General features: G+C 38.1%; 1 protein-coding gene across 2 annotated transcripts; it reads left to right on the plus strand.

Moving 5' to 3' along the window:
• Window positions 1-23,839: 23,839 nt before the first annotated feature.
• On the plus strand, window positions 23,840-95,237 carry cntn3b (contactin 3b). 2 transcript variants are annotated; one of them, XM_053232018.1, is made up of 23 exons: window positions 23,840-23,998; window positions 34,517-34,654; window positions 39,754-39,889; window positions 50,134-50,309; window positions 56,411-56,506; window positions 61,001-61,204; window positions 61,652-61,754; window positions 62,324-62,508; window positions 63,957-64,093; window positions 66,506-66,635; window positions 67,604-67,754; window positions 68,285-68,412; window positions 70,287-70,462; window positions 74,004-74,121; window positions 77,318-77,476; window positions 79,024-79,173; window positions 81,679-81,749; window positions 82,656-82,890; window positions 83,482-83,591; window positions 88,492-88,678; window positions 88,853-88,965; window positions 91,780-91,945; window positions 92,453-95,237. In XM_053232018.1, exons 2-23 carry the CDS (start codon window positions 34,600-34,602, stop codon window positions 92,545-92,547), a joined length of 3,081 nt encoding a protein of 1,026 aa, XP_053087993.1. In that variant the 5' UTR covers window positions 23,840-23,998; window positions 34,517-34,599; the 3' UTR covers window positions 92,548-95,237. The 2 variants fall into 2 exon arrangements, with proteins under 2 accessions (XP_053087993.1, XP_034156323.2); XM_034300432.2 differs by lacking the exon at window positions 23,840-23,998 and adding an exon at window positions 24,013-24,602.
• The last annotated feature ends 48,942 nt before the right edge of the window (window positions 95,238-144,179 follow it).

Genomic DNA, 144,179 nt, shown 5'->3' on the forward strand with positions numbered 1-144,179 from the left:
GGATTTGCATTTTCTGTAGACATGCTGTGTACATGTATTCCTTAAGTGCTTTTTATTTGTCTTTGTACCAAATCTGCTAAAGTTTGTACCAACATTAATTATAAGAACAATTACGGTTACCCAGGGTGGAAGAGTGGTGCAATGGGTAGCATTGCCACCCTCAGCTCCAGGATCCCCAGTTCAAACCTGAGCTTGGGTCACTGTCTGTGTGGAGTTTCACATGTTCTCCCTGTGGCCAGATGGATTTCCTTCTGGGTCTCTGATTTCCTCCCAGTGTCCAAAAACATGCCAGTAGATGGAATGTCTACTCTAAATTGGCCCTAGGTGTGAGTGTACAGTATGTGCATGGTGCCCTGCAATGGTCTCATGTCCCATGACGTGGTCCTAGGATAGGCTCTGGACATACTGTGACCCTAACCAGGGGCTTACTAAAGATGAATGAATATAAGTTAGCTGTGTACATTATATATGATATTTGTCACGTCAACTCAGTCAGCAAAGTCCAAACATGGCCGCCCTGGACTACATTTCACAAAACTCACACACCTTGTCATGTTCGCAGTCACCAGATTTCTGATCATGCCTACCTGTTCCCAATCACACTCACACCCTTCATAAACAGACTTTCACCATGGACTCTTTACAAAGTGTACACTCAGTTTGCTCTTTCGCCTGATGTTACCAAGCCTGTATTTGCCTGCTATCGCTACTCTGGTTTGACTCTGATTGCCTGACCTGACTGTCTGTTTCTGTCCCTGATCTTGTCTCTCGTTTTGGAGTTGTCTGCCTATCTAGCGTTAAAAGATGCTTTACTGCAATTGCATACATCTCAGCCTCCTCATGCATGACAGAACACTTCACTGACAACATGGATGCAGACGGATAGCCAGATTGGTGACATGCCCTCATGGCTCACGGACAGCTGATGGGAGAGAAGCCGCAGCGTTTGGCCGACCTCAATGCCAAAGGTAACCTCTTTTCACAAGCTTTTGCCTCCACCACGTCACTCCGCACACCATCTTCATCAATGCCAACGCCGGACAAGTTCACAGGTGATGCATCTCAATGTAAGGGGTTCTTACTGCAAAGTTCTCTGTGTTTTGCCAGCCATGCAGGGATGTCAGAGCAGTAGAAGATTATGCGGTTCCTGAATCTTCTCACAAGCACAAGTGCTGAAATGGGCCTCAGCAGTGTGGGAGAGAGGGGACGATCAGTTCATGGAACTGTTTCGGCACATGTTTGATCACTCACCTGAGGAAAAGGAGGCTGGGGAGCTACTCCTGACCTTAGCCCAAGGTTCCTGCCAGGTAGCGGAGTTTGCCCTTGAGTTTCGCATGATCGTGGCTGGCAGTGGATGTAACGAAATGGCCCTGTTTTGCTGGGGTCTTAAACCAGAGGTCCTGACGGAGATGTCCTGCTGTGATGACCAACTCTCGCTCGACTTCCTCATTGACCTCGCCATCGCCTGCTGCATAGTCTTTGCCCCCAAAGTGAAGAAGGAAGTCTGCCCATCCCATGCAACTGGAGCACACCAAGCTCAGTGAGGGAGAAAGGGAGAAACGATGCTGGGACCACCAATGTTACTGCAGCAGATCTGACCTCTTCAACGGGCAATGTCCCTTCCACACCAAGTCTTGTATGGTCTCAAGTGGGAGCTCCATCCCCCGCTCCAACACAGAATCCATTTATTTCACCAGTCACTTGCACTCCAAGTCATGGTACAACACTAGTTGTGGTCTCTGTTTTGACCGCATTGCTTGACTCTGGGTCGGCTGGTAACTTCATCAACCAGAAAACTGCGAACCTCCTGAACATCCTGACTCAGCCCCTGCAGCACCCTTTGTATCCATGCCATTGACGGAAGGCCCATTGGGGAGGCACTATCACCTGCTGCACACAGCCCTTCCTCCTACGAGTTGGCGCACTCCATCAGGGGCAGATCACACTCCTGGTCACTGTTACTTCTATGCACCCCATCATCCTGGGCTTCCCATGGATGCATTTCTATGACCCATAGATCTCCTGGTTAGACAACCAAATTCTTACTGCCACCACTACTGTCTCCAGCCACCTCTGCTCACCAGAAAACATATTCCCCGAGGCCCTGAGAAACACATTCCCCTCACGATTCCCTCCGAGTACCTCAACCTGAAGGTCTTCAAAAAGGCCAAGGTCAACAGGCTCCCTCTACACCTCTCCAAGGATTGCTCTATTGAGCTGTTACCCAGGGCCACTCCCCTTTTCAACCGGATTTACCCCTGTCCGTGGCAGAACAGCAAGTGAAGTGGAGGAATATATCCAGGAGGCCTTAACAGGAGTACAACTGCCCGGTCGCCTCTTCCACTTCCAGCAGTTTTTTTTCTTCATGGAAAAGAAAGATGGCGGCCTTGGACCCTGTATTGACTATTGGGGGTTAAACCAGATCACTGTCAAGGATCGGCACCTACTGGTCCCTGCAACCCTTGATCAGCTCTGTTCCACCCAAATTTTCACTAAACTGGACCGGCACAGAACATACAATCTGGTGCGTATCCAGGGGATGAGTGGAAGGTGGTGTTTAGCAACAGCTATGGCCAATATGAGTACTGCGAGATGCCGTATGGGCTATCTTGTAGTCCCTCAGTCTTCCAGTGCGTGATTAATGATGTCCTAAGGGACATGCTCGGCAAGTATGTCATAGCGTATATCAATGACACATGTGTTCAGGTACTTCGGGATCCCAGAGAACATAGTGAGTGATCGAGCCCCACACGTGTGGGCCAGCTTTATGAAAAAACTGGGGGTAATCATAAGCCTGACCTCAGGATATCACCCACAAGCTAATGATGAAAAGGTGGAAAGGGCGAACCATTGATTGGCCGGTTCCTGCACATGTTCTATGTGGACAACAAGGAGGATTGGGCCAGTTCCTGCCATGGGAAGAATACTCCAAGAACTTGCTATGTCACTCAGCCATGCAACTCACACCGTTCCAATGTGTGCTTGGGTACCAGCCCTCCCTGTTCCCCTGGAACGCCAGCCCCATGGACTCTCCAGCCGTGGACAAGCTGGATTTACTTGGATATTTGACATAATCTAAATAATTCTCTAGTATATTGTCTACAGCTCCCTCTGAATCTCTGTGCCTTGTCAGTCTAGTCAATGCTCCTTCAAATGAGACTGCAGGTTTCCATTTCTGTAATGTATGTCTGTTGTCTTTATCTTGTTGAAAGATTTTTAATAATTTTTCAACAGCAACCAGGTTTTGAGTTGCAAACTTGCAGTCAGCAGCAGCAGCTTTTGTCCAACAAACTTTGTGAAACCATTACCTATTCCAATGAGCACAGAAGTAAAAATCTTTATAGGATAATAACTTTTATTTAACTGTATACTAGTGGCAAGATGTGTTTATAGTGATACTCAAATATGGCCACATGTTTATATTGATGGTTAATGATCAGTGGAAAAAAAGCACAAAGGTTTTGCACAGTGGTTCTAGCTATAAAAAAGGACTGTAAAAGGACTGTAAAAAAAAAAAAACAGTGTAGCCCACTGATGTGTCAATACTAACACTGATGTTAGTTAGGCATTCTTAACTATCAGGTTTTTTTTTCTCCATCAGCAGCAAATCAAGAAAACAAAATCAGACCTGACTACATTAACAACTTAAGCATGTTGATTCTATGAAATTAAAGTGAACCAAATGTAGGTTCAAAGCCATTACTCCTCTAAATAATGGCTGTTAAATCATTCCCATGCATCTCTCATGAAAAGTATCATATCACTGATGTTAAATAGAGGATTAGAAGATTAGACAAATAGGTTAGTGAAAGGTCACAAATTTCTGGTTTAATACCAAACATAAATTAATGCACAATGGTCTGATCAAATCTGTCAAATAAATAAATAAATAAATAAATAAATAAATAAATGTTAGGCTGCTTGCTGTGCATAATTTGAGAGTATGTTAACATTACAGTCTGGTCATCCTCTTCAGATATTGGTGCACAGCATATCATATACAGTAAAAATGACATGTGGTATACCTCCCTCAGTGGAAAAGACTTTCTCTGCACACACACTATTTCAGGTATACATAAATACTTATTTGTTTACAAAAAAAATGAAACAGAAATGTCTATGTGAAAAGCCCAGAGACAGAGAGATTGGCCACCTCATCTTCAGCTCCAGTATGCACTGATTTGCACCATGGAAGTGTAGCATCTCTGAATTTCTATCCCTGAAGCTTCCATTTTGGAGCAGATCTGGGTCTGGTTGTGGTGTTTTTGTGATATCAGTCTATAGGGCACCCTCTCTCACTGCTATGTTCTCTTTTGCTTTCACTTCTTGAAACTGTAGGTAACGGTATTGTGAGGAAAATAGTCAAATTTAACACATTTCATCTCCTCTGCTCAATACTTGAATATTTGCAAAGGAGTGAGTGGGTCTTCTTGAAAACAGCTGAAATTTGAAAAAATTAAATATGGGGAAAAATTGTATATACATATATATATATATATATATATATATATATATATATATATATATATATATATACACAGATAGATATAGATATAGATGTGTGTGTGTGTGTGTGTGTGTGTACATTTCAAGATTTCATAAGATAGCAGGAGTATGTCTCCTCAGAAAGGAAAGGGAGATCTTGTTGATGTCGCCTCTGCTCTGCTTTATTAACATTAATGTCTATAGAGGTTAGCTTCCCCTCTTCTCACCTGGGGATGGAGTAATACAGAGCAGACAGCAAGCTTTTGCTCCAGAAATCTTCTATTATCCACCTGGTGGTGGTGTCTGCTTTCACTTTGTGCCAGATTTAGAAGCATCTGCTTCTCTGCACGGTGGTGTCTTTACAATGGAAAAAAAAATCCTCTCCAAAAACCTCGACACAGTGGGCAACTTCAGCACTCACTGTCAGGCCAAATCCAGGTGTAAGCATAACATTTCGTGTGTAGGAATTCAGCCAGCTGTGCAGTGTTATTGCAGACTTATTCACTTTCCCCAATTTTAAATTTTGGTTTTCTTGTACAGCGTGGGTTCTGCTGTGTCACTGAGATGATGTGGAGATAATATTCTATACCTTGCTTCCAGTGTGTTTCAGTAATGGTGTAGTGGCACAAATGTTTTATAATAGAATTTGCAATAAACCTGCACTGTAAAAAAAAATACCTTTTTCAAATATTCTGTGAGCTACAAAAAAAAAAAAACACCAGTGGTTTCACACTTTATTGCAGCAGTGCAGTTCTTAAAATCATATTTTCCATACGCATAATGGGAATTTTTTTGGCCAAATAACAAAGATGAGCCAGTCCTCCTATGTGCAAACAAATGGGATTTTAAAGACTGCTAAGTGGAAATATATTTTGTGTCCCTCCAAGTATTTTTTAATTCATATTTAGCAAGCAAAAAAGTTCAGAATTGTGCGGTTAGTTTCACGTTGCTAGTTTTCTTGCAAGCTTGATAGCTAGTTAATTGGGCTTTGTCACACTTTTCTATCTAGTTGTTCTCTATAATTATCTTGGCTTGGTAATTCAACAACCATGGAATGCCCTTGTTCAACTTTTCAAAATCAAAATGAAATTGAATTGGTCAAATGAATTGGTACTGTACAGTTAATAGTACCTGTTTTACACGTTCATTCATTCAAGCTACAATTAAGTTAGCTAGATTATCTAATTAATAAACTCTAAATAGCATGGATCAGCATTTTTTCTTTAAACCTCTATATGATTGACTTGACTTTTATTCTGATATGGAAAGTATATGTGAATGTGCAAAGTGCCTATTTTAAAATAAAGTACACCTGTTCCTTGATTGTTCTTCTTCTCAATAAAGCCTAGTGGTGTCTACTCGCTGTGTGCTCTAGTGGCAACTGATCATGTAGTGTGCAGTGCCCAGGAACATGAATTTCTCAGTCTGAGTGTGATCACAGAGGCCCCGATATTTTCAAGCATGGTTGATATTCTCAGTGATGAATCGCATAGTGTGAAACCCTCTGCGACTAGTTACAAGCACAACGATGAGAAACAGCCAGTGAGAGCCTGAGAGGAAATTCATCTGCTCTCATGCACCACAGATCCCTGAATCCATCATCCATCTATTTGTGTAGGAGGGCAAGTTAAAATGTAAGCAAAGTAATAATGCTTCTATATATAACTTATTTAGCATGCCATATGCAAATGGTTGTTAAGAACAAATTAAACCCAAACATGGCATGATTACTAATGGCACACAATATAAAAATAGTGTATGAGTGATTGGAGTGTTGTTTTTTTTTTTTTTTTTGTGGCTTCTTTTGCATCCTGTCTAATTATGTTGTAATGTAGTCTATTTGGTGTCAATTTGCAAATAAAAACCCAGTAATCAGTTTCACAGGCCTTTATAAGACAATAGGTCCTAACTAAACAGAAACCGTTGATGAACTGAAATGTAAATGGATATTCTGTTATTATTGGCTATCAGTCTTTTTTTTTTTAATTCTCTGTACACTATACTCATCTTAGAAGGAAGAGTGTTGTGGATAACCTCTCTACCAAGGTAATTATCAACTCTAGGGAGAAGCTGTAATTTTTTTTAAAGAACTGAGAGATTACCTAGCTAATTCAATAGCATTGTTATTGTTATAGATTATAGTTTTAATCCGCCAAACTATCTTCTAGCATTCTACATACTAGCATACACTTGAAGAATCAGTAACATGCCAATTTTCCAACTGCAATTTTGAACGCAATGTTCTATCAACATTTCAAGTGTATAAAAATAGAAGTGAAGGGCAGGATTTCAAAACTTCAAACAGTTAGACAGACTCGCACATCTTGCCCAATTGTGAGACAGGTTCACACGTGGAAGAGGAAAATTGCAATTCATTACTTGAATGCAAATGTACTGCATTGTTTATGTGCATGCAGACAATCTTGTGTGTTTAAAGACTTGTCACACAGCAGATTATTGGAAATCTAAATGATATTGCATTACTTTCTAACTCTAGCTCTAAATAATTGAGTGACTTTTAGACTACTAATGTGGGCATACAGGAACTTTACTGATTGTATTACAAAGAAAACAAGACAATGGCTGGCCAAGACTCCCTCACAAATTCAATAATTTCCTTTGGGTTGTACATTGGCCAATTTGAGGATGCAATTCCAACGGGTACATCATGGAAAAAGCAGAAAATCACAGCTGTATACTGGATTGTACTCGACTGATTCAAAGAGTTTCAAAGTGGTCTCCATGCAACATCTCCATGTTGGACAAGAGTGTTGATGTGCAAGACTTGGTTTGAGGTTTTTCAATCCATTTCTCAATCATCTGAAAATACTTGAACATGAAGGTATATACACTAACCGGTCACTTTAATAGGAACACCTGTACACCTGCTCATTTATGCAGTTATCCAGTCAGCCCATTCACCTCAAGGTTCAATGTTTTGTGCATGCTGAGATGCATTTCTGCTCACCACAGTTGTAAAGAGTGATTATATGAGTTACTATATCCTTCCTGGCAACTCGAACCAATCTGGCAATTTTCTTCTGACTTCTCTTATCAACAAGGCATTTCCACCCACAGAACTGTCGCTCACTCAGTGTTTTTTTTTTGTGTGTGTGTGTGTGTGTGTGTGTGTGTTTTGCACCATTACATGTAAACTCTAGAGACTGTTCTGTGTGAAAATTCCAGGAGATCAGCAGTTCCTAAATACTCAAACCAGCCCATCTAGCACCAACAACCATTCCCTGATCACAGAGTCACAGAGATCACATTTCATCTTCATTCTGATGTTTGATGTGAACATTATTTGAAGCTCTTGATCTGTATCTGCATGATTTTAAGCAGTGTGCTGCTGCCACATGATTGGCTGATTAGATAACTGCATGAATGTGCAGGTGTTCCTAATAAAGTGGATGATGAGTGTATATTGAGCGGCTTGATGACAATATTAAAGGAATGGTTTTTGGTGCACATGCGTAGCCTTGCAGGAAATTGTGTGCTCATGAAAAGTTTCAGAGGAATCTTTGTGCTATTTAGAGACCAAGTTCTGATCCTCTGCAAATGCTAAAGGTAGTTTTACCAAATGAGAAACAAACTGAAACATCACTTTATTGAACACTACCCGCATCTCCCTTGCTGCTTCGGCCCATTAGTAGGCATATGGACCATGAGGTTTAAGTCAAAATATACTTTTTCAAGAAGATAAACATGACTTGCACAATTTCAAACACATCTTACAACCACTGGCAAACAAACATCAACTAATGCAGGCACATGTTCTGGAGTTAAACCTCCATTTTATATCTCTAAGTTAATAAAGTGAAAATGGTCCAGCCATCTTCCCTTGACCAAAAGCTTAGGACTGCAGTTTTAACAAAAGGACATGAACATACTCTTTCTAGCAACAGCAATTTACTTTCATGAGACCACACATGCAAAGGACATGCTTGTGGGTTCCTGTTCTGGTTTACCAGAATTTGGCAAAATACATGATATTTTCGATTATGGACAATAACATTTCTTTCATCATTGAAAAGCAGTGTTCATGGCACATTGAGCATCTTGAAGCATATGAAGCAGTTGGGTGTATATACTGTTTGCAGATACAGCTGTTGTTCACTGATGGGAGCTCAATGACTAATACCCTCTCACAGCTTACAGAATTGGAGGAAGGTTACTGGTGTCAATAGAGAGATTTATAGTTTCTTAGTCACTGTGGCTGCTTACTTTCTTTCATTTTTTTCTTTTTTTTTCTGCAACAATATTACATTGAGTAGTCATTGGACCTGACAACATAAAATTATTGTCAATATCCCAAACTCCATCAACAATGAATGAAATTAAAGACATCTGATGTGAAAGCTGCAGTTGGAAAGTGGATTCTCCAGCTGAAAAATATGAAAAAAAAATACAGAAAAAAAATTCTGGCAATCCATTTGCAACCTGGTGTATATTAGCGAACTTCTTCCTGACAGAGCTACCTTCAAACATTTTTTTTTTTTTTTTTTTTGGAATATGACCATCACAATAGAAGAGCACCAACCACCAACCCAAGATGAAGCCGTCATGTCTGACTTCACATTAGACCCTGCAAGTCATCTTCCTCATCTAGCTTTTCTGAGTTTTTAAATTTTGGGTTCAGAAAGAAAAGGAAGCCTATGTGAAGAACAAAGCCATGCTTAGTATGTCTTATGAAATAAAAATGGAAATACTGGACAAGCTAGCCGAAGCTGTGTATTCCTTCAAAAGATTCAGAGTTTGAAAGTGTAGCAGCAGCCTTGGTTCACAAGCATCCTTGTCTGTAGGAGTCAGGATCACAGACTGGTTGTCAAGGATGGAAAATGAGCCTTAAATATAAAATGGGGAATTATAGAGAGAAGTTGTGAAATGCTGCATGCTTTGAAGTAGAAGTGAATAAGAAGGACAAAGAGAAACCGCACAAAAGTGTGAAGCTACCCAGGCACTCAGAAATGAATTTTCTTCCTAATCAGTCCGTAGGAGTTGATGAGTCAACTGAAGGAGAAGCAATGAAGAAAGAGCTGAAGAAAAAGAACATGACACCTATCAACCAAATGATGGAAGTAACATTCTCTGCCTGAAATAAGGCTTAATGCACAGTTGTGACAGGAGGTAAAACACCCATTGGCAACTTGAGAAAGTAAAATGAAACGTGAAGCAACAGATGCTCTGGATGTCTCAGCATGGCAGTTGTGCTACAAACAGATAGCCACAATAAACATTGTGCAGACATTATTTCTGGTTCATTCTAACAACTCTACATGAATACCACATTTCCTGCTAAAAGTTTTATGTTCTAACAGGAAAACATCTGATTTTTAATCAAAGTGGGTGCTTTTGCATGTGATCTGTAACTTGCTATGTAATTTGCACCTAAATTTCCCTTTTGGGATCAATAAAGTCCATCCATCATTCATCCATCCATCCATCCATCCATCCATCCATCTACCTCTAGCAAGCCTAGCCTTGATGCCATGGCAACCAGCAGGAACACCCAGAACGACTTAAGCAGCGTGAAGTGGAAAAAATCACTGCCAGTGTGGACGCAGGGTAACTGTGTGAAGTGTAGCGAGTGAGAACCAGCCCTGAAGGAATTCACTGAGTAAGAATTGCATGGATTATAACACTTTGAGGAAGATTCAGTGCTTTGATAGAAACATTAGGGGTTTAATCCCTCATAAACCCACGCATAGTAGTAGTGTAGTGTAGCTCTGTAGTTTGCATATGTAGTGAATTGGAAGCATGTGGGGTTTGGCCCAAGTGTGTATTGAAATAAGTGAGTAAGTAAATAAATATAAATAAAAATAATTCTGACACAGAGATGAGTTTCACAGAGATTTGAGATTTTTCACAGAGCAGATTGACAGTAAAAACCAGTGACTCTACTATTGGTAAATAATAAAATGTTATATCTGATACGTTTCTGATAAATTATGACATTGCCTCCCTGTGTTTTTTTTTTTTTTTGGCTTAGAATTTGCCAAGGTACAGGATAATTAGTATTTGTATAAATTCAGATACTAATTCATTTATTTCTCTTTAAGTTTCCTAACTGCACTGTTGCCATAGCAACAACTATCAATGCTAACAGAGTTGTCATTAATGTTATTATGTCCCTTGATATTAAAGGATCTCGCCACTGAAAAGGAGTAGACGTGTGTGGGTTAGTGAAGGTTACAGACACTGCAGACATTGATGATCAGTATTAAATCACTTTTCGGCTTGATGTTATAAAAATGGGTGACAGTGTCACAGGAAGTTGATCAGGTGATCTACATTTACTAAAAAGAGTGGTAATTAAGGCCTAACTAAGAGTTGTGTGTAGAGCTGATTTTAGAACAAGGTATATAAACTTCTGGTTCAGAAGGTCTTTATATTTGAAGTATATCATAACCATGAAATTCACAGCCCAATAAACTGAGCTCTTTTTTTCCATTTGGCCAGCCTTCCTTATTATCAGGATCTGCTGTAGACTTTACAGGCTGGAAGCCAATGTGGGTGGATTCCAGATTGCTAAATTAGACAAATTTGCAAAGATGGCAAATTACTATGATTAACATTACAATCTCATTGTATTGTCAGTGTATTAGCCTGATTATCAATGTCTGTTTGGATAGTTGCCTTATTTTAATGTCAAATTTGCCTTATTAATCAATGTCAAACCTAGGCAAAGAGCATGAGACTGATGGAGATGAGGTCCAAGAATAACAGTGAAATATAGAGGAATCATTCTCAGAATGTGGTGATAAACCTGTCCCTTAAATTACTGGTTGTGACAGTTTAAACATTTTCATGAAGCCCCACGTAACAGCCATTAAAAAAAATCCCTTATTCATTTTAATGTCACAGACTGAACATATAGTAAGTATGAGGTCTATCAAATACATATATGAACATAATAAAATAAGCTTATATTAACATAATTAATTAAAAAAATCTTTGTCCCTGCTTTTCATGTCATTTGTGTTAGCTATTTTAGAAACTAGTATCAAAAAGTTGTGGATATTTGCTTCAAGGGTCAAAGTTCAGAACAATGAGTAGCCATTTCATCCAGTGCCATGTGTATTCCCATACACTCTCTATAAGTTGGTGTCACACGTTTAATCTTCCTGTAACATAATTTTACAGGGAAAAAAAAGAATGTTTAATAGAGTAATTTATTGATGCTGCTGTGATGAATGATGTTTGCCTTGCGATGCTGTTGACACCATCTTGGAAAATATATCTTTAATCAAAATTTGTCACTGGTGTTACTGTCACGGGCTTGTGCTTATGACTTATGTGATAAGTAATGGAGGTGACCTAAAGTTACTGCACCACATTAAAGATAAAGAATATCGGTTATTCATTCAAAATTTTATTTTATTTTTAATTAGTCACAATTTCCACATACAGTATGAAAATATAATTCAAAATCTGAATTCTGCTGGTCAGAAAATCAACGTATTTTGAAAATGACTCAGAGATGAGACTCATCAAATCTTCAGAAGCATGTAGCAGCAATTATGTTCAGGTCCATAAAGTATTTATATATCTGAACACGGCAACAATAGGTAGATAGACTAACAAATATGTAACAGTATAATATGAGGCCAGCTAAGAGACAGAATTAGCGTGGCTAAACAACAAATAAAAATGAACAAATGGTACAAGTGAAAAGTGTCAAAAAAAGGCAAGGTGCACACAGCTTACTCACACTAGAAGAGACCTACGTATACATTTGAAGCTTGAACTGCTCCACTGGCATTTAGTACACAAGGGGGATGCTGAAAAGCAATGAAGCTTTGGACCAAAGCCAAACTCATCGACCATACCTCATTCTCAGGAGAGCCAATTGTGCCTTGCCAACAAGGATGCTCACAGACAATGGCACAGCTGTGGTGAGAACCTCATTCACAGGGCTGAAAAGCACACTGCATGTTCTTGTCTTTGCTCCATGAGCTCTCCTTAAGCCATGAAAGTATACTGTTATTATAAACACTGGGCAAAAGGTCACATCACGTCTGAGGGGAAAATACATGCAGGTCCTTTAGAGTTTCTGTGCACACATCTGAGGTGGTGACAACGGTGCCTTGTATCAACAGCACTAGCATAAGTTACCATTCTCATATTTTCTCTGTGAAAGCTGTGTTGCCTTGGAAATACAAAGATGCCAAAAGAGGGAATACAGATAATTGGCAAGAATGTGTGTAATGGGGTTAGTCTGTCCTGGAAAGACCTTTCTCTTTTTAATTAGTATCAGTGAGCCAAAAAAGGCCTCTGAACAAGATGGTCTGAAAGATGAGGCATTCAGTCAACCATTCCACTATCTGACTTAGAGAAAGCGCAGTCATATCTTTATGTATATGTCTTTATGTTGATTTGTGCCATCTCTGCGTGCAATGCTCATTTGGATCAAGGCATGTAATCATATACAGCAATAAATAGTGCAAAGTAAAATTGACAGTCATTTTAAATTCCACGAGCTTATTAGAAAACTCACTTGTAAAGATATGTGCTTTCAGTTGTAAAGATATCTATTTATTAATATATACAAGCAATTTTGATAGTTTTGACTATCAAAGTAGTTGACATAAATTTGAGTTTAAACGAAAATCATCTAGGACTCTTGACAAATGTACATGTGCATTATTATTCAACCCCCAGCCTCAGTACTTCATGGAGCATGCTTTTGCTTTGATAACCTCTAATAAGCGATTTCAGTAAGTGCTGACAAGCTCCTGACACCTCTCTTGAGGAATCTTTGCCCATTCTTCTTGTGCAAAAGCTTCCAGCTCATTGAGGTTTGATGGCTTCTGTGCTGCAACTGCTTTCTTTAAATCCCACCAAAGATTTTCTCTGGGATTTAAACCTGGAGACTGAGAAGGCTGCTCCAGAACATTCCAGGACTGATTCCTTAACCAAGCTTTGGTTGACTTGGAAGTGTGCTTGGGATCATTGTCTTGCAGAGAGTCAAATGATCACCAAGGTTCAAGTTCACCACAGAAGGCATAATATTCCTCCTCAAAATGGCTTGGTATTTCTGTGAATCCATGATACCCAACACATGCTCAAGATTGCCGGTTCCTGCAGCAGAAAAACATCCCCACATCATCTCCAAACTTGACCTTGGGGATAGTATTCTTTTGGTCATAAGCCTTGCCTTTCTTGCACCAGACACTGATGTTCCAGTTCAAGTTTTGTTTCGTTACTCCATATAACTGTCCCAAAACTCTGCAGTCATATCTAAATTACTTCTGGTATATTCTTGTTGACTCTTCTTGTGGCTCTTGGTCAAGAGTGGCGTGCATCGTGGAGTCTGGCCATGAAGACCTTGGTTGTTAAGTGACCTTTTTATGGTTGCCACTGACACATTTGTCCAAGCCTTCAAGTCATCCTGTAAGTCTTTTGCAGTAACCCAGAGGTTTTTCTTCATTGTCTTGATGAGATGGCTAAGGCCTCTTGACAAAATTTTGGGATTTCTCCCATGGCCAGGCAGGTTTGCTGCTGTGCCGTAAGTTTTGAACTTCCATACAATCCTCCCAATGGTGTCTCTAGGAATGTTCAAGGTCTTGGAAATCTTCTTATATCCACTGAGCACAAAACTGCTGGAGGAAATTTTGCTTGCTTTATATTTGTGTGTGTTTAACCTGTCTTTTAACACAAAAAAGTATAAGTCCTTATATATTCTTGGTATGTTTGTGGGGTTGTGTGCAGGCATTAATGTGGCATAGAACGTCACAAACTATAAAAGGAAAGGTTAGAATTCATTATCAAGAGGAGTGATTAGACAGACTGCTGTGACATTTAATCAAATCAGCTCTTATTATTCAGTCCATAGTGTTTGATTAGCATTTGGGTGACTATTTGTACTAAAGTGGAGTGACATAAATGGTGAACATAAAAAAAGTTATGAGAAATTTTTTATTTTAAGGCTGCAATTGAAGCCAAAAATATATAATTTTGGCTTTTCTTTTAGTACTAAAAGGGGTCTTGGCAGGTGGTAACAAAAGAACCTTTCTGAACCAGTGTGGGTTTGTTGCACCATGTTCAACAGACCACAAACAACAAAAAATAAAAAACAAAAAAGCACAATATACAGGCATTATTATAATCAGGAACGTAAACAACTAAGATAGTCAGAAGGCCACATTGGGAAGAAATTAATTTACCCTCAAAAATCTTACCCTAATGCATAAAGGGGGTCAAAATGATCCATGCTGGAATCAGTGGTTTTCTTAAAGAAGAAATGGTGTTCTGTTTTTATCTTTATGTTCAATGTGAATTTGGTGATAAACCAAACCAATGTTTCAATTGTGCTTATTCATTTTGCTTCCAATGTACATATACATTCATCGTATATACTCCACTTTAATAGGAACACCTGTACCCCTGCTTATTCATGCAATTATCCAATCAGCCAATCATGTGGCAGCAGCACAATGCATAAAATCATGCAGAAACAGGTCAAGAGCTTCAGTTAATGTTCACATCAAACATCAGAATGGGGAAAAAATGTGATCTTGGTGACATGGTTGTTGGTGCCAGATGGGCTGGTTTGAGTTTTCCAGAAACTGCTAATCTCTTGGGATTTTCATGCACAGCATTTCCTAAAGTTTACACAGAATAAGGTGAAAAACAAAAAACATCCAGTGAGCGGGAGTTCTAAAGCGAGACATCAGAGGAGAATGGCCAGACAGGTCCGAGCTGACAGACAGCCTACATTAAAGCAAATAACGATTCTTATTCTACAACTATGGTAAGCACAAAAGCATCTCAGAATGCACAACACTCTGAACCTTGAGATGGATGAGCTACAACAGCAGATGACCATATTGGGTTCTACTCCTGTCAGCCCAGAACAGGAATCTGAAGCTACAGTGGAGACAGACTCACCAAAACTGGACAGTTGAAGATTGGAAAAAGACCATGCGGTGTACTAGCCAGTCAACTCACCCGCTAAAGATGCAGATGCAGAGAAAAGCTACCCTTCAATTACTTTTTGATTGATCTCTAAAATAAGTGACATGGGGTACTTCCTGCTAGTCACAGCTGTTGTCACACTAAAATGTAATAGCACAAATTTGAAATACTTAACACAAACTACAGTAATCTGTGTCTGATTGTTGGAGTGAGGCGTTTACACCATTACAGGCCTGATCACAGCTGAACCATCAACATTTGAACAACAATAATGTTGAACATTATTTGGCTTAAAATCAAGAAGAAGAAGAAGCCTTTATTTGCCACATATACAGTACTTTAGGGTACAGCGAAATTCTTTTCTTCGCACACACACAAACAGGACTTTTATGGAATACATGAAATATCAAGGAGTTCAATGTTTTTATGCATTCTAGGATGAAACTCTGATTAACGCATTTAGGATGGAAACTTTCACATATACAGCGTGAAAGAGATCCAAGGCTCAACAGAAAGTGAAAGAAGTGAGGTGTCCTTGGTATTCTCTTGGCCTGCTAAAGATGCAGATGAAGAGAAAAGCTACCCTTCACCCCACTTCGTTTTGAAGTTTCAAAACCACAGCAGGATACCAGCAAATAAGGGGATCAAATTCTGTTTGATGCCATTTCTTCTTTCTACACTGCAATGCCTGATTGTGCATTGTGTGAGGGAGCTGAGGCAGCCCCAGTGCAAGCTACAGAAATATAATATTACTGCATGCATGAGGTCAATATAAAAGAGAAGTGATTCTTTGCCAGCTTGCAAAGAACCCTTCAAATTTTCTGAAAGGTGATAAACAGCATGACCAACAACCAATAAAATGATGTGGAAAAAAAAAAAAGTATGGAATAACATTAAATATGTGAGATAATATGACATTTATTGGTACATAGGCCTTTATACTATATACTACTCTTTAATAATAATAAAAAATAGCTGTTTCAAATGTTTGTTTTTCTGTTAAGTATGGTACCAGTCACGTTAAAAGATACAGCTACAGAAAAACTGATCAAAATATCACATAGTCTACTATGAATGACAAGTAGCGAGCAAATTTGGTCTTTCTACAAGTTATAGAATGTTAATATTTAAACATTGAATCAGCACACCATCTCCTTAGATCACATCACAATGCCATGTCGTGTCTCACAATAAATCATAATAACAGGTATGGATCTGGATTTTCTTTATACATTTTAACTTATATCTTATAAAAGTTGGAGTTTCACCGACATCACAGGTCAAATGTCTGATATGATCGAGGTACAACAGCAGTGTCCCAGTTTTCCCAGTGATACAGGCCTATGTATGAGAAAATCTCTAGATTAGCACACACCCTGAGGCAACAAAATTCTCTTATTCTGGTTAAATTATTGGAATTGCTGTTCACTTTTTTATTGTTATGTCCTGTCCTAGTTTTAGGCTATTAAGGAAGCATATTATACCAGAAATTGTGGGAGGTAGTAATCATTGTGCAAATGTAACATGATAGCTCTGGGGAGCAGAATGGAGGAAATGTTTATTCCACATTGCATCAGAGTAGAAACTTGTAGAAATAATAAACAGTGGCCCATAAATTAGCTACAAAAACTGTAACTGAAATTGGAAGCAGGAGGCTACTTAATGCAAAAAAGGAGAAATATTTATTCGACAGTCACATTATAAGTGACCTTCCTCTTCCACTTCTGTTTAAGTCACATTGCTAACAAAGTGCATCTTCAACAGTTCTTGACAATTAGGCTGAGTCAGCTTTTAGATGGAAAGCTTTTGGATAGCAGCCATGGATAAAAGCCAAAATTATTTTAATGCTTGTGGTAATATTTTTCAGAATTACAGGATTATTAAAGGAACACTTAAATTTTGCAGTTTGTAGTCGGCTGTTTCAATTATGGGCTGGAAGTGTTCCATTAATAGTGTTTGCTAGATGAAGGATAGATGAAAAAAAGGATAGAAGAAGGAAAAAAAACAAAACAGAATGATGTGGTAGTTGTTATATTAGACAGTAGGGTGTGCTGTTTTGTAACTCTAGGACTTAAAAAAAAAATCAATCCACTTCCTTTTACTTACCTAGGTTAAAGGTCATTCACCTTGTAGTTCTGTGTAAACTACAGTCGAACCTGCTTGTAGACAACTACTTAAGTAAGCTCTTAAATAATCCTTTAAATAAGAAACATGGGTTTCTTATTAACTAACTAAAACTAAAATGTTAACTAAAATGTAATGGCACCAATATTATTGAACTCTGTATGACCTAAAATCTATAGTATAAATTAAAATCCAAAATGTCTCGAATAAATATTTATATTTTCGAACTTAACTTACCATAATAACTACTAATGTGGCACCATCTTACACTGCAAAATATTAAATATTAGCAAAGTAAAAATATCTTGGATATAGCCATACCACTAATATATATATACATTCATACATACATACGTATCACTTTAATAAGCATATTTCCAGATATTTTTTTACTCCTTTCAAGCTTGAAATTGTCTTAATTTTGCTTATTTCAAGGGTTTATGTCTAGAAAGAAGCAAAATTATCTGTCAGTAGAATAAGACAATTTTAATAGGCTTATGGGTCTTATATTTGTTATATTATAAACTCGTAATGAGAAATGTCTGAAAATTTTTCCTTTATTCAAGATACCTTCACTTGCTAAGATATCATCTTTTACAGTGTAATCATGCCAAGAGTACGTGGACGAGACCCAATCCTGGATAAATCTGTGAAGTATACGATCTATCTCTGATTATATGGAGCTTGAATTTGAATCTGAATTTTTTAATATAAGAATTACATACATATAATGGTATTTTTTGTGGTGTATTTAATAAATGTATGTTTCCATATCCTTTTCGTTGTTTTGAACTATAAATAAAAAAAATCAGAACCCTAAGATTTCAGGTTTTAAAATATATATGTATATATATATATATATATATACACATACAAACCACAGCCAGCAAGCTAACCTTAGCATAGCATTAGTACCTAGATGTCAGGACATCTCCGACCGTCAACTCAGTTTCCCAGAACACACCGAGGCCTACAAGCATGGCCTCCCCGGACGATGCTTCCCAGAACCCATCACGGCTAACACGGTCACAATCCCCCGACTTATGATTACACTCTCCTCTTCCCAATTACCCACACACATAAAAGAGACTCTCAAATAAAGACTCATTATTAAGTAATGCTCAGCGTGATCGCTATTCTGGTTTTGAATTTGTCTGTTTCCTGGTTTCCATATTTTGATATATGCCAGTTTATCCTGTTCGTTGATTGCCCTTGCCTGCTTTCTGATTTTGAACTTGTTTTGGATTTGTCTGCCTGCTTTCCAATGAAACACTCTAACTGCATTTGCATCCATCTCAACCCACTCTTTATGACACCAGAACACTACTTAAATAGTTATACTGGGCATATAGTAAGCAGTGAGTGCTTAACATCACTGTAGAAAACCAGCTATATGAGAAGAACATCAAAGCTTTAGATGCACTTGCCTGATTCTGCTTAATGTTCTGTTTATTTTTTAACTCCACTCCAAAACACTTCTCTTCTCTTCTCTTCTCTACTTTTTACTTCTTTTTACTTTATGGTCATGGAATGAGTGTGATAGACTACTGTGATTGGTTAAATGCTGAGTTTGACCACTCTAGAAGCATCTACTTTTCTTTGAGAATCCAGGATGATTGACCTTTGACCTAATCGACATAAAATTTGTATTTTTTTTGGATTTGTATTGTATTTAAGGTTCTGAATTTTTTAAATCTGAAATTTTAGGGTTCTGTTTTTTTTTAAAAAAATCATCAAATCTTACCTCTAGCAATTTCAAAACAAATGCAACATCACTGATAAGAATGTAAATTTATTAAATACACCATAAAAAAAAAATCTGTGTAACAGTATATAATTCAAAATTATGAAATTCATATTCAAATACTTTTGTCAGCTTCCAAACTCCACAGTGTTGCCTGCACTATTAAATGACAACCACTAGCCAAATTGGATTATCAGGCGATCAATGGTCACATATAATATAACTTTACCATCCCAACAGACTGAAATGTCTGACACTCTGATCTGAAATCTCCAGTGCCTCTGAGGTGTACATTACATTGATTAGAGCCAGCACATGGGTGTGTAGGGCCCTGGGTAAGAACTTGAGAACTGGGCACCATCAGTATAATTTTAACCCTAGCTAGCAAAATCTGTTCTGACACAAAAACTTTCATATAATCAATGAAAATGTAAGAAATTGTTTTCTTAGTGTCTTCTATTTTATTAAAATTAGTATAAAAGTGATTACACATAAAACATTTAGCAATGAGTTTATACATATTAGAGCAAATTAGAGCAAACAACTGAAAAAATTAGTGTATATTGTAATGATTTTCCATCTGGTATCTGTTTATTTTATTTTATTTTAATATTTTTTATTATGTAGACTGAGTTGTCAGTTGATTAAATAATAGGTGTATCTATCAGCTTGCATTTTAATGTATGATACAGTACATGTGGATTATATCAACTGGCTTTATGCTTATAAATAAAATGCTTAGAGAGAAGAGGCAAGCTATATTTAACAAATCATTCATGTCTAGCTGATACAATATCACTACTGTAGACAATATAGTTACAGCTTTTCCTAAGACACCAAGCAAATTTGAGTGTTGCATTTAGATCTTATTATGAAATGAGGATTTGATTGTCAAACTGAAATGCTCTTAAAAGTGTAACTAATTGATAAACTTCAGCTAAACTTTGCAAGACAATAGTGAGCTAGAATGCAGCAAGGTAAATACTCAGTTAGCAAACAAATACACTTTTATCGTAGCCAACATTTTGATTAGCTCCATGAAATGCTTAACTTGCATGTAAAACTGCAAGCCCATCCATCATGTTGTCAGTTTCATGCATGATTGAAGTCTAAAATCCACAGAAATCTATTCAAATCACACACACACACACACACACACACACGCATCCCACTTCCTATATGCTGTTACCTTTATCTAAAATCATAATCTACGTTATGATTAATGTAATGGTACTAATGGAACAAACATTGGAAACCTGAATAAACACAAATTAGTGGTTTAGACACTACACTGTCCAACAGTTTCTTTGCATTTTTAAATAAATCTTGTTATAAATGCAGCAGTCTGAATATTAAATATCCTGACCTCGTCATGATTTTTAGTGACATCGGTGTCACTAAAATGTGTAGGCATCAGTTCTCTTTATAAAAATGAAGCGTGTTTTTGCTCTGTTTTGGACAGTAGTGCTTAGAGAACAAAGAAAGCTTGCTTGTAATTCACATTTCTACATTTATGTAAAATAAAATATATTTATGTAACTGCAGTCACGTATTTAATTAGCTAAGTGTTTAATTTAGCTAATATTGCTTTAACCAGGAAAATTAGCCTTAAGGGAAGTGGACATATTTGCCCTCCTAATTCATATTAAGGCTTCTGCATACAGTCTCTTCTTTTTTTTTTTTTTAATACCACCTTAGTGATGAGGCAATAGTGGGATATGATTTCATGTGAGGCAATTGAAAGGTTTTCTTAGTCGAATACAACCTCAGACCAACATTTTATTATTTTTTTTTTATTCTTCAGTTGTCTGGAAAACTTTAAAATCTAAAGATCCAAGCATAGTTCTAGCATTTTGAAGTCTGTTTAACCCCAAAAGTTAAAAGCGGGAAAATTGCATTTAAAGATTTTATTCCAATTCCACTGAAAGACATCACCTACCTCGAAATGTATAACCTAATCAGCTATGGAAAAACATTTACAAAGGGAAATGAGTTCTCACTGTTATTATACATCAGTCTCTGTCTCAGCACCAGAGGTAAAATTCACAACTCAACTTATCCATTTCACTGCAGCATTTAAACGCAAGTCTCATCGTTGTCTTTCCACTCAACTAATCTCTATTCACGCTTACATCATTGGGGCAATAATCGCTGATTAATTCCGTCAGTTCTGTTGATTAAATTTCTTGTTTATCAGGTCATTTAAATACTTTAAAAGGTTGTCCACTGTCATCCGTACAGACTGTGTAAGCGTTCGTCTCTGTTTATTTAATGCCGCAGTAGCATCCCAGACATTTTGACAGCTGGTATCTAATTACAACCTGAATTGCTTAGGCTTAGTTTCTCTGGCATAAAATGATACAAAACTTGATCGAATTGTAAGAAAAGCACACTTATCTAGGCAGGTTGTTGACATCTTCAGGCAGACTGATTGTGTTTCTTAAACAAGCTTTTTTAAACAAGATATTTTGCAGGCAGAAAGCCAAGGCAAGGTTAGAACTTAACTAAAATAATTTCCATGTAATTTTGGTAAAATATAGATATGTTTTCTTAAAGTTGAGAAGAAAAAAAGAAAAGAAAAGAAAAAAAAATCCAAAATTCGGTGACAATGTCATCCACTGGGTTTTCTCAGACTGCCACGGAATTATGTTATATGTTAAATAAATAGTTTCTCACATCATTTCTTAAATTGTGTGAACACAGTAACCTACGTGAAAAACTCTGCATATGGAAAACAAATACTGCTAATTTTAACTGTTTCAGTTTTACATATATTACATATAAGTTGCCCATGTATGTTGAATTGCATATATGTTCCATATAAACAAGTGTTTGGATTTTTTCTTTCAAATCATTGCAGATTTTACACCTCATTGTTGTTCAGTAATCAACCAAGGGTCGCTGAGTGATCCTGAGCTCGGGTTACTGTGTATATGGGGTTTCTCTGAACATCCTTTCCGTGTCTGTGTGGGTTTTCTCTGGGTTCTCCAATTACCCCCTCCATCCCAAAAACTTTCCAGTAGGTGGATTGGCAACTTTAAATTGCTCCTAGGTGTGAGAGAGCGTGTGAATATGTGTGCATGTTGCCCTGTGATGGTCTGGAATCCCATTCAGAGTGTGTTCTCTCCTCACACCTAGCTTTCCATCCTGACTCTGACCAGGATAAAGTGGTTACCGAATATGAATGAATGAATGAATGAATAACTCGCATAATAAGTCACATACAGTCCCCTCTGAAATGATTGGAATGCCAAGGCCAATTCTTTTGTTTTTTTTTCTATACACTGAAGACATTTGGATTTGAGAGGAAAAGATGAATATGAGACAATAGATCAGAATTTCAGCTTTCATTTCCATGCCATTTACATCGAAATATATTAAATAACTTAGAACATGGCACCTTTAATAGCAGACCACCCATTTTTTAAGTGAGCAAAAGTATAGGGACAGATAGTCTTAAAGTCAATGGAAGTAAATAACACTTAATATTTGGTTGCATATCCCTCGCTTGCTATAACTGCATGAAGCTGGCGACCCACTGATATCACCAAAGCGGTGTATTATTATTATTATTCTTTTGTGTTGCTTTTCCAGGCTTGTACTGCATCTTCATTCAGTTGTTGTTTGATTTGGGGGGTTTCTCCCTTCAGTCTCCTCTTCAGGAGGCGAACTGGGTTAATGCTCAATTGGGTTAAGGTCTAGTGATTGACTTGGTCAGTCTAAAACCTTCCACTATTTTCCCCTAATGAAGTCCTTTGTTGTGTTGCAGGTCCAGATGTCTTCACTGTATAAGAAAAATGAAAGAATTCCAATACTTTCAGAGAGCGGGCATGGTGGCTTAGTGGTTGTCACGCACCTCTGGGGTTGGGGGTTCGATCCCTGCCTTGCATGTTCTCCCTGTGCTTCGGGGGTTTTCTCCGGGTACACTTGTTTCCTTCCCCAGTCCAAAGACATGCGTTGTAAGCTGATTGGCATCTCTAAATTGTCTGGGGTGTGTGTGTGTGTGTGATTGTGGCCTGCGATGGGTAGGCACCCTGTCCGGGGTGTCCCCCCCCCGCCCTCACCTTGTGCCCCGAGTCCCTGGGAGATGCTCCAGGCTCCCCACAACCCCGTGTAGGATAAGCGGTACAGAGAATGGATGCATGGATGGACTCTCGGAGAGGACTGCATGCATTGCACCCGACAAAGTCCTAGTAATTTTTTCTTTGCTTTTTTTTTCTTTCTTTTTTTCATGCAGCTTATAAGCCTACGTTTCACTCATCTTCAGTAATCATCTGGTCAGGGGGTTTAGGTTCTAGGGTGAGGATGAGGCTGTGACCCGTGAGACCAAGGGTGATTTGGGGGACCAAAAATAGCACAAGAGAAAGAAACATTTGATGGAACATGAAGCTGTCAACAGCCATTACAACACAACAAGACGATATTAAGGACTATCTTTTTCACTACTGCTTCCCGACACGCTTATTCTCATGACACGCCCATTACCGGAGGTGCAGCTGGACCTAATGCAGCACTGAGCAAGAAACTCAGTTATAAAAGAAAGGCAGTGGTGCTCAGCTGCTCACTTTTCATTGCGATCATGATGGTGTATTACGGGTTAATGCTTTGTCTCTTTTTATTATGCACCTTTGGGCAGTCGTAGAAATACAGTATTGGGTTGTTTTTTTTTTTCTTTTTTTGTGCAGATTAGAATTTTTGACAGCTTTTATTTCCTCCAGAGACCATTAGGTAGGTTACTGACTTCCATATTGTGTGGTGCTCTTTTGCACAGCAGTGACAGTAACTGTCTTTCTTCCCTATACTGTTATTCTTTCTTCTTCATTTATCCTGTGCCTTCTCCTCTTCTCGTCATCTTGCACACTTTTAACCCCCTCTCACACGCGCGCGCGCAGAGAGAGAGAGAGAGAGAGAAAGAGAGAGAGAGAGTGTGTGAGAGAGAGAGAGAGAGAGAGAGAGAGAGAGGAGCACGCAGTTGGTGGACTCATTGCGGAGGACAGAGCACGAGACAGCATCGTCTCCGTGACACGGAATTAATTGCGTTTTTCGAGCTTTTACCAAGGTGCGTGCGTGTGCGTGTGCGCGCGCGTGTGCGTGTGTGTGTGTGCGCGCGTGCGCGTGTGTGTGCGTGTGTGCGCGTGCCTGCGTGCGTGCAGGCTTCATAGCTTGTATCCAAAAGCCTAATTTCCAGCTGAAAGCACGAGCTGAGAGGAATTATGTTCCAAAGCGCTCTCCAAGCGGGTTCCGTCCCATGCGTGCAGCGGAATACCAAGCACTAACGCATTCTCTGAAATTGATGAAGAGGAAAAAAAAAAAGCCCCACACGTTTTAGCTGGTACGTATTAAACTTGGTTTGCCTTGTTCATTCTTTAATATCGGGATAGCCTAATGCATGCATGCATGTATGCATGCACGCGCACCATCTGGTCAGTCATGCACTGCATGTAGGCTGCTTTATCAGCCATCCTTAATTCCATCACATCCGAGTAATCAGGACTGTCCTGTCAACAAACCTGATTAATATAGCTACTAATACACGCAATCCATGCCATACAGGAGCTGAAGTAGTGCTCAATCAGTTGGGATTTGTGTCATTCTGGACTGATGAATACCCTGTTAAAGTTCCTGTCCACCTTTAGTGCTAATCAGTGTGTTTCCAGCATCCTTTAGAAAAGTACAAGGAACGGTGTTTCTCATTCGCACAACATGGTCCGGGCTGAAGGAACACCTACACTGCTGGACACACATGGACACACATGTCAGCGTTCATTCAACACTGTAGCTTTCAATTCCGCCTCAAAAGAGTGAATTCAGTATTGAGATGTTACTTCAAAACTAAAGCCTTGTGTCTCATATGTTCTGATTTTATCTAGCTTATTTCTTGTAACGTTATACCATCGTCGTGAATGCATGAAAGCGTGAGTTAAACAATGCTGTGGGAGCAGGATGCTGATGCTGCGCGTAGGTTCAGTGTGGTCATCTGGGTGTTGAACTCCAGATACAGCCCATTGTGCACACGTGAGCACTCTCTCAGCTCAGGTCACTTAGATACACACAAACCAATAGGATATGAGTATTCTTGTCATCATTGAGTCTTTGGATCCTGTATGGATCTGACTGATCAGTTGGACTATCATACCTGGGCTGTAATGATCCCTCGGAGCACTTGCTAGGATCAGTGGAACTGATGGAGGAGAAAAAGAGAATAGCCTCAGGAGATATATGGAGAGACAGAGGAGGTAAAGAGGAAAGTGTGGAAGGGAGGAAGGAATCAAGAAAGCAATAAAAAAAAGGAAAGGGAAAAAAAACTTTATGCAACCTAGTTTAAAATGTAATTTTGGTCATATTTGGCAGTACTGGTATTATTAAATTATCTCACAAGACACTTTTTCTGAAATATTATTGATATCATTGGTATTTTTATGACGCCAACCAAACCCATTGTTTCATGCAGTAATGAAAAGCTGATGTGAAATGAATAAAAGCAAAATTTGCTAGAAATATTTCATTTTCATTTCCGCGTTTTTAGACATTAAATATCGATATCACTAAAGGCGTAGTTTTTGTAGGTTTACTACTATGTGGTGCTACTGTTTTTCTAGCAATCTAGCAAACATAAATATTGTGATATCTATCATTTATTGTGAAAATGCCATGTTGCACCTTTGTGTGATACCCCTCATATTACATACAACACGTTTTGTTTGCGGTTGAGTTACGGTTGCTGACCTGTGTGGTTTTTGACCCTTCTTGAAGATGGCCTTGACCCTTGGTTTGTTTGATCTGCTTTAAATCTTCACGCAGAGAAATCGATATTGCCGTCGCTCTCTTGATGTGTGTGAACTCACCTGACAGAGAGATAGAGGGAGGCAGAGAAACAAACAACCGAGAAAGTAAGAGAAATAGAGGAAGAAAGAGAGAAGGAGAGGGTTTCGAAAAAGGGAGGAGAAACAAGGTGAGTGAGATAGGGATATAGAAATTGAAGGAGGACAAAGAGGGAGAGAGAGAGGATCAAAAATTGGACGCGCTGCGAAAATGAGTGAAAAGAGACATCGGAGTGATAGAGAGATAAAGACAGATAGAGATAAACAGCATGGATAGATGGGGTTAAAATGTTGAGTTCTATACACATCTCATCTCCCATCATGCAATTTTCAGAAGGGACCGGTTTCCTCGTATTCATGTTTATTTATAGGTGCATCTGGAATGCTTGGCTTATCTCATTTTGTAGCTAACAAGCACAGCCAAATTAGAGGTGAGAACATTGGGGAAGAGCAGTATGCAGAATTCTGTTTAAACATGCCAGAACAGTGCTGAACTCTCATCTTCTGAGACTGTTAAAGCCTCGGTATCTCATCTCTGCTGCTATAGGAGGGTGAACATGAGAGCTATATGAGAGCTATATTTATACACTTAATAAAATGTTTGATTAAGGGATTTTATGATTTATTAATCTAGATTAATTAAGTAATCTAGATTAACAATTTCACTTTCTCTCAGCACTCATTTTACTCTGGTTGTTTCTTTGAGCCTTTTTTTTTTTTAATATATCTCAAATTTCTGTATATAGTGGGGACCAAAAGTCTGAGACCACACTGAAAATCTGGATTTTTTTAATTTAAAATTGGAAATAAACAGAAGGTTTTAGAATTTTGAAATATTTAAAACAAAGAAAGTAAATGTTCCATATCTTGAATATTTAGTTTCAAGATCCTGCACTGTTTCTTGGTCCGCTACTAAGAACTATTGATATTTCATATGAGACTAACAACTAAGGCCAAATCGTATACAGTTAATATGTATAATTCATTGATAAAATCAAGATACATCAAGTTATAGCTGAAATCATCCATCTATCTCTCCCTCTCTCTTTCTCTCTCTCTCTCTCTGTGTGTCTCTCTTTTGCTTTCTCTCTGTAATTCCCTTGGTGATGGCTGGAGCTTAAGGGACGAGGCCTGTTTGATGGACTGGGGGAAATAGGGCAGAGTGATGATGGGTTTGTGGAACGGCTCACTGGCCGCTGCCTCCCCTCTCCGTTAAGTGCACTTACTCCCCTGGCCCTGCCACTTATCCTCGGGATTCACCCTTACATTTTATCTGCACTAATAAAGGCCCCCTGGAATTTCGATCACTTTCCACTCTGCTGTTTTTTTCCCTGAGCCTTTGTTAGGTGCTATAAAAAAACATATAATCTGATAAGGGAATGTATTACATGAGGAATGCATTTTGCTTACATACTTCCTTTTATATAAAGCACTTGTCATAAACTACTTTTTTCAAGCTTTTTAGGGTGGAGTGTGAAGAGATAGTTTTACAACGGAGTGCATATTGATTGTCCATTTTATCTGAGGCTCTTGGCAAAGCCAATGCAATCTGTTGCGGCTTTAGACTTTTATCTCAGTTAAGGGTGTAAATAAATAGTCATTTATAATTTCACAAGCCAGCTGACCATCTGAAAGTCTTTTCCAATCTTTTGTACATTCTGAGTGTGTATCATGGCATTAACTGAGATTTGATGAAGGAAACGTTTCTTATTTTCATTAAGGCATATCTGCTCATATACTTGATCATTTGCAAATGTGTGCATGCGTTTTATTCTTTCCAATCCATGCGCCTTACACAAAAATAGTCAAATTTATGGGTCAGCGAGTCCAGCGGATTAACCTTTCAGGGGGTCCAAATTACTATTTTGCCTGCATTAAACAATTGAAAAATTTTACACTCCCATTACAACACAACATGAGACGATTAAGTAATACATTTTTCTCTACTGATTCCCGACACAGTTTTTCTCATGACACGCCCATTACCGGAGCGTGCAGCTATACTTAATGCAGTATTGAGAAAGAAACTCCATTAAATGAACTCCAGCGGTGCTCAGGTTTCCTTTTGGTAATGCTGTCATATTGTGGAATAATGTTGTATTTTGTGTGCTTGCATTGTGCACCATAACTGAGACTTGATTAAGGCCACATGATTCATACTTTCATTAAGGCATATCAATTGCAAAATGAATGAAAAGCCCGTGTGTGTTTGTGGGGGGGCTTGCAATGGAATGGCATCCCGTTCAGAATGTATTCCTGCCTCGCACTCGATGTTCGGAATAAGCTTCAGATCGACCGCGACCCAGACCAGGATAAAGCGCTTACTGAAAATGAAAGAATACAGGCGGTTCATTAACACTGTTTTACTAAAAGATTACAAAAAGTCCACATTCTCATTTCAGTGCTTGAGCTACACCGCCTTTGACTGATAGACTGGAATTGGTAATATTATAGTACTCTATGTTATCTTTTTTTCCTGTGATGTATGTGCTACATAGTTATGATTATGTTTTCTTATTCTCGCTTGATGTACCCTCCGGTCTGGAGATGCCATGGGCAACGCACAGCATGATAGACGAGCAATTACTTAAACGATTTCAGTGCTGCCTTGCTGCATCACAAAACAACATGGCTGACAAGAACACAAAAATCCATTCCGAGCACATTAATTCCACTACACACTGTGTAATGGGCTTTTCTTGTACAGTTCTAACCATTAAATACCAAGCAATTTATGTGCAGTTTTTTTTTTTGTTTTTTTTTTTAATTCATGTGCTGTATGAGCATTTACACAGACCAATCTGCACAAGTCATATATTTCAGCATATAGCATTAAATTGAAGTTGTAAACTGCACAATACGGATTAGATTCTTGTATAATTCATCTTTGCCTGAGGCCTGTAGGTTCGAGTGAGAGTTATAGATAGGCATTGTGTCTGTCCAGCAAGTAGTACTCATCCAGAAGCATCTGCTCAATTAACCAGAATCAAATGACAAGCATATTTTTTACATTTTTGTATGATATCCACACGACTTATTATGATTGTATATACCGTATTTATCTAGATAGGTCCAGTTGCATTTCCTGCATTGGCAAATGATTGTTTCATATTTTTTCTTCATTACATAAGTGTTCAGGGTTCATTGCATAGCACTAATACAGAGGTGAAGCCAGACCGCCTCATTATGTTTGGAAGTGCAATGTTGAGCCTATCATTCTGCTTCTCACAGTCCAATAATAGCACACTGTTCATATGAAGACATATGAGAGATTGGTTGTAATTACAGTGCATGACAGTCCACAGTTTGTGACTTTTTACTCATAAACATTCAGAATGGGACTCTCTAGTTTGCCTTCCTGACAGGTCATTATCAAGTCTATCCATGTTTAAAAATGCACTCTTGGAATTAGGGCTAAAACGTTCATCACAGTTAAGAAATATTTCTATTATTGAATTTTTAATTGACAAGGACCCCCTAAACTCTAGCAGGTAAATTACTTAACCCAAAGTGGCCCGCATTACTGCTGGAGAATCCTAACTAGAATAGATGGAGAAAAGATGGAAGAAAAAGTGTCATGGGTTGCCATTGTTCTGAAAAAAAAAAATGTATGAACCAATCAGGATGAGCAAACCTGTCTGCAGTTCAAACTGTCAGAACCTGCTATCCTTAACAAAATCACAGGGACTCACCATATGCTACTAAATTACTAATCTGTAAAGTTCATACCAACATCCCTGGCTATTTTAACAAGACTGTCTCAAATCGGAATGAATTCTTTCCGATTGCAGTTTCTGAATGAAAGGTTTATTTTTATCCTACAATGGACAATCTGTAGACAATTTCAGTCTATATGCATGTTTTATGTAATCAAATTACGGAATGTGGTTTATCATCAAAGTTGCAATAACAGTGGAACGTGTCCATAACAACAAGAAGAGTCCAGTTAGCTTGTTTTGCTTTTTGTTCTATAATGAGTTTTAAATTATTTGCTTCTCAGCAAAAACATCATCTAAGTCAGATTATTAAACAGACCTTGAGAGTGTGTTTGTGACCACAGTAAAATTCACATATGAAAAAAAACATTTCATATTCTCCCAAGATTGCAGAAAATGGATGCTCTAGTTGTTAAAAATAATACAAAATGCACATATTATCCACTTTTGTATTGCCAATATTAAAAGCCATTATTTTGGAATGACTGCATTTGGGAAGTGCATCCTTACTGAATGTCTGGCAGATGTTAAACGCTGAGCCAACTTTATTAAGGTCAGTTTGAATCCTGCGTCTGCCTCAAAATATTAGTTTGATGCGCGCCAGAACAGAGACACCCCTCTGATGCCCCCGATGCCCGTCCAAACTCACAATTCTTTTATACCGATCAGCCACAACATTAAAACCACCTGCCTCATATTGTGTAGGTCCCCCTTGTGCCGCAAAAACAGCTCTGACTCGTTGAGGCATGGGCTCCACAAGACCTCTGAAGGTGTGCTGTGGTATCTGGCATCAAGACATTAGCAGCAGATCCTTTAAGTCCTGTATGTTGCGAGGTGGGGCCTCCATGGATCGGACTTGTTTGTCCAGCACATCCCACAGATGCTCGATCAGATTGAGATCTGGGAAATTTGGAGGCCCCTTGAACTCTTTCTCATGTTCCTCAAACCATTCCTGAACAGTTACTGCAGTGTGGAAGGGAGCATTATCCTGCTGAAAGAGTCAACTGCCATTAGGGAATACCATTGCCATGAAGGGTGTACTTCATCTACAGCAATGCTTAGGTAAGTGTTAGGTGTCAAAGCAACATCCAACAGGAATGCCAGGACCCAAGGTTTCCCAGCAGAACATTGTCCAGAGCATCACACTGCCTCCGCTGGCTTGCCTTCTTCTCATAGTGCATCCTGGTGCCACCTCTTCCCCAGGTAAGCACCACACAGGCACCTGGGAGTCCACAAGAAAACGTGATTCATCAGACCAGACCACCTTCTTCCATTGCTCTATGGTCCAGTTCTGATGCTCACATGCCCATTGTAGGCGCTTTCGGTGGTGGACTGGGAACAAGGAACACCCCATAAGACCTGCCGTTTTGGAGATACTCTAATCCAGTCATCTAGTCATCACAATTTGGCCTTTGTCAAAGTTGCTCAGATCCTTACGTTTGCCCATTTTTCCTGCTTCCAACACATCAACTTCAAGAACTGACTGTTCACTTGCTATATCCCACCCCTTTGACCGGTGCCATTGTAACGAGATAATCAGTGTTATTCACTTCACCTGTCAGTATTTTTAAAGTTATGACTTATCAAAGTAAATATAGTCAAATCTGTAACATTAGATTTTCTAAAGATTTTCTTACAGGATCGTTTTATTGCACCAGGCGCAAATAATGACCCGAATGCATAGGCACAAGAAACACAACCGGATTTTGATAGCGAATGTAATTAGACACAAAAGTTTACTCTCCTATTATTCCTCTGTTTAAGAGAGTCATAAAATGATTACCCAACTCGTTGATTGCATCTAAATTTCTTTTGGATTGCCCTAAATTGGTTTTTTACTCCAATTGAGCTGCGTACATAAACTTTTTTTTTTTATTTGGATCGACCTGCTAGGTGGATCGTTGGATTATTAGGATGAATATAGATGTAGCTAGCAACAGCAATTGAAAGATTCTGCTAATTCTCTTGTCCCTTCTCTGTGGTGAAAGTAATCCAGTATGAGAGTAAATCCAGTGGAAAAATATGTCTCCAAACCATAAGACACCAGCCAAATCCTCCCAGAGACAATTACATCAGGAGCTCAAAAGGTCTGCAAAGTGTATGCCAACCTATCCACTGACAGCAGATCATGCCTGCTCTACATCTTTATTCATGAGGTTAGGAGGCACAGCTAGTTGAAGACAAGAGAGGCCTTTGTTTGAATCAGAGCCAAAGAACAGACTGTATGCACATGTAGTTATGAACCTAAGAGGTGACATTTTTAAACGCGATGGAACTATTCATCTCATGTCAAGTAAAGGTGTGCTTGTCTGAAAGCCTGGCTGGCATGAAAAGGTTTAATGTTTTCTCCAGATTGGAGCACTAGAACGTTGGTCATTACTGGCAAGCAGTGGCAATGTTTTCAACTCTAAAGAGCTTTCTGGTCCAGAAATGAGATTGTGTGTCCTTGCTAGTCAGTCTTTACGCTGTAAACTATCTGTCATGCATTCCTAAGATTCCAAAGGTATAATGTTTTTATTATATCAATTGCTGGTGCCATTATCGCTCCTCATCCAAAATCCAGTGATGCATCCTGATCTTTTCTTAAGCTGTAATCATTTTAGTGAGCCTAGAGAAGAATGTACAGTAGCACATAAGTGCAAAACACATTAACGAACCAAAAATGCAATCAGAAAACCCCGCAGAAAAAATACAACACAGCAACATGTTCAGAAACAAGTCACCATGAATATAAAATGGAAATGTCCTTGTTGAACATCACATGGTCGTTGCTGATCGGACACGGCATGGTATGACTATCACAGTGAAAAAGTCTGTTTTCTAGTTCGCCTAGCAAAAATGATTTATTACAAAGATATGTATGTTATTGTAGTGAAGATTAAGTCTGTCGTATGAATATCCTGTCTTTCCTTATTCAGGTTTTGAGTGTGTGCATACTCATATTAACAACCCAGTCTCACCGAAAAATCATTCCCATGCAACTTATTTGCATAACCCTTGAATATCAACATTCTGGCACAGGCATACAGTATCAAACTTTCAGTCGAATGCTCTGTATCAGACATTCAGTACCAACATATTTCAACCGAACTACTCACCACCACTATGAAGCCTCTCCTCTTTTTTTGCAAACACATATGGGCTTGCAAGTCATGTGGTAATGCGGCATGGTAACACAGGTGTGTTCAAAACGTGGATAGTTTTTACCCTGTAAATTCTTACCACATGACTTGCAAGCCCATTTGCATTTGCAGAGAAGAGGAGAAGTTTCAATAGCTTGGAAAGTCTAATCATGTGCCATGAAAAGCACAAAATATATGCAAGAAGTGGGCAATACACAATATGTAAAAAAAATAAATAAATAAATAAAAATAAAAAGTGGTCAAATGATTTATTACATATTGTTTTTATTGAAATAGCTGGGTAGTAGAGGTTAGCTTGGATAGAATACATCTCATACGTAGCATTTGAGTGAAAGTTTGATATGTTGCTTTGCGAAAATAAACTTGTGCCCAAATGTAAAGAAGGTGCTGCAGATAGTTTGCATGAGTTTTTTTTTCTTTCTGTGAGACCGAGTTGCATATTAATGATGTTAACAGCATATCTAATATAATTTCATATGAATGCCCTTGATAAAAATAAGCACAAATAAAAGCATCAATAGATTCTTTAGGCTCATATTTCTTTTTGTCTTTCAGCTCTCAGATTGGTTAATATTGGTGTTAATAATATAGTTATATAGTTAATATTGATGTGTTTTCTGATTTGTTTTTCAGTTTTGATGTTGTGTTTACTCATTTGCTATTGCGTTTTCGCTTTGTTGGTGTGTTTTGAACTTACAGGCCACCGAAATTCCAATGCTGAAGTTGCTTTAAACATGACGCTACCATACAACATTTGGCAATCTAGGGCATGGTGGCCATAATAATGTGTTTAGTATTGAGAGCTTTTTCAGAGCATCTTTAGCAGCTGTCTTCCGTAAGGCAGGATTTGAGATTCCGGCTCAATCTCAGGCTTGGCATGCTTCCAGTCTTTCAAAATGCCTAACATACTTCAGCAGGCTTCCTGGAAGCTCTCTGGGAAAAAAATAGAAAGGGTGAAAAGGGTACTATAATTAGCATATATTTATGTATATATCTCTGAGAGACAGTGGAAACGTCTCAGTATAGAGGCTGACAGTTCCTATATATAGGTGAGGGAAAATAGTTTTTGGGGCCAGTGAGTTATTAGAGCAATGAGACAAGCTTTATGTGTATTCTTTTTTTTTTTTTTTTTTTTTTTTTTTTCAGCTTAACAAGCTGCACATAGATTAAATAGGGATGAACTGTACAGGCTATGTTTTCAAAGAACCAAAGGTTAAATGCTTTCACTGGAACATTTTAAAGGACACTTATCAGTGGTTCAAAATAAAAATGCCATAATTACACTTATCACTTTCTGAGTTCACGCTTTTGAACCAGATTGGACACTCGCAAAACCTTTTTAAATATTTCAAGCTCTTATTCAGTGCAAAGAGAGGCTTGTTGATATTTTAGCACCATTTTTTTTGCTTAAACTGCTTAAACACATTTATCTCTAGATTGAAGGTGATCACTTCAACAAAAGTGTAATCATTAATGTGTCTGTAACCCAAAAAAAAAAAAAAAAGCCTGTCACATTTTGCCCAAAATGTCTCATTTTCATTATTTCTGTAATTACTTTTCCCACAGATTATACGTCTTGATTTAAGAGGAAAAACGATTCCATTCACAAGCAATTGGATGAGAGTCATATTTGCCCTTGGCAACTGAAGATGACGTTACTATGGAAATGGCTAGTGCTGCTATCAATCACTGGCTGCCTTGCAGGTAAAATGTCTCATGCATCATTTTATTCCAAACCTCCATTTCTTCTCGTTTTCCATTTTCTTTTGAGATTCAGTGTACACGTTGTGTCACGTAAGTCTCTTTACTGTAATTGTAGGAGAAAACTGAAATATAATCTAAACCTGTGGATTTAGGTTGTGTTTGAAGATACACTGAATGGGATTAAGATGTAGTAGTGCCATGACTCAATTTACCTCCACAGCGGAATATGGTTTCAGAAAATCTTCTCTGCAGGTATATGTGCCTTTTGCGTATGATAATGCTCTCAGGAGCGTTCTGAATGAAATGGGGTGGCTGACACCAGTTATCATGACTTTCCGTGTTTGTATGGAGTTTTACTGACTTATCTGAGAATTATGCCGGAAAGGTGTAGCACTGTTTTTCATCTAAGGAATCAGAAACTGTTTTGAAACTCACCCCAAAGCCACATACCCAAAACACATTCATGCTTGCTACCTAGGCTAGAGCAGTTAACGCTCGTGCAAGATGGAAAGCTTTCTGAATGATCCATTGTGTTTAAATAACAAAGCAAAATGCTTTATTTTAAGCGTTGCCCTTCAGACAGTTATTCTGAGGCCTTTTACATTCAGGCTTGCAGGTTTTCACTGGGTTTTGAGTCCTATCAATGGTTATGGGCTTGTCGGAGCTGATTATCTGGAGCCTTTGGATGGAACTGTGTCCATATCTCCCCAGAAAGCACTATCTCTGTACTACCCTCTGCTCTCCTGGGTCTCCCCGTGAATTTCATTTTCTCTCTTTTATTTATTTATTTATTTATTTTTTTTCGCAGCTGAGCTCAGTGCTTTAAAGCAAAGGTCAAATTTAATGTGAATTGAATTAAGCTTTTATGGTAACCAAGTGCAGAGCCCTTCAAACAATACCTGTTCACTTTAGTAGGGGGAAAAAAAAAAGAAGAAGAAAGTGTCAGAAAATTAAATCACTTCAGCCAGGTAGTGCAGAGGCAGACATGACTCACAGATGAGGCTTGACAAGTCTGATGAAAGAAGAGATTTCAGAAACAAAATCCCGTCAGCGCATGTCATACCTCTGAACTCTGCTGAAGATGATCTTTGCAGCGCTATTTGACATAAGCAACACATACAGACTTTAAATTTATAGCACACAGAAAAACTCTTAATTGAAGGAATTTCAACTTACTACTAGTTTTTTTTATTATTATTTCATTTGGAGCAATAATTTTAGCTGGGCAACATGGTACTGTAATGGAAGAATTTGTTTCGTCTCACAGCTCGGCATTTCCATCCTGACTTCAAGTTATTGTCTAGTTTTGCCTGCTTTTCGCTTTGTCTGCGTGAATTTCCTTCGAATTCCTCAGTTCGGTGGATTGGCTATGCTAAATTGCCCCTAGGTGTAAATGAGTGTGTAAATGAGTGTGTACATGGTATGGACTGAAGTCCCTTCCAGGATGTATTCCCATCTCCCACCCAGTGTCCCAACCCTGACCAGTATAAAGTATTTGCTAAAGATAATGAATAATTTTAGTTTACTTCTCCTTACACAAGTCCACTATTGAATTGAATTGTAAAGGTGTTCATTTATCTGTAATATATCACTTCACTCACACAGCCTGGAAAACATTCACTATAGTGACGCAGAAGTACTTTTTGATGACTCCCAATGTGTCTCTGAGTAGACGTAGATAAAGAGGCAGGAACGCAAATGTGTTTAAATAAAGGTATAAATTGATTTACAAAACAGGTCTTAATGTGGCCATGCATTCCTGGCCAAGGACACTGCAGGACTGAGACAAACACATGTGAAAAATAAATCAGTATGGATAAATCACTTTAGGGAAGGTCATTTGTCCAGTGACCCGTGTAGTTAATGCTTAATTAAAGAGCCATAATTTAGCTAATTAAATAGGCAAAGGTTTTGCAGGTTTTTTTAAATTGTTTGCTTCCAATTAGTTCAATACTCTTCTGACATATCTGGTATTACACAAAGCTGTTTCTTTAACAACAGCTCTTGCCCTTGTTATTTCATTGCTTTGCACAATGATTCTTCCCAAATTTTAGTAGAAGGTTAAGTCATTTCTTTTGAAAACTGAAACAATATACACTAAAGATTTTCTCTACAGTGAGAAGAACTAAGTATTCAGACACTTTTGTTTTTGTTATTTAATATGCTTCCAGTGCATGTAATTCAGATAATGTCTTTGGACTTTATATGCGTGAGTATGAATAAAAAGGTGTTTGTTCATAAGCATAAAAAATATGTTCAGAAAACAAAATTAATGGGGGAAAAAAATTACTTAGACACAAATGACCACAAATTACCAAAATTAGAACTTTGTTGCAAAGCTGTTGTTGGCAGTTACAACTTGGTGACATCTACAGTAAGAAGTAAATAGCTATTTGCAGCACTCTGGTTTAAATTTTGGCCCATTTCTCTTGGCAAATCATCTTCATTTCACCTAGGTTATGAGGGTCCCGCTGACGAACTCAAAATTTCAAAACCTTCCATAAATTTTCAATTTGATTCAAGTCAGAAGACGGGCTAGGCCATGTAAGGTCTTATTGAGTTATTTAGGCTCTATGATTTGGGCCGTTGTCATGGTGAAACGTCTATCTTCTCCTCAGATTCAGTTTATTCAATGAGATTAAATTCTCCTCTAATATGCCCCTCTACTTCGTTCAATTTATGTTTCCTTTTTTGACATGTAATGCCCCAATACCTTTTGCAGAAAAGCATCCCCATATTATGATGCTCCCAGCACCATACTTCACTATAGATATGGTGTTATTGGGAACATACACGCAAACCTTCTTTCTCCAAACATGACAAGCTGAATTATTAGAAGAGTTCTATTTTCGTTTCATCTGACCAGAGTATATTGTTCCAAAAGAGTTCTGGTTTGTCTAAATGCCTTTAGACACATATCTCTGTGCTTCTTTTTTTTAGCCGAGGAGGTTTGTGTGGGATATAAGGACGGAAATGATTGTGCTACAGTTTATTATTATTGTTCTGTGTGTAACTGTTGTTGTTGTTGTTGTTGCTGCTTTCAGGTCATCCTGCAACTCTTTTCAAGTGACTGCTGTCGATTAGTTGCATGATTAGTTGTGTCTCCATGAACTTTCCACTTCAAACCAGTTGTACTGACAGAGATGTTTAAGCTCTTTGCTATGGCTCTGTAGCTTTTTCCTTTCGAGTGTCATTTAATGTTGTTCCTGAGAACTTTAAATAGCTTCCTCATGATTGCTACTTGTAGTGTGAAATCTTCCCAACCAGTGGCAGTGTCTGACGTGCCAACCAGTGGAAGTATCTTTTTCTCCCTGATAAATTTAGTATTCTAAACATATCTTTGCTTATACTTATGAATACATACTTATATGTTCATATGCACAAGTACAAAGTGAAAAGACATTATATGTCTAAATCTGACACATCTCTGTCAGTACAACTGGTTTGATAATATGCAAGTGGAAAGTTCATGGAGACACAACTAACACAACTGCTAAAAAAAAAAAAAAAGCAAAGAGATATGTGTCTAAAAGCATTTAGACAAATCAGAACTCTTTTGGAACAATATATGGATATGCAGTATGCACTGTAGGTATACTGAATCACAAAAACAAAGTGTCTGAGTACTATTTCCCCTCACTGTTTATAAGTGGAATAAAAAGTCTCTAATTCAGCTGGATTGAAACTATGCAGAACAGCCAGGGAGGTGTGCTGAATGGTATACATAAATTGCGTTATTGACAGATGCCTTTAAATACTGTATATACTGTACAGTATTCAAAATAACTGTTATTTCTGCCTTAGAGAATAGATAAATTAATGTACAGCACAATTACAGTACACGTACTATTTAACTATAAACATAAGTGTATGCGCAACAGTTTTGTTATACTGCACAAAAAAAAAATGAACAGGGTTGGCACTAAAGTACTGTAAAAAAATTACAGTAAACAATGTGAACATATTTACAGTAAAGTAATGTAACGTAATATCTTACATAGTATAAAATAACTCATAATCCAATACATGTGCACATTTGGCTGATGCTTTTAAGAAACAGGACACAATGCAGAATACAACTGAGGTGAAGGCTAAAAAAACAACTTTTAATTGAGGCAGGATACAACTGAGCCTAAGGTTAAAGACACAACCATGCTTGGCAATGCTGGGATTTGTACAGACAACCTTCTGCTCAAAGCCACTGAACCACCACAACCAGCTCAACTAACTTTCACTGATTCAGTGCAACCGTTTCATGCAAGTTAGTTCAGTGGTAGAAGTGGTTCAGTCAGTGTAAGCTATTTAAGCTAGTTGTGGTGGCTCAGTTGGTGAGGATTTGAGTTACAGATTAGAAGGTATGAGTTCAAACCTCAGCACTGCCATGGCTGGATCTGTGAGCAAGACTCTTCACCTCAGTTGTTTTCTGCACTGTATGTCATGTTTCTTTTAAAAGCATCAGCCAAATGAGCAAATGTCCTGGATTAAGTGTTATTTTATACTATGTTAGATATTACTGGACTTCACTGTAAATATGCTTACATTTGTTTATTGTAAATCTTTTTACAGTACTTTATTCTCAACTCCGTTGTCAGTAAGTTATTGTAACGTGTACAGTGCATTTTTTTACAGTGTGCATTCATAGAGAGATTTTATGGAGCATATTTTTAGAAATTTAAAATCTGATTCTAGCAACAACAAAAACAGAAAATGGGATGTTTCTTGGAATATTCTTGGTTAATTCATCCTTAACGTAGGCTCAGCCACAAACAGGCAGAACGTATTACATTACATATACTACAACCATACTACTCTGAGAATGCCCGATGTCTTCTAATCTTGTCTGATTATGTTTGTTTAGTAAACATGTCATGTGTCTCTAGTATCTCTCTGGTTTTCCATTAACTTCTTATCAGAAAACATTCCTAATACAGAGAAACCTCTGTATCACCACACATAAAATAATTTACAGTATACAATTCATATAAAATATTTCTATCTCAGCTGGATTGTATTAATAACATAGCATAAAACTTATATAAAAACTCTTTAAAATATTATGCAGTGTTTTTGAGGGTTTTTTCTTCTTCTCTTCTCGCCAGCTTATGCAGAAGATGCACTGTTTCATGGTCCGAGGTGGAGAACAGAGCCCAGTGACCTGATTCTCCCTATTCACTCCCCAAAGCAGGAGGCTGTCCTAGCATGCGAGGCCTCGGGCATCCCTCTTCCGCAGTACAGGTAATAGCTCTCTCTAGCACACTAGCAACCATTTTCACTGTGCAGTGTTTCTGTGCTGTCGCGCTGTTGGTATTGGCAAATCTGCAACACCTCCCTCAGGAGGATTGAATGGGAGACTAATAGTGCTGATTGCTATCGATTTTGGACAGGAAGAGGCAGTTTGTTTGTCTCAACAGAAATACAGTAACCCACTGTATGGACAAGTGCTTCTTCTGACAGTATCTTATCTCATGACCCAAATTTTGGGAGCTCTTCTATGCTGTACTGGATGTCAAGGTCATCAACATCAACCCTGTACACTAAATGGCTTAATCTCGGTACTACAGGTTGCTACTTATATACAGAAACAGCATTACATTGGTTGCTAGAGAAACATAAACACAGGTTGCTACTTAAACACAGAAACAACATTACAGCTAGAGACTTGTTATTTTCCTGGCGTGTGCAAACCTCAGCAGGAGCTTCAGATATTAACAAGCAGCAAGCTTGATTTATTATCCTTTCCCGGAGAGTAATACGCACTTACATTGCAGTAGGAATGGGGAAAAAATGCTTTGAAAATAGAATGGATGTAAATGACTAATTTGTGCTCAAGATTTCCAAGATACTGTCCCACTTAGTCTCTGGAGGGATATCTGGCCTGAAAATAGCAGCCGGGACTAGCTGCACGGCAGATTGTGTTTCCGAGCTTGGGTCAGCATCATGCAAATCCTCAAGTAAGTGCTTGGGGGATGGGGACAGGAGAGGGGCAATAACCTTGCGAGTGACATTTTGTTAAGTAGACGTATTTGCCTTTATTCACTGGAGAACACAATGCTAGGTCAACAGCAGGGGGTATCATTATATTCGTTGTGCGAGATGAGGAGTGTTAGAGGAGCTAATCAATTACGCTCCCAGCATCACACCAAACAAAGGGAAACAAGTGCAAAAGCTGTCTGCTGCTCTTCAAACAGACGGAATGACTTAGATTATGCACTTTAATTAGAAGGCTTTTGATTTATTCATGAACTTCTTGTAAACACGGCGACAGAATAGGATGCAGTCGCTTCTGCACATTCAGCAAAAGGAACAGACTTTTGCAGACTCAGGAACAAACCTGGCCATGTTGCGCCGTAGTCTGCAGTGTGAACGATGTTAGCTATACCGTGTACTAAAATTATAAGATTGTAAGGGATAGCAGGCACACGTGGAACATGCATGTTATCCGAAAAAATACATGCATGCATGCAGCTGTGACTTCATTACATGCATACACAAGTACATCACTTTTCCATGTCTGCTTAAAAAAATCTCTTTTGTGCCATGTAATAAAAACAAAAGCAGGATATTTTTGTTCGGGAAAAGTGAAATCTGTGTAGTTGTGTACACTTAGTCTCAGAGTGTTAAGAGTAGTGAAAGCTGGCATCACCGAGACAGAAAAGACATGCACCCACTAATTTCTGTTATCATAAGGATGAATTGCAATTGATGCAGAACTCATAAAGGTTTTTTAAAAAAATCATAAAAGTATGGTCAAACTGTAGTACCTATATACCATACTATATTGCTATTATGAAGTAACAAAACTGGAATGGGAAGAAATGAAAACAAAATGGAAAATAGAACAGCTTTATGAGCTCAGTCATTTACAGTACGTGTTTAATTGGGCGGTTGCTCTGTGTTAATCTTCTGCACATGTATATAATGGCATCCAGTGATCTATTGTAATTACTTAGGCCTAATATATTCCAAGCAATGTTCCCTCTATTTTTTTCTTGCTGAGCAAAACTCCTTCTACTGTGGTTGCTCTGCCCCTGCCTGGTTAGCATTAGCCAGCTAGCCTGGGAAGACGATTCTCAGCAGCACTGCTATGTTAATAAGTTTTATAGGGCGATTGTCAGAGGTTATGAACCGTTAACCTCCAGGACTCTGAGGTGTTTTTTGGATCCCTGAGATGTTTTGACATGCCTTGACATTTGTTCTTATTTCGGTTATGTGTAGCATGTTGTTCAGCATATTAATGTCTCATTATACTATATTCAGCACAAATTATGCTACAATAATATGTGAGCAACATGTATGTACATATTTGTATTTTTGAGAAAATCAAGTTTATACTTGGTTAGAAAAAAAAATAGTATGTATATATATATATATATATATATATATATATATATATATATATATATATATATATATATACATACTATTTTTTTAGTATTTTTTTTTATACTATTTTTTATGTCCTTAAAAAAAAAAAAAATTATATATATATATATATATATATATATATATATATAATTTTTTTTTTTTTTTTAAGGACATAAAACACATACTAACTATATTTTCAGAAGACTTTTGAGTACTGGATTATGTAGACCAGGGTCTTTGTTGCAACATGTTGTGAAAACCATCCTGTTCATTCATTCACAGAAAACAACACACTGATTCAAGTTTTGTGTGACACTTTTTGTTTTAGAAACACTGTATGCGAGAGCATCAATGGCCATGAATATTGATGTCTTTCACACCTGGGGAGATAATGATCCACCCCTAATGAGTCTATCGAGGTGGAATGCCACTGTGGAAACTAAAAGAAAGAATTTGAGGAGTCTAAAAGAATGTTTTTTGGTGTTCGTAGTTTATTTAAAATATAGTGCACAATATAATCAAAATATAAAAAATGATGGTCAAAGGGACATTTTGGCACATGGCTTGCTAAGCTCACAGCTAATGTAGCTAGCATTATATGTTGTTAGGACTGAATTTGGGTGGTAGCAGGACTGTCTCTGTTTTGGTGTGCATTCCTGTTTGGGCTTTCAAAAGAAAGAAAGAAAGAAAGAAAACCACAATGCTGTTATGAGAGTCAGGTGTACCTGTGGCTGGTCTGAACTGCACTGCAATCACATATATCAGTTACTCCAATTAACTAACACATGTTTTGTCACCATTCTGTACAGATTTTATGTTTTTCTGAGTGGGAGCATCATCAGAAGTATGTGACCTTGGGTATATTATACAGAGTAATTAATGTATGACATTTTTACATTTTTTTTTTTTTTTTTTTCTTGATGTTCTTGTATGTTTACAGCATTTATGAGTGGTGTTACAACTGACCCACAGACATTTATACAATGTTGTGCCATTTCGCTCGTACAGTACAGGGCTCCTTTCGGTTTCAGTGAAATTGTACTGCACTTGCTGACAATATGGATAAACTTGCTTGATAAAAGAAGCAAACTTGATAAAAGAAGCAAACATATTTATGATGTTAAAAAGTGATGATAAAAAGTCTGTAATTTAACTCAAAAAAGCAGGAAATGTTACATGTTACAATAATGTCGGCTCGTCCCTACTGTAAACGTTGAGAGCTTATGACACTTTAAGTCATGATTCATTTCAGAGTGGAGGGAAGGAGCGAAGGTGGAGGTAATTGAAGGGAATGTGTCAAGACATAGCTTACTTTGAAGTCAGCAAATATTTGAAGTACTTTAAATGATCTGTTTTGTTTAAACAAATGAGCCTTACACCTGCACTACCATCCCAGCTCTGACAATGACACTTCATTCAGCAAATATCCAGATGCTCAAATCTAACATCTGGAGTTCTTAGAAAGTCTTCCGCAATTAGGTGCTGATCGGTTTTTACAAGATCTGCTGTTCTGAATGCCAAGCATCATCCGTCTATGTTGGAACTGAACAGCATGCACCCAACAGGTGAAGTCATCATCAGTCTCGCTAATGTATAGCAGTATTGATGGAGCAGAGAGGGGAGCTAATGTTGAGTCAAGGACATCTCTGATCCAGCAGCAGCTAGGGAAAAAAAAGAAGAAGAAGAAGATTATGTGACTTTTCCTTTTAGAGTTGTTTTGAAGCCTCCTCCTATTCCAGTGAAGCTGGCATCAGCTCAGAGAATAACACGATGCCAGAAGGTTTTTTTTTTTTGTTTCTCCATCTCAGTTTTCTACAGAGCTGAGAACACAGAGTTGAGTCAGAGTGGAGCATTTTGGCATGACTCACAAATCTAGAAAGACTCCAGAAACTCAATAAACTTGGAAGTTAGAACTGGCTTTGAGACAAAATTGGGACTTATGAGGCTTTCATGTAGCACCTTCAGGCAAAATTGATTGCATGTTTTGTTCAGCATGTTGTAGACATAATTTGAAATGGATTTGATGTTGCCTGCAGCAGCTGTTCAATGCCAACATAACTGATTCTTAATTGATTGTGAGTTGAAAACTGTTCATTTGTTCCATTCATGAACAATGAATGGAAGTCTTACCAGCAGATGGTGTTAGATGGAGATTCTTGGGCTGTAAGGTGAATCCTGTGCTTTATGCAGCTTTGAAGGTCAGCCAGAGTTCATTGTGACTAAGCCAGGAATTGCAGAGTCCCGATTCTCACACACCCCCTGAGGCAAAGAGATTTAAAACAGGAGAGGCTTCATCACTGGGCTGCATGGGGCAATAAGCTAATAAAAGCACGAACATAATAGGAGATAAATAAAAGATAAAATAGAGAAGCAACAGAATGAAAGCTTGTTCTGTTTTATTCACCTCTTATGTTGACTCGAGAGGATTAACATTGCCTATTAATTAATGTTCAATTCCAGCTATATATTTAACCTTAGAACCAGAGAAATTGCACCTGGACCTTTTGTAACTAGGCAACTTGAAAGCAGGGTTGTGGATAAGTAAATCATTAGAGAGTGGGCTGATCACTCAGTTGTTTAAAATGCAGAAATAACACAAAAGAGTCAGAGGTGTGCTTGTGCCGGTGCTCATTAGCCCTGCTCTGTCGTTTTCTTTCCCTGCATTTCTTGCCTTCTGGTTTATATGTTTGTCTTTGCTTCCTGCCACCAAACATTTTAGTTGAAAGATAATTCTAGTTGTTTTGTACAACATGTCCTTATTATATGTGGGTTTTTTTTTGCTTTTTTTATTTATTATAACAGATTTTGGACTCAGAAAGAATGCTGTGACCAGAAAAGCTATGAATATAACAACAGTGATGATGAAGATGATGAGCAATGGACAGTATTTTTGATCCACCTATATGAAATACAACCTGCTATTTTGTCATTTGTATTTGGTGGCCATACAAAATCATGATATCCTATGTGTGCTTGTATTTTCATAAACTGATTCTCATGTGATACAAAAGTAGAGAAGACGGTCGCACCAGAGATGCTCTGTAGCTCAAAATTCTTTGCTAACCCCTTATTAAAGACTTATCAAGGGCAGCACCTTGGGAGCAGTTCATAAGCAGCCTCTGAATCATGGAGGAAATTGAAAGATAGCAATGTTGACTGACTCCAGCAGATAGCAAATACCTATCTTCCAGTCCTTTATTTTTTTACTCCATGTTTATTAAAAGATTTCATGTGCTTAAAAGATTTCAGATGATCAGATCAGTTCAGATGATCAGTTTTAGCTGCTGGGATCTAGTCATATTAAACTCTTTCCAGCAAACCGACATTGACTCTTTGACCAACACTGCCAACATTGACTCTTCATAATTTAGTAAATACCACCAGTGTGGTTTCTGAAAGATATCTAGCCTTAATGTTGGCTACCATTCACCAGGCCACTAACATTACCTTAATGAAGGTATCCCAGCGATCCTGTATCTCCCTTACAAAATATTGTTAAATGTTGTAAAAAGATAAATATTTGGGTGCAATTAGGTAGTTAATGAAGATATATTTGGGGTGTTTTGTGTTATTGTTTGATATATTTTTGCCTATCCTTGGTGGTGATTGTAGTATGATGATGATGATGATGATGGCGATGGTGATGATCTGCATTGATGTTTACAATGAATTACAATGAGAATCTCATAACTGTATTTCAAAATGACTTGGAAGACATTATATCAGCCAGCTCTTGGCACACTTCTAATTACCTGAGAATAACCCAGTGTCTCGTTGGCTCTATCCTCATTTTATGTAGCATGTAATTTGGCCCATTGGGGAATAGATTTGTCATTGTTTGGATAGGCACCTTTGTAAGCAATTACTTGTTTGCCAGTTTTGGACATACCAGGCACTCTATTGCCAAATCTGCATCATCTGTGCTCTTGGAGCTCCACAGATGCTGGTGAAATGAATCAGTGAATGCTTGAATGGGTAGAAGAATGAATAGATAAACAAAGCAATGATTGGTCATTTAAAAGGGTGATCGATTAATCATTGAAGCATTTCATGTGTGTGTGTCTGTTTGTGTGTTTTTAATTTTTGCTAGTTGAACAGTAATTCGAAAAAATCGACTAGTTTCATGGCATCGTTTCATGGCATCATTTTTAAGATAGCAAAAAAAAAAAAACACGCCATACCAAACTTCAGTTCTACAGGCTACAAATGACACTTTCTGCTTCAGTGCTTTTTTTTAGGCTATGCCGTTAATGATGAAAATAAGTAAATGTGCAATAAATGTGCAAAATAATAAATCTGTGTATTGTGTTACACTATTTAGGGATGTACCAGTTCTTCAAATGTACTCGTGTGGATGAGCTGCCGGCTCAGCTGAAAAATCACTGATTAACTTAGAGCGCAGCACGGAAACTCCTTATAGCTTAATGATGATAAAATCCTAGCTTAATGATGGATGGAGGATGTGATGTCTACAGTAGCGTCTGGGAGTTTTTAATGCCACGTTTAGCTCCAGCCTCACTAACATCAGAAAATGAGCCCTGATTGGCTTCTTTGAGCTGCCATGCACCGCTGATCTGACTCTAAACTAGCTGAGTGGGATCTTATGTGGTCTTTTGCACACCTCTCCACTTCATGCAAAGTGATATCAAAGTGTTAATGATCAAAGAGAATTTAAAAAAAATTCCCAGTGCTGTGCTGTGACTGCAGAACTGACTTCATATAGTCTGAAATATTTTCAGTCTAACAGTGAAAGTCTTTACTGTGTGTGTGTGTGTGTGTGTGAGTGTGCAAATTTCAGGAAAAAGGAAAACTGGATTATGAAAAATGCTATAACATACTGTACGTTCATTCACTGGTGAAATGAATGAACTAATCAATTGATAGATAAATGTTTAGCAATACAACAATGCCTGTAGACAATTTATTCTCCAATGGGCCAACTTATATGCTAGATAAAATGTGTGTGTATGTGTTTGTGTGTGGGGCGCACATACACACACTTTAGTGTGCACATTTTCCTGGTAAAGCTTTTTCAGCCTGCAGAGAAGACGCAGCCATCCTATCAGCTCAGTCTGCTTCCTGTCCTCGTTGATTACTTTCAGTGAGCCTTCACTGAACCCTCACCAATCACACAAATAGAGAACTGCTGCTCTTAAGAGAAACAAGTTATTTTTTATTTATATAATAACAGGCAACAGACAGAATTATATGAAAGTCCACTAGTCATGGTTAAGTGTGCGCACGTCTAAGCCTGAGGCTGAGCAAGTTATTAGAAAACATTATTTTTATAAATGTAGAATAAAACATTTTTTTCTTTCTGTATAAGCATAACAACTTGTTTTTGCTATATCTGACCTACATGAGCACAATTATTCCCAGAGTAGAAGACATTTATAAAGACAAAGCTAATTCAGTGTGGCTTTGTCTCTATAAGGAGAATGAAAAACACATTCCACATTTGGGCATTCAGGGGCATGTCTTGCTATCATTTAAGGTGAATGCAACCTCTATCTAAAATGGTGACTAAAGAAGTTAGATTAAGCCGAAACATGCGCTGTGGAAAAATGAAATAATAAGATGAGAATCAGGACGAGAGACAGAGACAGCATTGCTTTTGTAGTCTGTCAGAGCTGTCTGGGGACAGTCATGACTGCTTTGTATAATAAAGGAGCTCTGCCTTCCTTGCTCATTAGATTTCTATAGCAAAAGAACAATATTGATTTTGCCTCCTTTCATTTTTTTTCTGCAATCAGCATGTCATACATTCTCAGCAGCCCTAGACTAAAACCCAGTCTTGTCATTTCTTGTTCTAAAGAAATGAGTTATTAGCACTTCGGATTCTTTTGAGCGAAGTACATTTGTTGTGGTTCAACATTATCTTTTGGTGTATCTGAGAATTTCGGTCCAGGATTTGAGAATTTCTCAATGGCCTTGACCCATGCATCGAAATCAGTTTATTATTTTCAACTATTATTGAGCTCTGTATAATTACTCAGTAGCTTCTGGACAAGCAGTGTTTAAAGGAATTTGTAATGCCAGATGGGAAGGCCCTCGTCAGTCAGTAGAGATTTTCTGACAGCATGGTGCTGCTATCTACAGAGGAAATACATCCACAGCTTCAATCAGGAATTCTGTTTTGTTATGCCCACAGCCTGATGCCTGTCAAAACCAATGTCAGTTTGTATCAAATTATTATTCTCCAGACACTGTACGATTTCCAATGTTTTATTTTCATCCATTTGATGTTTCTGTAGAAGTGTCTGGAGTTGGGACATTCCCAGTAATCTGAAATAAAGAGGTATGGAATCAATCAAATGCTGGATAATCACAACTACCTTCGTATTTGTCAGGTGAAGTGGTATGCCTTGATCCTTCAACACCAGCTTGCACCTTGTGTGTTGTTACCATATTTTCCATATTAGTATTAGTATTAAAATCTTTGTCTCAGCTATATGGACCAGGTTTCCACAGTACCTTATTAGCAAACCAGACTATTCTAGTATCTTAGGTCTTGTATAGTATTGTAGGTCGTGCGAGTGTAGTGTAGCGGAAAATCCATGCCCTAGGGTTTTTAGCCAAGAGAACTTGGGTCTATTGTGCAATGTTCCTTGCAAGTGTGGTTTTGTGTAGGTTTGTATGCTTTTTGACACAACATGTTCTTCCCCTCTGGAAAGTGTTCCTGATCCGGTGGACCATTCTTTGAGGTTTTTCCTTCCAGGATGAAAGGATTATTCACTCATCCTTCAGTGTATTCTAGTCCCAAATTGCAAGGCTAGGCTTTGCTATTGCAGCCTGAAAAACTTTCAGACAATAGCACACTATCACTATGTAAAAGAACAGATTTTGAATCATAATGCAGTAGATATTGGCATATACAGTATGTTTTGATTGGCAGATTTGCTTCGGTTTTAACTTCATGACCTACTTTTTTTCCTTGGCAGAAGTTGCAGCAGTTATTGGCTTTGCTTATATAGGCACACCTTTAATAATCACGTTGCGAGGCAGTCAGGAGAGTCCGAGATTTCATGCTTTAAGTTTCGACACGTAAGGAATAATTAATCGATGTAGTCAATGGTGAGGTGATGTGATGCAGCTTGTCATGTTACAGAGAAACCACAAAAGACCGAAGCCTCTGTCCTGAAGACTCACTGGAGTCTTTAAAGGAACAGATTTATCTCTAATTGTTACAAAGCACTGACACTGGAGACTCATTCCATAAATATTAAATAAACTTCTCCTTCCAGAAAAATTCAGCATATCAGTGATAATTGGTAGGATAATTGATATCAATTATAAGTTTTTTTTGTTAAATAACAGCCTGTTTTCTATTTGTTTATTATTATTAATTAACTATAATCTATTAAATCTTTTAATAGATTATAGTTAATTAATAATAATAAACAAATACACTCCATACACTACTGTCAAAGCCGTGCTGTTACAGAAAACTAATTAGTGTTGTGGTATAACAACATTTATAATATTGAAAACTTGCCAACTAGTGCAGGCATTTTTCAAATTCAAAAACAAATAAATATCTACTAACAAATATCTGTAATGTCAGTTGTTCAAATACATTTATTACTATAAGATAGATATATAAATAATTTGAATCTTTTAAATCAAGTTACTCAGGAAATACTATAAATTACTTAGTAGCTACGTGAAAATTAGGAAAGTTATGTCATTAATAACGTGAGGAATGTAAACCTGAATCACTGGAGGCCCTGTGCATGTTGTGTCATTTCAGTTTTAAAATTTGAAATGCAACACACCATCAAGATCTTATAGATAGATATACTGTTTGAATATTAGGCCTTTTATTGAAATGGGATCAACTAGGTTTGTCTTTAGCGTCCATTCCGTTTGTAAAACCATTGGTTCATTACATAAAATCGTCATTGGTATGCTTTCTTTACTACTTTTTTATGTTTCTGTAATATTTATTATAGAATGATAGAGAACAAACTCCTATGTTATGTACATGGGGTTTGATACATCCAAAGCTCTGGCAGCATAATGAAGGTGAACTGATCAGATCGATATGTGTGATTAATGCTCACGAGTGCAATTCTCCTGAGATATGAGAGCTGATTGTGTTTGCATTTCCGCAGATGGTCTCTGAATGGGACGCTCATTGATCTCGACGGTGACGAGAGGCGTCATGTGTCTGGAGGGAACCTGATTATCAACACGTTGGATCGAGACCAAGATGCAGGCGTTTACCAGTGCTCTGCCTCCAACGCCCGAGGAATCATCCTGAGTCACAGAGCCACCGTGCAGTTTGCATGTGAGTTCAGTGGATTTAATGCTGCAGATTCTAAGCTCTTGACTTAACTTAAGTTAAACAGGATTTGCATTACACTATTCCAGGGGATAATAGACATTTCCCTTTGTTCCTCAAAGAGCTCTTGCAAAACAATAGCATTTGCAAATACGTAATAAATGATAATTCACGTGCTTGGTGAAGAGGTAAGTCTTTAGTCTTAGCTTAAAGACAGCCAGTGACTCAGCAGTTCAGACAGCCACAGGAAGTTTATTCCAGCACCTGGGTGCCAGGACAGAGGAGAGTTTTGATGCATGTTTTCCTTCTATCTTGAGAGATGGTGGGTCCAGTCGAGCAGTGCTTGTGATTCAAAGGGAATATGATGCAGTGTGATAAGTGCTTTAATGTAGGTGAGCACTGATTTGTTTTTTTGTATGCAAGCATCAGTGATTTAAGTCTGATGCAAGAAGCCAGTGGAGAAAAAGCAGCAGTGGGCTGGTGTAGGAAGTTGAAAATGAGTCTTGCAGCTCCAGTCTGGATCAGTTACAAGGGTTGGAAATGCACGCATCTACCAAGAGTGAGATGCTGTATTCCATTCTTGAGGTGACAATGGACTGAATAAGTACCTGAGTGGCCCCTGTGAACATAAAAGGACGGATCCTCCATGTGTTGTAATGGAGAAACCTGTATGACTGAGTCAGGTTAGCAATGCCCCAGAATTACCCCAAGGCAAGAAGGATAGTTGGTCCGGAATTATCCTAAGGATAAAATAAGTTTTGATTTTAAGTTATAAGTTCTGAAGGTCAAACCTTTGTCTCAATATTTTAAACTCACAAAAATGTCAGAAAGAACCTTATAAATCCATCTTTTTGATTTATAAAATTTAATGGCAAATTGCAGTATCTGTCAGTATTTGTTATTCTTCACCATTAGAAGTGAAGACGTCCATTCTTGTTTACTAAATCGATCATACCACTTAAACACATACAATAGTTTGATTCAGTTATAATTACACAGTACAGTATATGGCAGCCCAATTTCTTTAAAGAAAGACATTTCAGTTTCATCCAAGTATATTCCAAACAATTAAAATGTTACGTTACTTTGATTCCCCAGATTCATGAATTGTAAATATCAGCTCAGTAATTTTTTTCTTTTTCTAAAGGTTTTTAGAAGGTTTTTCTTATATTTTCATTCATTTATAAGCATTCGGATTTTGTCGTTGGATTTTCACCTAGTATTTGAGTGCATTCATTTAAGCACCTGCATTCTGATCAGATATTGTTTCTTCCATACAATGTGCAAGTAAGATAGTTAGCTAAGTAAAGTGTGGGAAGTGAGCCAGCTATCAAAAGAGCATGAATTAGATGGACAGAGATAATTCTGTGGTAAGAGACGACATTAACTCATTAAATGTTGTACAGATCCCCCTCTCACCAGAATAGGCTAAACTAGACTACCTCCACAGGAGGTCTGGCTGATCCAATTAAAATCCAATCACAACCCCTACTGTGTGGGTTTAAATTTACTTTAATGAGGTTAAATGCTATCCGATCGTGATTGGATCACCGAAAATGCATGTTAATGCATTTTGATGTAAATGAAGCATTTTAACCTGCTCTATGTGTTTGTGGATATGTGCTTATCTGCATTTATTTGAACAAGGAGCTTTTGTGGCTACCCCTTGCTCATCTCTCGAGGCTGTTCAGATTTGTAAGGCAGCAAATGAGATTTCCCAGCTGAACAAAGTGAAATCGAACTGGATGTCAGATGCAACCAGCTTACAGTAGCAGAGAAGTGTTTGATTGGATTCAGACTCTATTGCTGATTCCCATTAGTCATGGAGTTTCCAGCTTTAAGCGAATCTTCAAACACTATACTATAGACTCATGCTGCTGTGCACCGAGGATGGTGTTTCCTAAACTGTAGGCATGCCAGAATGTAGATGGATATGCAAAAGTAATGACTATATTCAGTACAGTGAACATTCAATATTCAAGGTTGTGCGCTATTTCTATGTCGCTATTTAAATTTAAGCAAATTTATGATATTGAGCATGTTAACTCCCGTTATTGTTAAAGGAATTGTCAGATTTTCCTTGAGTCTTATGTGCGCTGTCACTGAAGCAAATTAAAGAAATTCTAAGATTCTACTTTTTAATCAAGTTATTGCTGATAATATAATTTGCTCTAAAATTCAAATTGCAAAAAAAAATCAAAACATAAAAAGTGTTTTCAGAACTGTGTATCATTGCTGTAACTCGCTCACTTACTTACTCCCCCATCTTTATAAAGCTATAGATTCTCCACAACAGTGTGTATCACTGTAAGAAAGGAAGTAGGGATGAACTGCAGATATGATTGACAACTTAGAAATCATTACAAAGAATTAAAAATAAAGCCAAAATGTATCTGATTTTCTCTAGTGGCTGTATACAGGTCAGGTTTGACAAGTTTTTCAGCAATTATTTGCTGTTAGTCCTAAGAGTTCTTGTAACATTAAAATTTCCTCAATTATTTTTTCATTATTTTATATGAGACATTTATGATAAATTCATTTTATAGAAGTTATTTGATCTTTTTTCAGATTATGGTTGATGAAGAGTATGACCCTAACAAAAGGTCATGAATCATGGCTACATAGGCATGTTTCTGTTATATTTAATAGTATATACCATCCTCAAAGCTAATATAAAGTTGTATGGTTAAAAGTTGAACTTATATCCACAGGCTAAGCTTAATCTTATGGGCATGCTCCCCCGTCTCCAGATTCAGCCGTTATTATGATTATTTTAAACATTTTGGATTAAACATTTGGATTAAAACATACTTAATAACATTCAGAAATGTTTTAACCTGTAACTTGCTTTGAACCATATATTTCAGTTTTTTATTCAAGCTAAATATTCACTTATCACTTTTATTAGAAACACCTTTTTATTAGGAATACCTGCACATTCTTGCAATTGTCTAATCAACAAATCACATGCCAATGCCAGCAGCACAATGCATAAAATCATGCAGATACAGCTCAAGAGCTTCAGTTAATGTTCCAACATCAGAATGGGGGAAAATGTGATCTCAGTGACACTGATGATGGTATTGTTGTTTGTGGCAGATGGGCTGGTTTGAGTATTTAAAAAACCTGCAGATCTCCTGGGATTTTCATGCACAGCAGTCTCTAGAATTTACACATAATGGTGCGAAAAAAAGAGAGCAGCAGTTCTGAGGGCGGAAACGCCTTCGCTGATGAAACAGGACAGATGAGATTGGTTAGATCTGACAGGAAGTCTACTGTAACTCAAATAACCACTCTTTGTGGTACAACCATTGTGAGCAGAAAAGCATCTCAGCACTCACAACATGTCAAACCTTGGAGGTGGCTGGTCAACAACCGCAGAAGATCACATCAGTTTCCACTCCTGTCTGCCAGGAATAGGAATATGATGTTATAGAGGGGACAGGTTCATCGAAACTGGACAGCTGAAGATTGGAAAAAGAGCAAGCGACGTTCCCCTTTCTGATGTTTGATGTGAACATTGACTGAAGCTCTTGACCTGTATCTGCATGATTTTATGCAGTGTGCTGCTGCCACATAATTGGCTGATTGGATAACTGTATGGATTTGCAGGTGTACAGACATTCTTAATTAAGTGGACATTAATTATATTATAATTGTATGGTGTCTGTCTTAAACAGTTGCATGGTACTGAATAGTTTTTCATCCAGGACTCTTCAAAAAGCCTAAGTGTAATTAAATTCAGTTACTACAGTATATGCACTATCAGCACAAAGATGCGTGAACCCATAACAACACACCGAGTTGTTTACACTGCCCCGTCTCCTGGCTCTACTGAACAGATCCTGAATTTTAATCTATTGCATATATACAAACAAGAAGGCATTTTTCAGTGAGTCCATCTTTTGACCTGGCAGTAACACAATGGGAATCAGTGCCGACATGCTTCCATATGAATTTACTGGCGTGAACCTACACCAGTGGTATCACAATTACACACCTTTTTACCAGGTCTGCAAATATCCAGTTCAGGTTCAGCATTCAATTTGACCTTCTTTAGGCATCCAAATCGTGATGCAACTTCATAACATAACTATTTTAGTAATCCTTCACCTGAGAATTAAAGAGATGAGAGTCAGCCTTCTCAGGGCTGTTTCCTGTTGAATAGTAAGGTTCCTCTGCCCTCTCTCTGCACATCGTGCTGCCTTGCTATTGATTAGTTCTCTGGCCAAAGAGAGCATTCCACACTCCCCTTAGGCTCCCACTATCCTCATGGGTAGTATAATGAATCTCACTTCTGGGGATTGGTTAAAAGGAGCTGCTTGACATTTATTTCCTTTATTGATCACTGGTTAGTTGAAGAGGGAGTGGCAACTATAATAGGGCACTATTTCTGCCAGATTCAATTACCTTCTGATAAAGGGAGTATATTCATAGTGATTTATTTAGTTTACGAATAAATCGTCAGTCATTCCAAGGTGCCTGATGTCTATTGTATTAAAAGTTTTGCTATAGCGCTTTAGCGATTTTGTGCTTAGCACGCAGTTTTGCTTGAGCTTCATTACTTCTTAGATGGCTAATAAGGTTGGCTAATGGCTCAAATCAAAATGTCGAATTTGCTGGTTTCAACTTCAACCTCGTAGATTTATATGAAATAAATACAAGCCTCAGAGAGCATCCCACAGCCCCAGCTTCCAGCTCCTGGGCTAAATTGTTTGACCTTCCTGTCTGGACTGATATTAATGTTCTTCATTACAAAGCACCTGGACATGTCCAGGCGCTATAGAGCTGCCTGGCTTCTTCTCAGATCTATGAGCCAAGCTATACAGATTCTAACCCAAGAGCTCGTTAATCATCCTTAGGGCCTCACTATCTCAGACTCTGAACCTTTCATACTGTTATTGTGAGCTGACCAAGTCCTTTTTCCACCTCCTCCTCCGTTGCAGTTCAGGACATCTCTTTCTTTCAGCAGGGCCTCTCATTAGGTGAAGCTCTATCCACCACCCCACTGAGTCCTGTTTTCTTCACCACCTCATCCCTTGTGCAGTTTGTCTTATCGGTCACACTGACTCATTTTTTGTTTGGCTTGCTGAGCTTGAGGCCCATCTGTTTGTTTGAATCCTTACAAGCTTCTCAGTCTTGTAACACATATGAGGTTTTTTTTTTTATCAGGCCAGGTGGGGAACAGCTGCCTGCAGTTTTTTTTTTCCTTGTGTTAATTTGATGTGCATGAATAGTGCAGAAACACATTGACACTGGGGATGATGTTTTTAATTTTAAAGAATAGGGCTTGTTTGATAATAATGCTGATGTGTCGCCACCAACGACAGCTGACCCTCGTGTTCTTGGCATCTGCTCTCTACAGCCGCACTCTGTTTTATCCATCTCTCATTCACATTCTCCCTCAGGAGCTAATCCTCCAGTCCATGTGGTGTGTTGACACTCTTGCTGTACGCCGAAATCCATTTCACATCATAAAAACAACAATCAGCCTCCGGATATATATTTATCAAATAAATGTTAACTTGACCACCTGGTCCAAACTGACCACTAGCATCATAGGCATCACTGTTGTTTAGTATAATATATAATATGTACGGAACAAAACACAGCGGGACATGCCGTCATGTGAAGCATCTGCCATGTTAATGAGTTATTACTACAGAAGTGATAACGTATAAGAACGTGGACATTATTATAAACAATAATTTTACATTTGAATTCTAGCCAACACTTGTCAGAGCTGCTGTTATAGAAAATTCATCAAAATTCAAACAGCAATGTGAACTATGGCTTACAGCATGCCACTTGATATAACAGCTTGCTCTGAAACCCGTTTGTGAGGAAACAGCAAAGGGCAGAATCATGACCTACTCTACAAATATCTGCAAATATCAACAGATATCTCAAGATCAGGGTTATTCATGGTATTTTTAGCATATGCAGTAGAAGTTTGAGTAGAGTAGCAACAAACACTGGCTGTACTGTACTGGATATACTGTACTGTACAATTATTTTTGATTCAAAACACAAAACATTACCTTACTATCTGTTTTATCTTATAAATAATGCTGTATGTAATATTATATCTATCTACTATTTCATAGATCTAGAGAGCTTCAAAACCCAGCCAAGAAGTGCTGTGAATGTGAGGGAAGGCCAAGGTGTCGTTCTGTTATGTGGAACCCCGATGCATTCTGGAGGTAAGGCTGATTATTGACTTATATTCACGCTTTTGCAAAATTGTAATTGCTTGGACATGTAGTATGTTCTATCATGTAGAACTCATATACAGAAAGATTATTATAGACAATAGATATGTTGACTGCTGTTTGGTAATGATGCAAGTGGATTGTTTCTTGGCAAGAAATATGTGAAGATTGGGGAAGTGAAAACTCTTGGATGTGTTTTGGGTGTTGTGGAAGTGACAAAATAATGGATAGAGATTGAAATCACAGCTCAAAACAAGACAAAAGAAAGCGAATAACCATTATTTTGCATCTTGATGTGTTAACTGCGCTTCATCATGGCTTAGGTCTGAGTCACAGCTGTTCTGTTTTACTTTACATGTTCAGCATCTTCTTGGCCAGCTGACGGAACTTGAAAACTGGGACTGTTATTCAGACATCAGTAATTAGAGAGGAGTTTTAATAGCCTAAATGGAAATGACAGATCAGCGGTGTGAAACATTCATTTCAATTTGAGATTGCGGCAATTATGGGAACAGATGAGACTTCAGAAATTAGAAGACATGGGACTTGTTTCATCGGACAGCAATTAGGATTTGTAGAGATAATTAGTCTGTGATTAATCATGTGCTTAGTTGGAGGACAGGAAATCCAGGATGTACCACTATATACTGATATGGAGTGGTCATGGTTTAACCATTTCAAAGCTAAGCTCACAGTAATATAATCATGTCAGTGAGGACAAAATAGTAATGCTTGGTGTCTTTGCAATGCATATTAGAGTGTGTGTGTGTGTGTGTGTGTATATATATATATGTATTTGGACTGGTAAGCTGTAGACCTCCTATAGATTTCTGCAAACCAATCTCTCACTCTCCTCACGTATCTATTCTCCATTTATTGCTTCATTTAAATCCCTTTCATTTCAATTACACTTAAATCTGTTGGTAAATGGAAATACACTTTCTGATTTAGAGCCTCAACCCAATCAGAAAGTAATATATTTCTCAGCAGATCGCATTCCCCGCTCCAAGCAAGCAATCGATAAGTTTGTCATGTATGAAATGCAATGGAGAATGTTTAGTAGGATACACTGCCACTAGTTACTTTACATTCTTAGCCTGAAGAATGGTATACATGTACGTTATAAACATTGAAATTGAGAAATCGAGAAAGAGAATTGCAAGGTATAGAAATACTGACAGTATTTTAAGCAATTAATTAATCTCTGGAAAGCCGTATAGACAGTTATTACATAAAAGAGATAGTAAGATACTTCATAGTGTTCAGAGTGTTCAGTTTTCAGAGCAAAATGGCATGTTGTAAATCAAAGTTCTGTGTCAATACTAAAAAATATTAAAATACTCCTAAGGCTCTATTTTAATGCTGATGCATTTGTGCATTGTTTATTTATTTATTTATTTATTTATTTATTGGTGGTCATTGATTCATGCACTATGTGGGTGGAATGGTGCAAATGAGGGTGTGACATTCTAAAATTGCTGATACAGTAGAATTTTTGAACCCATTTTGCTTCTAAAATGTGCGGGCACTACCACCTCTCGAGACCCCATTAGCGCAGACGCAGTGAAAAGACTGGAATTTCCAGACCTCAAGCTCACCATTAGTAGTACTGCTTCATTTCCTAAAACCCACTTTTGTCAATTTACTGTATATCACCCCACTCAAAATAAATAAGCTTCTTCACCAAAATACAACCTAAGAATTCAGACCAAATGCTAATGTGAAGTTCCTTTTACTCATATACAAGCTTTTACTTTTAACTAGTGTTTAAATCTACACCAGCTATGAGACACTTGCATGTAAGTGAAGCATAGAAATCCATCCAAAAACATCGTAAAGCCAAAAGCGCATCACTTTATTAAAATCACAAATTTATTTGCATTATAGTGAGCCATATCATATCAATTATAGTGAGCCTTATCAATGGCATTATCAGTCAGTTTTGCACTTCACGCAAGGTCAGATCGCCTCTGCTGCATTTTTGTCACATATTCACTTTCTCACTTGCATAACCCTTTTTTAATACTACTTATTTAGGCTTGCTCTCAAAACCTGATCTCAACATCATCGAAAGATCCACTAACTACATATACGCCTACATATATAAGGCTGTAAAAGTGTGAAATTGTTTCTTTACACTTTTAAAAATGGTGTGAAGCAGATCATCTAGATAAAGCTGTTGTGCACAGTGATTTAATTCCATTTTAATTATATGCAGTGAGTTAAAAAAACAAACAAACAAATTCATTTTCAACTCATTAAACAACATGTGGGCTTGTAATGTGACTAGACGTAATTAGTATATACTGTCTTATAAGCAGTTTAGTTGATTAAAAATGTTTTGGCAGTCAACATGCTTTGGAATTCATCTGTTACATATGTATACATATATACATATTTAAAATGCAACTGTAGACTGTGTAATATAGCATTAATTTTGCATTGTATAGACTTTATACCTGGAACCAATTCAAAGAGGCTAAATGTGCTCTGTGCTTGTGACCAGCATGCAAACTCTGTATCATAAGGTCTATATTCCTCATTAATCATCTGCGTATTTTCTCTTTAATCTTTCAATCTCTGTATTAGCATGATATCTATATTTTGAATTTTGGACTGTTGCCATTCAAAATTACAATTTGCATAATTGAATCTGAATCTCCATTTTTATCATAATCCTGCTAACTTATTGACATAAAATTTGGTGACAGAAAAAAACTAACGAAGTTTGTTCACTATTTAAGTCCTGTGAGTCAGTTGGTTATTGATGCCATTCAAAATTGATAAAAAATCTGTAAGCAAAATTATATTCGTATGTTATAACAAAAATGTCATTGAGCTGCACACTTGGTACTTTAAGAAAATGAGAATTTATTTGATTGGATATCACAGTATCAGGCTTAACCAGACATCTTTATAATATATTCACACAAAACCAAACCAAAAACTTGCATTTTTTTTCTTTTGACATGTGCACCGCTCTGCACTATGTTACCACCTGCACTGATGGTCACAAAAATATTCAGTGTGATGATCTTATGTTTTTGTACACTAAAAATAGAGCCCCTGGTGTCCATTCCAAACACGTCCGTTCCTGCATGCTTATGCATTTATTTAAATATGTTTGTCAGAAAGCTCTTCTCAAGTCTTTGTGATGTAAAGCACATTTCAGTGAAGATAATCACAGCCGTGGCATTTTTTTGCCCTCTCTTCACAAGCTCTCTTTTGACAGCTTAGTCACTCTGTCAGTAATCAGAATAAATTCCTTTTTAGGTCAAATTCTTGAGTAAACGACAAGCAAACCACACACGTTGATGCATGTCTGCCACCAGAAGAACTCGATTTCCAGCTTTTGGTTTTGATTTTCATTTTTCCTCTCCTTGCTTTTCCTGTGGATGACACAGACACACTAATAAACCATGACAGTTCTCTCTATCCTTTCCACCTCTGCCTTTTTCAGAGGATGGGAGTAGGTGAGTCAGCCAGGCGTGAACAAGGCCAAGCGAACCAAGGCCAGTGTCCTGAGAATGGCAGTGAGGCACTTTTAATCTAGTTTGTTTCGCTCCCTTTGTCCTGTCCCTTCTGAAGAGCTGGTCTGTTTACCGAGTCCTGCCTGCCTAAGGCGAAAGGGGAAGTGTGGGTATTGTGTGTGTGTCTCCAACACAAAGATAACAATGGCCTGTCTAAAGGTGTCAGTCGTTTAATATTCAGGTTCTGCTCCCTACGCTGCAATTATTACACAGTGTCCATCAAAAGTTTGGCGGCAACTTAGAGAGTTATTTGACTATTTTTTTAAACAACCTCAAACACACCTCAAAGCAAGAGATATTTGGAGAGAATGGAGAAATGCTGTCTATAATAGAATGGTCCCATCACCTGATCTGAACCCAGTCATGCTGCTCTGGTTGTAATAAAATGTCCAAGCAGCTCCAAGAAGCACCACAGAGCAGCTCTGAGAAATAGTAGAGTCTCAGACTTGTAACCCGAAGGTGAACCTGAAGGTTGTGGGTTCGAGTCTCAGGTCCGGCAGGGATTGTAGGTGGGGGGGAGTGAATGACCAGCGCTCTCTTCCATACTCAATACCATGACTGAGGTGAGACCCTTGAGCAAGGCACCGAACCCCCAACTGCTCCCCGGGCAAAAAAAAAAAAAAAGGCTGCCCACTGCTCCGTGTGTGTGTGTGCACTTGGATGGGTTAAATGCAGAGCACAGATTCCGAGTATGGGTCACCATATTTGGCTACACGTCACTTCACTACATTAATTGTTCTGCTCTATTAAAAACTCAACAGAACTATGTATACCCAAGCTTTTGAAAGCTGGTGCACCCTACATTTGTAAAAATATGGTGTCAATCTATTTCTTTTGTATGTATATTTAGTGTAGAAATCAATTTTTTTGTTCTTCCAAAAGTCACCTGGACCTGAACAGACTAGCAGGTTAAGGGGTTAAGACCTAATGGTTTACGTTTGTCTCTTTTTTTCAGATCTTACTTTTGCTTGGGTCTTCAATGAGTACCCGAACTTTGTCCAGCAAGACAGCAGGCTCTTTGTGTCCCAGGAGACCGGAAACCTGTATATTGCAAAGGTGGAACCATCCGATGTGGGCAACTACACATGTGTAGTCAACAACAGCATCACCAAGGATAAAGTGCTCAGTTCACCCACTCCTCTGGTGCTGAGAAACGACGGTAAGATCTGTCTACATACCAGACGATCCTTGATGGCTGGCTTTGAATGGGATACAATCTGAGATTTAAAGGAAGATGCCTTTTCAAGAAAGGTCATTTTTTTAAAGGTTGCTTGAAAGATGCTTTTTTTTCCTAAATGCCAGGCCTTTGAAGGCTGAACTGTTGCCTTTTAAGGAAGCTAACATGTAGCCCTGAAAATGACACGCAGAGGCCACATTTTCATTGGAGATGGTTGCTAGTTTACTGAGTGAATGCTCTAAATCTTTTATAGACCTTGTGGCTGTTTTTATGTTTTATTTTTCCCTGCACTCACTATGCTGGCACTTTCTTTGTGATTGCCCTCTTGTTGTTATTTTGCCTGTATACAGGAATATAAAGAGCATATGCCATAAATCATTGATGAACGACACAGTACGTATGTGTTTTTGTGTTGTTTGCCCATCACAGGTGCAATGGGAGAATACGAGCCCAAAATAGAAGTTCATTTCCCCGACACTGTGCCTGCTGCGAAAGGATCGTCTGTGAAACTAGAGTGCTTCGCCCTGGGGAAGTGAGTTGTGTGTGTGTTTTATCTACCAGTAATGTTAATCTGGAATTCACATCCATGTGGATAACATATACTTTTATTCCTTTTTAATACACTGCTGCAGGAGCTTTGAAATTCAAGATCATTCCTTTAGGTCCTTTCCTAATGCGATTAGCCATCTGTGATGAGGATTTTTTTAAAATTTTTATTTCTTGCCTTTTTTTTTTACAGGAGGCTTCTCATGTTAATGGCTGCTTTTCACAGAGCACTAACCCAAAAGATTTACCTCTTAAATAGCGCAGAAAATGAGCCGGATGCGTCTTCTTGGAAGCTGTGAAAAAAAGGGGCTCATTTAGTGTGATAAAAAGCCCATTTTCAAAGAAGAGAGGATTACAGTCTTTGAGAGAACAAACAGCAATATCGCAACAGTCGCAAGTGTTAAACGGATAGGTTCAAACCAGAATCTCCAAAAGCATCCACAATCTTCAGAGAAAACAATGAGGAACTTAGACATGTGAACCAGTTGAGACACACCAGCAGGTTCCTGTAAACACTTGAGTTCTAGCCAAATTTGTTCTTTCTATCCCTCACAGCCCAGTTCCTAAAATCAGCTGGAGAAGAACCAGTGATGTGCCATTCCCAAGTAAAGTCAAACTGAGTAACTCCAATGCTGTTCTGGAGATTCCCAGATTCCAGCAGGAGGACACAGGCACATACGAGTGTGTGGCAGAGAACAGTCGAGGAAAGAATGCAGCAAGAGGCCGCCTCTCTTTTCATGGTACAGGAACTAAAGAATTGTTCTAACTTGCACTAAAGATTTTATTAGTAATAATACCTTTGCCATGTTCTGTGTTAGGAAAATCAGGACTATTCAAGCTGTAGGACAACAGTGGTGCTTTGTTTAATCCAGATAGCAAGCATTTCTCAACTTTGATGACATCTGGAGTAATTTGGTATTTTTTGGTCAAGGTTTTGTTAAGTCATAAGACAAAAAAAAGTAGGCGAAAACTTTTCTTTTGGCTTTTTCTCGCTTCCTCCCTGCTCATGCACAATGACATGTTATGACAAGCTTCCACTTTCATTATGATGCATAGGTCTGAATGTGATGAGTGTAACCCCCACAGTGTCATCTGGGTTATAACTTAGAGCAAGGTCATGTCATAACAAGTCTGTCAAATGACTCTTGATGTTGCATGACACATATGATGATGCAGTGGTAATGATGCTGTCATGCATTAGGACATCAAAGACATGTCCTTCTAAATCTTTAGACTTAGCGTTAGCAACAGACGAGAACTACGACCTACGGAAATACACAGTAAAAAGTGAATGCATCTTTGTCCAAACTTAATAACGTCTAATAACCTCTATTAGTCTAATTGTATACCTTGCACCAACTAATAGCCTCCATTATTCTAATTGTGTACCCTACACTAACAAAATGTGCAATTCTGACATGTATTTTGTCTACTCCTTCAAAAGTTGTGCTATGCTAATAGCAAGAAATCATGAGGGAATTTTGGAGCTTATTCAGGTTCTTCAAAATAGGAGATTATTTTTGAAATGCAATTATACCCCAGCATTAATTGAACTCACAGTCAGTACACAGGCACCGCAGGGTGTCTGCCAGGCACCCGGATAATAAGGCTGTGGAACGAGGTCAGAGGATTTATTTGTGTGCTGAAAGGACAGAGCATGCCTTTGGTCTGATAGAATTGTCATTCTGTCTGGAGAGAGGGGGCGTTTCATTTCAATAGCCCAATTCATAGCCATTATGCTTCTGTGAAATGAGCAGCCATTGTTGGATTTTTTATTTCGACTCCAGTCCCACACTGCTGGATAATATCCATTCGGAAGCAAAAACTCCGTAGCATTGTAGGGGGGGAGGAAAGAGACCACCTAGGGGAAGTCCTTGTTTTCTTATGAAGGGGCTTTTATGCAGATAATGTTTTTCTCACAGTAAGGCTTGGGCCTGCAGTAAAAAGTCATAGATTTGAAGAGTCCATTGAAAATTATGACAGAGGGAATAAAAGGCTTATAATTGTGACTGAATATTTGGAACTGAATTCATACGATTCACTGCAGGGTCAAAATTAATTAGCAGTCTCCAGTGTAAGAAAAAAAGCACAAACTCAGTATACAGTGTATATATTGCAATTGAATTTCCATCCCGTTTCCATGCAGAGACTCATTAGTTTTCACCAACTTGCATTTGTCTCTTTATAGCCAAACCTCATTGGTTGCAGACCATGACGGCCACAGCTTTGTCCATTGAGGAGAACTTATTTTGGGAATGCAAAGCCAATGGGAAGCCCAAACCCTCATACAGCTGGCTGAAGAATGGAGAAACACTTATGTCTGAGGTACAGTGGAAATGCTAGGGAAAGCAAAATGTGAGCTTAATTCTCAACCTTTTCAAGGTCAGCAGAAACAGCTGGTTGGATAATTGAGAAGATTCCATGGCCCAAGTAAAAAGACAAATGACAAATGACTGCTGTGAGAAAGCAATGAAACAAAATGAGATCAATGAACGAAGAGAAACAGAATGGGAAATAGCTATTAGGAGAATCTTATGTCTAGCAATCATTAACTTTATCTAGACTACTTCCCTAATAAATCATGCATTTATTTATATCAACTTCATTACTGCACACATCAATTCTTTCATTCATTCATGGATCCAAAGCCTATTCCAGGAAGGTGTACATACATTTACACACTCATTCACACCCAGGGGCAATTTAGAGTAGTCAATCCACATAGCAGCATGTTTTGGGAGGACAGAGGAAACAGAAGAACCCGGAGGAAACCCCTGCAGATATGGTGAGAACATGCAAAACTCTGCACAGGTGGTAACTCGAACTCAGGATTGAACTGGAGAACATGGAGCCGTGAGGGCTGCACTACCCACTGCCCCAACCACCCCACTGCCCTGCACACATGATTCTTTTTTTGAATTAATTTGGCTGTAGAGTTCAAAAGAAATATATATGATATACACCAATCAGCCATAACATTAAAACCACTGACAGGTGAAGTGAATGACATTGATTAGATCATTACAATGGCACCTGTTATGGCAGCAAGTGAACAGTAAGTTCTTGAAGTTGATGTGTTGGAAGCAGGAAAAATGGGCAAGTCTAAGCAAGGATCTAAGCAACTTTGACAAGAGCCAAATTAAGATGGCTAGAAGACTGGCTCAGAGCATCTCCAAATGGCAGGACTTGTTCTGTGTTCCCGGTATGCAGTGGTTAGTGCTTACCGAAAGTGGCCAAAGCAGGACAACCGGCGAACCTGCGACAGGACCATGGGTGCCCATGGCTCACTGATGCACATGACAAGCGAAGGCTAGCCCGTCTGGTCCGATCCCACAGAAGAGCTACTGTAGAGCAAATTTGCTGAAAAAGTTAAAGCTGGCTATGATAGAAAAGTGTCAGAACACAATGCATTGCATCTTGCTCCCTATGGGGCTGAGTAGCCGCAGACCGGTCACAGTGCCCATGCTGACCCCTGTCCACTGCAGAAAGCGCCTATAATGGGCACATGAGCATCAGAAATGGACCATGGAACAATGGAAGAAGGTGGCCTGTGAATGGTTGGGTGCATGTACATTTCTTACCTGGGGAAAAGATGACAAGAGGATGCACTATGAGAAGAAGGCAAGCCAGCAGAGGCAGTGTGATGCTCTGGGCAATGTTCTGCTGGGAAACCTTGGGTCCTGGCATTCATGTGGATGTTATTTTGACATGTACCACCTACCTAAACATTGTTGCAGACCAAGTACACCCCTTCATGGCTGCCCTATATGTATGAACACCCACTAGCCTATGCATTTACACTCTTTCCCATACTACTGTAAACAACCAACCATCTATAAGTAGAGCATGTTATATAAAATCCAGTCAGAATCCGGCGGCCCTCATGCACTATAAAATCTTTTTTCTTGTTGGTTTTTTTTGTTTGTATTTTTTCAATCCCATCCCATGAGATTTATCATGTTGTAAAGGAGGCAACAAAACAACACATTGAATGTGGTCTGTATTTGGACTGGGAATGACCTCTCTATTTATCCTCTCTCACTCTCTGCCTCTCTCTCTTTCATGCTTGTATTGTGCTGACCTCTGGTTTTAAGAATGCGTAATGGGCTTAAGGCTCAGCCATGCCATTAGCCTCTCCTGTAGCTCAATACTTTTTCGACCAATCCCTCTCACTTTTCTGACCGATCGCTCACAGTAAGATGAATTGCTTATAAGTGTACCACAGCTATTGTCAACACTGCTTTTCTGTCCTCCAAAGCTGAGGGTCAGCATTTTTTTGTCCCCCAGGCCCCCAGTCCACCTTAAATCCTACATGGCTCTATCCCCCTACTCACCCTTAGGCTACAGTACAAAGATCTATACAAAATTTGAGTGGAACTATAATTGGAGAGCATCTCTCTCTTTTTTTCTATATTCTCTAGTGATTGGTGATACTGCTGGTTTTCTTTTGAAGTCAACAGCAATTACTACCAAGGCTAGCATCCAGTATTGCTGCTACTACTACTTTTTTGGCAATAAAATGGAGAAATCTTTGTGCATTTTTGTGTATACGGTATTAATTTTTTTATGTGATGACCGATTCGTAAATATTAGCTCTAATCCAGACTGATACGTCAGTCCTGATGCAACAAGACATACTATTCTTCAGTTGTGTAGAGAAATAAATATGATAGCATGGCCCTTTTGACATACATGTACACTTTTGTGTGTGTATTTGTCTGCGTGTGTTCCCCACAGGGCCGGGTGCTCATAGAGAACGGCGCTCTCACCATCTCCTCACTGACCCTGTCCGATGGAGGGATGTATCAGTGTGTGGCAGAGAACAAGCACGGTATCATTTTTGCCAGCGCTGAACTGGTGGTGCTAGGTAATTTCACTCTGCTGAAAGAAATTAGCCTGAATCTCACTTTCCACTTTTTTACTTTTTTTTTTTTTTTCAATCTTGTGCCATGAACTACATTACAAACCATATTGAGTAACCATGTCACTGGTATTATTACCAATTATTATTATTACGGCCTGATGATTTAAGCTCACCTGGTCATGAACAAAATACAAAATACAACAATCTTATTTGGCTTTTCATTCAGTTATGCCTTAGAGGTCTGCCACAGCCAATATTTTAGTGATATCAATGTGACTTGCAAGATCCTCAGCAGTTTTCAAGGTTATATCTTCAGCTTCCACCTCCACAATTTTAAATATTGTTACCAGCCAGACTAACCTTGTAACTGGCTAACATGCTGATGGAAAAATCAAGAAAGAAATCAAAGTTTAACTTTCAGAATGTGTTTTTTTTTTTTTTTTTTTTTTACCAACCAACCTCACCACCCTCAGTCTCTCCAGTTTTATCTCCTGTTTCAGTGATCAAACCTCTCAATTTCACCTTAATCCGAATCATAGCATCATGCCACAAACTGACACTCTAGTCACCAGTGACACTATCCATCTGAGTGCTTCCTTTGCAACATCACTTTTTGCCTCATATTGATTTGGACTCTTTGACCAGCTTTGTGCTGTAGTTTTTTCTTTCTGGAGTTCGTGTGCGTAAATCATGAAATATCGATCAGTGCTTTTTCCTATGCAACTGAATCCTACATGGCATGTTATGATGACTGATACAAGACAGCTAGGTCATAGCTCAAGTACAAAAAAATGCAGAACAAGCTTCTGTAAGTCAATGGCTGCATTTATCTTAAATCTCTGAATTCCTATAAGGCAGGGAGCCTATTTTTGCCAGAGGCTACAGGGAATTAAGTTGCTGCAGTTCACCGTTTTTCTCCCAGAATGGTATTAAGCGTTTTCTGCTGGCCGAATTCTCTCTTTCTTGTGCAGCGTCACCACCCAGTTTTTCCGAGAGCCCCCTGAGGACCGTGCTGAAAGTTCGTGCTGGCAGTGAGGTGACTTTGGACTGCAGACCACAAGCTTCACCCAAAGCCATCAGCTTGTGGAAGAGAGGGAATGAGATGATCCAGAAAAATGAAAGGTAAACTAAAAAGGATAAAAGAGAGGCTTCCAAACGGCAGCAGAAACACGTCACCCTATAATCTAGAGATTGCCAGTTTGAATCCCAATAATTCCAGAGCCATCTATGGCCGGGAGTCAAGGGAGCATAATTGGCTGTGCTCTCTGGCTGGGAGAGATGGTATACTCACTCTCTCCTGTTAATCACAGTGGCACTAGCCGAGTGTGTGAGCTCATGTATATGGAAGAAGGCAGATAGCACTTACTTCCTTTCACTTTCTTATGCCGCGCTGTGATACATCATGAGCAACAGTTCGAAAAAGATGCGGTTGGCTCGCTTCACATGTCTCAGAGGAAGAGATTTTTGCTTTATTTTTTTGGCCATTTGTTTCACAATGTCTGGTACATATGTATTACTTCTATGTATATTTTCCACTAATAAACAGCTAATAAACAGAAGAAAAGGATGAGGAGGAATATGCGAATAGCTAATTACAGTACATATACAGTATGAAAGTGTATCTACTGGCCAACCATTGTCATCTCCTTCAGATTCACTGTCTTCCCCAATGGAACACTAAAGATTGCCAATGTGACTAAGCAAGACGGGGGCATTTACACATGCATTGCCAGAAACCAGTTTGGCAGTGCAAGTACGGCAGGCCGCCTGCTGATCACGGGTGAGTCGCTCCCAAATGTCATGCTTTTCACAATAGTTCCAGAGTTTTTAAGTTTATGATTTGAAGTATCAAAGAGTTTTTGTTGTTGACTTTGTTAATCTCCTGTTGACAGTTACTCATTATTCATTATTTATGCATGGGTGGTGTCCTTTCTTGCTTTTCAAGTGGCATGTTCAGAGGGATGTGAGGCTGCCTGTTTTCCATTATAATCCACTTAATGAGAAAGTCTGCTTGGTAGCAGTAAAAGTATGAAAGCTTGTGATAAGGGATGGCTTATATTACTGATATTTCAGATAATGAAAAGAAACAGCTTCCATCCACATGTGCCTACTACAGACTATGTAGTAATTCATATCCTGCTTATCAAATCTTGGCAGCATTATCTACCTTTGGCAATCTCCATGTTTCTCTGTTCTGTTCTTTTTTTTTTTTCTAATGAGTTTTACACAAATTTCCCATTACTCCAGGGCAAAACTAAAGAATTAAACTTTGGACACTATACACGTCTTGGCTGATTGACTATTAAGGGCATGGAATTTCATTTTTGGTTGAATTGTACGTATAGAGTCACAGCATACTCATATTCATATTGAGGCTCATTAATGTTAAATCTCTGACTGTTTCCTTCCTATATGCACCCTAATAGTACTATAATTGTGCTGTTAATGTCATCTTGATTGGTGTGCTTATTAACCTCTAATCTGCTATTTTCTCATTAAACTCCATGGTGGATCAAGTGTTTCCTTTCTTTTTTCTTCATTTCCTCCATTAAGTTGAATATGCAGTTAATTGGTGGTTTTGTTGTTAAACTAAAAAGTCACAACCAGTGTGTGTGTGTGTGTGTGTGTGTGTGTGTGTGTGTGTGTGTAAACTAACCCTTCTCATGAATATTTTGCTAGATTTAAGGCTCCAATTGCCACCCTTTGTTTCTCATTTTATTTTTATAATGCACCAGAAGCTGACCATCTTTAATTTACTGTAATTTAATTAGCATGACCTTCCCCTCAGAAGACTTCAACAGTCCAATGCATTCCAAACACTCGAGCCATCCCAGTCAATGCAATCTCCTGCATTAAACCCCACTACAGTCACCATAGAGTAGAACAATAACTCTTACCCTTTTTATAAGTATAGACCAGTTCAATCAATCAATTATCAAACTAACAAATGAATGAATGAATGAATGAATGATCTTCCCATGCTATACTGGAGAGTTAGATATGCAGTACATGTAAAGTAGCTTTCTGCTCCACTAATTTCAAATTGTTTACCTTTCTGGCTGAACTGATCTAATCATTAAATCCCTACACTGAAACACAAATAAAGATTGTTGAGTACATTAGCACCAAGGGGTTTCCTCATGCTTTTAATATTTAATTTAGTATTTCCTTTATTTCCATTGTTCATTAAGGAGGGTGTGTGTGGTAATTTGGGTGGTGCAGTGGGTAGCATTGCTGCCTCAAAGCTCCAAGGTCCCAGGGTCCCAAGTCAGGAACCAATGAGAGTAAAACTCCATATACTTTCATCTGTATTTATTATTTACAACATATGCTCTACATGTTCATTCTTACACTCTACACATTTTCTCATTTACTGTATTTTTTTTTTGTGGATTTAGCTTAACTTAGTCGGATCGACGTATTTGCTCAACATATTCACATTGGTTCCTGACTTTTCGGACACCCTGTAGTTTAGTGTTATATATAAAAGCACTAAAAACATAAAGTAAATCAGTTAAACATAGAGATAAAAGATTCATAGACAGTGCTTGAACTAGTTAAAATTACTGTATGCCTATTTGAAAATAACATGATATAACATATCATGATAGTGGTTGTATGAAGCTGATCAGATGGCTGTGTTGTACCGTGCAGAGCCGAGCAGGATCACACAAGGACCCAGCAGCATGGAGATTATGGTGGGCGAGAGCATCGTGCTGCCCTGCCAGGTAACTGTGGATCCAGCACTGGACGTGAGCTTCTCCTGGGCCTTTAATGGCCAGCTTATCGACTTCGAGCACGACTCAGAGCACTTTGAGAGAGTTGGCGGAGTGAGTAAACACCAACACTGCTTCTGGCAGATAGTACTGTGCTATTCTGCCCAGTATCATGAGAACTGGTTTGGCCAAATGTACTGCTTTGTTTGAAATTCCTGAAATATCATATTATATAATGTGCATGGAAATTAATTATTCTTAAACTTCTAAGTAGCTAGGTTTATCTTTGGTATTTATTGTAATACAGAGCTGTCTAATCTTATCCGCAAAGGGATGGTAGGGGTGGGTGCAGGTTTTCTTTCCAATCGTGCAGGAGCCACGCCTGATTAATCAGTAGATCTTGGCTTTCAGTCGGCTATCAGGTGTGGCTTCTGCTTGGTTGGAATGAAATCTTGCACACACACTGGCCCTTTCTGGATAAGATTGGATGTAATATTTTGACCAGTTATGCTAGCACAGGTAACCGTGAATAACAGTTCAGACCAATTAGTGTGATCTCATTTGTGTACTGTGTACTACCATCTACTAGCAATTATTCATTATTAGTATTAACTTTCAGGTTAGTGTTTGTGTTGGATTTAATGGCATTTAACATAACATAACATTTGGATATTACGACTGACAGCTTACTGTATAATATATTACATCGTTGGATGCAAGGTGCTCTCATTATTCCTGTCTTTCCAGTTGGTTTTACTTTACTTGTTCTGGGTCACTTAATTAATGACCTACATTGCCTATAAATTAACTAACATGATTGGGAGCAGTCGTTGTGTTACAATTTTCCAAAAAGGAAAGGGGCCATATCAATGCTTTTTTCCCACTTTCTCTTCTGATTTGAACTTCTAATTTTTGCCCCTCGAGGGAGCACATTCTTATCATCAGGCTTGCTGTAATTGAATTTGCATACCTATTTATGTAGCCTGAGTCCTGAAATAATTTCATAATGAGTTTGCTGGCATGAAACAAAGGCAACTATGCCTTGAATTTGCCCGATAAGACACAAGCCTTTTTATTTAACATGTTCTGTTTTTAACAAAGAACTTTTTTTTGTGCAAATTGTTTGAAAAGGCAAAAAACAGCATTGAATGGGATTGATTATGTGTCTAGTTACAAATTTCCTTTCCATTATGCCAGTAGAATGTAAAAAAAAAAAGAAATTATGTTAGGATTCTTATTCACATGATGAGATCATCTGATCAGTTCCAGATGTCAGCGACTTACTCTGACATTGCTTGTAATGAGATGCAGTTTTTGGGACTTGGCCTGCTTCGTGCTTTTTGAGATTACCACTTCTCATCTCAGCTGCTTTGGCTACATACATTACCCTAATTAAACAGTGCCTGCTCCCTGTCCGACAAGCAAAGCTGAAATTTTAACCTGTCACTCCTCATTGCCAGCTGCCTGGCATCCTCTGAAATGGAGGCATTTTAGTTTGGAGCTTGTCGCAGATGGGCAAACCTGTTAACGGCAGCACACACATGGCCCACGTGCATAACTGCATGGAGCTGATGTGTGTGCTGAGACGGGAGAACTCTCCAAAAGCAGAGGAAATTTTCTGTTACTTGTGTGTTGGTAACCCAGATTGCTCTTGAGTGAATCATCCCTCCATACACTTCTTCTTTTTTTTTTTTTTTTTTTTTGAGCTGAAAGCACCAAGCTGCATGTTGTAGGTACTTTAGGAAAAGAAACATATTGGTTTCTTTCTTCTTTTCAGCTTTTTTTTTTTGTTGTTGTTGTTGTTTGTTTGTTTGTTTGATAATTTCTTATTTGATCACTATGACCAGACATAGAAAGAAAGCTACCCATGTATTAAAATGCAAATCAGCTGTACATGGATGTTTTTACTGTCTTTTTTAAATTTCATTTAATTATTACTTTTGCACATGGCTGACCTCCTCAGAATTGCTGTTTTGTAGCTGATGTGGTCACAGAGCACAAAACAGCCACAGCCAGGCATTCAATACGGTCAAATTCAATTATTCAGTACTAGAGCACAGCAGAGTCGATTTAGATTTTTCTGCGTCGTGAAAGCTGCGGCCCTGTTTTATGTGTCATGCTGGTGTGACATCAATCTCTGATAAAAGATGGTTATAGATACCCGTGCAGCCTACCATTTTGCATGAGCTATTTATTCCCTATGGTGTTCATGTGGTTTATGGTTTATGGTTTGTTTGGAACGATGTGAGCCCTCGTTATGTGCGTCTTGTCGCCTTTTCCCCCCTGCTTATATAATTATGGAATAATTAGTGTCTTGCCAATTAGCCAGAGCATGTTTGTTTTAGTGGGCTCTCATGCATCTCACAGAGCTGGATAGGAAATATTACCTGAAGGCTGTAGTCACTGTGCGGTTTGTTCTGTCTCACAGAAACACCGACCATGTCCCAGATCTCTTCTGATTTATAGCAGTATAACTGTATAATGTATATTAAGTGAATATATTCATTCAAGATGCTAGCATTATAAACAAAAGTTACGACAAAGACATAATTCCCTTTACGTGCTCAGGGATTCTCCTAAGCAAAATATAACAGAGAGGCTGAAAGTGCATTCATGTATATTATTTAACCTTGTTACTTGCAGGCTAAAAAGACCTCTATAGAGGAGAGCCAGAACAGTTGTAACACACATAGTTTTGAGTTAAATGACCCAAGGATTATTTAAATTATAGAATTCATGCTTCACGCATAACAGCACGCATGTGTTTGATCCTTTTATCGTGTGCGAGTTTCCCCGTATCATGCTGTACATGTCACTGAAACCAAAAGTCTCATGTTAAAGGTCTAGTGGCACAATTGTAACAACGCACAAAAAAAATTGATGCTAACCCATTATGTATTTAATACTCGGTGTGATATGGCTTTGAGGGTGGCTTTGAAAATATTAAGTAATTAAAAAGAATCACTGCATGCCCATTATACACATTCTGAGAATCGCACGCAGAACAATCACACATTTAAACACGTTTTGTAATTGACTGATGTGCAGATCTCATAAAGGCATTATCCTTTTTATATTGTATATATATTTTATATTGTATAATTTATATCATTATATCATAATAACCATGATTACTATGGTATGGTATGATCTGCACTGATTGCGATTCGTTCTTAAGCAGGCGATTATTAGTGTTTATTATAATAATTAGAAAATAATTAGAAAAATAAGACTGACTCACTGACACCCACAATGTTCACAAATTGCTAGCAGATGCCAAAATGCTGCCTCATTTATTTATTTGTTGCCCTTATTCTGCTCTTCCTCATATTTGCCTGTTTGTGTCTGACCATGTCTCTGTCAAGGTGAATAACTGCCACATCAAAAAAAAGTTAGGCACTGATAATGAATACATATTTTACCCATAATGCTATGTGCTAGACAGCGGTTAATAATGCTCACTAAAAAAAACAACAATTTGAAGCAATGCCTTTGAAGAACTACCTTTGATTTGTTGTCTAATACATAAGGAACCATGCCAAGAAGTCAGAAGAACAGTGGGGTCTTGCTAAAGAGTGGGAGGGATTGATTTGTTTTTATTTTAACAATGGATTTCCATGCTTTCTGCTGTTCTGTTATGCTTTATTGAACACAGAAGTTTGCTGGGGACCTCATGATTCGAAATATTCAGCTTAACCATGCTGGGAAGTATGTCTGTATTATTGATACAGATGTGGAGAGCTTGTCTGTGGCTGCAGTCCTGATTGTGGAAGGTAATGAATCCAGCTGTTATATGTACAATATGCTTTATGAGTTGTTATTTCTAAAGCTAGCAAGCAAGTTACTAAAAGTTTATGTATCAAGATTTGGGAACTTGAAGGCAATATTCAGAGGACTACATGAAGCCTACATAAGCTATAACTGGCAACCAACGTAACTCTATATTTATAAAATACTTATTTCAACAGGTAACAGCTGTAATGCAGACTGGTTTTTATGTCACATTGGCATAACACTTGAGTCAATGGCTCTTAGTTTTACTTAGGTAGTGCTATGATATTCTCCAGGCTGATTTACATTAGAAAATTATGATACTTAATTTTGAAGGCCAGGACCTTTTCTATGTCACATGATGATGATGGTGTGACAAAGCAGACATCAATTCAAACTGACTTTATTTTAAGGACAGAGAATAATGTAACTCTTAATAGCCTTATACGTAGGTGTTCATAAAAATCTTTTTAACAGCAAAATAAAATGCTTTTTATTTAAGACCCAGAGAAAATATACAACCTCTATTGATGCAGTATAGTCTTAAAAAATCTTGACTTAACACTTTACTTGAACCCTCACAACAGTGAATTTGGCACACAACATAATGTAGCCATGATATACTAAATTGACATCATGCAATCGTAATATGTGCTTGTGATATAAGCTCTATTTTATCATGATTTTAATTTGCTATTTTGAGTTGAATTAATAAAAATAATGCCGTTAAATGTTGCTGTTAATTCAATGCGCTGTCCTGTAACGACACCGTGCCCAAAGTTTGAAGGATAAGCTGACCAAGCATTCATCTGCTATGCTTATAGCTCACTTTAACATAATTTATATTCATATTTATAATAACATCTGTCTTGAATAACATTTTTTTTGCATGTACATGCCCAAAACATAAATTTTGGCACATCTCCTGTGCACTCCAAAAAGTGATTAAGGACTTATTCGACTTTTAAATATTGATATAATGTCTATGTTACTACAATAAATTAAGTTCATAAATGTTTACATATTCCTGTTTAATGAGTTTAACATAAATTTGCCTTTATTTAATTATTTACTTTTTGTTGAACTTACATATTTTACTTAAGTGGAAATTCTGCCCTTAATTTAAATACATTGATCCATGAAATATTTTTTTTTCAGTGTGTATCTGTCTGAGTAGCAAATACGTCTGTAGGCGCGTCTGATGCATGAATACAAATGCTTAATTTTGGTATAATCTTTCTCTTCATGCATGTATCTCTAAATACGACTATTTGTCATTATTGTATCATGTGTCTGTAATCGTGTTAAGAGAGTTAAGTTAAAAGCTTGCTTTACTTTAGCTATAAAAAATGTTATTATTGTGTCATGCATCTGTCATAGTACATAAGTTAGGTAAAGGGGGGCTTTATACAAAGTGTTAGTCAGGTTAAAGGGGTTGCTTTCCTATTACGAATCTTTAAAAGCTTTAGAAATGAAAAATAAAATATACAAAGATAGATAATGAATAATAATTGTCAATGAATATTATTTATGAGTGATGAATACTCATAAATTGCAGTAGCTGTAACATGATAGTGTTGTATCCTGAATTTGACATAACAATACATTATAATTTTTACAATACATATTAGTTGTTTGGGATTTGGAACTTTCGTTACAGATAGCATCAAATGACATTCACAAATAATGTAAATGGGCAATTATAGCAAGAGAATTGCATATGCTATATGTATAGTATATGAATATTAAATGTGACATTGTTAGATCTTTAGACATAAACTGTCATTTCAAAAATATGCAGTAATTTGGAGTGACACGTTTATGGCAGATTCTTTTAGTTGTCATGTCATATACAATACGTGTTAATTAATGTTAATAGAAAAGATTAGCATGTGACATAACTGTCATTATATTAAATGATATGACACCTATTGTGACATAGTGGCAGTGGATACATAACACTGTTATATTACAGTTATTATTACAGTTTTATTACTGTGATATTACAGAACATGACATCATGCATGCCACATTTGATGATGTAAGGTTTGAGTTACCAAAATATCATGAACAAAATTATGATGCTTACTTTATGTAAGGGCCAAAAAAAAAAAACCACAGACTGTCATTATAGTGTAATGTAAATCTTCACTATCTAACAATATTATGTAGCAGGGTTTTTTTTATAGTTCAGGAAACACTGAAAAGCATCATGTTCTCATGACACACTTCCTTACATCAACAAAGAATTACGTCATATGACTCAGGTTTTATGTCAACATCAAATTTAAAAAAAGCTGCCTGATTCCTGTTTAAACAGCCCTTTATATACTGGATGTTCATGTAGGTTTATGTCAGTTGTCATGAAATGCTTATGTAGGTGTCATGTAGCCATATAAACCCCATGTTAAGCCTCTTAAAGTATCAGCTTTTATTATTCAGTTGCTCATTATAAAGCATTCTTTGCAGTGACTACCGTACATCATTTAGCAACTACAGTGAAACAAATAGAAAACGTATGTCATTATAAGAGTCGGAAATGTAACTGATGGGTCTTGGGAGTTGAAGGAGTGAAGTAAATAGTTACTGAACATACTGACAGTATTTCTGACACTTTGAATCTGTGCACCGTGTTATAATCAGCTGGTGAAGAAACCCAGCCATGCCATGCTGCACACTATAGAAAGTCTCTGTATAATAAGACAGTACTAAATGCATCAGTGGAGGTGTTTATATTGTGTACGTCTCCAACGCCATATTCTAGTGACTCATATCAGTGTGCCTTCTCACTACACATTATGGTAGTTGTCCCAGGTGTTTAAAAATGGAGCTGTTTGTCATAGAGGATGGCTTTAATTGTCTCATTTACACATCAGCTGAGTGGCATGACCCAGAATGCCTAGCACATGGGGAAAATAAAAGTATTTAAATGGCATAGAAAGAGGCAGTCTGAGGTGGAAATGGCCATTATCCGAGAGTATACATAGAAAAAAAGGCATTTCATACACAAGCCTCCCACACAAGCCCAAATTTACATTCGCAGGAATGTACATTCTTCCCGCATGCATTCTTTCCCCCAGTTGTTTGTACAGGCTCCAGGCTAGGATCAGCTTTGCTACCACATAACATTCAATTGATTGCAGCATTTATAGAAGCTGATCCAGCCTCCTCCTCACAGTCAGCTGTTGTGTTTGTCAGGTCCACCCGGTCCCCCAGACAGCGTGATGGTGGAGGAGATTACAGATAGCACAGCACAGCTCTCATGGAGCCCTGGAAGAGACAATGGCAGCCCCATCACTGGCTATGTCATCCAGGCCAGGACACCCTTCACCGTAGGCTGGCAGGCTGTGGACACAGGTACTACATATCCTCTCCATGAAAGGCATAGTGAGCTTCTGATATGAAGATAGGACCCAGGTGCAAAAAAAATGATTCCCTGAAATGAAAATTCTTGAAACCAAAATTCAGGGAACTCAAGTGGGTTCTAAAATTGCATTCAAAAGCATTAACATTTGATTGAGAAACAATAAGGTAACAAATACAAGTCACTTTATTATTAGCAAGTCCTTTCAAAAAGATACTGTATATACATTCACCAGCCACTTTATTACAAACATATGTACACCTGCTCACTCATGCAGTTATCCAATCATGTGGCAGCCCAATGCATAAAATCATCCAGATACTTAGTTGTTGGTGCCAGATGGGTTCTTTCAAATCTTTCTGAAACTGCTGATCTCCTGGGATTTTCATTTCTGGGATTTTCACATACAATGCTATGTCCAGTGTCACCCAGACGAGGATGGGTTCCCTTTTGAGTCTGGTTCCTCTCAAGGTTTCTTCCTCATTTCATCTCAGGAAATTTTTCCTTGCCACTGTCGCCTCTGGCTTGCTTGCTTTTTTTTTTTTTTTGGATAAATTTATAAATATGAAATTTATAATCCATAATTTAGATATTTCTATAAAGTTGCTTTGTGACAATATTCATTGTTAAAAGCACTATACAAATAAAATTGATTTGAATTGAATTGAAAACAAAAAACATCCAGTGAGAGGCAGTTCTGCTGGTAGAAACACTTTGTTGAAGTGAGAGGTCAGAGGAAAATGGTCACATAGAGGAAGGCTATGACTAACTCAAATAGCCAGTCTTTACAACCATGGTAAGCTGAAAAGTATCTCAGAACACACAGCATGTCGAGCATGAGGCAGGCGGCCGAAGACCACATCCGGTTCCACTCCTGTCAGCCAGGAACAGGAATCTGAGGCTACAGTGGGCAGAGGTTCATGCTGCCACACGATTGGCTGATTGGATAATTGTACAAGTGTACAAGTGTTCCTAATAAAGTGGCCAGTGAATCTTTGTGTTGTGTAGTTTCCACTATATAGGTCTTGAGCAAGACTGAGGAACTTTTTAGGCCATCCTTAACAAGCAAAAGCAAGTCTGTGCCTTGAACAAATTAGGTATGAGTCCAAGGTAATATAAAAAAAAATGTAAAAATCTTGCACTAATAAAATCCAAAATAGTAACTCTATCTTTTTAATAGTGTTTTTAAATGCTCGGCTAGTTTGGATTCTATTCAGGTATTGAAGTGTGAGTATTTTAACTTTTTTTTGTTAATGTTTTTGTCATTTTTACTCTTTTTGCTGAAAAGCACAAGTGTCATTTTATTGGCCAACATTTCAGTCATCCCTAATTAAACCAGGAATGCAGGTACTCCATGCAATTAAATCCATAATTACAAATCGCAAATTCTTAAAGCCAGTAAGCAATGCAAAACAGAATGTACAAGATGCAAGGAAGAAACATGCAATGCAATAATGGCTTGGTGATGAGGAAACTATAGTTGTGGGAAGTTGTTATGTAATCATTATTAAGTGCCTTCTATAATTCTGTACTCGCTCAGTTCCGGAGGTCATTAATGGCAACACATTGACTGCTACGGTGGTGGATCTGAACGCCTGGGTAGAGTACGAGTTCAGGGTGTTGGCCAGCAACAGTGTGGGAATGGGAGAACCGAGCCCTCCCTCTGGCAAAACCAGGACTGAAGATGCTAGTGAGTGTTCTGTACATGCATACGTTCACACATGAATATATTCAATACATATCATAAGGGGAAATCTGGGAAAGAGCTTATCTAGAAGACGTGAGATTTCTACAAAGCAATACAACAGGAAAATGAATAAATACTACATCTATCTATAAGGATTATTAGTGTAAAAGGCAGGAGATACAATACAAACCAAGTAAAGATTTTACCTGAGGAGTTGTTTCCATGATTGATCTTTTCCAATAGCGTCTGGACAACTGCCTTTAACACAAGCACTTGCCTTTAAGCCATAAAAAAATTCGAAGGATTGAAATGAGGACTGAAGAAGCAGATTGCATTTTTTCCTTGCTGTCTATTGCAATATAATATAACATAAAAGTAAGAGGCGAAATAAATAAATAAATAAATAAACAAATAGTAATCAGAAAAAGGAAAATGAGAAGATGACAAGTATTCAAGTTAACTAATTAATTAATTATCTAATGGTAGTATAGTATATTGCCAATGTACTGTTTCATGAATAGTGCTCATCATAATTATCGCATTAATCACTGCAAATTTGTCTTAAATTAACAACATGGCTTCCACCCTCATTATTTGGCAGCTTATAAAGGAACACTCGATCCAGCACAATCTGTAGGATGAACTATATTCTTAGTATAAGTTCTTGATGGGTTTTTAAGGGTTTATTGAATAAGCGTTCTTCCAAAAAGGAGTTCTGCTTGAAATTCTTTCTGAAACAATGTTTTAGGGTTCTACGTAAAGACAATTGAAAGATGTTTAAGGATTCTAACTTTTGTAAGAGTGCAGAAGTACAGTGGCAGAAAGCATGTAGCTTAGACAGAGATGAAAAGCACTTTATCTACTGCTGAGAGTAACAGAGAGAGAGTGTGGACAGGCCACCAAAAATATTTATTCAATTTTTTTATATAGTGAGCAGTTAATTTATATTGTTAATTGTGCACACACCTTAATGTGGCCACAAGATACTAAATCAAGGTCATGAAATTGTACTTCGTGCACAATGTAGGCAATTTTATCACCCTTTTTTTTATTGTTTTTTTTGAGTTGTGGAATTAATAAAATAATGCCAGTGTGCCCACAGTTTAAACAGCTCACGTTAAGCAAAAGTGTAGTTCATAATTTAATCCATATAAAATTTGGTCCTCAAAATGTTTCCAGTTAAGACGTTGTCTGGTTGTGTATATAATAATGCCACTGAATGGCATTCCATTGTTTTTTGCGTATATTTACATATTTCCAAATCATGGACTTCAGCATTACTTACTGAGGTTCCATCAAACTGTCAGACAGTGGTACTTAATACTGCTCCTAACTCAAGCCGATATTAGACGAGAGAAATGGTCCAAGGTCAGAATCCTGCATAACTGAGACACACCACTGTTTGTACCTCCTACACAATAGTCAGAGTAGCACTTAAGTCCATAGGTAAATCTGAGGTCTGAATACCAATGTTCACAAGTTTCAGTATTAACACCTAACTATGTGAGTGCAACTCTGAATATACAGCTTTTGGTGAATAAACTCATATCCAGCAGAGAAGGAGGAACCAGATATATGAGAAAGGACATGTCTGTATCAATTAATGTGATATTATACATCTAGAATTTTCATCTGTCCTCTTGCTATCTCAAAAGAAAGCATCGTTCACAATCTCTCTCATGTACTGAACCACTCTCCCTGTGTGCACACACACACACACACACACACACACACACACACACACACACACAGAGAGAGAGAGAGAGAGAGAGAGAGAGAGAGAAGCTGATGTGACAGTCAAACCCAGCATCTCATTTTCTCCAGATTTGCAAACATATAATGAGTGTCACTACCAGTCAGCCTTAATACACTTACAGATAACAGACTCACTTAGCGTGTTCCACTTTCCACTCCCACATTCCCAGAAGTAAATCTTTGTTCATGTAAAAGGAAAGATTTGACAATTCAATCTTGCTGCAATCATTCTGAGTGTCAGAACTATCGGTCCTGAGTGATGGCTCTGATTGTTATACTGGCTTTAACCTTCACCTTCTGTCCGCTACTTACCAGTGAATGTCCTATTGACTGCAGTTATAAAATTAAAAATCCCTCATCTATTTTACCATCATCTGAATTTTAGTCATGTTTATGCAAATATCAATATATTCAAGTTGATGGAAATAGAAACACAAAACCTCTTGCAAATGCTTGAGGGGAATTTGAGATAGAGGATATGACAGGAACTAAAATCACTCTCACATTTAAAAAGACCAATTACTATCCTTTTATCTTCTTACTCTCAGGTAAAATGACCTGAATATAATATCTGTAATATAAATCGGATTTGTTTCATATTCATTAAACGAATTGAGCCAAGCACATAACATTTCATTTTAGATAAATCATATTTAGCATCATTCCACTTTTCCATATTTAGATGTAAGCAAAATATATAGTTTAAATGTGTGACAATGTTTTGTTTATTTATTTATTTATTTTGCCCTGCAGTTCCTGATACAGCTCCCACTGATGTAGGAGGAGGGGGAGGCACCAAGTCAGAATTAGTGATAACATGGGAGGTAAGTCGTTTATCAGATTTTACTGTCTCCCTCCCGCAAAGGCTAGTCTAGGGCTTCTTGCTTAATTGTGTGGAATTGAATGGAGCCGTTTTATGAGCTCTGCTGCTCCCGAAACCCTCCTCTCTCTGGGCAGGTTTTTCGGCTTCATTTCCTCCACTCCAAATGGGATTCAACTAAAGGGCCAGAAGGTTCCTTTGAAGTTTTCGTCTCCCATAAATGGTTGTCAGTGTGCTGAAATCCCGATACAGAGGGAAGGAGCTTTGGGAATGGAAAAGTCCTCTATTTCATTACCAAAGGGCATCAGGGAAAGCTGCAATAATGCTTTGCCTAAGGGCAGGTTCTAAAGAGTCCTGTAACACAGGTCTAATTGAATGCATAAAACTTTAATGTGTAAAACATTTAAAGCTCAATTAAAATCATGTTGATGTAGGAAACTGTTGGTTCGGTAAGTTCAGCAAGGTAAGGCTATATGGCACAGTGGATAGTTATTTCTTGTCCGTAGGAATATTCATATTTAACTTACGTTACTTACTAAAGCCCCAAGACGTTCACATATTTTACTGACAATATTAAATCTCATTTTCCCCAATATTTTTTTAGAGTTGGAGAATATAATGACTGAGTGCCACTGCAATTAATTCAGCAGTTTTTTTTCTTTTTCACTTCTTCCCAAAGTGGCAAGACTTACAGTGCAACTTTGCCAGATTTACAACTTCAGAATAAGGCAGAAATTTTTGTTTCACCTTGTCTGGTATGGCATAGGATTTAAAAACTACTGGGGGGAAAAAAAGCTGTGTTATGTCAGTATGTGTTATAATTGATTCATGTTCTTCTGAAGTGTGGGGCGGCCGGCGTGTTGCTCTCGATGTGTTTTAATATCACTACAGTCTTATGTTCCGCCCCCAGCCAGTCCCAGAGGAGCTTCAGAATGGAGAAGGCTTTGGATACATCATTGCCTTCCGACCAATGGGCACAGTCACCTGGACCCGGGCAGTGATATCCTCACCCATCGTGGCTCGATATATTTTCCGCAACGACACACTACCACCTTTCTCGCCCTTTGACGTCAAAGTGGGTGCTTTTAATAACCGTGGAGAAGGACCCTTCAGCTCCATTGTCACTGTGTTCTCAGCAGAGGAAGGTTAGCATAATCCTGGATATGTACACACTGCCATTCATTTATGAAGATTATCACTCATCCGGCTTGTTTTGAATATCTAGTTGTAGTAACTGATGGTGGCTGGATATGTTGTAATCTTGAAGACATTTTAGCATGCACATCTTCAAAGTTATATCACAAGCCTTGTCTCCTTGAATTACTACTTCTAGACACAGCACTGGTGCCTACACTCCCAAACACATCCACCCTCCGCTCTGTGCCTCACATAGAGGCATGACCTTGAATAGTAATGATGAACTAAGTTGATTTAGACAGCTCTTCCCCACACATACACTCCTGCAGCAAGGGCATCAACCTGATATTAGTTATTACGGCAATAGATTACGGCAAATCCTGCCCGACATTTACGGGCCTGTCTGTGAGCTACAGTGTTAATTGAATTTGCCCAGCAGATTGTCTTCCTCCCTGCCAGTCACAGATCCCATTAAAATGAAGTGGGGGTTCTCTCAGGTATGTCTAGGGGGTTTATTCTCAGGCGTTAATACAATTCTGTGTGTGAAGTTGCCGAATAAGAGAACAAAAACCTTTCTGGTCTTTCCGCTTCATTTGCAGTGCCGAGCATAGCACCTGAGAGAGTTGTGGCTAGAAGCCTCTCCGCCTCCGACATTGAAGTCAGCTGGGAAGCAGTACAGTCGAGTCCTGAGAGAGTGCTTGGCTATGAGGTACAATGCTTCTGAAATGAATCCTTAACAGTCAGTCTAGCTTGGCAGATTAGCCCTTCTGTTTGAGTCAAGATAACCAATTTACCTTTTTTGTACTACTAGTGGCACAATTGGAAAAATGATCCTCACCACAGATCTTTAACATTTGTCTTTGTAAATATGAACAAAAGTGGATTGGCTAGTGTAAAGTGTTCCTAGATATGATAGACTATGTACTGTGTATGTGTGTGTGTGTGTGTGTGTGTGTGTGTGTGTGTGTGTGGTGTCCTGCAATTTACTGGTATCCTGTTAAAGGTGTTATCCTTCCTTGTGGAAAGTGTTCCCAGGATACACACTGGGTATCCACCACAACCCTGACCAGGATAAAGTGATTACTAAATAAAGCCGGCCTTACGCTGTATGAGCTTCGGCTCAGTTTTACTATCACACACAAAAATTGTGCATTGTAAAAAAAAATCTGTTATTGTGAGGTGATCATAAGCTAATGGGCTAACCAGTGGCCAATTTAGTGCCATCCAGCCAAAGATCGCTGACAACAAGGTTCTAGCAGTGTATCAATTTTTTTATGAAAATCTCAGAGTGTGAACGCTGTACAACGCTCATCTAAAAGCCACTAATAGGAGAACGTCCGAGGATGACGTGAAACTCTAGGACCGCTATAAATACGATAGTGGCAATGGCAAAATATAAACAAAACATGCTAATGGACAGAAAAATATCTTATTACCTCAAACGCAGTGTGAAGAATGTATCTGTTTATGCGACCCCATTTTTCTACATGAACCCAGATCAGCTGATTGATGAAGGAAGTGGTACCTAGTAATGCTCTTTAAACACAGATCTATTGTTAGAGGATATTCATCATACAGTCTGATATGGAGAGCAAATTATAACACAGTCTGTTATAGAATTTAGCCAAGATTTTATTGGCATCATCTCATACAGTGTGACAAGTAATAATAGTCTAAAAGACTGCTGAAATCACACAGTGTAAAGCCAGCTTAAGAATAATGAGATGAATAACGATGAATACATGAGTTGCACTGGTATAACATTATGAAAAGAGAGAGCATGGGTTAATTGAATGAGGGTCAACCAATTAGTTCTTCATCTATACCGTGGCCTGAACTCTCCCAGGTATGCTGGAAGTACTAGTTATTTTAATGTCTTAAATTATTATAAACAGTTCAGTACCAGCATCCAACAAGATTTCATTCATCATCTCTAATGCAGTAATACAGTGCTCTCAGACATTAAACACACATACACACACACAGGTAACAAGCTCATCAAATGACCTACCGCAATGTTCAGTCACTTGTTATTTGTTGTACAGCGTGGAGACATGTAATGAAGGAAATCCTTTTCAAGCTGTGCCACTTGAATGAATTGTTTGATCTCGGCAAAGGAAAATTGAGGTGCTGCTACTGTTACTGAGTGGGCTACATACTGTATGTACATCATACCTAACTAAATTACATACATGCACATGAATAAACCCCATGAGAATGTAAATTGTTTATGCTTCGTAAAAGACCTTATATCTGCATATATTATTTCAAACTAGTTAGATTTTTTTTTTTCCTGATCACTTAAATGAAATTGTCAAATGTTCCAGTTGTGCTGTCTTGGCTGTCTGCAAAGATTAGGTTTTGTAAGGAGCCAGTTTAACAAACTCGGCAGTAAATGCAGGCAGTATGGCTAAAACATGTCTAAAACCTTGCTAGCTAGGAGAAAACTCAGCATTTGGTGATGTCGATGGGTTCCAGACTTCAGACAGTCATTGACTGCAAAGGATTTGCATTCAAGTATTAAAAATAATCCTAATATTTATGATTGTTAGTTTGTCTGGTTACTTTTGAGCCTGTGAAAATGGAGGGACTCCATTGGCTGTAATTCTAAGAAATGGCTGTAATTCTTACACAGTTAATGCAAGGGGTTTTTGTTAAACCCCTTGAATTAAAGCCGGAAAGTCTACACTTCAATCACATCTTTGATCGCTTCATTTCAAATCCATTGCGGTGGTGTACAGAGGCAAAATTACGAAAATTGTGTCACTGTCCAAATACTTATGGACCTGACCGTATATAAAAGTTTGCCCTTTTTATATAAAATATGGGATACTATTGTTAATTTTAACATGACTTCTGGAATGGCAGGGAATCAGTATTCTAAAAGTCAGGGCTGCTACAAGGACATAGTTTTCATGGTATTTTATAATGTGTATATTTTATTTATTACATAATAAGTATATTAAACTGAAATCAATCAATAGCAGTTGCTTTTAGACCATCAATGTGTTGGTGTGTCTCAGTGGAGACACACCTTTTTTATTTTGCATGTTATCAGATTTTAAAATGTTATCATTTTACTTGTGGTTGGGACATGTGAAACAGATACCAAGTTCAATATCCACCAATCAGCCATAACATTAAAACCACCTGCATGGACTCCACCCAAGATCTCTGAAGGTGTGCTGTGGTATCTGGCACCAAGACATTAGCAGCAGATCCTAGTCCTGTAAAGGTGGGGCCTCCATGGATCGGACTTGTTTGTCCAGCACATCCCGCAGATGCTCGATCGGATTGAGATCTGGAGAATTTGGAGGCCAAGTCAACACATTGAACACTTTTTCATGTTCCTCAAACCATTCCTGAACAATTTCTGCAGTGAGACAGGGTGCATTATCCTGCTGAAAGAGGCCACTGCCATTAGGGAATAACGTTGCCATGAAGGGATGTACTTGCTCTGCAGCAATGTTTAGGTAGGTGGTATGTGTCGCTCCCCGTGCGCATCAATGAGCCTTGGGTGCCCATGACCCTGTTGCTGATTCATCGACTGTCCTTCCTTGGACCACTTTTGTTAGGTACTACCCGCTGAACACCCCACAAGATCCTTATGCTTGCCCATTTTTCCTGCTTCCAACACATCACCTTCAAGAACTGACCATTCACTTGCTGCCTAATATACAGTACTGTGCAAAAGTCTTAGGCTCCCTATTTTTTTTAGAACAAACTTTGTTATAGATTTTTGTTATAGACTTCTACATTATTGATTCAGTACAAAAACTTTTTAGATTTCCAAACATTCGTGTTTCAGCACAAAATTAAATGTTACAGAAAAATGTCTGTATGTCAGTAAAGAAGGCTGCATATTACATGAGACCACTTTTCAGACAAAAAAACGTAATGAAGGCTGCTGGGTTTTGCTGCAAAAATAAGAAACAAGCGTGACAGTCAATGTCTCCAGAAGAACTGTAGCTGGTTCTGCAAGATGCTCAATAACACTTACAGCTCATTTCCTTATAAAACTGCACACACTGTACCTGAGCCTACTAGTTTTGAAGAGAAGTGAAGGATCGTCACACCAAATATTGACTTTGTTTCATTTATTACTGTAGAAACATTTAATTTCATTACTTTTAAAGGCATCTTTTCTCTACAGCATTTCTTTGCATGTGCCTTCTAATTTAATACAATTTTCATTACAAATTATATTACCGACAACAAATTGAGTGAAATATTTACATGAATTTCCGAGTTTCTTAGTATTAAATATGTCCCCTTTTTGCTTTAATGACAGTGTGCACTCGAACCTGGCATGAATTCCACAAGTTTTTGCAAAACCTTATGTTTTTAGATCAGATCCATCGGAGTGTCGTCTGAATACATGCTTCAATAGAAGAGATTAAGAATGAGGAAAATCTGACCTTCTGTACAAAGCAGTGAACATGGACAATTTCGGTATAGAAAATGATTTGCCCATGTGAAAGGTTTTCCCAGGCTGTCACATATAGGATGATTGCTCAGTCAGTACATCCACATGTAATTTAATGGTTCCTCAGTGAGCAGTCCTTGGTAAGCTATAGCAGCAGTGATGTCTAATGGTGTGTGAATTTGTCTCCTGATATCTTTCTTTGGAGTGATGATCCTTTCTTTATTCTGTCTTCTCTTCTTCTATCCTTTATTAGTTACAGTCCCAAACACCTAATGTACTGTTAAAGAACACTCAGCTTTCTAATCTATTGATCATAACTTCCTGGCAAGCATGTAGAAAAAAACCCATCATAATTAAATCCATTTTTTATACAAGAATTGCGGTCACATCACACATTGCTGTCATATAATGTTCCAAAAGATCCTCAGTGGATAAAAAAGGTAAGCTCATTTAGGAAGGAAGTCCTTTGGGCAAATCTCATTATAGTGTAATTATTCATTGACTTAACTCTTCTGACATGTAAGATCTAAACACTGATAGAATATATGACCTGGGATTAATAATTGATTATTTCATTTCCTTGTAAAAATTATTATTCAGCTGTGCACAGCTAAGTGTTAAGCGAAATTTCATATCCTCTAGAAAAATCAATGAAACACCCTTTCACCGGGAATCCACATTCCCTGCAGCTATTGATATACTGTAATGTGTTCGTCCAGCAGCATACTGTAGGAAGGATGTCAATGAGAATTCAATTGATTATTGATTCTGACGTGATGACTTAATATAATTAGAATGATGTCATGTGAGCTTAGTGACCGGCTATTGATCCACCTCAGTGAAATACAATAAGCAGCGATCCCTTAACATCCATTTGGACCAGGAACCGATTATAGATTTCAATAGAACTGCATACAGTAAATCAGATGGGAGTCCTGGATAAATATCTTTATTGGCAGTGTCTTAATTAAGAAGTTTTATTTAGAAGTCACCACTGAAACATTTTTTTTTTATTCAGATGCATTAACATATATTGAAAAAGACACACATTTCTCAAAGCATCCGTCCCACATGGAGAGTAATTTCATTCTGAATTTACCATGAACCATTCGTATCACTTGTCTCTTGATTGTATTCAATCTCATCTGTGCTTTTATCTGTGCTCTTTCTCTGTTGTGTCCAGGTGGTATACTGGGAAGACGACACTAAGCCGGAAACTGTAGGTAAAGTGAGAATCAGCAACAACTCCACTGCGGTCAATGTTAGCGGTCTTCAGGGCAACACACTATACTATTTAGCCGTGTGCGCCTTCAATACTGCGGGAAGCGGCCCTCAGTCTCTGCCTGTTAATGCTACCACTAAGAAACCACGTGAGTATCCTACTAGGGTTACTTAGGCTTTGGTTCCAGAAGCTTACGAGAACTGCTGTCTCTGCAAGCCCGCCTTAATAGTGACAGTAAGAGTGTAGTGATGAAATAGCAGAGACTAAAACAATCACAGTGTTAATGTGCTTCTACGTTGCTATATTCCATTCATTCCTTCAGCTCCAGGGCAGCCACCGCAAAACGTGGAGTGGACTCTGATAGGATCGCAGCTCACACTGCAATGGGACCCAGTCATCGCTCTGGATACCGAGTCTGAGGTCATTGGATATGTGGTAGGTGTCAGGACAATGGTACATTTTAAGAAATGATACATCAAGGCAAAATTAGTGACAGATATCGATATTATTATAACAGCTATTTTAAAGTTCAGTAATCATTATGACAATGTATTAGCAACTAGAAGAGCGACAAAGCCTTGAAAAATAAATACGCAGACTGTTCATTGATATTTATTCATTTATTCAGTATATTCATACAGTAATTATGTACCATGAGCAGCTCATCTGAACCTATATAAATGTTTACTCAGTAGCCAAAGTACCTCAATGAGAAACCAAACACCGTCGTAATTCAGGCTATAACATACAGTCCCTGCAGACCCGGCTTTCTTACTTAACATAAGGCACATTTCAACGCTGTTTTTGTGACATCTGCTAGCCCGGGGCTAATTTATTAAATGAGTCTGCTGAGAAGCAAATCATTCACAATGGCTCCAGTCTTGTTTGTGATGTCTGTAGCTAGATGTGGGTGGAATTTTCCCATCACATTAAGATGACACTTGTTTTCAAGGAAACTTGAAGATGAGAAAATTAAAGGGTGTCATCTTTTCATATACAAGTTGGAAGTGTTACCTGAAAGTTTCTTTTGACAGTATTTGCAAACATCTCTCGTCCTCAGAATTTCTCAGAATACAGCCACACTTCAGATGCCAAACTTACAGTGTGACACACTTGCCGTGTGTGTGTGTGTGTGTGTGTGTGTGTGTCTACAAGGATAGGAATATCAGTTTTGATTATGAGTACTGCACAAAAACTGCAGCTTTCATTTTAAATAAAGGTTAAGGCTGGTGTTAGGTTTAGGTGTAGGCATAGCATTAATTAGCTGTATTTTATTTGCATTTGCATATATGCATTTTATATATTTATTTATTTTAATCAGCATTTGCAAGTAAAGTGGTGTTGTGATGAAAGGATTTTTTTGCATAAAGCTCTGAAATAACATCGAGTGTGACCTTTTTTTTTTTTTTAGATTTAGGCCACTTTTCATGTCCGTTACTGAAATCTGACACATTCTCAACAACCTCATTCTGAACAGTCCAATCAGAATTCGTGTGACTCTGTAATAAATTTCATCATTCATAATAATTTTGTGAATTAACCTCAAAAAAAGATGCAGGACAGTGACAGTGGAAGACAGCGTATCAATCACATATTTCTCTCAATGAAGTAACTGCTGCTGTTAGACTCCTCAAAAAAAACCATCATTACCATTTTGGTCCTCTTTTGCCTCCTTACTTGCAAATTCACATTCAGCTCCAAATTAACTGCAAATTAAGACAATAATATTAGCTGCCAAGTGGTGCAACAGTAACACACTCTATCATCAAGAGATTATAAATTTGAATCTTATCATAGATCAGAGTCCAAGGAAGTATAATTGTGACATTGCATGAACAGTTTGAAATCTGAAAATGCCACAGCCTTTTGTGGCCTGGAGTCCAAGAGAGCAAAATTGGCTGTGATCTCAGGGAGGGAGGGGTGGCATACTCTCTCTCTCCCCTATCAATCACAGCGACACTAGCCAATCATGGGCATCTGTGAGCTCATGTATGCGTAAGTGGGTAGATAGCGCTTTCTTCTGAGTGTGTGATGCCACACCCTGATGTTGCATGAGCAGCAGTTCGAAGCAGTTCCTGTCTTGCAGGAAACACGTGATAGCCTTTCCCCTCTCTGGTTTTGGTAGCTGTCACGTGATAGAGAAGACCTAACTGGAGGGCGGGAACTGGCCATGACTATGTTAACCTTGATGGCTATTGTGTAATTAAGGAGAACGAGCTAGCTAGTAGCAGTGAGCTAGAATTAGCAATGTCTTGAGATTTGAGCAGTAGATCAGAAATCAACACGTAGCCTGGGTATAGAAGATGAGAGGCAATATTGTTTGGCACCAGCAAAGTGACTATTTTCCTCTGGAGAGAGAAGTAGCTTTACTTAAAAGCAACGCTACCTCTAGGTACCTCGCTACATCAATCAAATTCAACTTTAAGCCTGTTTACAGCTGACCTTTTAAAGCTCGATCAGTGCTATAATCTGCTCTGTGTGATGTGGAGACAGCAGGTTTGCTCTAAAATGTCAATGATAAGTTGACAAGTGTCCTACACCATTTTTGCATCCAAATAAATTATGTCTGATGGATGGTACATCTTGATGCCATAGCATCTCTCCAGTCTTGAAGTGGGCAAAGCACAAAGAGGCTATGATCTATAGGTAGCCGTAGGCTTGCAGTTTCAACAAAGTTTTTGTCTTATACTCTGAAATCTTTATGATGTATACATTATTACTGAAGAACTCTGCAGGTATTCACTGGATTTTCCTTGTAGTTCATACTGTAGATCATAGTTATATCAGAAAGAATCACCACTACGAAACCAAACATAACCATTTCAAATTGTCTTATTTATAGCCATAATTAATCATTAATTATGGTTATGCATTAAAATGCAACTGTTGTCACAATTCAGTCCAGTGAAATTTATATAGCTGGATCTGTACACATTTTAAATACATGTGAGGTAATTGATAGTACACTATGGATGATAGGCAGTGTGTGTGTGTGTGTGTGTGTGTGTGAGCGTGATCATATGTGTCAGAGGACCATCAAGAAGGTAGTACAGTTGTTTTTCTGTCATCACATTTCTGTCACATTTTCACTGACATCTTTGACACTGCCACATACAGTTCATTCATTCACCAGTCTCCAGTCTGCTTTCTTAATGCCACCTCATGCTGCATAATATAATATTAATTCTTCCCTCTCGTTTGCGTTTGTGACATTTCAGTTCAGTAAGTGCTGTTTTTCACTGCCTACAGGTAATGTACAGGCGCCACCGCAATAATGACATGTACACAATCACTACCAACAAAACCACAGTGGAGCTGACGCTCTCTCCCAATGATAACTACGTCGTTCAGATTAAGAGCCTGAGCGAGGGTGGCCTTGGAGAAGGAAGTGAACCCATCCATATTCACCAACTTAGTAAGTCCTGTTTTCCTTTTCCCCTTTCTGACTCCCGTCATAGGCTTCTGATGGCGATTCAATCATCCAAGGAGCACAGAAATTATAAGCCACTTTCCTCTCCATCCATAGATAATAGATTTTTTCCCTCTTTTCTGTACCACGCTGGAGCTTCCGACCTTTTTAGAAATTCACGTTCCGACCACCATCCATCTCTGTCAGCCCCTTATTGTTCATTGTTGACGGGCTAGCAAAGTGGCATGTGAAACAGCAGAGTGGTTTCCTCCTCCTTTGATCAAATTAAAAAAAATTTTTTTTCTTTAGCGCCTTCTTCACTGAGTCCTTTCATCACTAAGTACTTTGCTGTTGAAAGCTATTAATAATGTAGAACTAGAAAGCATTCTCTTCTCAGGTGAATCCTCCTCTTTTTTTAAATGTTTTGGCACAAACAGTGTCCTTTAATTGCTGTGATTTATTGTGTTTTATCCTCCAAACACTCTGGCCTTTTTTTTTTTTTTTTTTTTTTAGGTATGGGAGCCCAAGGCTCTGGAATAGGAAGACTAGACACCCTCACACTCTCTCGTCTCCTCATAACTGCACTAGTGGCCCTTAACGCCTCCTGAAGATTTTTCTCTTGTGAGCGGCATCTCCACCTGACACCAATCTCTTTCACTCCCTCTTTCTCTGTCTCTCTCTCTCACACACAGAGACACACACACACATGCACACACACTTCATGCTCTTAACCTGTTCCTTGTTATTGCCACACATCTCTGTCTGGCTTAATAGGATTGCCCCATATATGCGTGTCACGGACACTGCAGGATATTGGAATGTCAAACAAATAATGAAAGGATTTGTCAAGATGGAAACATGTCAGAATAACGCAGAAAAGTGATCACCACTGCTAGAATGACAGCTTAATTGTTATGCATGATTATACAGGAGATGACCGATTTGAGTTGGATGGCACAAAAGTACTTTCCATTCTTTCTCTCTCTCTCTCTCTCTCTCTCTCTCTGCTTCTTTTATGTTAACCTCCTCCACATTTTGGTTCTTGAAAGCAATCAATGCCTTAAGGCCATTTACATACCAAAGTGAACAACAAAATAGATCAGAGAGTGTTGTTTCAGCCTCTAATCTAATACACATAGTTTTCAGGCATCAGGGTCATCTGTGGTTATATTCTGCTATGAATAATTTGATTGTTCTCTCTTTAATGTCATTTCTTCCCTCTGTGAGACTTTTTATTTCTTGGGTTTTTATTTCTACATTCGGAGATTTTGTTCAAATTACTTTTATTTATTTTGTAATTTTTTTTTTTACATTTATTTATTATTTTTTTAATACACAAATGCAAATGTGGTCACAGTCTTTCTGTAAAAACTCTCAGTAGGCTCTTCGTCTTAGTTCTGACATATCTGAGTTAATCTGTAGCAAGAACCGCAGTTGTAACTGAGTGATGCTATCAAAAGAAGCCCTGTAGAAAACAGTGATGATAGAAGTCACCTTAAACCCTTTTGTTTTGTGTTCTCTTTCGAAGTTACTATTTGTGTGAAAGAGCCATGGTTCTTTGTAAATGGAAAGCTAGGTTAGAAAGCAGTCCTATTATCTTTTAAAGATCCTTCTTTTTATCCAACATCCCCCACATTCCCATTACTCCATTGTGGAATGTTATTAGCTCTCTAAGAGATCTGTCAGTTCCTGAGCAAGAGAAACTGCTCCTCTGGCCCTTTGATGGGGTATAGCATTTTGTTCTTTTCCTCATGCTTGTTAAATAATGGATGGCTCATGCATTAGGCATTCTGCAGAGTTAAGGCCAGAATATGCGATATACTTGTTAAGTGGCAATGTAGGCTTCACAAGCAATTTCCTCTCCAGCGTTATATGTGCTACCAGCCCTGCTATATCCACTATTATCCAACCTGGGATTCAAAAGTGGGTTAATGAAATGGCAACCTATTGGTTCAGTTCTGTATGAGAACAATGTATAAACCTAGTGCCTTGATGAATGCCAACGTATTGAATTTCCTGCAAGAAGGGACACATCCGCAAATTCTTTGTTACGTCTGTATTTGGTAAATCAGCTTGTAGCAAAGTATGGGACTAAGTGGCAAGGAGTGGAACATAGCTTGTGGAACAGTGGAAGGAGTGCGAATTGGATTGATGTTAAACATTTTATAACTCTGAAGGCATTTTTGATGGATGTCAAGGAGGTAAAAGCCCTACAATGGCAGAGACGGAGCAAAAAGCCTAGACCGAGATTTGCCACATATTCTCAGGTCATCTGAGGGTGAAAGCACATGTCTATGCCCAAAAGATTATTCCAGTTCCATAATCATGGTACTCTGCACATAATACATTCATACAGAGATGATTTGTATACTGTGCCAAAGTAATGTAACGAAACGATTAGTGCAAAATGTATGGATGTAATGGGTGTATTTTAATTACAGACCTAATGGCAGTTCTTTAAGGGTGTTGTTAGCAAAACAGTATTTGTTATTATTGAATGTTAATATCAATAATTTAACAAGTATTTGTAGGCTTATATGGAGGTTAGCACAGTGGTGTAGCAGGTACACTGCAAAAAATGATATCTTAGCAAGTGCAAATATCTTGAATATGGGAAAATTTATCTAATAGTTCTGTGATTCATATAAATCAAATAAAAGATTACTCAGCCTGTTTTTAGATGTTTTTTCTCATTTCGAGCTTTACATTTTCTTATTCTATTGGCAGATCACTTTGCTTCTTTCTAGAAATAAATACTTAAAATTAGAAAAAAACTGCCAATAGAACAAGCAGATTAAAAAAAAATATTAATTAAAAAATATCTAGAAATAGGTTTAATAATCTTAGATTTGGTTAATTATAATCTTATAATTAATAATAGGAAATGCTATATTCAAAATATTTTCACTTGCGCACTTGCATATGTTATTTTTTGCAGTGTAGCACTGCTGACTCACAAATCTAGGGTCCATGGTTTGATCCTGAGCTCGAGTTACTGTCTGAAGTTTTTCATATTCTCCCTATGTTTGCGTGGTTAATCTTTCAGGTTCTCCAGTGTCCTCCCACTTCCCAAAATATGCTATTAGGTGAATTGGTAGTTAAATTTGTAATTCTAAATTGCCCTCTAGGAGTGAATAAGTGTGCAAATGTATGTGTGGTGTCCTGCAACAGGCTGGTGTATCCCATCCAGGGTGTATTCACGCCTCGCACCTAGTGTTCCCAGGATAGGCTCCGGACCCACCGTGACCCTGACCTGGATAAAGGAGTTACTCAGAATGAATGAATGAATATATATATATATATATATATATATATATATATATATATATATATATATATATATGGACATGCCATGAGCCAAGTTAGTAAGTGGGAGGAGATCCTGGAGATATACGCTGTGAGCTTCAGGATGTTGGTGTAGAAAAAATCCATATGCCCAAACTGTCACCTGTGTAAAATATTAACTTTTGTTAAGGAGGACAATGATCAGTTGTTTTGCAGTGCAGGCATGATGATTTTGTGTCTTTAACCCCTTAAACTCAGTGTCATTTCAGAATAATACCTAGAAGTATCTGAATAAAACTGAATAATACGCTGCTTTGCCATAGTCCCTACAAGACAATATTTAATGCGTTCTTCTAACATTAACCCTAACATAGTGGGCATGTGCCGATATTAAATTTACTCTAAATATCTATCTGTTCCTATTCAAAAAGAGAATTTCATCATTGCCGTCATCATAATCAGGACAAGCTTCAGCTTTATCATGCGTCAAAACTTTATTATAGCATAGCCCTGTATCCGTGTAACATTTATTCATTGAAATCTCTGACTAGTTTCTCGGTTTAGAGAAATGGAATATGGAGGTAGTGACAATCACTGATGTCCATGATAAAAATATCATCGTGTTGAATACGTGGTAATCAGTACATGTCTAGACAGTAGCTGATGATCTTGAAAATGGTCCCATCAGTCGTATTCATTTGGCTTGAGAGGAATGTTGGCTATTATTCCGGTGACCTTGTTATTATAAAGGTGAGGGATCAGCTGACCAGCTGCAAGAACCGTGCCTTGGCCAGACGGTTTCGTGCCTGCTTCATTGCACTCGCGTATGCTCTTTCTTAAAGTCCTGAGTAAGCACAACAATATGAACCAAGGTGACTAGGAACCTTGGCTTTACTCAACAAGAGCAGGTGTGGCACAGCCCATAGTGGTCCGTCAAAAACAAATCCAATCTGGAGAGCCTATCTGCTCCCTTTCATGAAGGTCCAGGCCTCCGTGATTAGGCAACACTGGGCCACTCAATGAGATATTGATTTTTCTGCTCTGCTACTGAGGCTGTCACAAGGCAGACTATTTGATTGACTGATGCCAGCTTTCCTGCCTCCTCTCTCACACTGAGGTTTTGCAATGTCCTTGCATTCCTCCTGCTCCACTGATGCTTAGATAACATAACTCAGAAACAGAAACAAAGACGACCCTTGAAAATGAACGGCAGAATAGTTTGTTTCTTTCATTATTTCATTTCTTATTTATTTTCTATCTTTCTTCCTTTCACTTCTTTATTTCCAACAGGAAATAATTTTACAGTAATTTTATGAATGATACCCTTGTATCAATGTTTTTTTTTTTCTATTATGCGCTGATGAATTGAAGACATTTTCTTTTTTTTTCTTGGTGTAATTACTATTTAGAATTTTGTGTAAATGAACATACTTTTAATACAGTATTTGCGTCTAGACACATCAATTCACAAAGAATCGTTGCTGTGATTTTTTTTTTTAAATCATTTTAGGATTGTGCAGTCTGTTCTAAAATAGTGTAAATTTATATGAAATAATTTTATGGCCCTAAGTATATTTACAAATTTGTCTGTTCTATTTAAAATGAGAACCTTTGCGATCAGTATTCTTTAAACACTACTACATTTATGAATGATATTGACCAGAAATCCCCTGCCCCTAAAAAAAAAGAAAAAAAACAACAACAATGTATATAGTAACAGTATATTTTTAAATTTGGTCAGTAAAGATAATCTAGTAATGTTTTTTACAACAGTTGGCCATGAAATTTAATACTGATGTATTGATTCACAATCTCTGTGAGATGACTCACCTATAATAGTGATATTTTCACATTGAAAAGTAACTGTTTTGCCTTGTATACCTAAACTGTGCATGTGGGAAAATTGTTTGGTGCATATGTATTGAATTTTATAAACCTGTAACTTAATAAAAATATTAAACAACTAATGTCTATGAGTCATGTCTTTTATGGCTTGGATTAAAAAGAATAAGAATGTGCAAAGTTGTGTGGCATGATTCATATTCAGAGTCAGTGAAAATTGCTGCTAGATCACAATCTGACCCTTTCAGTGAGTGTGAGTCTATAGTCTGCTCTGTACGTCAGTACAGAAATAGCTAATTGCGTCCTAGTCCTAATCTACTGTGAGCTTTTGCAGTCCAGTAAGGCTTTCAGAAGCTGAACACAAAAGATTCACACATTAATAAACCGGCAGACTTTTTATTCCATGCGATCTAAGAAGATTACAGTTTGCCATGACGGCTTGTAGAACAAAGTATTTATTTTTCCAACAAAGAGTATTAAGCCACTTTTAATACTTCTTATCAAGAGATATTAGGATGATAATAGGCATGGTGATAATTTAATTACCAGGATACACTTAGTGGTTAAAAAAAGCTAACAACTCTTTTGGTTTTCTACTAGACACTTATTTATTTCAATATGCCCCCATGTAATGTTTTTTCCAGTCGTTTGAATACGCAGTTCTGACATAATGTCATTAAAATCTAATTTTTATCATTTATTTTACTAGTCATTTAAATAGGAGAGAAGATCATACAACAAGCATACAATAAGTAATGTATACTGATACTTACTAATTCCATGAGCATCAGCGCAGGTGGTATCTTGGTGGAAAAAGCTGCTATTGTAAAATGAATGAATGAATGTATTGAATGAATACATTAATAAGAGATGTAGTTTGGTGTCCTGCTGCAATATTCATTCATATCACCTCTTTTTATTCTCTTTAACAACCAAGTGTGTGCAGTGTACTAACATTTTTATTTTGTATATATATATTTCACATTCATATTAATATTTTAATGGTTGAAACAATTGACTACTGTGTGTTTTCTGTATCTGTAACACATACATTTTATACCAGTAATTTAGTGCCAGTGTCACAGATGCTGAGGGACGGCAAGAAGAAAAATATTTTTATTTTCACAAAAAAAAAAAAAAAAAATTTAAAAAATAATTCAAGTGTCTTTCACCTGTGCTTTTTCACTGTTTTGAAAAAGTGTCAGTTTTCCAGCATTATTTTTTTTTTCCATTTTACACCTGAAAAGCTCTCAATTTCCTTTTTCACTGTTGAGGTGTGCCAGAAGGGTGACATGTGAAAGAAAAAAAAAACAAGATCTAGTTGTCTAAAAAATTAGCATGTTCTACCACCCTCAAGCACATGGGCAGTCATTTTTCCTTACCATTTGTAGTTGACTTGGTAAAAAAAAACAGCAACTCATTGTTAAAAATAAAATATTTTTTTCTCACAAAGGGCAGGTGATTCATAAAAATGGAACTACAGGACGTGGAGAAATAGTAGGTACGCCACACAGGTTTTAGTGAAGAAATGTAGCTGTCTTTTACACTTCTGTGTCTCACAAAAGCACTTGCATTCCTGGTGTGGGGTTATTAATGTAAATTATTAATAAAGCACTGTAATACTCATCATTAGGTTGGAAATATGTGTGTGTGTGTGTGTGACTGGCATTCCTGACCAGGATAAAGCAGTCGGTGAAACTGTCAAATTTGATTGGCCTTTTTTTTTTTGAACATCCACAAAATCATGTTTTATGAAATGAGAGAGTCTGCACATGAAGGCAAGGAAATACCTTTTTGACCACACTTTTGTGCGAAACAGGTCTTGGCAGCTCATAACATAACCACAATTGTGGAATAAAGTGGCTTTAAAAATACCTCCAACAGAGTACCAACATATTCAAAAGGTCACATCCCCCTGTGGAGCAGCTAAACCCATCTCATCTCAAAATCTTTCACTTTAGACCACAAAAATAGCAACTGAGCATAAAGAAAAGAAAGGTATAATTAAACATTAATTTCTTTATTGCAGTATGAGTCTGTAAACCTCATGTGTTGTTGTTCCTCTTTCGGCTGCTCCCATTAGGGGTCTCCACAGCAGATCATTGGTCCGTATATGTGATTTGGCACAGTTTTTACACCGGACGCCCTTCCTGATGCAACTTTATTTTATTTTATCTGGGCTGGGTCCGGCACTGAGAGCGCACTGTTGCACACAACCCTGGGGTTGGCTCCCTGGCCAGGAATCGGACCCAGGCCGCAGCGGTGAGAGTGCTGTGGCCTAACTACCAGTCCTCCAGGGACCCGCTGTAAATCTCATGTAATGTTGAAAATATCTCACATGCAATCAAACGTAATCAAAAGTAATTAGGTGATTACTAAAAAAAGATATAAGATTATTAAGACAGTGTTACTACTTTCAAGCTTGAAATCTTGAATATCTGCCAAAATGATTGGCAGATAATTTTGCTAAATTTTAATTTGTTTGTTTGTTTTATAGAAAGAGGAAAATGTATCTGCTAATAGAATGACAGAACAAATGTCTAGAAAGAGGCTTAACTGATTTAATAATGCTTTTAATAATTTGCCTATATTCAAGATATTTTCACTTGCTAACATATAGTTACATTGCATTAATCATGAAGTTCTGAAGTATGGTTATTGAATGATTATGTAGTACTTAGTACTTCTTAAACATGATAAAAATAACATGAGCAAAAGCGTAGCAATACACAGAGTATACAATACTGCTCATGATCATTTACTTGTACGGTTAATGTAGTCAGAAAATGAAATGGTGTATCCTGTTTTCTTATTGATTTGTAAATCATCAGAGCTGAGTTTGGCCATATATACAGTTCATACATTTATGCTTAGAGACTGCTTTATCCTGGTTAGCATCCAGGATGACAACAAAACCAAACAGCAGGTACAAACAAAAATAATAACCACAGTAGTGGTGGAATTGGTCCAACGTCCTGTAGAAGTGGGTGGGATTGTAATTATTATTATTTTTTAGAGGTAGTACAGTATTCTTTTCTGGCTTCTTATGGTATTGCTCCTTGTTTTCCTAGTTCCTTTTATGTGGTATTTTCTCTGCTATTGATCTAGATTGTTTGTGGTATTATATATTTGCCTCTGTTGACCTTGTTCTAACCTCTGCCATGCTCTTTTGGAAAAGCTTGAATAAAAAGTCCTTACATTTATATCCACTGCTTCTATCTCTGACCCAGTATAATCAGTATCATTGAAGAGCAGTAAGTTTGTAAGGAATGAGGATTACTAAGAAGCCCTGTGATTCTTTCTGATTCACTACTTTTCTAATCTCCTAATGGCAGTGATATCAGATCAGTGTTAGGAGGTGGGCCTGGGTCATGCTTACTGGCAAGCTGAATGGTGAGTAATTAGAAGTGATCTGAGTGCTTTCCTAATTAAGTATAAATGCCAGCCTTGTTAAGAAGAGGCATAAGCTCCTTCTGAATGCCAGTCAGAGATTTTATTAGTAAACAACAGATAGGAAGTCTTTTTTTTTTCATCGCTGAAAAACAAATTCACTTTTGCTCTTTACACCCAATGATCATGCTGTAGCTGGAAGTTTTGTTTACAGCTAGAGACAATGCTGTATTCTTATCTCTTAGCAATCAGCATTTATGGTTCCCATCATGAAGAATAAATAGGTATGCTTGATGGCAGACACTATCATACACTATCTTGGCATGAACTACTTCTGTACTCTCAGAGCATTATATATATATATATATATATATATATATATATATATATATATATATATATATATATATATATATCATCCATTTTTTTATTTAATTCAACAATGTTTATTACAAGTTATATCACTGGCAAAAACATGAGTGAAAAGTAGGATCTTTACATGAATTTCTTAGTATTTGGTATGTCCCGTATTTGCTTTAATGACGGTGTGCACTCGAACTGGTATGGACTCCACAGGTTTGTGCAAAACCCTATGATCAATTTTACATCAAATCCATCAGAATATCATCTGAACATATGCTTCAGGAGAAGAGATTAGGCATGAGGAAAATCTGACCTTTTGTACAAAGTATTTAACGTGTTCAGTATCACAAATTTGCTTCCATTTGCTTATGTAGAGATCTAGAAATAGTGCAGAATCATGAATATTCAGAATAAAAATTGTAAAACATTCTGTTTATTTCCAATTTTATAAAAATCCCAGATTTTCAATGTGGTCTGAGATGTTTGGACCTCATTGTAGATGCTACTTAACTACATTTAGTGTATTTGCTAATCCCACACTGTTGCATTGAATCATGTTACTTATTTAAGAGCACAATGCAGCCAAGAAACATTGTAAAACATGAGATTGTTGCCTGAGATGGGTTACCACATAATAAATATAATAAAGTTAGTATTTAAGAGTTACAAGGGCTAAATGTCACCCCAATCTTAGAATCACCCATGATACATTGGCGTCGGTATATTTGTTGCCAAGACATTCATTGTGTACTTGCATTATTTATCTATCTGTTCATATAGAATGCCTCTCCACTTTTTGTCTGTGATCACCAAACTTTACCTAATATATAGTATGAATCTCCATTGTTGTATTATATAACAAATTTTGAGGGATCAGAGATGTTTTCTCCCCAGTTCCCTTCCCCAGTACTGGCAGGCATTTCTTGCCTGCCTTGTTGCACTAATCGAAAAGGATTAGTGCATTTTGTGTTTGCTGGTGTCATGCTTTGGCAGGATCGTCTATAGGTTATAGAGATCACCAATGATGATCCTGAGAAAGACTGCGACCAGCAAACACAAAATCCACCAGCACAAACATCCTTCCTTGTCATGTAAGTGATTAAGTGAAAATGAATGAAAAAAATTAAGTGAAGATGATTTTAAATACAAGTACACGTATTTTACGTATTTTAAAATACTTTGTTTTTATTATTTATCATGGATTGATCGTTGGTCATGCATATCCTTTAATGGAACTTTTACCTGTGAACTGCGACTTTTTTAGTTCCATCACTCTTAATTAGATGATTAGTTTAATCAGATGTGATAGGAGCAGGAAAAACACTCAAATATGCACGGCAGGGTGGAGGACTATAATGCTGAGAATCTGTGCCTTAGGACAACTTGAGGAGGCAGAGTTGTGATTGAGGATTTTAAAAACTATTTTAAATGTCACATATCCACTAAAATATGCTCTAGTGTTGAGGTAGAGTTGTTAAAACTGGATTTCAGTAACTCTCAAGTTTGGGCTCTTGTGCACAGACCTACAACAAACAATAATTTTCTTAAAGATTTTTCATATTTTTATCTGTAATTATACCTGATTATTAGTTTGTGGTGAACGTAATATTCATGTCTTTTGTCCTACTGAACCTATGGTCAGTGAGTTTACTCATCTGCTCAACTCTTTTCAGTCTATACATGAATCTACTCATCAGCAGGGTCAAAGATTGATCATATTTATTCATTTGGATATTCGGTCAAAAATAGTGGTATCGAAGACGTAAGCGTTTTTTTTTAAAAAAATGCCTATTATGTTTAATATGTCACTACTCAATAAAAGTATTCGTCCCTGCATGGCCTGCATCAGCCTTTAAATTCCCTCTGTGGTCATCACTTTTCAGAAGCTTATCTAAATAGTCCTTAGACAAGCACTATTGTAGCTTTAGCTCCACCATTGAATGGACAGGAATTAGTCCCTCTTTCTCATTCTACCTTTTTCATTCATCTTGTTCTACCATCCTTGACTCTGTTGCTCCTTTTAAAACCCGACAAACCAAGTCCCAGTCATGGCTGAATGACAGTACATGGGCACTTAGGCAAGAGGGTAGGTAAGCAGATTGTAAATGGGAAAAAAAAAGACTAACTGCAAATATCTTGTGAAATTTTAAAGACCTTGCTGACTACTTTCCAGAAAGCTGTTAAAACTGGCAGAGAAAATTATTTCTCAGATATTATAGCCAAATATGGACTTAGACCTAAAGCTTATTTAATACAATTAGCTCAGTACTCGAAATCCCAATCTGTCAGGGCCTTGAGGTGTCCTCTAAAACATTCAAAGTCTCTTTTTTGCACTTTTTTATAGGTAAAATTGAGAACATCAGGCTGCATTTATACCTTCTGCTTATGATCTTTCAACTGACCCAGAGTGCTGTGCAGATTTTAATCAGTTCCAACCTTTTTCTCTTTCTTGTTTAAAAGATGATATTCCCCACATGAAGCTCACTATATCTCCACAGGGTGTTATCCCTTTTCATCTCCTAAAAAAGATAATAACAGACCCGAATGTCTTGTTCATGACAAACACCTGCGTAATGTCTGGCACTGTTCCTGCTACTTTTTTAAAATGCAGTAGTGCAGCCCTTACTTTTAAAAACAACCTAATCCAAAGATTCTCAGCAATTTTCTTCTGATGTTAAAATTCCCTTTAATCTCTATAGTCTTGGCAAAAGTAGTTCTCTCTCAGCTGTGGTCAAATTTTAAGAGACATGAGATTTTTCAAACTTTCCAGTCTGGTTTTAAAGCTTTTCATAGCACAGAGACAGCCTTGTTCAAGGTGAATAATGACTTGCTACTTTAAGACTTGGATGGCTAACAAATCCGATATTATTCTCTATGGCCCATCCAAGCCTACTAATATTTAGCTTAGGAGTACTGGCAATGTCGCTGAAGTACTGGCGCAATATGTTAGACTGCGGGTGAAGAATTTTGGTGCTTTGTTTAATTGCGACCTCAGATTTGAGCAGCAAATCAAGTGTCATGGAATACACAAGAGCAGTTTTTATCCACTCGGTGGGATTTCTTAAGTCAAATCATTTCTTTCTTGTCAGGACTTGGAACATGTTATTCATGCTCTTATTTCATGTCATTTGGATTATTGTAATTTGCTGTACTTTTCCACTAGTAAGGCTTCTGGAAATTGCTCACAATGGAAACTACAGCTGAAAGATCACTCAACGGCACCAAGTACACAGACCCTGGTTTTGGCATCCTTGCTCTGGTTCTATTACAGGATTTAGTTTAAGGTTTTACAGTTTATTTTTAAAGCTTTTAACAGTCTAGCTCCCCCTCTAAATCTTTGAGTTACTGTGCTATTACTTTGCTCGTATGTCTTTGAGGTCCTCAGATGAGTCTTTGCAGTAGCTGCAGTGAGGTTATGGAACTGTATCCCATCAGGTGTGCTTCCTCTATCACGATATTTAAATCAAATGTAAAAATCATACTTTTATAAAGTAGCATATAAATCTGTGGCTGTTTTATATAATACATTCTGTACAGGACTTTGGTCAACTCTCCTTGTTTTACATGCTTTATAAATTACGTGCTTTATAAATAAGATTTACTTACTGACTTATTTATTTCGACCACTTGTACCATCACCTTGAACATAGCGAATAAAACTTGATCTAGGCTTGAGATGTCTTATAAATGAACAACCTGCAATTCTGATTATTGATTTCTTTGTCTTCTTACAAAACCTGAATGATGGCTGTTCGATCATGTTGCCAATGGGCTGAATGACAGTCCTCACTTTTGGTGCATGTCTGTGAATGTGATTATATTTTCCTGTGGTAAACATTCAGCATGCATAATAGTACTTAATTTGGACGAGTCCACTGATATTGGTACAGAGTATTATGGCAAATGCGGAATTAAATAAAATCGCCTCACACTGATAAACATCCCAACAGGTATAAATAGTATTTCTATATGTTAATGTCTGCAACAAGAGATGAGATGAGAATTAAAGCTAAAAACATCTTCCCTGGGTTTGGAACATTAGCTTGAAAGTGGAATGCAATTTCACAGTGGAAGGTCAGAGAGGACCCGTTGCATGTCACATTCATTTTACAAAAGCAGCAGGAGGCCACAGAGGCACCACAATATTGTAATTCTTGGGAAATAACAAGCCTTTCAGTCTTCATCTGAACCAATTGCTCCCTTTGCCATTAAAAAAAAACAAAACATTTTGCAGCACTTAGAGAAGGGCACATACTGACCGCTTTGTATTTCCTGTCCTTAGCCATGACATGCTAATCCGTAACTCAATAAAATAGTTCAAGGATGTTTATGCAGTGAGTAAGCGTCTCAGCATGAAGTATTGGTCCGCATCTCTTATTGGCATCTGGGCATGATTTGGAATATCTTTATTTTACAACTCATTAGGTTGCCTCATTTGGTGAAGGTTCAGCCTAAGTCACCCTAGCAGGTGCCATGTGAAACGGTATGCAAGGTGAAGTGGAGTGTCAGAATTTTAATGCCTCGGTTAATCTGTTGGCAAATACCCGGCCTTCTTTATGTGTTTGTCCTTGGTGGGAAATCTGGGTTAAGACCTCACTGTAGTCCTGACAGCCATCTGTAGACTCTGGCGTTTAGTATTCCATGCAAGGCCTGCAAGAGTTTAAGCAATCTTGCCAACAATGTGCCCAGGGATTCACAAAGCTTCATGTCTCTTCTGCTACACACTGACCTCTGCCTCTGAGTGGGTGGTGATATGCGCACATGTTCAACAAGCAATGATGTGGCATGTTTTAGGCAACTCTCCTCATGCTGATTAACTTTTACCCTAACATGCAGCCATGCTACAATTTGGAGAAATTGCAAGATTCGTGAAAACGGTGCTGACTCCTTCTATTAAGGTTTAGTGGAAGGTTGAAATGTTGTGCCATGCCCTATTTTTGTTAGTGCAAAGTTTAGCAAGCTGTGATATGATCCCTGTAGTTGTCTGGCTTATATTTTGCATACCTCAGATATATTCAAATTTCATCCAAATTTCCATCTAAGAAATATAAACAGGACTGGTGCAACATTTATGGTTCATTTCATCATTTGCAAGGCCAGCGCTCCCCAGACAACACTTGTCTTGAGTAATTTGTGATAAACAAGACATAAAAAAGAACCAAGGACATTGCTTATGGTAAAGGTTGAGGGTGTGCCAATACTTTATGAGCCTTTGACCTCAGATATCTGTTCAATGAAAGAGAAGGTTTTCCACTGAGAATGGAGGGAGTGTTGATAGCAATCAAATTTATTCTGCCTCATAACTTGATTTGCCCAGTGTACTCATCTCGGATTTAACATTTATTTAGTCATTTACAAGCAGAGTTATGGACAAATGCACAACTCCCACATCTCCATCAGTGTCTATTATGATGCTGATGACATGATATAATACTTTAGTAGTGTTCTAATAGTGTTCAGCCATTCGAAGTATTAACAGTTTATGCCATGTGTTCCATTAGGATGGATAGTTTCCTTAGAGAAGACGATCATAATGTATGAGGAAGTTAGAAAGTGTAACTGCAGTGAAAAAATACAGCTGCATTAATGGTTTGATCACTAAGTATAACATTTGAAAAGGATGGTACTTGCTGAATAATTCTGCTGACAATGTAATAGGCTAATAGTTTCATAACAAATTGTAATATTATGAGAAATGCCAAGCCATTCTAGATTCAATTAAAATATAATGACTGAACCATCAGGGACATGTATTTGTACACTATTAGTAATGAGACTTTGCACCTAGAAATAATAACTTTTTTTAATTTGTTAATAGCATTAATGATCCATGCAGATGAGGGTTTAGGTAGAGAATTCAAAATAGGTTTGGTGTGAGCAAGGTACTATGGACAGAACATCCTTTACCTTTTTTTTTTTTAACCAGAGGGTAAATGGAATGGACGTTCAGCATTGAATTAATTTGTGATGTCACACTCCACAGTATGAAAGTAGACACAGAATTTGCAGTTTTTCTTAGGTACTTCTTTTTTTTACCTGGCCTACGAGATTTAAATGCTATAATTTTATCGTGGCAGTTGTATACAGTGTTTTACTATCAAAAACACTTTAGTTGTGCTGTCTGGTTTATCTCCCTACCAATGTTATTGTTGCCCCTCCCCTTTCTCACCACCAACAGCTAAACACAGAGTCACGAGACTCTACACACAGAAACCCAACAGTGTCCTGACTAATGTTATAAAACACTTGCAACGATAAAATAATTAATTTGTTTATACTGATTGAAAAACGATTTACACCAGTGTATTGTGAGAAAGTGTTAAAGATAAGTACAGTACATATCAGAAATGGGTTTAAATATGATAAAGTAAATTATTTCCCATAATTTTGGCAACTTTTGCATATTATCATTAATATTCTTTTTCATTCATTAATTCATCTTTAGTAACCTTTTATCCTGGTCAGGGTTGTGAACCTATACCGGGAACTCTGGGAGCAAGGAGGAATACCCTGGATGGGACATCTGTTCACCACAGAGCACATCAGTCCATGCAGGGTCATTTTAGAGTCTGTAGTCCACATACTAGTATGTTTTTAGGAGGAGAGAGACCAGAGAACCTGGAAGAAACCCACACAGACACACGGAGAACAAACAAAAATTCTACTACTGTTATGCCACTATCAAATAGCAGGAAAGGGTGAAGTTCTGTGTATTACTGTCGTCCTCTTCTATATATATTTTATTATTTAGTTGTTTTTCAGCCCCGAGATTCAAGAGAAACACTTCTGCATTGCTGATGTTTGGCTCACTGCTTTTCCGATGTTTTATTTGTGAGCTAGTTCCGTTTGAACACATTCCAAAGTACAAACTGAGATTGGTGGGAGTTATCATTTTTAACATTATCATCAAAACACATGGTTCTGCTCAAACCTAACAAGCATGCAAACACATCAGGTTCAGCTTTAGCAGTGTTTCTCGCAGATTAAAGGTTTACTGTCACGTTGTAGTATGTTGATATTCTTTTTAGTGTTCTTACCAGAGCATCACCCATTTTAAGAAGATGTCTGAATGCTGGAAGGTCCAGACTTCATTCTAACAAACCTTTTAGTCATTATTTTCTAGCATTGATACAGCATACTCTCAATAGGTGAGGGACTGTGTGGATTTACATAATGTACTGTAGACATATATTAACTTTAACACACAGGAATAGCTGCAAGCTAGATTTCAGTTATTGCGTAATGAAATAAAGGGTAAGTTATATGTGATTCAGTTACCAAAGTTTAAAAAAGGAGTTGGCCCTTCTGGAGAAACTATTTTGAGGCCTAGCAATAAGGAATGTATTTTAATACTGGATGTCGTTTCAGTAAATCTCTTTGATTAATATATTCTCCTCCCTTTACTGTGTCAGCCTGTATAGCACTTATGATGGGTAATTAAGAAGATGGAAAACGTCGAAGGCCATGATAGAGGCCATGAATTTTTTTTTTTTTGGATGAAACCAATATTCAATAATAGAATTAAAGGGGCGCATGATTTACTACACAGACTGATGCTCCAGTAAATTTGTGACATCTTAAAATTGCAATATCCTGGCTTGAGCATGTGCACTGGGCCAACCACACATTGCAATCATCTAACCCCAAAATCCTAACAATAATATTATAGTACAATGTATAATATAATGAGAGAATAGCAATCCTTTGAATAGTGAATAGTGCTCTTTCTTTTTTATTTATGTATTTTTTTTTTACTAAATGCATATATTGAAGAAAGCAGTTGGTTTAGACTTAGTCCTGAATGCACTTTCATACAAAAGTAAAATGGCTTATTAAGAAGCATCCTTACATTTGTCTTGATAGGTTATTGAATTCAGATGCCATTTTTATAGTAAATTATGGATTAATTTATGAGTATGGGTTCTTTTGCTCTTATTTTCATTTTTTCCCCCTTTTTTAGATATTCTGACACAAAGGCATGATAACCTGCTCTTGCACTATAATTACCCAACCCACCATTGTGCATTTTTAGAAATTAATCACCATGAAATTATAATACCTGCCAACAAAGTACATATTTTGTTTTACCTGCCGGAAGATTTGACTGCAGGTTCTGCAGAGCCGATTAAGCCTAAAAGTCAAAGTGGATTGGGAGCTAGAGTGGTTTGCTTGAAGTGGGTTTCAACAACCACACTGTGGAATAATAAAACAGAGTACATCAACATCTTTTGCTTGTATTTTAAACATCCTAGATTTTAGACCATCATCATGTGTTCTGTACGCATGTGTTAATGGAACAACATTAGTGAAAATTCTGCTGGAGACTGTTGAAGGCCGGATTTAGCCTGTCTTGATTGGGGGTGCAGTCAAAATGTCCAGGTGAGCATCTTTATCAATCGTGCTTGCCAATAAAATATATTATTTATCTCATAATGAACTGCAGAACTGCATATTTTTTGTTTAAATTTAATTTTTGTTTTAAATTTCATTTTACTTTTCATTTCTTCGTAGCCATGCACGAGGGCAGTGAGATACTATCCAGTAGACACGTACAGGTGATTAATTAATTAGTTTCTTTCTTTCTTTCTTTCTTTCTCTCGAATGAAAGGAAGCAGGGGGTCATATTTGGAGTTAGACACATGCAATTAATTAATGTACTAGGGGGGCATTAGGGGGTGCATCCCAGCACTCCCCTAAATCTGGCCAGAAAATTAAATAAATTAGATGAATAAATTAAATAAACTGGATCCAGTATGCAGCTCCATGACTTTAATCTCTCTGTTCAGTCTCCCCAAGTTCTCTCACATCACCCTGTTGCTATGTTACCTCCACTCGCATCCTGTAGCCTGCCTGTATCAGATTTAAAACACTAATGCTTGGCAGCAAAGCAAAAAAAAAAAAAACGACCCTCTCCAACCTACCTAAAAACACTTATCAAACTCTGCACCGCACTCCCTTCAAGCAACAAGCACATTTAGATTTGATCCTCCATCCCTTAAGATACAGAGTAGGCATGCATCAAGACTCTTCTCTGTCCTGGCACCCAAGTCGTTGAATGAACTTCCCTTGGCTCTAGATAAGAGCATCTGTTAAATGTTTCATTATCCAATATGTAGTTTCACTATCCAATATGTATAGACGCCTTGTATAGTCTCTCATTGCCTATTTTACATGGAAAACAGTTTGCGATAGCAGCATATATGACTTTTTTTTTTTAGAAGCATCGCAGTGTTTTTGTTCAGTAACCATATTCACATGCTGTAGGCTATACAAGAGACTGGTTACATTGTGCCACATGAATGTTAATGAGTTTGAATCCAATGAAACCTAGGAGGTCACTCTGAGACAATGTCCAGTGCGTTCTAAAAAGTATATAAATACAAACAGTACTGATTGTGTTTCCTGAAAGACTTCTGTGTCCGTCATTTTTGGGATCTCCTTTTTTTTTTTCTTGGAAATTTTAATCATAAAAATGTGCACCTCATAAGAGCAGAGCAGAGCACTGTGTGGCTGTCTACATTTTTTCAGCCTGACAATCACCTATTCTACAGAAAATCTTCACATGGGAAGTATCTTGAAATTTGATAGTCACTGCTTTTCAAAGAAACAGAAAAGTTTCGTGGTGGTAAAATTACACTGCAACTCATTCAGGTAACAACTGACCTTTGAATTAACACCAATTACAAATATCTGTTAAATTAAATTCTTTATCTCTAATTTTATTTCATCATTTAAAATCATAAAAAAGGCAGTTAAAAGCAGACTTTTCATGAATATGTGTAACATTGTTTTTAACCAGTGGGGGACATTTTTTAAAATACATCTTAATTGCATTGAGAAACATAGAAAAGATGTATATTAAAGTACTACAGTAATTTGATTTATGTTACCTAAAGAAAAAACTGCCATGTGAGGACGACCTTCTGAATGCTTTGTTTCTGTTCATGGACAGTCACGCACATGTGGACTTGTTTTGCACTGCTCAAAATGAGCTCTGTCATTACGTCTCAGAGGCTTAGATTGCACATTATTCCTCGTCCTGGTTGTCCTGTCTGCTGTAATTTATAGACTCTAATTTTAAATTAGGTTCTATTTTATTGTAGTTTATTAACCAGTTAATAATAGTCAATAAAAGCCCAAATGCTTTTTGACATATGACTTGACTGATTTTATATATACTGCAGTATATATATATATATATATATATATATATATATATATATATATATATATATATATATATGTATATATTTGAGTACAGACAGGAAGTGGTTGACAGATCAATCGACCCGGCCAAAGAATTAGGCTGATATCAAGCATTTAAAGTTATACGGCATTGGCCAATCAGCTTGCAGCATGACTGATTAATAAAAGTGCTCAAGCTCCCCCCTTTGTCTGCCCCAGTAATCACATACTGCCTGCAAACACAATGAAATGCCTTAGGGAAAGCACTGGCATTGGAATTCCCCATAGAATAAATGGTAAGGCTAAATTCCTAGCTCTCAAAGAGTTAATTGATTCAAGTTAATTTAATTAAGTTAATTGTATAAGCCTCCATTTATAAGATAAGCAGTGTTTACTCTGGCCTCTATACACATACTTAGTTTGATTCCTAAGCTAAGACGTGATTCTAACACAAATGTGACAAAAGCATAACGCTTTGTGTACTGCATACTTACTTAGTTATTGTTATATAAACCAATATATAATATATTGCAGACTATAGATTAGGGATGAACAATATAATATTATCGATATCATATGATTTGCATGGACAGTAGTTGGATTGCAAGGTTTGCCATAGTCATGATGGTCGGTAACGTTATGCTAAAAAGATTTTATTATTTTTTATAGGAGGCCATGTTTAAAAAAATGGGAAGTGGGCCTCAGGGGGGAAAAGTTTGAATATGTATGAGCTGAGTTAACTGCCACTGTTTACTTTCTCACATTAACACAGATAATAAATGATTTACTGAATTTGTACTCTTTTATTCTAATCACATAATTAGTGCTTGTATGTGTGTTTTTCCTTTGTGTTTAAATTTGTGCATATTTATGTTTTAGTAAAATTATATATATGATAGTACAAGAAATTTCAATAGAATTTAACATAATTGATCAAATGAAAATAAGGCTAAAAATAAGCATTATAAATAAATAAAAATAAGTATAAGGAAATAAGTAAGGATAAAAATGTTATAAAAATCATTACTGTAAAATGACAAATAAACTTATCATAATTTTACTATTACTATAATGCCTACAAGACATCTACATCTGGTGATGCAGAGAGAAGGCAAGGAGGACAACAAGTCACCCAAACCACAGCCTGTTCTCACTACTGTGCTCAGGCAGCATGAGAACCAACACAGAGCATCTCAGGAGGAGCTACTCACTTGTGATTCCACAAGCCATCTCTGATCAGGCATAATTTCTTTTACCTACATTTTATATACACACACTCCTACCTCCATCTGCATTTACCAGGACCTGGCCTGTTCGATCATATTATTCATTCCAACAGCACACACATCACACACACCGAATCAGGACATTCATGTACATAATGTGTATAGCGTATGTATATATCAGATGCACTTGCATATTGCAATGTGTATTCTGTACAAAGATATTCATTGTTATTTTCTGTGCACTGTATTGTCCTGCACTTTATGTCTTACGTGTCTTATTGTGCCTTATGTATTTTTGCGCTTTGCGATGTTTGCACAGCTTGGGAATTAGCAATTAAGAATTCCACTGCAAGATCGAACTCATTGTATGTGACAAATAATGACTTGTACTTGAACTAATTGTCTATTTTTAAATATAAGATTTTTGCTGTTGTATTATAATAATAATCAGTGGAATGACAATTAATGACTTTAGTAAAAAAGTATATTGCTATAAAATAATCAGAATTGTCCATTTACCAGAAGGTAAATTTTTTTTGGTTAATTACTGTAATAACTGCTGACTGTCTTTTGGCCTTTTTCATTATTACTATTATTTTTATTACTATTTTTTAATAAGAACGTAAACACTTTCTCATGTGATTTTTTTGGCCAGCACTTTCAGAACGTAGAGCGTATATCCATATAACTGTTCAGGGCTGAGTTTCTCAAAAACATCATTTTAAGACATCAAATTTAAGATTCTTGCCTGGGCGAGAGAGTGTTCGTTTTGCTGCTTGGTCTTGACCGTTCAGTAGTGTGAATGGTAGTAAGATCACAGTGTAAGTCTGACCTAAGAAATGCAGCCTTTAACTGGTAGTAAAATAAACAATACGATTTTTCTGAAGTCATAAATTGTTAATTTGGACATATCCATATAACTGTTTTGTTTGTGTAAGTCAGACTAAGAATTTTATTGACAGGCAGTGTAAAGGGGAAAAAACTGCCCTTCAAGGCAAGGGATTGATATATTGAATAAATACCTGATGTTTTTCCTGTTAAATCCATTGATATTTTGTGTTTTGATATATGAGGTATTGATTGAGTTTTACCATCCTTGAGATATCATGACAATATGGCAACTCTAATTGTACTTTATTCATGTAGTTTCACATTTAAATTGTTGAGTGTAGGCGATAGCCCTATGGTGTTTGTCCACAGCACCTGTCACACCATGAAGACACATATGGGAATGGAATTTATAATTCAGTATCTGATAACAGAGCCAAGCAATAACAATTTATAGTAATTTGACTGAATTGAACCCTCAATATCACATTGGTGTATATTTATTTATAAGCCATTATGTTGTACATAATAGAAGCCCTATGTCTCTTTGGACCGCACATTATTTCTCTTCATAAAGCTGTATATGTTCATCATATATGAATTATACACCCAAGTTTATTGTCTGTAAACAAGTTGATAAATGAGAATGTCTAAACTTCAATTATGGGAATTACACTGGGCCAACACAGTCTCGCATGTTATGTTTATGTTCACAGGCTCCAGAATTAAATTGCCAGAACTGCAGAACTGAAAAGCCATTTAACATGCAGGAGAGGAGCTATAGGAGCTCGGGTGGAAAAGAATGGTGCAAAGTGTGACCAACAAGGCTGACATATGTTAATATATACTTTGGCTTCTTTGTAATCATCCTGCACGAAGGTCTGGAGTGGGTGAAAAATCCATTATAATTATGTGTGTGTATTTACAACAAAATAATGCAGTGAAACATAAATTTCTTTCTATTCAAGTGGTGACTATTGAATTACAGGGGAATTTTTGGCTCCAGCATTTCAAGCACAAAACCAATGAGGTTTTAGTAGAATAACCCTTAAAAGGTTATACATGTCCACTAGAAAATACCATCCCAGCATAGTGGCATATAATTCATTAGGCTCTGTTACAAGGCGCATTACTGGCAGACCCTGGTTTTGTAATTAGCATGTGAAAGATAATTGGCCATAAAAAAAATCTTTACACTCTGCAGTGGTGCAGAAATGACAGGTCAAATCTAATACTGTGCTTGTTTACTTATTAGTGTTTCCATTTTAGCAGTGATATTGTATTTGTATTGATATCATCTGTGCATTCATTCATTTATTTGTTTATTTCATTAGACCAGAAGTTTAATTTGAAAAGTAGAAAGAATTTCTATTTTCAAAACAAAGTGATATAATGCCTTATAACAACAACAACAACAACAAAAAAAAAAAACACTACATCTTTGCAAAAACTATGTGCTGTTAGATTTGCATTTTTTTTTTCAGTTTCTCATTATTGCATTTGCACAATGAACCATAATAAAACCATGGAGCCATTGCAGAACTGCTATATACAGTGTCTGCTTTTAATGCGATGGCTCTCTGTATTATGAGAAATCCTGAACAAACAAACAAATTCAATATCCATGAACATGTTCAGAGACAAGTGCACTCCTAGTTTTCATCAAGCACTATCACTGTCACATGTAAAATACAGAGGAGTCTCAGAGCATACAAATCTGACATGATCCACTGCCTTATGGTGTGAATGCACTGTGACTCAGAACAGAAAGTTGCCTAGAGCTGAGCACAGAACTGTAGCACGCTCATTAGAGCCTAATTAATCCACTCCAGGCTGTGGCGTATACAGCTGCTGATGAAGAGTAACGTGTACAGCCTTTCACACATTTCTTTTTTCTTCACCATGTTCTGCATGGCTTGTGGGGAATCAGGTACAGATATTATTAGTTGCAGACACAGGTAGTTGTGCCAGTGTCATACAACTGATATAAAAAGTCTACACACCCCTGTTAAAATGACAGTTTTTTTGTGATGTAAAAAGTCAAACCAAGATAAATCATATCAGAACTTTTTTCCACCCTCAATGGGAAATTACAACATATAAAAATTAAGTGAAAAACAATCAGAAATATTTTGGGGAAAAATAAGAAAATAAAATTATAATAACCTAGTTGCATAAGTGTTCACACCCCTAAACTAATACTTTGTTGAAGTACCTTTTGATTTTATTACACCACTCAGTCTTTTTGGGTAAGAGTCTATCAGTGTGGCACATCTTGACTTTGCAATATTTTCCCACTCTTTCTTGCAAAAACATTCTAGATCCATTAAATTGTAAGGGCATCTCCTGTGCACAGTCTGCTTCAGGTCAACCCACAGATTTTTAGTTGAATTCAGGTCTGGACTCTGACTAGGTCATTCAAAAACATCTTTTGGTTAAGCCATTCCTTTGTTGATTTGGATGTATGCTTTGGGTCATTGTCAAAGGTGAAATTCCTTTTCATCTTCAGCTTACTAGCAGACACCTGAAGGTTTTGCATTAAAACTGACTGGAGTTTGTAGCTATTCATGATTCCTTCCACCTTGATAAAAGAAAAGCAGACCGAAAGCATGATGCTGCCACCACCATGCTTCACTGTGGGGATGGTGTTTTTTTGGTGGTGTGCTTTTTTTGCACCAAACATACCTTTTGGAATTATAGAATTATTATACCTTTTGGAATTGGTTTCATCAGACCGTAACACATTTTTCCACATGGTTTGGGGTGATTTATGCTGCTTGTCACATATTCCTGTAGAAAGCTATAAATCTTACTTATTTGGGGTTAATCAGAATAATTTCATTGATGAGAGCTGTATGATAATTACTTTTGAACACGAGATTGAATGTGACTGGTTCATTCTGAACACAGCCACATCCCCAGTTATAAAAGGGTGTGTACACTTATGCAACCAGGTTATTGTAACTTTTTTATTTTTCCTATTTTTCCCTAAAATGTTTCTGATGGTTTTATACTTAATTTTTATACGATGTAATTTCACACTGAGGATGGAAAAAGTTCTGACATGATTTATCTCTTTTTTTTTTCATAACTAAAACCTGCCATTTTAACAGGGGTGTGTAGAATTTTTATATCCACTGTATATTGTATATGTAATATTGTGATCATTACATATATCTCAAAAGCACCTGCACTTGTAATCAAATAAAATATTAAACAGTAATTAATTACAACAACAGAATTTGTCCCACATTTTATCTATGAAAGCATCATCACTCTGGTCATTACTAATGTTTAAGCTATAGTACCACTCACTATGTCTTACCACTCGGAAAAGTCCTCAGTGTTGTATTAGCCCCTAAAACTCATGGCTTGGTATTGTCAGGACAACTCCATTCAAGAAATCAGTTTCCCAAAACACATCAAAACCTACAGACATGGCCACCCTGAGCTATGCTTCCCAGAACCCATCACCACTAACACATTCACAATCCCTGGACTTGAGTACAATCACCTGTTCCCAGTCACCCACACACATAAAAGAGACTCTCAAACAAAGACACATTTTCACTCACACTCGCAGTACAGTAAGTCTGGACACACTCACACACACAAACACACACACACACACACACACACACACACACACTCACAGTACTGTAAGTCTGGACACTAACTCTGTGTCAGGTTGGACTTCTGTAGTGGTTAATTCAACATTATTGGAGTTACATAAACTCTTGTAATTAGGCTGTGTTCAGACCAGCCCCTGACACATAGAAAGAAGAACATAGAAACAGTGGTACCAGTGAAGTTTTACACAGTAAATTAATAAACTCATACCTATAAGGAATATGTGTGGTCATAAACTAAGTGAGTGGTAACTTTCTGAATGTAGTTTTTCTGGGTCATAAAGTAGCTTTCATTGTTTGGACACCGCAGACCAGATTTTAATATTTCTAGATTTTTTTTTTCACTAAGCCATAAAATTTATGCCTAGCCTGGAGCAGGTGTAAAAAAAAAAATTCTAGACATTTCTATGATAATCACTTTCAACATTAGCCAGCTCATCACAGTGGTGCATCTGGTCTATTGTATTCACAGTGAGCAGTCATTTAGATGGGAGAGGGCTGTTACTGGTCAAAGCATTTTCTCCAAACACTTCAAGGATGATATTGCTATAAGTACATATAAATATACAGAAAAGAGCACTACCCCTGGCAGTTGGAGACATTTTTTTCAAGCTAAGGCTTCTTTTTTATCCCTTGTTTAAATTTGTATATTCATTTATGGCCTGTTATTATTTTTTCATGCGCAGACTGTATAATTCAATTGTTTTTAAATTTTCGTTGTCAAAAAAGTTTTGTAATACTTCCACATTGCTAAACTTTATTTAGCAGTAAGATGAAGCAAAATTGCAGCCTAAAGCATACATAAATTAGCATAAATTATCAAGTTAACTATAACCAGTAGTAGTGTAGTGTACACATATAGCTGCTGGCAGTTTTACTTTTCAAACATAGGCTCTTAGTAACCATGCTTGTTATAAGACCTGTTGCCATGCCAGGTTTGTTTTAATCCATTATAAGTTTATTTTGAAAGAGTTGAACAGTACAGGAGTTAATTATAAGTATGAGATATTTAAGCATTTACCGTTGCATTTATGACTTTTTAAAATATTGCATTTCCTACCATTCTCAGTTAACACTGCCATTTTATTTTAGACTTACAGCTTCTATTTTTGTGTAGGTGCAGGCTTAACATAGTGGTATAACACCAATGTACTGCTAATATGGTTGGGCTTAAGCCATTTTTTTTTTTCCATATTCTCACCCAAGTGCTATGTTCTTGGCCAGAAGTGAAAGCACCTACACTGATGTGGGTGAAGCATCACATCAGGTGGTGTGACTTTAGAAGTCTGGTATTTTCACACACATATTGGTCCAAAATTGCGCCCACGGTACCACTTCTCAAAGCCTTATTACACATACTAGACCACAAGAGTATTTTTTCTGACATTAAAATTCCCATTTCTTACAACTAGGTTTTGATGATGTACACAATTTATCAACCTACTTCAGCATAAATAGGCTAATTTGCACAACTGCTAATTAAACATAATTGATTAAATTATTTTATCTATAGATGCAAAAACATATTTTGTGACTAGTAAAATGCAAAATAAGACAGTTGATACATCATTTCAAATAGACCATCATACAATGACCAGAATCAATAGAATGTGTAACAAATCGAAGTAACTAGCTATATCATTGCTATGTACTGTATATTGCCGTCAAGGAGATGAAGAATTAACCCTTATGGACATTATGTCCTAGAGGCTTATATGTGAATGAACACTCACAAAGCCCATTTTTTATGCTAGTCAGTTGGTTATTTGTACCAATAAAATGGCGACATGAAATCTGTAAGTGAAATTTAATCATATATCATTATGAAAATGTCACTGTGCTGAGGTAGCAGCACTTTTTAAAGGGAATGAAAGAAGCTGATGTGATGTATCAATTTTCACCCAACACCTTTGAACAATTACTCCGCTCTAGAGCAGATTACTTCCTGTGCACATGGGCAAAAAATAACACGAGTATGTCTGCTACACTCAGAAGCACTGACACCATGATATTGTGACTTAGGGTTGCATATGGTATTTGCTATCTGCAATAGGGGTGTGATGAATGACCATTACACTGTGATAAAATAAATGTGAAATAGGTATACCATTGCCATTTTATTACACTGTTAGAACTACTGATCCCATGATAAGGCAGCTACAAATCAAAGGAAATATCATTTATATATCTTTTTTTTTAATAAACTATTAAAGGTTAAGTGTAATCCTCATACATACCAGGTTCAATAACCATTTAATTTAATACTTTCACTGCAGTGTTATAAGACATTTAATGTTATCCTCTTTGTGCAGTCATAGAGTGATACTGATATATCATCAAAAAAGTGGTACTAAACTGCACGATAATATGTTGCACGATAATATGTAATTTTTATACGTCTACTCTGCATTATCTTTCTTCTTCATTTCCAAAATTGGAGTCTTGTGCTGAATCTATGCTTTGGGATTTGGCTGTGGCTCTTTGACTTTCATGTCGTCTCTGGATGTTCCTCGACAGGCCTGCGCTGGTGGATTCATCCCATGTGACAGGTGTTTGATTGCAGCCTATGATGAGAGATGGCTCAGGCATGGCAGTGGAGCTTTCTCCCCAAGCTGACAGTCTGAATTAGGCAAGTCTAGTGCCTGTGAGCCCAGAGTGAGTGCAGGACACACATACACATGCATATGCCATGTACACACACTTTAGAACCACTTCCTAAGCTCCCAATCCTGTCACAACTAGTCATATTTGCTGATGTAATGAGAGGGCCAGGGGCTTTATCATTCAATGTTACTCGCAGTGGCACACATACACGAAGGGACGACTGAGCAGTTTCATAGCACGGTCTTGTTACCAGCTTTGTGCACAGACATCATGAAAAAGAAAACAAGGCACCCTGCACTCTGGACCCCTGGACCATTCCCTCATGTCTCTAATGTCACCACTGCCATTCATACAAATACACTAGCTTCAAAACATTTAACAGTCCCCATTCAAAGACTACCAGAACATTAGAAATGAAGTGTGTTTTTTCAAGATGCAGTGTAACAGAATTCAAAGATCATACATCTACCAATTGTACAACCTTCACTGAAACATCTATTCCCAGGCATCATGCTCAATATATTGCAAAGCTGAAAAAAGGTTGTATTGTTTGTAGGAGCATCCTTTTAGGATTACATTAAAAGCAAAGGAAAACATGCATTAAGAACACATTAGGCTGCTGTATTCACAACACGCACACACACACACACACACACACACACACAGAGACAAAAACACTTTTGCAAAATATAATAAAATATAAGACATAATATTAAGATCCAAACTATTGAACACTATTTCATACTTTTTTTTTATCTTGTGATACTGTTTCACAAAAGCATACCAATAACATTTTAAGAAATTGTGCTATTAAAGGTCTTTCATTTTATAAGCATTTACCAATGTAAATACACATCCAAAAAACAATTTAGTTATAACAGAAAAACTCCTGATACGAAATGTGTGGGTGTCTCAGATGGCATACTGATTGACAGTGCCATCTCTTGGGTGGAGTAAACAACTCTTCAGCAGTGCCAGTGTTAGAAAATTACTGTATGTAGAAATAACAGAACAGAGCTTCCACAGTGCTTTTGTTTTTGCACAAGTCATGATCATTGTGTGCTGTATTTTGTTCATATTCTAGCTCCACACCTATTGCAGAAAGTGGTAAACATGAGGTAAGCTTTTTCATTTGACTGCTACCCTTTTCAAGCTGGTTTAAAAAGCTACCATTTACAGGCCAAAAGTTTGCATACACCTAGGCTAAAGACATTCAAGCTCAATTTTTTTTACAACTCCACACATTTACATATTTTCACACATATTTCCATAAGAGGTACAGTAATTTCAAAATAATAGCCCAGAATTATTTCAGCTTTTATTTACTATATCAGATTTTCAGTGGGTCAAAAGGTTTTATCCACTTTCATTCACTGCATTCTTTGCTGGAATTTTCTGAGAGTGACCATGACCTGAATGAACCATCAACTTATCAGTTTAATTTAATATTCGCTTCATTTAGAAGGGTTTTAAACTTCTATGCACCAGTTAAATGCACCGGTTCAGCAAGAATCTGGAGGTACTATACTTGCGTTTGTGTTGCCAGGGATTCCCTCGTTGCATTGTTGTTTGTAGGGGTTTTCTGGTGATGTTGATTGGTCAGTGGTCTGGTTGGCCTTAGGTAGCGTCTCGAAAGACCAATGGAGCTGATAAATAGAGTGAGGCTCGAACCCGGCGGAGTCTCGTAGGCGGGTTACAAAATGGTTCACAGCGGTGGGAAGGTGAGAGTTGGAGGCTTTGCAGGAACCAGTCTGGATGTGGCGTCTCGGAGCAAGCATGATCTCCTCGTGATGACGAGGGGCAAGAACTTCTAAAGCTCTTGGTTGATGAGACTTCCTTCAGATGTGTATGGAGACTCTCTTGCACTGATAGTTGAAGAGAACTCCTTGAAGATGTTGGTAGAGTCTCCCTCAAGATGTTGATGGACTCTCGTACAGATGTTTTGGATGAGTCTCCTGCAAAGATGTGTTGGATGAGACTCAGAGTTTCCTTTGTGTCAGGGGGTTTTAACCCTTTCCAGTTGGGCTGACCCCAAAGTGTTTGCTCCAATCAGCAGGATCTTGGGGCAGGGTGTAAACTGTATCCTCTGACACTAATTAACATTCTGGTCTGAGTTATGTGCTTTGCAAACTTTGTACAAGGTTAAGTTAGAACTTTGGTAAGGAATTTGGTAACATGCATGTAATACATTGTACTAAACTTCACATTATACCAACCATTAGGAAATTCAATAGCCATCACACGCATACCAAACCTGACATACCTGCTGTTATTGATACACTCACGAACACTATGATAGCTGTTAAATAATCAAAAACATCATAATGACCTGGTGGCTATAAGTATGAAACATATACGGAATGACATTAAAAGAGGCAACAAGCTTCCAAACTATGGTGCATCATCTTAAAAGTCATTGTCCTTACAGGAGATGTAAAGTAGCCTGATGTAGTCTGTTAAAGCTGGGTTCTGTGGAATGTGTGAAGGGTGGTGAATTTTGTGTTCCTGGGAAGAAAAAGGTTCGAGTCTCGGGTCCGGCAGGGATTGTAGATGGGGGGAGTGAATGACCAGCGCTCTCTCCCACCCTCAATACCACGACTGAGGTGAGACCCTTGAGCAAGGCACCGAACCCCCAACTGCCGAGCAGACGGCGTTTCAGATTGTGTGTTCCTCCCTGCCCGCGCTATCTCCCAGATGGGGATTCACACGATTTGTGCGTCGTCTGTTTGGGAGCGGAGCATGCACGGTTAGCTCTCGAGGGGGCTAACTGTCATGATTGTGAGCTTTTTCCGCTCCGTGTGTTCGCAATCCCGCTGTTGCCGAGGTACAGCGGAGACTGTTATGTGGGGATCGCTAGTGGATTTAGCAGAGGGATCTGAGACGGGCTCGTCCTTATCTCGGTCCTCACCCGCTAGATTTTTAAAAAAAAAAGGGGGAAAAAAGGTTCCCTCTCAGGAATCAGAAGCCCGCCCCGCGGTTTCTTCCCCACGGAGAGAGCCAGGCATTTCATCTGTCTTCCTCCAAGGAGGCTGATGTGATGAGCATTGACACGGAGGAGACTGCACGGAGGAGTCCCTCGCATATGAGGAGCTCGTGGAGGTTGTGACTCACGCTAAAAGGCCTGGGCAAAGAGGCAGGTGACAGCATTCCAGCGCTTCCTCCCTCTCCGTTCCCAGGTCTTTGGGGCTGCTGAGTGGAAGCAGCCCCGGCCATCTAGCTCTTCATATTGCCAGACCCACAAACAGAACATCGCACTCTCGGTCGGGGTCTTCGAAGCGAGAAATAGATCTATGGACTGTTATTCTGGCTAAGAGGACCTCAGCCAAGCAGCCCTGACACCAGAGCTGCACTGACACCCGTGCCACCCCCGGTGCTTCAGGGTTCAGTGAGCTCCAACGGGCTAATTTCCCAGCTGTTCCCTCAAGTGAGGGCGCTAGAGTGGATAAATCAGTCGCTTCCTGCTGGTCATCTGTTTCAGGACACCAAATTAAAATCTCTAGCAGACGCCAGTCCCGAGGGGCTGGCATCCTTAGGCCAGCTGACACCCCTGCCACCCCCGGTGCTTCGGGGATCTGTGGGCTCCAATGAGCGGAATTCCCGACTGCCGCCCTGCTACGGTACGGCACGGGAAAGCTTGTTCCCTCAAGTGAGGGTGCTAGAGCAGTCAGGTCGGTCATTCCCTGCCGGTCATCCCCTTCAGGGCACCGAAGTGGCTCCTCTAGCTGCACAGGAAGTTCCTCAAGTTTACTTTCGGGGGTGAACCATACCAGTATCGGGTTCTTCCGTTCAGCCTGTCATGCTGGGGGCTCCTTGTCGTCGTGTAACACTAACGAAGGACGCCTCCCTCACCACCTCACTTCTATTTATTGAAGAGGTTGAACATGTAATTTGAGTGAGGGGGTTAACTTCTGAAGATCAAGTAGACTTCATTCTCTCATCAAGTTGACCAGCCATAGAGATAGTTTCAAATTTTTTTTATGATTGTTATGTAACAACAGCTATAATGTTGACTTTTTACTGATATTATTTTATTTCTATTTTAGCTTCTGTAATTATTGTTGTAAAGCACTATGGTCAAAATATGTTGTTTTTAATGGTGCTATATAAATAAAATTGACATTGACATTGATATTTGTGAGTTTCAGCTTTAGATGAGGTTAAGCTATGTATGGGAGGAGAAATTAAGCAACCCCAAGACCTATTTTCATATTTGAGGGGAGTATTTAGAGAGAAGCATATTACTCATCAGTTGTTACATGCTTTATATGCATGCAGGCAGTCGGATGGGGAGGATTTTCATGACTATTCGCATGGTCTATCCCAGCTACTAAACTCTCCTTTTCAACAGTCCTCTATTGCAGTGTGTATCATGCAGCTCACTCTCAGATACCAGTTCACTGAAGGCGTGAGAGACTCCTCCCTTTGAAGAGAACTGTGTAGGCTAGTTAGAGAGAGGCCTCAGTCCACTTTGTTCGATGTCCATGAAGAAGCCATGATGGAGTGCTTATAAGACAGACCTCTCTTGGTGCTAATGTTGCTAGGAGTAGGAATATTGCGGTTTCAGGCCCGGTTGAGATTGCAGGGGACAAACTCTACAACCACTGTTCCTAATGATTTAGCTGGTACCCTGCAGGATATAATTACAGTAATTGCTCAGCAGGGTAAGGCAATTGGAGAACTCACTAATGCAGTTTGTGACCTCACCATGCAGAAAGCTAGTTCAGGTTGTGGCCCGAGTTGTAAGTTTAAATTTAAACCAAAATACACTGTTGATGGTCAGCCCATCTGCCTGAAATGTGAAGGGATTGGACAAGTAGCCTAACAGTGTATGGCACCACCTACTTCAAAAAAAACAATCCACTGTTACACCAAGTGATACGGTACAGGGAAAACGGTTTCCCTCCACTGAGCCAAGCAATGCGAGTTAAGTCAGAAGGCTCAAAGAGTAGCGTGCTGACTAAGGAAAGATTCCTAGAGCATGCTGTAGGCAAATGCCCTGGGGTAGATATTCATATTGGAGAGGTATCTGTTAGATGTTTACTAGACACAGGAAGTAATGTGAGCACTCTAACAGAAGGCTTCTTTAGAGAGCACCCCCAAGCGGAGGACAAATATATGCATTATACTGCTATGTGGCTTAAAATAAAAGCTGCCTTTGCCGTACTTAGGGCATATTGAGCTAGACATACAAGTCATGGGGTTAACCATACCTTTCTGATTGATACCCCCGGCATCCTGGGTATGAATATTGCTCAGAGGTGTAGGCAGTTGGTTCTTGCAGAGTTTGACACTACCCTAGGAGGAGAGTAGGATTTTGCTTGGCGGGAAGCCTTTCACTGAATACAGGAGGTGGAGCTAGCTGAAACAGTGTCTACAGCCCGGGTAAATGGAAAGCATAGCGCATATGTGCCTGTATCTTCTGTAATCACAGTCCATACTAGGGTGCACAAAAGACCGGTTGATTGTGATGCCTGGTGCATTGGTGGTAGAGCCAGGAAATATGCTGCTGCCTGGTGGATTGATTCCTATCCTGTGTTTGCAGTTCATGATGAGGATCTGGGATACACAGATAAGGTGAAACACAAGATTCCTGTGACCAATGACACCACAGTCTCTCAGCCATACACATGTATACCACCTATTCAGTTTGAGTGGGTTAGAGAGCATATTTCTGAGCTGCTTTGAAGAGGTGTTATACAGGAGAGCTCCAGTTCCTATGCCTCACTGGTGGTGTTGGTGTGCAAGTCTGATGGGAGTCTCAGGCTGTGTGTAGACTATAGGAGACTGAATTCCAGGACCAGGCATGATGCATTCTCATTGTCACACATAGATGAAAGCTTGGATGCTTTGTCTGGGGCCAAGGTTTTCTTGATGATAGATCTTGCCAGCGGGTATCATCAGGTGGCAGTCCATGAAAAAGAAAGGCACAAAACAGCATTCATTACACCGTTTGGGTTATATGAATACTGGATGATGCCGTTTGGTCTGTGTAATGCACCAGTGACATTCCAGCACCTTATGCAGGTCATCATGAGTGATCTTACCAAATTGTGCTGGTCTACCTAGATTCGTCATCCTTCACAGAGCCTTTAGTGAGGCTGGAGACAGTGATCAAAAGGTTGAGGGAAACTAGACTAAAGGTTAAGATGGATAAATGTCATTTTCTGAAATCTGAGGTCAGGTTTCTTGGTCATCAAGCCTCAGCGCAAGTGGTGAGTACAGATTCTGAGAAAATAAGTGCTATAAAGCAGTGACCAGTCACTAGTACACTTAAGGAGCTCAGTTCATTTCTGGGGTTCAGATAATTTCCGGGAGGTTCATTGAGGGTTTCTCTCAGGTATCAGGGCCCCAGCATGATGTAGTAAACACTTGTCTTAAAGAGAATAGTCCATTCAAAGTTGATCAGTTGCACAGGCAATCCTGGACTCCTGAGTGCCAACTAGCTTTTGAACAGCTCAAGAGTAAGTTGATCTGTGCTCCAATGTTGGGGTATGCAGACTTTACCCTGCCATTTGTGTTAGAGATGGATGCTAGCAACATCAGATAGGGTGAAGTTTTGTACCAGTACCAAGGGAGTAATAGCTTATGCTAGTTGAAGGGAGCGAGGGGCTGAGAAAAATGATCAAAACTACAGCAGCATGAAGCTTGAGCCCCTAGCACTTAAGTGGGCATTGACTGAGAAGTTTAGGAAGTTTACCTGCTGGGGTCCAAGTTCACCATCATAATGGACAACAACCCACTCTGTCACCTCACCACTGCCAAATTAGGTGCAATTGAACTGTGTTGGGTTGCTCAGCTTGCAGTATTTGATTTTGATGCGAAGTACTGCCTTGGGTGATGCAACATTGAAGCCGATGCTCTTTCCCAAATGCCAGAATAAGAAGAACCTGAGTCTGAGAGTGAGGACACAGAGTTTGATGCCTGTGTGGCTATATGTAACTTGCTTAGAACTGGAAAGGCTCTAGGACCAGATCTGCTGGCAGCAGGTGTAGAGTGTTGTGATGTCAAGCAGTTGCAAGTGTCTGTGGTGAGTGAGAGTGCTGAGGGTGATTGTGAAAACACTCCTACTTTGCCAGAGTATTCTAAAGCAGAGCTCCATCTGTTCCAGGAGGTAGACCCTACACTTAGTGTATTCAGAAAATTCTGGAGCCAGCAAAAGAAGCCCATTTGCCAGGAGATAATAGGCTTGTCTAAACCTGTGCTTTCCTTGCTGAAACAGTGGCAGCAGATTAATAAAAAACAAGGTGTTGTGTACTGTGTGGTGGAAGATGTCCACAGGGGCAAGTGTTATCAGCTGTTAGTACCTGCCTGTTCTTAATTGTGTTCATGATCAGATGGGGCATCAGAGTAGAGAAAGAACATAGGCTTTTTAAAAGGTGTTTCTGGGGAGGGATGTACAAAGATGTTGAGAAGTGGGTGAAAAGATGTCAGAGGTGTGTGCTGGCAAAGATGCTACAGCCCAAGATTCAAACACCCTGGATGCTATTCTTAGCGTCTTAGCTTCCCATCCATTAGAGGTAGTTGAAGTGGATTTTACCCTACTAGAACCAGCTACAGATGGTCATGTAAATGTCCTAGTGATGACCAACATGTTCACCAGGTTCAGTCAAGCATTCCCTACCCATTACAAGAAGGCAGAGACCACTGCCAAGATCCTTCTGCAAAAATGGTTCCTGAAGTTTGGAGTACCCGCAATGCTTACACTCATCAGGGTGAGAATTTTGAAAGCGCTGTCCTTGATAAGCTCTGCAGGCTGTATGGAGTAAAGAAAACTTGCACCATACCACATAAGTTAGCTGTACCTTCTCCTGCTCCACGTAGGACACAGTAGGCCAACCATAGGTGTACACAGCAACCCGAATAGATTGCCTAAATCAGCCTGTAATGCAGTGTCCTTTAGTCCTGATGTTCTCTCCCAGTTGTTAACCGGTATAGGTCTTTATACTTCTGAGAAGCTTCAGGGAATTCTACATGAATAGGGTGTAAGTAGTCACTGAGGACACTGACTATCAGCAGGGGAGATTGTAACCGGGCGGAGTTGACTAGTGTGTGTTGTAGGAATCGAGACTATCAAATTAAGGAAACTAACTGTCTCTACAACCACACAGAGGACAAAGACATTCTTTCACACCCAACGGACCTAAGATGGCTCCGGCCTGTCTAGATTAAACGACAGGTCGTTAAACATTAAGGGATGATAACGGTCATCGGAATGCAAGAAACCCCGAAAAGAGGGTGTAAATTACTCCTCCGTGGAACTAACCTTGAATTGACCACCCTTAACAGATGCCTTTTGTTTGGATTAGGGAATTGGTTGAGATTTATCACACTACACCCTACTCAGCTTCAAGTGACCTTTTGTTCCCAACTGAATCAGCAAAAGGGCCCCAGACCTGAGACTCCTCCACTTCTTGGAATGTCTTTTTCTTTCTCTGCATCTGCCTTATTTTATTTCAATATAATCGCTCAGTTTGTGTTAAATCTGTATGGGGAATATGCATTCCCACAACCTGTATTAAACCAGAGGGCAAGAATTAACTTACACTTCAGCCACGGCGACTTCTCACATGGTGGGAAGTCCAGTGTTACCTCCAAATCATGTACTCTAACCAGCATTATATTACAACCCCCACTATTAATGGAATTGTATAATATTAAGTCTGTTTCTTTCTGTAAACATGCCATTATACCCAGTAGCTAATGGCCATGGCTAATGTATGTCATGTGTGGTATCTGCATGCTTGTCTTCGTGTGCTGAAGCCGTTGATGATTTGCAATTCTCAGTACCTCATATCATACATTTATTATAAACATTAAAGGTAAATAAGACCACATTACATGGACATTATAAAGGAGGCAGCCCGGGAGGGGTCGCTGCAAATTAGCTGGAGGGCCAGCCAAGCCACTCTCCAATCATCTCCAAACCGGCCTGCGGTTGGTTGAAGAACTCAAGAGGCCGGCTCATCTAAACTGACATAAAAACCGCATGCCCAAGCAAGGATATACACAGAGAAACACAGAAACACAGAACACTTCGACCAAGAAAAGAACCGAGCCGGAGTTGGAGCTGGAGCTGAAGCTGGAACCCGAACAGAGCTGGAACAGCAAGAGAACCTGCCTCAGAAGATCCCAAGACTGGCAACCTCGAACTTCGCCTGAATCAACTTTTCTCCCAGCCATTCAGACTCCAGCCTCCCTCTCCGGCGACGATCCATAACTCCTCTAATGTCCTCCAACTCCGATCCGACTAGAACCTGCTGACCAACACCAACTCCTTCCACTCATCACCCAAGCAAAGCAAGTATTGATACCTCCCAACTTCATTTAAGCTGGTGCAGTAAACCTAAAACCCTTTTTCATCGACTAATGCTGATACAGAATGATGGCTCACTCAGGTCAGGGTCTAGTAAAATGGCCATGCATATGCTTCAGAACTCAACTCTCTGGTTATTATCACTGGTTCTTCTCATGTCACATACCCACATGTATGAATGTGTATGAATGTGTATGTCTGTGTGCGTGTTGATTGTGTGTAGTAGTTTAGGATGTGTGTGTGTTGGTCATGTGTAGTAGTTAGGATATGTATGTAGTAGTTAGGATATGTGTGAGTTGGTCATGTGTTGTAGTTAGGATATGTGTGTAGTAGTTAGGATATGTGTGTAGTAGTTTAGCCTGTGTCTGTAGTAGCTTAGTATAATAAAGTCTCGTCTATGTTCAAGGTGATGTTGTGCTGTGATTTCCTGCTCACCATCTGAGTTCCTAGGGTGCCCGATCTGTAGTACCGTGCTCTATAAAGGTTGTCCTCAAGGGAAGTTATTACTGTCGACGGCCGCGATTGTAATGACTTGCCAGAGTGAAAAAGACGCCTCGTCAAACCTATTTTGATAAAATTCCCTAAGATAATCAATATTACTGATTACATTAATAATCTTTACGTCATAATAATTATAAGACCAAACTAAGTCAACATCTAATGAGCTAAAAAGTTCTTATATAATTGGTGGAGAGTACGTCAGCTTAATTTAAATGAGCTAAACTTTCCCTACAGTGTTGAGCCATTAAAACCCTGTTATAAGTATGTATGTGCAGTATGATTGTCCTAATAAGTGATTCACTAAAAAGGGATTAAGCCCCTTTAAGAATGTTACATGCACTTGAGCATGCTCTGAGTATGCACAGAGTGAGAAGCACAGGCGCCGAGCACTTAGAGGTAAGTGTGTCAATGAAATGCTATCGATTAATATAGGATTAATGTAGATGAAAATCCAGAAAATATTAGTGAATATTAGTGTATTTATCTACACTTACAAAGTGTGACTGAAGAGCAACTATGTGTTATTTTTACCAGATGCTGCATATTTTTTCAGTTTTGTGTCATTACAAGTGAGAGTGTTCCTGTTTCATTAGTGTTTTATCATTAGCCTCCTCCTTTATCCAGGAGGAGGCTGCTACAGTTCTCTATTGGTGTAGGTGTTTGGGGTTTATGTCTGAGGTCTATGTCATGGGTCTTTGTTAATGGGTTTAAATTGTGATTATCTGCGTGTGAGGTTTAATGTAGAGTACAGAAAGTAAGGAAAGGGACAGACTATTTTTTTGTTGTTTTAAACCATGATTTTATTTGATTTTGTTGTCCTGTAATCCAAATAATTGGCATATTTAATGCTGTGTTCTTTGAGCACAGTCGGGAATAAAAGATCCCCACATAACCACATTTGTTTAATCTGACCAGAGAAGACTCCTCCAAAAGGCTAGGCCTTCAGCCTAGTGATCAACTGCAAATTTCAGTCTGGCTTTTTTATGCCAATCTTAGAGTAGGGGCTTCTTCCTTGCATAACAGCCTTTTGACTCATGGCTATGTAGGACTCTCTTAATGGTGGATGTGTACTTTGGTACCTGATGCCTCGAATTCCTTCATCAGTTCCTTTGTTTTTTGTCTTGAGGTTCAGCTGAACCTTTCAGACCAAAGCTTGTTCCTTGGGAATTTGTGCCTCCTTCCTGAATGATGCAGTGTCCGTGTGGTCCCAATATTTTATATTTGCATACAGTTGTTTGTACAGATGCTAAGGAGGAACCAGACTTGTGGAGGTCCACATTTTTTTTCTTGGTTGAGTTGTTTAGATTTTCCCATGGTATCAAGGGCAAAATGGCACTAGCTCTTAAATACAGCCACAGGCGCACTCCCAATTAGCTACTAATTATTAAAATTTGCCAATCAGAAGCTTCTAAAATACATTTTATTTTATTTATACATTTTTCTGTAATCTTTCTGGATTGTTTAAAGAGACAGTCAGTTTGGTGTATGTAAAGTTTTGAGCTACTGGAATTCTGATAAAGTGAATTAAAGCTGAAATAAATCTGTCTCTATCCGATTATTTTAAAATGATCTCTGATGTGAACAAAGTAGACACCCTAATTGACTTGCCAGAAGAAATGTATGTTAACATGAAATGTGTGGAGCTGGGAAAAACTGAGATTGAATATCTTTAACCTATGTGTATGTAAACTTTTGGTCTCAAATTTACACTAGGTACATGTATTGTTACATCCTGTCGGTAGGTGTGGAAGCGGGGGTGTAGTCAAGTGTTGGCTGCGGACGGAGAGATGGCGGGGGAGCCAGCAGGTAATGCATGATGATTCTCACCTGTGTGTGATCACGATGAGTTGACTAATGTGAGTTTTGTTTGTCTTTCAGAAGGCTGTGAACCAGAGAGAGCTGAGCAGAACACCATGTTTGTGTGTGCATGTGTGTGTCCATGAGTGAATGATGAAACACACAGAATAAATTAACATAAATGGAGCACAAACATTGTGAGGAGTCATCTGTCTCTGGAGTCCTCCTCCCCACCCATACGTGTCAGGGTTCTACAGTGGTGAAGAAGTACCAGATGCCGTCATGGAACTTTCTCCACTTAGCGAGATCATTAAGTCCCTTGCCTGCCTATACCAAATGCAACACCAGGGACCTGTTCTGTGAACAAGAGCAGCATTTTTGAGGCAATTGCTCAGGAGCAGGCCAAGAACCAGTGCTCCAGATGCTGCTGCAGCCAACCACGTCTCAAGCCACAGCTCCACCATCCGCGGCCACTCCAACTGGCCCAGCCATGACACTCATGAAGATGTCCTCCATGAACAATCCAGAGTCCTTCAAGCAATCATCAGCCGTGTGGGGGTGGTCTGTGGATGAGTTGGCTCTACACCTCCTCCCTTTGCTTGTGGAGCCCAGCTCACCATGAGGGGTGCAGCTGGAGTACTGAAACATGAGGAAAGTGGTGCTGCAATGGGTCGGCCTGACACTGGAGAAACACCAACAACACTTCTGGGTCCTGAAACTCCTCGAGGTTGGCCACCCATTTGTCTTCACGCAGAAACCCAAGGACTCCTGTTTCCAGTGAATGCTGCCTGAGGAGTGGAACGCTGAAGGAGTCATCGAACTAGTGGTGCTAGAGCAGTTCATCGCGTAGCTCCCGGCAAGAACCACGGAGTGGGTCCAGTCCCACCAACCAGTGTCCCTTGATGAGGCCATTCTACTGTCGGAGGATCACCTGGCAGCATCTGCCATGCCAGGCAGCTCTCCTGTTTCTCTCTATCTCTCTTTGTCCCCCTCTTTTCTGTCTCTTCCCATCTGGTTCCAGCTCCCCATGACTGAGGTGCCAGGATTTTGAAACCAGTTCCCCAATCCTGGTTTCCACGCTGCTTGGGTTGCAGATGCAGTGGGGAAGCCAGGCATTTCCAGGATCAGCGTTCCCTCGTGGAAGTGGGAAGACTGATCTGGATCCCTGGCGCACCGCAGGCCTCCATGTGTTGTACAAGGGAGTACACATCAGAAAAGATGCATTGGACAGAGAGCTGGGGGCCGTTTTGTCCCAGGTAGTAGAGGGTGGGGAACACCCCATGCTGTATGTCAGTCGAAAGCTCTCGGTGAGGGACAGTAAGTACAGCACAATAGAGAAGGAGTGTTTGGCCATCAAATGGGTGGTCCTCATCCTCCAGTACTATCTACTGGGGTGGCCCTTTGCCCTCTGTTCTGATCACGCCCTTCTCTTATCGCCCCACCGCATGAAGGATACAAATCTGTGGATCACTGTGTCTGGCCATCAAGTGGGAGGTCCTCACTAGTACGTTCTGGGGTGCAGGCGGCATATGTGGAAGTGGGAGCATGGTCAAGTGTTGGCTGTGGACAGAGAGGGGGTCTGGGAACCAGCAGGTAATGCGTGATGATTCTCAATTTGTGTGATCAAGGTGAGTTGACTTATGTGAGTTTTGTTTGTCTTTCAGAAGGCCGTGAACCAGAGAGAGAGAGAGCTGAGCAGAACTCTGTGTTTGTGTGTGCATGTGTGTGTTCATGAGTGAATGCTGAAATGTACTCAGAGAATAAATGAAAATAAAAGGAGCACAAACTTTGGGAAGAGTCGCCTGTCTCCTGAGTCCTCCTTCCTACCCATACGTGCCAGGGTTTTACAGTAGGTTATACAGCTGAATAATTAATTAGCGAGCTCAGGTGGAATGAAAAACATTCATCTGTACACCTCAATCAGAATAGACTACAACAGTAAAGGCCAAAATTAAATTTCTATCCAATCAAGGTGGATAATCTTTTTAATATGTTCAATAGAACAATAGTAGCCATGTATCTGTTTTCTTTTACTGTCAGAAACTACCAAAAAAATGTAAACATAGCATGTAAACATAGCTACTGATCAGGGGGGTATTTCAGAAAGCAGGTTTAACAAGCCCTAATCTTTAGTTGAGTGAACCCACCATGACAAATCTATCCAGAACAGTTACAATGTCTGTGATAAAGTTTAATCCATTCCAAATATGTTCACCTTAAGTGAAGCATGTTCACAGTGATCTTAAAAAACCATTGAACTTATGATGGAATGAATTTTTTTTTATCATATCTGGTAAGTAAAACACTGTGGCCTGAAAATGCAGACTATGAATATATTATCATATTATCAAGAAGAAAATAAGGTAAGTTATCATGGTAAAAAAAAATGCTGAGCAAGTCAATGTGTGAGTTTATAAAGTTGGATAAAATCTAGTTTATTAATTCAGCATTTGCTAGATTATAGCAGTGCTTAATATTTCGATAGTAATGTTTTGCCTGAATTCAACACTTTTAATAGTTTGAGCTGTTGGGGTTTCCAAAATAGGATTTAAATTAATGCAGCAATAGTAAAAAGATTTACCAGCAAATTAAAACAGTAGATAAAAATAAGTCACAGATATTTTTGCTTATAGCTACATCATTTCCATAATTGAAGCCTAATTTCAGGGGTAGGCTTATTTTAGTTTCACTCTGTAGCCAACAGCAAGAAGGCTGAGGTTCCTAAAATGGGTGTGTGGCCACCACAGCTCGCACAAGCAGAGGAGCTGGCACTGTCATAGAGCAGTGAGTGTCCTTTAACTGATGCCATTATCATACATTATTATCCTACATAAAGGCTAGGTATATCAACATAATATTCAGCATTGAATCTTTCACCATTTATCGAACTTACTGCTTATAAGACAACTGGAACACTTTCATCTTCTAACTTTTGCCCAATGTTTTTAAGTAGACCACATACAAGATGAAAGTGAGGAGACTGCAATGAAAATATTGGCTGCTTGACTACAGACCTTTTAAAATTTCAGTTTAACCTCTTCCTAGCTGTCAGTGGATTATAGGTACATCTGAAAAGCGAATAAAAGTGCTCTCCTGATGAATAAATGTAATCTCTAAATGAGGAAAATCAGGTCGGAATTGTAATTATGTGAGCATGAGTTAAGTGCACCTAAAGGTGAATCACTAACTGTTAAATGATGAACAAGTTAAAAAAAAAAGAAAGTATTTGCCATTTATGTTGCAGAAAATAGTGAAAACCTTGAAACAAAAGGAAAATTAGGGGTCTTTAGTCTTTTGGAACATAAGATGATACTCTTTACTCACTTGAAATGTATATCGTAGATTGGATTTATGATAACTCTACTATTGTCGTGGTCAGGAATTTGGGTGTATCTTTCCCCTGGTTTATGGTATGATACAGCCACATGTCTTAACCTGCAATTCTGTGGAACATGTGGAGAAACCACAATACATATTTTGTATAATACAACAAAATCAAAACTGCTTTCAATAGCAGAAGAATGAAGTGGAAATGCATCCAGTAAATATAAGACTGAAGAAAAAATAATGAACAGTATCATTTGGGAAAATAATAAATGGATGAGAGAACATCTAAATAGGAATAACTGATGTAATCAATATCTATGTGTCAATATCTATGTATCTATGTGTCAATATCTTCTGAATCCCCTAATAAAGGGCATGAATTCAAGTAATTATGCCACCAAGCAGATTAGCTTCCACAGCGTATGTTGCCATAGTAATGGACATTGACTCACTATAGCATCAGTATAGCATCTGTATATTATTATTGATTTATTGCAGGATAGTGTCTATGTTGGTGGATTGTTGCAGTATAGACCATGTGTTATTGGTCTGTTGTAGTATAGTGTCTGTGTTATTAGACTGTTGCAGTATAGTGTCTGTGTTATTAGACTGTTGCAGTATACAGTCTGTGTTATAGGTTTGTTGCAGTATAGTGTCTGTGTTATTGGTCTGTTGCAGTATAGTGTCTGTGTTATTGGTCTGTTGCAGTATAGTGTCAGTGTTACTTGTCTGTTGCAGTATAATGTCACTTTTACTGGTTTGTTGCAGTATAATGTCAGTGTTATTGGTCTGTTGCAGTATAGTGTCTGTGTTATTGGTCTGTTGCAGTATAGTGTTAGTGTTACTGGTCTGTTGCAGTATAGTGTCAGTGTTATTGGTCTGTTGCAGTATAGTGTCTGTGTTATTGGTCTGTTGCAGTATAGAGTCTGTGTTATTGGTCTGTTGCAGTATAGTGTCTGTGTTATTGGTCTGTTGCAGTATAGTGTCTATGTTATTGGTCTGTTGCAGTAAATTCTCTCTAAGTGGGTTTGTGGCTAACACACGTCCCCACTGAGAATATAGAATATCGCATACACACATACTTACCAATGCATTTGGGCAGTAGAGACTTTGTCCAATGTGACTGCCTAAGCACTTCCTGTAATGGTTGCCTGAACTGAAAGCCAGTATCATGTCACACACCCCACTGAGGTCAAACTTCGACCGCAGCATCTGTTCTATTTTCACCACCTCCTTCATTCTCCTGTTCCAGGGCTCATGCCATGACAACTCAGCAAATACTACAAATCCACAAAAAGCTTTCATCTCTGATGGTCAACAGCTGATGATCGTTGTCCCACCACAGCTTTCAAATGTCAAGAGGTGTTTGTTTCTCTCTGATAATTTCTTTCCTCCCTTTGCTTTATCTCTTTACTATAAATTCTTCATACCTGGTGCATTAGTCACAGTAAGGGTCCTTGTCTCTATCATGCAAAACTGTGCATTGCTGATCCTGATGAAGGCCATGCTCCTGGTTGAAAACACTGTGAATCCCTGCCGTGCAGTCAGGAGGGCTTTGGTGGTTTCCACTTGATTAAACTCTCAGCCTTGGCACATTCAATGCTTGCTTTAATTTAAAAAGTGTCAAGAGAGAAGGGAGAGAAAGGGAGCAGGAGGGGGAGAGTGTAATAAGAAAATAAAACACATAAATAAAAAAATGTAATTGACTTTGCTGATCATCAGTGAAACAGACAGGATCTTATTAGTGAAACTTAATGCTTTAATTATCAAATTTAGAACCTCCTCCTCTCAGTAACATGGGGTATATTGGGGTAAAGATTTTGAACAGATGAAATAAAACTTATCCATGATACTCCTAAGTATCATGGATAAGGCATAATGAAAAGTTAAGCCATAATGAAATGCAAATATTTCATGCACATGAACAGATCTACAAGTTCATGTGGTAAATAAAACATGTTTCTACAGGAGATTGTTTGACATATACAGTGACTTTATTGTTGTATTATAATGAATCCCTAAAGTTAATAGGATGGTCATTTCCCACAAATACAGTAAAACCTAGATGTCTTGCTTGGTATCCTTATAACTAGATATACAAATATAATGTGTCCTACATTGTAAACTAACAAACATCCATCATACCACTGCCACAACCCATCATAGATTGTTGTACTCTCTTTGTCCTCCCATTGTACTGTTATTACACCAGTAAAAGACAATTTTTTACCCATCTGTTATTTTGGGTTGGAAAACAATCCATCTTCAACATAGAATGCCATTCAAGTCCAATATTAAATACATAAATATGACACTATTAATTAACTGATCTTATCTTCCCTGTAAAGTCTACAAAATATCCAAGCATTTTTATCACTGCTTATCTCGAGGACTAATCTTTAAATGAATACAATTATGAACTACACTTAAAGTGACCTGATGAATGTTTGGTCAGCTATATTCTTCAAACGGAGGGGATGTTTTCTTTATAGGAGAGCTCATCAAATGTTATTAATTCAACAACTCAAAATAACAAATTAAAAGCACAATAAAATACAAACAAAATCTACATCAAGCACATACAATGTGATTCATAACCACTACACACAATTATCTAGGAGTACACGATATAATTACATGCAGTAGATACAGAGTTTTTCACACCTGTCAAACTTCCACAATTTCTGGAGCTGTACTAGTTCAAGGTCATTGTGCAAAAACAAGGATATATTGGATTAAGTGCTATTTTATAAGCTGCTGGATAATAAAGGTTAAATTTTGCTTAATCTGCAGTGATTAATGTGATAATTACAACTAGGACTATTCATACAGCAGTATATTGGCAATATATTCTACTCCTGTTAGATGTTTATTTCAATAGTTGCCATCTTCAAATCATATTAGTCACATTAGACATATCATCATATTAGTCTTCCTTTTTGTTGTTGTTCTTGTAGTCGTTGTTTATTTTGCTTTAATGCTAAATTGTATTACAGTTGCTGGCAAAGATAAAAATGTGATCTGCTTCTAGTCCTCAATTGCTTTCCTTCAATTTTTTTGTGAATTTAAAAAGTAGACAATACTGGAAAAACCCTTGGACATCTTATTTAATCAGAATTCACAGCCCAGAAAAATGACTTACACACCTGCATAAGCCAAGTCTGAATACAGAGATCTCGGAAATATTGATGTGTCTTTTGAGCTTAAGTCATGTGGCTCACCGACTGCAGAATATACACGAATATGTGGCTCCAGGATACACTTTGAAATCAGCATTACAACTATGTATGTGCTTGATATGATAATCCATAAAGTATATCAAACCACATGAGCTCTACACATTGTTGGACATCACAGATGTCATTTTGTAAGAATTTTAGCTTCTGTCTCTTATGGTCTAAGCATTTCTCACACTGCTATAGAAGATTAAAAGTTGCAAGTACATTACATAGCAGAAATGACATTTGCTTTAAATTTATCCAGATTAGATAGCTGTACTAGTGGAAAGTGGTTGTTGCCTCAGATAGATATTTATAGACCCATTCAAATTAGAAAGTGGCTGTGGATGGGAATTTGTTGATATATTACATTTCTAGAGTAGAGCATCAAGTGAGGCAAACGTCCCTGGTTTTCCCTGATGAATAATTTTGCTTTACTGCAGTGAAACATTCAAAGGTGGTCAAGTTAACATTCATAGTAAAGATAGCAGGAGCTTAATGTTACAGTTTCCCTTTTAGGAAGCAATAAATGTATAGTGAGGTTAAGAAATAGAGTAACACTTATCTATTACTTACTTTTGGCTTATTATTTGAAATGAATATGCTAGCCATGTTTCTGAATCTTAAAAAATCTTATTTTGTATGCTGTCTGAGATTGTCTTATGTCTGAGAAACAGGCTCATGTGAAGTTAAAATTGTTTTTCCACAGAATGTTAAGAGTATTCGCAGGACAAATGCATATTTTAGGCTAATGATGTAGGATTGGATAAACTGTTAAATCAAGATTGGCAAGGCTCAAAATAGAGCATCCATGTAATATGATCTATAATGCAGACACTTTCAAGGATTAGCATGTCTGAATTGTCACTGGCAATGAATACATTTGTGCTAATTCCTGAGATTGAGGGCTGGACTGCTGTGTTATTTGGTGTAGCCAAGGCATGTTTGAGCCAAGGCATATTTGAGTTAATATGTTTTATTTATATAGTGCCTTCTTCAAATTCAAGGTTGCTTTACAAATCAATTGCAATGTCTGGACTGCCGGCTCCGCATGCTCCACTGCAGGTGAAGAACCTAGCTATGCCTTGCTCTTTGGCACTGCCGTGGACACTGCCATGTATCTGCTTGTAGCCATGTATGTGTGTATGTATATAAAAATGTGTGCCGAATTCTTCCGTGCTCAAGCAAATAATAATTCATATATCTCATATTACAAACTGAGAGCAACATGAATAAGAGAGGAGGGTATCATAATCAGAGGCCAATATCATTGCTTGACTGATTTGCGTCTCAAAACTGGGGTGGCAAAGCACATCATTTGTGCCTATAGCAGAAATGAACAAGTGGAATTACAATTATGTTATCTTGACAGTTTAGAAGAATGTATTATGATTTTCAACAAGAATGTCATAATTGTGATTTATAAAGTCTTGTGACTTAATTTCAGTATGTAAACTAAAAAGGTTTTAGGGTATAAATACTTCTACTATATGCCCCACAGTACTTTTTAACTTTTACAACACCAAACTTTCAGTTATTCACTACATAAGATGTATGTTATTCACTAGATAACGTGTATGTTATGGTGTATGTTAGTCATTAGATTTAGGTGATAATAATGTTAGACTATTATACATTACTGCAACAATTGAGGCGTTCATACAGCAACTAAACAGAAATAGGACAATAACTACTGAATTTGTGCATTTATCAAAAGCCCTCTTAGTAACTTCATATTTAGGTTTTAATGTAACCTACCAGACCCATTAATGTTAATGTGCAACATTTTATGTTCTGTGTCTGTAGAATCAATTTGTTGATTGCTGTTCCACCCTGCTGATGAGCTTGCATTTTGGAATGAACTAAATCAACTCATTTAGCACATCTAATTTCCTGATCTTGATTCTGTCCGCAAGTGCGGATGCTGCTTTCCGTTTCTTAATTTCCATCACAAACTGAGGAGGCTCGCTGCCGTCTGGAAGGTTGTCATAGGAGCAGACTTTGGTTTCAACTTTGATTTGATCAAGGTCTCAACATACATTTTTAATTCTGGTTGTCGGGATTTTTCACCAAATCACTTACTTGAAATGTACGGTGTAAAATGTAAACAAGGTTTTCAGCTCCATCTAGAGCTGTAGCTTATCTTGCCAGGAATTTTAAGCATTTACAAATGTTAAACTGACTTGAAAGCAAATATACTGATGGAAAAAAACAAACGTAATCCTTTCTTGAATGGAAGCTATTGTTATGTTTTATATGCTTACTATGAGCATGGACACAGGACACTAAAAGCTCTAGGATCAGTTCACAGTACAGTGAACCTTTGGAATTAGCCATTCATGCAATAGGTAGTTGGGTGCACTTGTACCTAATTATGCATTGTTTGATTTTGACCTCATTAGGGCAACTTTAAAAAGCCCTTGATGCAAATCTTAGTTCACAGCAATAAATTGGCCACATTTATGAAGTTTTGTCTGTACTTTCTGGCTACAGTTTATGCAAATGCGTTTCATACTGCATTTCCACTGCATATCAAAATAGATAAACACTGACATCAAAACACTGGCAATTTCTGTTATTAACCAAGCTGAATAGGCAGCATTCAGTGAGCACTACAATGCTGACCTGCCAGTAACAAGTAATCTTGCACTAAATTTTATTAGGAATAATTGTATTCCCGGATCCTGCACCAGATACTTGATGATGATGATGATGATAATGATGATTTTATTGATAAATATTGTCATTACTATATATCATTCCAATTATTATTTATTATATAATCACAATTATATCACTCCATTTAATACACTCTGAACTGCATTCACCTGCTATTTCTACCTCCACTGTAATATACTGTAAAGTACAACTACCAGTTGTCTGCTACCAGGGTCTACCAGTTTCTACTTAAGGTGCAATATTTGGATATTAGGATTGTAACTGTGTTGTGTGTTGTGTTGTCTGTGATGTGTGTGTTGTAAACTGCATTGAATGTAATGTGTTGTGACCAAACACCAAGAAAAATTACCTAAACCAAGTAAATGTAAATGGCAAATAAAATGATTCTAATTCCAATAATGCTGCAAAAGTCACAAGAAGGTAAAGGACCATTAGCAAGCTATAAGGACACATTTCATGTGGCCAGGGCCAGACATCTCCGCCAAACCTCAAATTTAAGGGTACTTATTTTTGCTGCAATAACCATAAATTTTGGAATTGAGCAGTGAGTTTGCTTTATATTCAGAAGATTGTGAGTTCTAGCCCCAACTATTCAATTACTGGTAGGAATAAAGGCATTCATTCTTTCCCAATGAAGAAGTTAGCACAGCAGCACTTGTCTCAGAAGAAGGAAGTATTAGATCTCATCCTCATAGATTGGTAAGTGTCATGCAATTGTTGGGAACTAAGTAGTGGGTGAGAATGGTTGGGAAAAAAAACAGTAAAAAATATACATATATTATTAACACGGTGTGTTAAATATATTAATATACATATATAAAATAGAAATAGCATTGTGTCATGAAGGCTAATAGCAGCTGGCACAGTGCAATATCAAATTTCCAGATTTACAGCATATACTACATATTAGCATAGTAATACATAAGTCTGTACAGATAGAACAGCAACAAAGCTGTAGTTATCTACTAAGAAGAGTGTAAGAGGGTTGGCAGTCACTGATCATGAGAAAGGAAAACACCATGTAGCAGTAGTGCTGTGTCTGAAAGATTCATACTATACACACTAACGTGCCACTACTGTTAAGGATTAGCATAAAGATAGTCAGCACACATCTCCATAGCACAGTGAAGTGTAGGTGTGCTGTCATAAACACAGCAAGATAAATTTTGCACTTGCAAATCAGTTGGGCTTATTAAAACAAAGAAACTGGCTTGCTAATGAAATGGTAGCCTCTTCAACACCTTCAGCTATACTAGGTGCAAGATACAGCAGCTGATAATTGTTCAAAAAAAATCATATAAGGCATACTTTTAGGTATACCATTTGGATAACAACCCCAAACTGTAACTAATTTAAGGTTAATAATTTACTTCAAATGGGGTACTATAAAAATTAGTTTGTTAGTCAGCAAGAAATAGATAAATTGTAACTTTTTTCATTTATTCTATTTTATTTTTATATATCCTTGAGTCAATAAATATATAGTGCATTTATTCGCAGTGTTAGTAGCACTTTCTCCATACCATTTGACCGAGAGATACACTATATGGCCAAAGGTTTGCGGACACCTGACCATCGCGTTCATATTTGCTTTTTGACCATCCCATTCCAGATTTAGTCCCCCTTTGCTGTTGTAATAACCTCCACTCTTCTGGGAAGGCTTTCCACTAGATTTTGGAGCATGGCTGTGGGGATTTGTGCATTCAGCCACAAGAGCATTAGTGAGGTTAAGCACTGATATCAGGCGAGAAGGCCTGGGGCGCAGTCAGCATTCCAATTCATCCCAAAGGTGTTCAGTGGGGTTGAGGTCAGGTCTCTGTGCAGGACACTCCAGTTCCTCCACACCAACCTTGGCAAGCCATGTTTTCATGGTGCTCGGTTTGTGCACAGGGGCATGATCATGCTGGAACATGTTTGGGCCTCTTAGTTTCAGTGAAGGTAAAATTGTAATGCTACAGCGTACAGAGACATCCTATATAATTGTGTGGTTCCAACTTTGTGGCAACAGCTTGGGGAAGACCCACATATGGGTGTGATGGTCAGGTGTCCACAAACTTTTGGCCATATAGTGTAGTTAGAAACATTATTACATGGTGAAAGACATATTTAGTAATTAAAATATTGACACATCTTTAAGGTTCATTGTAACCAACCAACATTTAATAAATAATTAATAAATAATATTACATCAAATGTTGTCAACTTATTTGTTACCATTCTACTGCATTCCTTAACAATAACCTTCCTGCAGGTAATACTACACTAACATTTTGAATTCATAAAACATATAAACAAATACTGTTAAATGCAGTTAGAAATACATTTTTAAAAATCCATAATGGAATATATATATTGTTATTTAGTAGCAGCATTGTGTAACAGTGACTTTTCTTTTTTGCTAAGTGTTTCTCTGATTAATTACATGAACATATTTTGCCTAGATTTTGTTAAATAACAATATAATATTTTAGTCATTGTACTAAATAATGTGTTGTTTGGTGATCAGCTATCAGACCACGAAAAGGTGAAGCTGTCAGATATTTACTAAAATAATTATTTGATATGAATTTAAAATGGTTTCTTAGCTTGGTTACACTGAATAGCATTTAAAGAAAACATGTTTTGGACAAACCTCCTCAAAGTAATGCAATTTTTTTTTTAAAAAAACCTATACATTAGACATCTTATAATGTAAGACTCTTGTGTTAGAATGTTTTACAGAGCTTACTTTTATTGTGACTAATGCAATATGGTCCATAACAGAATTTATTTCTTCTTTAATATCTTCTAACCACTCTTATTAGACAACAGTGAAATATAAAATATTGAATATTAATAATTAATAATTGGTTATAAAAGGAATAGCTTCTGACACAAACACAAGGTATAGACAATCACTGATAGCAATTTAGAGGCAGCACAGGCTCGGTATATTTGCAGTGTTTTGTCATATCAGGAGACACATATTTCAACCACTTTCACACACACACACACACACACACACACATGCGCCAGGCTATAAGTAAGAACATTAAGAGCTTAGAAATCTGTAATGGAAAAAATAACAGCAACAATATTTGTCAGTGAAAGTAGATGAAAAGGAAAATGAAACGATTTAAATTGTGCACAAAACCTGAAAAAGAACTTAGACAAATGGTTGAGTGTAACAGATCTGAAGAATCCAGGTAAAAGGTATACTATATGGCCAAAGATTTGCGGACACCTGACCATCCCATTCCAGATTTAGTCCCCCTTTGCTGTTGTAATAACCTCCACTCTTCTGGGAAGGCTTTCCACTAGATTTTGGAGCATGGCTGTGGGGATTTGTGCATTCAGCCACAAGAGCATTAGTGAGGTTAAGCACTGATATCAGGCGAGAAGGCCTGGGGCGCAGTCTGCATTCCAGTTCATCCCAAAGGTGTTCAGTGGGGTTGAGGTCAGGTCTCTGTGCAGGACACTCCAGTTCCTCCACACCAACCTTGGCAAGCCATGTTTTCATGGTGCTCGGTTTGTGCACAGGGGCATGATCATGCTGGAACATGTTTGGGCCTCTTAGTTTCAGTGAAGGTAAAATTGTAATGCTACAGCGTACAGAGACATATCCTATATCATTGTGTGCTTCCAACTTTGTGGCAACAGCTTGGGGAAGACCCACATATGGGTGTGATGGTCAGGTGTCCACAAACTTTTGGCCATATAGTGTAAAAGGGTGTAAGTGATAAATAGCAAGAGGCACTAAGGGACAGTACTATTTTAAAATTAGTATGTCCAAGTACATAGCATTAAACAAACAGTAGATGACAAGTAAATGGATACCATACTACACTAAAAAGTATGTGGCCACCTGACAATCACATCCATATGTGCTTATTCCAAAACCATGGGCATTACAATGGAGTTTTTTTCTGTTATAATAACCTCCACCCTTCTGGGAAGGCTTTCCACTAGATTTTGGAGTGTGGCTGTGGGGATTTGTGCTCAAAAGTATTCAGAGGGGTTGAGGTCAGAGCTCGGGCCACTCTAGTTCCTCCACTCCAACCTTGGCAAGCCATG

This window comes from Pangasianodon hypophthalmus, chromosome 2 (assembly GCF_027358585.1).
Source record: "Pangasianodon hypophthalmus isolate fPanHyp1 chromosome 2, fPanHyp1.pri, whole genome shotgun sequence".
NCBI lineage: Eukaryota > Metazoa > Chordata > Actinopteri > Siluriformes > Pangasiidae > Pangasianodon > Pangasianodon hypophthalmus.

Excerpts from the sequence above, each read along its gene's own strand:
- cntn3b (XM_053232018.1), top strand. The coding sequence starts at position 34,600 with ATGACGTTACTATGGAAATGGCTAGTGCTGCTATCAATCACTGGCTGC. Across the intron at positions 39,890-50,133 it reads ATCCCTCTTCCGCAGTACAG|ATGGTCTCTGAATGGGACGC; the intron begins GTAATAGCTCTC and ends GCATTTCCGCAG. Across the intron at positions 77,477-79,023 it reads CTGGCAGGCTGTGGACACAG|TTCCGGAGGTCATTAATGGC; the intron begins GTACTACATATC and ends GTACTCGCTCAG.